This window comes from Athene noctua, chromosome 2, assembly GCF_965140245.1.
Source record: "Athene noctua chromosome 2, bAthNoc1.hap1.1, whole genome shotgun sequence".
Classification (NCBI taxonomy): Eukaryota; Metazoa; Chordata; class Aves; order Strigiformes; family Strigidae; genus Athene; species Athene noctua.
In genome coordinates this window covers 50,222,688-50,356,697 of record NC_134038.1, presented here as the reverse complement: position 1 = coordinate 50,356,697, position 134,010 = coordinate 50,222,688, and the positions used below count along the sequence as shown (strand labels likewise).

The following is a 134,010-nucleotide window of genomic DNA, read 5'->3' as shown; positions in this document are numbered from 1 at the left end:
ACCTGGAGGCTTTTCATCTTTAGAAACAGTTTAATTTAAACATGGCATGGACAGGCCTTTTGCTGGGAATATGGAAAAAAACAACTCCTTTTTCTCCCCTCCTGCCACAAACTGCCACAACTTCGATTGCAAAAAGGTGCCTCAGGGACAGAGGCAGCCAGGATTTGATGAACTGGAGGGGAGAAGCAGGAAAGCATCCCTGGGCACTCATGGAGGGTACAGGAGAGTTGGGGGAAGAATCCCAAGTCAACTGGAAATGGTGGAGAGAAGTAGCTGTCTTGTGGAGGGGGACAGTGACATGCAGCAGGACGCTCTGCATGTGCTGGGAGGGAAAAACAGCCCAGCATGCTGGTGTTCTGTGTGCTGAAGGTTGTGTAGTCTCAGCCAGTGGGAACAAAGAGATTTGTCTAACTTTGTTAGGTGTGACATTGAAATTCAGTTAAATGCTCACAGGTTTTACTAGCCACAGAAAATGTAGTACTCCAGTTTGTATATACCACTGTCATACACCCTTTACCACCCAGCCATGCTTTCCTGACCAATCTCAGTTGCCCTCCCTTACAGTCCTGCTGCTGTTTCTAAGGTCCTTAGCTCCAAATGCTCAGCCTCTTTCCTCACCACTGCTTCAGTTTCCTGCAGAAACAAAGCTCAGTCTTTCATCCAGTCATGGAGTTTAAGACTAGATGGCAACATAACATTTTCTAGTTAACTTTATATATTGCAGACCATTACACTTTACCTCATGACACATTTCATGAGTTCAGTAACTTGTATTTGGTTAAATGCATTTTACAGAAAGCATCCTTGCTTGATTAGAAAACTCATGGGATAGAAAATCCACCTGTTCCCTTGGTAGCTTATTCCCCAAACCAGTAATTTTCATCACCAAAATGGTCTCTGTCTCTAAACTGAGTTTGTATGAATTCTTCTGTCATATAGTGGTTCTTATTATGCTGTTCTCCCCCAGATTAAAGTGACAGATTCTACTGTCTCCCCATGAAGATACTTATATAATGTGATCAAGTCATTGCTTCATCATCCTTTTGATAAACTAAGCAGATTGAGCTCAAGAAGTCTCTCACTCTAAAGAAATTGCTCTAATGTTGTTTTTCAGATCTTGTTTGTGCATTCACCAGTTTTTCAACATGCTTTCAAAAACCATGTTTTTAACATTGGACTCCTAGCAGGCCTATTCTGAAGAAAAACCATTCCAACACCTAGAAATTGAATTAGCTATTCTTACTGCAGCATCACATTGAGGAAGAATTCTTCCTTGCTTCTCCACAATAACCCCTCAGACCTTCTTGGGATATAGCCTTCATTCTGTAGATAAGTTTTGTTTCACTCCAAGACATGAAATATTGCAGACATTCTGACAGGGATCATGCTAGAGAACAATCCAGTCTGCTGTGTTTCTCAGTCTACTAATTTAAGTAATGTTCAAACTATACTGGCAGTGATTCTATATTTACTACCAGATTTACTCACTGAGAAAAACCCTGAAGAACATGAGGCCTAACAGTGGTCCCTTCAGATCCGTCCAACTGCTGCCATGACTAGTCCATTAAGTACTTTCAGAGATCTGTCAGACAGGTTTGAACCCATTTACCACTCCATGGCTAACGTACGGAGGTAATGTGTTAAACAGATGTCACTTGATGTTGTTGTAAAGCCTCTAGAAACACTCAAACACATCGCTTCGTAGAGCTACCTCTGTCAAAGTGTGCCGTTTTAAAAATGAAATCTGTCCTGTCTCTTTTTTTTTTTTTTTTTTGGCAAGGCTGAGCCTCAGTGGCATAGTATATTTGACATGTGGCCCAATGCTAGGAATTTGTTCTTTGTCCATGCCGTCTGCTGTATGTAGCAAAACGATAATATATAAAATACATATATAGCTTCATATAACTAGGATTTATGTACCTAGTCAAAACATATGCCATGAATGGGCTTACGCAGCATGTTCTGAGAAAGACAGTTTTGCTTCAGATCATTGAGGCTATCTTTGTAGATTACAGTAGTAACTGTCTTCTTAATACTGTGTATATTACAGAGTTTTTCTTCCCTCTCAATGTTAATACTTTCTAAAAGCTAAAACCTCAGGCCATAGAAGTGAAGATGTTGATCTTTTTTCTATGCAAAGCTTCATCTTTCATTGAACTAACTGAAAAGCAGGGTCTGACTATGAATATTTACAAGTTCAAGCTCTTTTGTCCGTAAGCTTCTAAAGAAAATCTGACAGCATGTTTTTCTCAAAATCCTTTGTAGAACATTAGTTTCATTTCTGACAGTTTTTCGTGTTTACAGCTTGGAAAAAAAATAGATGAAGCCTAATAACTTGTGATACAGGTGCCACATTTTTACTGGACTAGGAGAAAGGTTTTAAACTTGGAAATGGCAGTTGGGGTTATTCTGTCTCTTATGTCAGGATCTGTACTGCTTTGGAGCTTCTTCTGTTGGCTCAGTTGTCAACAAAGATAATAGAAATTAATACAAAGAAACAAACACCTCTTGCAGCCATCTTCAGCTTTACTGATACCAGCTTATAGCCACTGCATGGATGGATGGACAGTTGGCTGGTGAACATATGAGAACTGATCAGTTAACAATGCTTTGTCTTCAGCTACTGAACTTCAGTGAGTATGTTCTGGGAACATATGCAGCCATACAAAACAGTCTTTTGAGACCCAGGGCTCTAGATCAGTGTTCACACTTATTGGCACCCTACAGGGATGGAGAGTGAGTGGCAGATGCAATCCGCAAAGACGGGATGAAACCAAGCACAGGGCCAGAGGGCTCTCATGCTTTATGCTACTTTCACATCTTGTGTTTCTTTCTAAGAAACATTTTCCAATCTGACCTCCACAACTGCCCTCCATGAGCACTTATAGACTGGTAAACTGCTCTTTTGCAAAACCAGCTGAGGGGAAAAAAGCTGTAAGCTGTGTGAATAATTAAAAACAATATCAAAAGACGTTTATTCCAGAGTACTTTGGAGGTAATAATTTTTTTTTTTTTTAAGTTGTTTGCAGACTTACTAATACAGAGCAACTCATCTGAGACCATTCTTCATGGCTTACCTCTTTAGACTCCTCAGTCTTCACTGCTTCTGCATCCACGCTTTGGATAGATTGTAGATAGCCCTGCTATAAGTTGCTGTTTACAGTGGATTTCATGACTTTTTGTGCTGTTTACAGTGGAGAGAACTATTTTTGTGAAGACAGGTATTGTATTAAATTAGTGTTTAAAAAGGAGGCAGATATGGCTAATCATACCCCCCAAGGACACAAGCCAAAAAATCTGATCCCTGTTAAAAACAGATCTACCTTTATAAGAATGCATGCAGAGAAAGGGGAATTTCTGAGGAGTTTCACATGTCTCCTTTTGTATAAGCTCAACATCTACAATACCCACCTGATTTTCATTTTCACTCTGCTTACTTGACTGTCCTGAGCACATTTTTCCTGACATGAGCACATTTTTCTTACCAGCAGCATGGCAGAACCAACATGTCAGTGAAAAGATTTCTTACATGACACCCTGGCCTCAAAGAGGTGACAGTGTACCTGAGAAATAGTAGATACTTCCAAGTTTCCCAAACCATGAAGAAGTATAGAATGAATATAAAGTCCTAGTACCCTACAGCCAAGAAAGCTCTGCTCTTTTCTCTTTTCCTTTCTTTTTTTCTCTCTTTTCTTTTCTTTTCTTTTCTTTTCTTTTCTTTTCTTTTCTTTTCTTTTCTTTTCTTTTCTTTTCTTTTCTTTTCTTTTCTTTTCTTTTCTTTTCTTTTCTTTTCTTTTTTCTTTTCTTTTTTATTTTCTTTTCTATTTTCCTTTCTTTTCTTTTTTCTTTTCTTTTCTCTTTTATTTTAATTTTTCTCCCTTCCCTTCCCTTCCCTTCCCTTCCCTTCCCTTCCCTTCCCTTCCCTTCCCTTCCCTTCCCTTCCCTTCCCTTCCCTTCCCTTCCCTTCCCTTCCCCCTTTCCCTTTTCCCTTTCCCTTTTTCCCTTTCCCTTTCCCTTTCCTCTATTTTATTATAGCCTATTTTAATTTAATTTTTTTATTTATACTTTTTTTTTTTTTTTTACTTTTATTTTTACCCAAGTGAGGATGCTGACATGGAACAAAGATTGAGTCTTGTAGCGGGAAAATAATTCCCTCAGTTACAGGCAAGTGTAATTTATTGGGGGGGAAAAAAAAAAAAAAGAGAGAGAGAATTTAAGCCACATACAGAAAACAAAGCAAATGTGAAGCAATAGGGAACATAGTGTGCCCCAAATATCAAACAATTAGAAAAAAGTGTCAGAGATTTGTATCATGATCCAGAGAAAGGACTTTTTAGACAGGAGTGTGTCCTGATTAAATAATGAATAAATAAAATACACATCTTTCCCCACTGTTTCTTTGCATATAGAAGATACTGAAAGTCTTAGATCATTTCAGAAGTTTGAGCACACCATTGATTCACTTGGGTTTTGTGATGAGGCCAAAACGAAAAAAAAAAAAAAAAAAAAGAGCCTGGGAAATCCTATAACTGTCCAGTCTCAGTGGTTTTGTTACTGCGCCAAAATAAGAGGTCAGGGCATAATAGCACTAGAAAAGCTCACTTGCTGTAGATTTTACATAATGAGTTCCCAGCTTCTCTCATTCAGCTTGTGCCTGGTTCTGTAACCAAAGCAGCAGAGAGCAGATTTCAGCTATAAAGATATCATTTGGAGAGTTTGTTTTCCTCTGGTAAATTGCAATAAATTAAAAAATGACTTGCTGTTTGGGTTGGGGGGGAAGGCAGAAAGCAAAACTGAAAAAACTAAAAAGAATCTCTCAAAATATCCCAAGATATTCCCTCTCCTTCTTCATGGCTTGCTCAGGAAGGTATGGGTTTGACAACTGGCCTCTGCTGCTTCCAGTTGAAATCTGGCTAGGGATGTCTTTTTATACTAAAAAGCTGTTAGGGATGGTTTCCTAAGAATAAAGTTTCTCAGCCAGATTTAGGACTCCCTTAGGGCGTCTCCCTTAGGGCCAACCCACTTTTCAGAGGTGGCCCTTGCAGCTCCTGTTGACGTCCCTGGCAGCAGTGGTTGCTTAGCCCACCTGAAAAGTTTTGCCTGCTTCCTTCAACTGCCAGTTTACAGATTGAGTAGCCCAATGTATCAGTTTAAGCTGGGAATTTCAGGTTTAGCATCACTTTTAATTAAAGCAAGGCAGAAAAGAAGTTGTGAGCCAGATTCTTCCTGGTAACAGCACTTTCATTCGGAGAGTTTCTGTGTGCAGGGGCAGTATAATGTCCTGGATCCACTGCAGCCTTTCGGCTGGAAACAGCCAAAAAGATTCAGGAAGAAATGGGAGAAGAGAATTTGTTGGCAGCATGGCTGAGACACAGAACAATTTTGTCAAACTTTGGTTTTGTGTTTGTGATTTCCCCGCTATTCAAGAGGACCTGCAGGGATCATGAGGATTTTGAGAAACATCATCCTCCCTTGGAGCTGAGCTTTTACTGTGCGTTCATCAGACATACAATAGCAAAGCAGTAATTTCTTATTGTGCACTGTCACCTCCAGGCACAATTAACATTTCTCTTTCTCATTAAAGGTTTTCCCTCTGTCCCTTTTCTGTTTTGCCTTTTTTTTTTTTTTTCTTATTTTAAAATTTTTTTAAGAGAATAGCAGAAGTCACTGCAAAATTGATGGCTGATGTCTGTGGCTTGGAGTGCATTTCACTTCCTTGAAAGCAGAGATGCTGCACACCCTTGCCCACTTTCCCTCCTACCAAGTTCCCCACCAGGGAACCCATCCCAAAACCTGTAGCTGTATCCATGATCAGAAGCAGGCACAGCTGCCCAAACTGCAGACCGATAGAACTGGCAGCATCCTGTCCCAGGCAAGCTAAAGAAGGAAAAAGAAAACCTATGCAAGAGGCAAACTTGAGGTCCCTGCAAGTAGCTTAGGTTCATTTGGACTAACGTTGTGGCTCTGCAACATGCTAATAAAATGTCTACATGCCTATACAGCATATGATACCTTTGCAACCATATTCATTCTCTGGTATATCCAGAGATGAAAACAGAGTTAATCTTAAATTCTGTCTGTACCTCCTGAGTCATGGGAACTCTGCTTCTTTATAGAGTATATATCTTAATACACATTTAAGATCTTTAAAGTCAAATGCAGGACTTAAGCTAAGTAGCTCCCACTACCATTGTTGAGAAACATTTGGCTAATGTTATGAGACTCACATATATATATGTATAGTGTGTGTACACATGCATTTATAAAACATGTGCTTGCATTTATACATGCACTTGTGCAAGTCTGTAGGGAGAGAACCGCTATGTAGTTGAACTCATCTCTCTGAACACAAACTGTTTCTCAGATGAACCGTAACTCATTATCATTCCTAAAAATTAAAAATCTGTGTGTGTGTCTGCTTTTATCAAGAATGCCTTAATTTAACAGGCAGGTGCTAGTCTGCCTACATCCATTTTTTACACCCAAGTAACTAGCCTGGGAAAATGAAACTTTTAGCATTTAATATCCTACTGGCATCTATTTACAATCCGCTGTGTGCTGAAATGCCCAGATAAACCTGTTCCACTCTTACACCTTATGTCTCAGAATGCTGTTTCTTGGATGCAAATTATATGGGACACTTCAAATTTGCAAATCTTGAGAAATGAGCAGTATTGGGAGGTTCTGTGGAAACAGTGATTTCTGGAAGGAATTTGAGGAAAAAAACCCTCTGAGATAGGAGGAATTTCTACATGACAAGGACAAGACAGATATGTGTGCACAGATGGTGACTGACAGTACCACACTCTCAGGCAGGCTTATTAGTGCAGCCTCAGTGTCATGATAACATAGATGTGCTGGACTGGGGCTGACTTACACTTGACAGCGGAGAGAAAACCGGCAATTGGTCTCACCCATTTGCACTGACATACTTAAAGAGGGCAGGAAATTGTATGTGAGAAGACAGAGGAAAGGAAGCAACAATTACACACACTAAAAAACAAAGTTATGGTTGTGGCCTTGAGATTTTTCCCTTTTGTTTTGTAAGGACTCTTTCCCCTCTCTCAGGGTTGTTAATCACATAACTTTCTGAAGACAAATAGAAGAAAGCAACATAGTCTGTATCAATACAGTCTCCATGATATTAGTCTCCTCCACAAAGCCATAGAAAAAGTGGCTATGTGAGTAGGTTTAGTGAAACCCTGAGAGTCTCTAGCAGCTAGGTAAACTGTGGACTGTCATAAGGGTTGACAGGACCTCAGGAAGGGTTGGGGAACATGGTCCTGGGTCCTGGCTTATGCAGCCCTGGTGTCTGGGAGAAGAAAGGACTTTGCATACATGGATGGGATCCACTGCTTCTGCAGAACTCTTTAGTTGAGCATCACTTTATTTAGGGCTACTGGACCAAAATAAAATAGCTTCTCTTTATTTGGGCTCAGAATAAAATGAGACAGCAAGATTCTCATCCTGTCTCTGCTCTCCTCTGTACAAAAGGAACCGGAGGGGCACTTACTTTCCCCTGGTCAGACAACCTGGCACTGGTTTTATGCTGAAGCGGTGCCTGGGCAGGCCTGACAGATGCACAGTGTCTTGAAACAGAGCTTGCATTCTTAAGGCTGCCAACTACCCTGAACAGGCTGAATGATGCACTTCTCGGCTGGAACAAATCTGGGAAGTCTCCAGCTTCTTCCATGCCGTTGGAAGTGAAACATAAAGAAAGGCCATGAACATCCTATTACTTAAATTCCATACTAATACCCAATTTCTAACCACAGCTATTTATCCACATAGTTTGATGATTTTAGGAGAAAGTGCATAGCTTACCTTCCATTTACAGGACCACTTTACTAGCGAGGAAACAGTGATTCATATTTGTCCAACGAGTCCATGAAGTTACGCAACTTGTAGGAAGATCCAGGTCTCTGATGTCCAAGTCTGTAACTCCAGCCACAAGCAGAGCTACATCTAACATACAAGAAACCTGTGGGATTCACTGCAATTAGCTACAGCTCCAAGAGCTCAACAGTTCTCCCCCGAAGTAGATATTTTTATGAATACCAAATTTAATCTAAGACATTCTCATTAAACTAAATAATATGATCGCTTCCTCTACCCACCCATATATAGACATTTGAGAAGGCAAATCAGTCCCAGGTATCTGGGGTTATGGACAGATTCCCTTTGTTGAGCCAGTTAGTGATGCCCCATGATGTGTTGTGTCCCTGCCCTGCCCTCTGAAATGTAAATGAATTGGTTGATACAGGCGCATCTGTATTTTTTATGAAGTATAATAATTTATGGTCTGATTTCGGACATTAGGTTCCGAGGCCAAATCCATTTAGTTTTGAAAGCATCACAGCCGGTTATAAAGCTGATAAACTGGTATTAACATTACAGTTAAAAAGACTTATCTGATGTATTGTTAGCCTGAAGGCACATACAACAAAGACTTTTATATGTAACCTACATATACAATACAAAGCTCTAGTAAAATATTTTCCTCTCAGACTTTTGCAAAGCATCATATTGTAATTTTCATTTAAATTTAAACTACATTCAAAATTAAAGTGGTGATCTCCAATGACACATCACCAAGACAGAACAGCCCGAGGCAGGAGTAGCTCCAATAAATTTGGCCTTTTGGGGGAGTTATATCAGAGGACATTTCAAGAGTATGTGCCATGTTTGATTGCACTGTGGCTGCACACCTCTGACTTGCAGCAAGCAACAGTTTACCAGCAGTTTTAGAAGAGGTGGATGTAATGGCTGTGTCTGAGCTTTGCAAGCCAAATGCTACCTGGAAAACCAAATCTGCTTTATGTTGACAAATATATCAGAATTTGAGAATGCACACCTATGCAGTTAAATTTATTATTTTATTTATTACAAATACTTTTACTTTATTATTAAATAATTTAAATTTATTTAATATTGGTTCATTTTAGAAGAAAGGCAAATATGTAACATTAGTTTTGAAAAATCAAGTTTTTGTTTCAGGAGGGAAGCATGACCGGTGTTTGGAAGAGAAAAATGAGCCAGCCTGCTCCAGCCCACGGACTCACTGCAATGCCTTTACAGCACATTTGACTTGCCCTGACAACCAAACTGCATTAGAAAAGTGCTTAGAGATCTTCAAATGAAGAAATGTTCATAACTGAAAAGCATTTACTGTAATGAAGCCCCTTAAAAGAGGCTCTGCATGCTGCAGCTGATCTCTAGTATAAGTGTAATTGCACTGAATGTTGTGGAGTGTATTTTTATTCCTCTTCTGCATACATTCAGTATAATTTTCTGAGTAAAACAAACATCTGTGCACAGTTGTGGAGGTGGGATTTTACACTATTTATAGTGGATGACCTTCAGTTTTTGCTTTTGCCTAGCAGTCTTACAAAATACAAGCAAGTTACAACCCAACCTCACACTTTGACCTTTTAAAATTTACTTTTAAAAATAGAGGTTATCTTTTATGCTGCAAATTATGCCTTTATCCGTTATAATCCCATAAGTCAGATATCACAGTCCCACTTCAATTATGCTAAACTCTTATGTTAATTTTAAATCATGTAACTTAATTCCTGGCAAAGCAGGCTGGTGATTTTCAAAATGTGGTTAATGAGGCAAAGTACAATCTAGATTCTCCTATTGAGATCATCTGAATCCCTTAGGTTGCTGAAGATGACTATGGAGAGGCTCTTCTTTACAAAAGTCTGGGTTAAATTTTCAAAAAATGAATTTTTAAGTGCAGTTAGGGGCTATGAAATTGGAAGTTGAGCATACAAAGAAGTTAAATTACTTTCACTAGAACCGTAGAACAACAGCGCAGCTAAAACAATTACACTTCTGTGTGCATGCTTTAAAGGCTTTAAGTACTGCCCTCCCCTTTTAAATCACAAATGCAAACCGTACCAGATTTTCAAGATGACAATCCAGGGACCTGATGTCTATGTCCACAGATGCATGCAAATCAATGTCATTTTCCTTCTCATTTGCAGAAGCCAAACATTTGGTAATAACTTCTTTCACCCCCCCTTGACTCAAACAATAGCTTTGTCTAAGACCAGTTAGTAGATGAAATCTTATGAGACTGTACAGTTTTTTCAATACTATTGCATCCCCCCGACCCCCAAATCTCTGTCATTCCCTGATCAGATAGGCTGAAAGTTTGTCACTAAAGCAAGCTCAAGGTGAAGCTTAAGTTCTTCAGAGACTTTGCCATTTAATGCTATTTATTCCTCTGAATTAAATTATTCATACAAAACTCACCTATAAATTGGCCTCCATTCTGTATTAGCATGTTAAACTTTTCTTCCTCATACGTTTTTTGGAAAACATTGGTACATGAGCCCTTTTGTTGTCTGCAAATTAACAATTAATTAACACACTTCCACTACAGACAAGACATAACAAAGCTTGGTGTACATTCATTTTTATTTAACATCTTCAACAGCCTCCCTACAAGGCAAAGAGAGATTAATTCAGTATTTGAGGTGGGAATTAATACTCATAAGAGCAAAGGATCTAGAGAGCTCCACTGTGTCCATGGAAAAGATGCTTTTCACACCAGGGTCAAATCCAAGTGAAAACTAAGACAGCTTTCACATGAGTTAGGAGGTTGGATGACACAAAATCAAAACTCTGGCAGGAGCTGCTCTTTAATGTCCTAATGCATAGTGTCACTTTGAAAGCAACAGTCACAAACATGCATGGCCAAAAAAAAACCCAACTAAATTGTGCTTGGTGAAGACACATGGGAACTCAGTAACAGCCACTAACTGGCATGGTCCACAACACTGGAGTGGTAGTGTACTGGTGTCCAAGATGATAGCAGCTACAAGAAACCAACTCTCCAGCATGGTACCCTGGGGACCAAGCCCTGGGCTGTGGGGTCTCCCCATGATGACCCGGGCAGAGTGGTGCAGCTCTGGTGCTCCCTGCTCTGGAACAGAGCCCACAGGAAAATCCAGAGAGATTTCTGCCAGGGAAGGTGGGAGTCAGACAACATCTTGAGTCTAAAGGGGGGGATTTAAGGACACATTGTCCACCTGAGGAAAGGCATGCATCAGGGCAGTACAAGGGTTGGATAGCCCGTCCCAAATGCTTCTGGAGTTAACACCTACGGGTCCGTTTAGGCACAGCAATAGATCACACAAGTAACAGTGTGTGCATTTACCTGTCCAAGGCATCCCTGCACCACCTCATCAGTGCTGAACACCTGCACCTTTCTGCACCTCATGGTAATGATTGTTTCTGGGCTTTTTCTTTCTCCTCCTCATTGCTCCACAGCCCCAGGGAACAGGCTGGCTTCCACTATGAGTGCTGCTAGTCGCATACAGCATCACCTCTGGCTTGGGTTGCCCAGTATGCTTTACCTTTCCCCCTCAGACTGGCTCATACTGCTGCAAGGAGATGTGCAGAGCGTGCTCAGCTACACACTGGTACTGCGGAGGCTGGAGGTGGCTTTTTTCCTCTTCTGAGGAGAAAACTGAGGGAAAAACAAGCAGCAAGGGTATGCAAGAAATAGTCTCTCCTTTCAGCAGGGACCCACAATTACTCCCATGGAAGGACTGAAGCCATACATTTGCCTGAGATGAGGGAAAGGACAGCAATAGCGCTAGTTGTGAGCAGTGGTTGGGAATGGAGGAAAAGGACGTTTTACTTGCATCAGTTTCTGGTCAGGCTGTTTCCTTATTCTACAACTTGCTGCATCTAGACACTGAAGTAAGATGCCCCAAACCACTCCAGGAAGCAAAGAATAGGTGTCATCTTTATTCTGGAAGGGCATAGATATTTCTCCCTATCAATTTTGCAGAGACTTCTCTTCCTCTTGGGACATCCTGGCTACCCATCCTACACTACCATGCAGAGCTGTGGATTGCAGGAACAACTGCATGCATTGGTCAGACAGCACTTGAAGGAGGAGAGGGAAGAGGAGGAGAGAAGGTACCTTTTCCTTTTATAACCAGGACTGTGAGACTCTGGACACAACTGCCTCTAGGACGAATCAGCAATACCCATCCCACCATGTAACACTGCAGCTTCCACCCCACCCCTGGGTTTTGCTGGCTGCTGACAAGGCAGGAAGAACAGCAAAACACAAGTGACTTCAGGAAGCTCTGGGGGTTTGGGAGGCAACGGGCATACACACCTTCTGTGCAACAAACTGCTGGGAGCTGGGAGACCAAGAGTGATCACAGCAGTTGCAATGAAGTTGCTTCTCAGAACCGACCTTATAATGTCCCATAGCTGCCACCCTAAGACTCTGCCCTATCACCAATGATGAAGACTATCTTGAATATTGGGACCACATTATGCATCACATGGTTGACTCCACTGTAAATGAAAAATGTTAATTTTAATGTTTATGGCAGTTCTCTGAAAGGAGGGTCATGTTTGTCAACTCTAGTGCAACAGTCAAAATGGGGTAGTGGACTGGGAGTTCAGCTGCTGTTATTGTAATTTTATACATTTGTATTCAAGAGCATCCTTCAATAAAAAACAAGTCTAAAACCAGCTACAGTCTAATGGTAATCAAACAACCAAGCCTTGCAACTGAGATGCTGCAAACGCTTTAGAAAATTAGCCAATGCTTCTTTATTAGTAAGTGACAGAAAGTAAAAAATACATTCAAAAATAGTTTCAAAACCAATTTCTAAGGCAGACACACCAAAAAAGAATCATGCTACTCTGAATGCTTTTTTTTTTTTTTTTAAGCCATTAAAAGAACATTAGGTGAGCTAATGCAACAGCTGGCTGCGCTACCGCTTCCACAGTATAATCCATAATGGTAAAAGCAGCTTTTTCAGGCATTTTAGTGCAATTTATGCTGTTTACAGGTCTTTTTTTGTGCATTCTCCTATAGTTTAATGTCAATTGATGTTACTTTAGCTTATAAAATCCCCACTAAGTCAAGACAACTCCACTTAGCAGTAACTTTGTTTCCTTTCAGGGCTAATATCAAAGTAGTTGTTTTGAATCCCAAAATGATAAATATCTAATAGAAGCCTGAAGCTATTCTGGTGCTATACAATTGGTGATGTATAATTGAACATTAAGTAATCCAAGTAATAGAAGTCATAGGTCAGCTGTCTCTCCTCCTTAGACAATTCTTTTAAGTATTGCCTCACTACTTCTGCACTTGTTCTCTCATCAGAGGAATGTCTGTCTTTGAATTTAGGAAACTTCAGATCAGCTGGAGCACCTACCAGCTGCAAAAAGTAATTGGCATCTTCTTCCAGGGTTTCAAACTTTCCTATAAAATCATAGTTGATGAGGCAGGGATAGCAGAGCTTACTGACTTGCTCCCAATGAATGTCCATTCCTACTGGGCGATGGGAATCTAACAAATACTGGATAAACTCCTTGAACTTAACTCCTGATCCTGTTTTCAATGACTCTTCATTTGCATTATGTCTATACTTCTTAATTATTGCCTTCCCAAATACTGGATGGTAATAGCTGTTTGGATGTTCAAACTTATCCCTGAAGGCAGATACCAGTCTTTCCATAGGATCACGTACAAATACAGTCTTGGTGTAGGTGTTCAAGCGTGTGAATATCCCTTTTAGGTCATAACTGTCCAGTTTCCTTAGATGCTTTCCATAGTGCACATCATCGTGGGAAATGTTGTGTGCTGAAGTGGCGAGTCCATTGAGCACCATGAGGACCCTTTTCCAATTGGAGCAGCCTGCTTTCGGCACTTCACAGTACAGGACCTTGTGCCTGTCCTCCACATAAATTCTTGACACCAGGTGCACGAGGTGGGTCTGCAGCTTCTTTCTGCTGCTGTATTTCTTACAGAAGTCATGCAGGAAGGACCTGCGCTTTTCCTGGGCACTATCCACATCCTTCCACTTGCCACCTTTGACTAATGTCTTGTTTAAAGGGTGCAGTGTGGGAGGTAAATATACCCCTCTGAAGTGGCTGAGAGCTGACTCACTCATCTTCTGCTGGTCAGACAGTTGGCTCACCAAGGAGGCAGCCACCACACCAAAAGGATCAGCCTTGCCCTGCCAGTTCTTGCCACCTGAGGCAGCCATCTCTCGCTTACTGAGGCCAGGAGGAGCACTGCTGTTCCACGCTGCTCTCCTTGTCATCCCTGGAGGTGAGAATATGAAATCCTGCAAACAGGGAAAGGAACAGAGCTTACAATGGAGCACAAGCCCAGCCCAGCCTATTCACATTGCAACAGCAGCAAGGATGGTGGTGCGCACTCACGACCAAACCGCATTTAGTACTACAACGGCTCTTCTGAACCACTCGATCAAGACAGCTAATTTAGCAACAAGCTGGGCTAATTACTGAAATACATGCTTCTGAAGCTTACCTGTTAGCACACTGTATGTCTTCTGAGAAAAACAAATAGCTTAAACCACACCTTTCAAGAAATCAGAAGTTCACACAGGGAAGCTGACAGTCCTCGTAGGAGTAGGCCAGGTGCTTCTCTCTACCAAACACATTTTCCGCTGTGACAGCACTGGTCGAGTTGCACGGCTGTTAATAGCTCTCGGGAGCACACTGTCACAGACACATTAATGGCTGCTCCATCTGCTTCCACCACTGACATGGAGCAGGCCTTGTCCCCCAATGGTAGTAGTGGGTAAACCTAGGGCTCCTGACATCAGTGGGCTTGAGTGGGGTGTAGTGACAGATTAAATCCTCCTTCCAAAAAGGTCCTATTCCTGTCCCCCTACAGATATATCATGGAAGTGTGATGCATTGGACTGCATGCACATAACACGTGTTTGCAACACAGATGCCTGCACCTGAGCTAGCTGCTTTCACAGCTGATAAGGCAAAATAGGTGCCTTTAGAACCTAGTCCATCTCACTTATTTAAACATCAACATTAAAGACATCAACTAACTAAACATCAACTAGTGACCCTGCAAAGAATGTGAAAAGATGAGACTTTCCTCCCAAACATGTCTTTTAACGTCCCCAGCCACCGTGCAGTCCACAAGCTGCAGAAACAGCAAAACCTGGACTGTGTTTTGCCATCAAATTCTTCAGGGTCTTGTGTCATGCAAGTTGACTGAAGTTTCTTGCAGTTTGGGTATTTCTGCTCTCTCATTCCCAAGTGGATTCTCATGTGTCTGCTAAGTCTTGTAGATTTTTTCTCTTGTCAATAGGCAAGCCTGTTTCATTGGGACATCTATACAGCTGCCTATTTTCATTACACTTCTGGAGAGGGGGGTGTGCTGGTTTCTAACCATCCTGTTGCAATACCAGATAGCCAAATGGTTAGCTAGACACTCATGAACAGACTGCCTGACTGCTTTCATAAGTTGAACTTTTTTTGAAACCTACATAAAAAGACACTTCTGTCATAAACTGATTAAACATTTACTAGAAAGTTGATTTGTGGACTGGCAGACTATAAATGTGAATTTGGGGGGATGGGAAAGTTCACAGGCCAACTCAAATAAGGTTGTTAAAAATTCAGAGGAATAATGTAAGAAATGGTAATGCATGGAACACAATTTGAATTCCAGTTTTAAATAACGCCTGTGGAAAAACAAGCAGTTCCAAGAAAAGTTAGCCTATCTTGCAGTGTAATAATTTCCAATGACAAAAACAAAACTGGTGGATCAGGCTCTTCTGTATTGCTGCAAATCACTAACGATAAGCTCTTTGTTTTCACTTAACTGAGTAAAATTATTTTTGTATTGGTGAAAGCAAATAGAAGAACAGTGCCATGCAGGACTTGTACATCTGTGAAAGAGGGCATGTTACATTCTTAGAGATGCCAAAGGGTACTTGAATTCTTTCAGTTTGATGTGGTCAGTTTTTCTAATATAATTTATTTTTTAAATTCCATTGTGTAATGTTTAATTTTGTAAAACAGCTGAAATACATGTGCCTAGAGACTTATTCCTTCTGCCCTAGGACAGAAAGAATTCAGGAGCATAGTTAGTGTGTAATAACAGAAGGTAGTACTCATAGTAAAACAGGGGATGATTATGAGCCTGATGGGAATTTCAGCATCACAGTGAATGGCGACTTACAAGTGCTACTGCAGAACTACAGACTTACAAATAAATTAAATGCCTTTGTCACGTCCCTCTCAGACAAGGAGACAAGTGACTCAGATTCTCAGCCTTGACCCTAAAAATGTGAAAATGAAAAATACGGGATACACAGAAATCAACCACACAGTACCAGGCTCAACAGAAGTAGGACTAAAGTTACACTACAATGCTAAAGTAACCAAAGACTGTAAACTCATCACTGCAGCTCTGGGGAATGTTATAATTTAGAAGACAGTTTCCAGTGATACGTGACTGTAGTGGTGTTCCCCGACACAGATAAAATTCAAGAGAGGGCAGCAGTACCTCATGACTTCCTATGGTATGTAAGCTGAATTTAGGAGTCTATTTCAGGAGATATTTCAGTGCAAAGACACTTAAACCATCTGAATTTCAACCCAATGCCACTAAACTGAGCTCTACACTTCAGAGGAAGTCAGCCTGTCATCCTGAACTAGTGGAAGATGCCTCTGTTCCACCAGGTGAGGAGGGAAAAGGACAGACTGAAAGGTGTGTGGTCTTGATTTTGATCCATTTCAAACAGTCTGCCTGGGATCTAGGACCAACCTCAGGAGATAACCCAAGGAGCTGTGAAATGCAACTGTAGGAACCACTACTGAAAGATTTTTTCACTGGATTAAAGAATTCAGAGAAGGATTATTCAGAGAAATCTCAGGTAACACCCTAAAGGAAGAGCATATGCACAGTGGGAGTCACTTGAAAGGGGTTCCCTCCAAGCAAGATGAAGCAAAAGAAGAAAGAATCTATCAGGGAAAAAAAGCCCCAAACATAAGGGGGGAAAACAACAACAACAAAAAAGACCTAGGGGAAAAACAATGACACGGGAAGTTCTGAGGACAAAAAAATTATCTAAATATGTAAAATACTATTAGTTGCTTCCCCTCTCCACTTCCCCTTCTCATTGAGACACATATCCCATAGTGAAAACAACAGTATTGTGTAATAAATGTTATTATAAGCTCGACGAGGGATAGTGTGCTTGCAGTAAATGCTGGCTGTAACTTTGTCTAAGAATAGGAATGGGTGGTGATAATTTTCAAAGGCTTTATATTGACATAGAAGTTTTCCAACACACCCACAAAAAAAACCCAAACCTTCCTATATACTTGCGTGAGTAACTAGGTTAGTAGCTAGTACTGGTGAGACAAATGAACGGATGAATCAAGCTTCACTTTTGATGAGAAATGTTTAACTAGAAAGTTTTCTTGGGAAACTAACAGAAATTGTTGACTAGATAGTGCCATATTTCTTAAACAGAACTACCTGACAGTCTGGCATATTTAGCTCTATCACTCTTATGTGCATGACAGAGCTGAAAACCACACACTCTGAAAGGATTTTAATGTTTTATGATACTAGGCTTACACAAAGTGAGATGCCTTCTTTGGATTCCTCTTGGTGCCAATGACTTTTCAATGCCCATTTTATGACACTTTAAAGATCTGAACATCTCTATGTTATGCTGATTTTTTTCACAGTGGGAACAGGAAAAGAAGAAAGTGGCAAAAGCAATAAACATTTTTTAAAAATAATTGTCCAATTATATACAGTGCACCTCACAAGCTGCTGAGCACCATTATTTTAGAAAATGCCTGAATATACACCAACAGGCAACAAACGGGTAATCCCACACCAGTCTGGATCCAGATCTTCCCAGGCAAACAGTCCTTACCAGACTATTTGAGACAAATGTCCAAGTGCAGGGATGGCCATTCATGGCTTTCCAAAGAGCTGCTAAGTTTGGGAACCAGCTGCCTGGCATGTGAGATGAACTCCATGGTCACCTTGGAGAGATGCAAAGCTGTCCTTGAGACATGCTGACAACCTATGCAGCAGATTGTGTACATTTCATCCAAGAAATAAAATCCAGTGACGTGTTGCAATTATGTGCAAGTGATGTTGCTAGCAATTACACAGAGTGCCTTACTCTCTGTTTGCATTATCACATTTGAAAGCAAGTTAAGAAATGGCCATATGTACAACTTAGAAGGGTATGCACATCGTCTCTGTCTCCCTTTAGCTAGGCAGGAACTGAAGACAGATTTAAAAATTAGTTTAAATACAAGGAAAAAAAAGGAATTTAAGAGAGTGTTAGTGTGGTTAGCTACTGGCAGGCAACTCAGTGAAGCTGTTGAAACAAAAGGCATTTATGTATCATTAGTGAGTTCATGGATTTTTTTTGACATTTTTATTGCTGGAGACTCCCTGCTCCTCCACATCCACAAAAGGGATTCTCTTCACTGTAAAAATAAGTAGCCAATACCTTCTTATACACACATTCAAGCTGTCCTTTCCTTTAGTACCTTCACAAGCCACTGAGGTAGAAGAGATTGACTGTTGCCAAGAATGGTTAAGACTTATTCAATTATGCTTTGTGGTGGTTTTACAATGCACGGGTGGGATCTCATGTAGACAGTTTGCAATTAGAGCAACCCACCATGCAAAAAGATAATGATGTATTGGAAAGGATATTATTCTGAGGCTGATTTACGAAGATTTAATGGCCTGCAGTGCACACAGTGCTGTGTTTCCCAAATGCTTTAGTGCTGGATCTTCATTTTTACTAACAAGAATAATAAAATTAAGTGAGCCCAACAGTAGGACAAAGAATAGTTGAAGAAAGAAATATTTTGTTTTACTGTGCTTTTCTGTGTGGCCAAGTGACTACATCCTAAGTATCAGTAATGTATGTTTGGTTAACATCTAGATAATGTGTCTTCTGTCCTAAAACATGCTTCCTGAAATAGTCCTCTAAGATGCTTCTTAGGAGCAACTGCATGAAATCACCTGGGAGCCTACTGTGCTCTGCTTTTTACTGTGGCTTGCACTTGATTGTTGAAGGTTTGTGTGACCTGAAGGCCCTCTCAGCACTATTATACAAAATAGCTAATATGGGTGCTCTTCAAACATGTGGATATTCAGAGATGATAAAAACATCATTCCTTAGGACAAGAACAGGATGAAAAATTTTTTTGCAGATCAAACTTATTAAAAGCAATTATTTATAAGGACAGTGCATTTTTGTTTGTTTTCTGATCAACCCAGGAAGGGTTTCTGCAGTACATACTCAGAGAAACTTACCCATGAGAAGCAGCAAAGGCCCCTCCCAATGATGAAATGACAGGAGTTTGAAATATATGCTTGCAGTATATTATATCTTCGCTTACATCCCAGTCCTTTTGTACTACACATTTGGCAGTGACGAAGTTCAGCATGAACTGAGAGCACTAGATAGTTTATTTTGCTGTATAAATGTATTTCTTTACGTTGCTTCTTATGTGAGGATTTTTCATTATGAACATGTAATTTCAAGACCTTACTTGTTTACCTAGGATGTCTCTGTAGAAAACTTACAGAGAAAGGCTCTCCTGAGACAAAGTTCATTTTCTGACTCACTCTCTAACTCTGTATTGATCAGGGAGTGCATGGAGATCAGTCCCTTAATTTAGGTACTGAGATGAAGGCAGCTTGAATTCCGTAGGGCTATAAACCAAACATCCTCTTACTTGGATTGGAGGAATGTGGGAGTCTTTGAAAAGGTAATATATAGTTTCAGCCTAAACCTCATTTGCTTTAAATATTGAGTTTTTCATATAATTGGGCACAGTTAGAAGGATTTCTTCAGCAGAGGTGCATGACTATGGCAGATGGCTCAGTATTGATATGTAGTGGAAATATGAGGAAAAGTTTGCATGGCTCCTATCTTCATCAATCTCGTGAAGCCTGAAGCTACTACTACATCACTTTAGCTGTAAAAACATGTAGAACTATACTTACATGTATGTGCAAGTTTTCTTAAGTCTGTCAGAAGGAGGGATTCTGCCAAGAGGAGGGATTCTGCTTAATTTTTTTGTGCTAGAAGACTATTTGCAAAGCATAATTCAGAATGGCCAGACTCCTCTAGTCCTGTGCTACCTGAGCTAACACGTAAATATACTCACAACTTTCTCATATCATAGCAGCTGTGTCGTATAATGTTGGTGAGCACAACAAATCCCTACAGGAGCTTCCAATGAAGAGACTATCCAGGCTGGCCACAAGTGACAGGAAATATTTGCGGATGAGGTGCTTCACCCTCTGTGCACTGAAGATAAACCTCTTGATTCATCATTTGTGCTTAAAACAGCTACTCCAGAGATAGCCAACACTAACCCCTCATCTCCCATGAATTTTTTGTTTATCTAATTTATTCAGACCAAATCACCACTGCTACATTCCTCACAAGCCAGAGTTGACATATGTATTCCCTGTGAACACTGCAAGTTTAGTGGAGGTTCTTCTGCCAGAGAGACCTTGTGGCTCATACGCAATTCCAATATGGAAAAGGAAGAATGAAACAACTGTGCTTTGAACATTCATAGTTCTTTCTGCCCCTAAAGTTCTCAAAACCCCACGAAATGGCAGCAATCTTATCTTTCCTCTAGATTAAGATTTAGGAATATTTTGTATGTGGAACCATCAGTCCTGAAAGGCAAAACCTTACTATACTGACACCGCATTTTCCTATGAGGTATGTATCCCTAAAACACATGTACTTCTACCAAGCATCTCTAAGATTACTAAATTAGTTGGGGGAAAAAAAGAAAAAAAGAAATGAGTATACAAGGTGCTCATGGCTTCTTGCAGAGACTAAGAGGCAAACCTTTTAGTTTGTAGTTTGTTAGGTTCAAGGGAGGTACTTGCAAACACTAAGCCAGACACAAATGAGAATAACTGATCATAGTAAGAAAAAAAGAAGTACTGCAGGTAAATTTTAATTAACAGATACCAGACATTTTATATACTGCTTTTCAAAACACAGCTTTGTGAATCAGTGACTATTGCCCCTTGAATCTGTTAGAAGAAAGTTTGGCATCTCACTGCAGTGTGACTTGGAGTTATGGCAAGGGCACAGACAAAGCGTAGAAGAAGAAAAGGGCTGAGGGAAAGAGATTTTTTTTTTTTTTTTTTTTTTTTAATGCAATGTGGCCAAGTGTCAGTGAATGAGCTGGTGTGGAAAAATTTGAAAGGAGAGCACCAGTCCAGAAGCTGGTTTTGGAGAACAACCCAGGCCCACAGGCAATGGGAAAAGTGAAGAGGCCCAAAAGGGTAAGATAAACGGTAACAGTATCAGGATTATAGTATTAGTCCCATGTCCATTTAATAAGGAACTCATTCGTCTTTGCCTGAACCCTCACAGATACATGACTCCTGGCTTTGCACTTGAGCTCTCCTCCTCTCCCTGCCCCCTGCCTGCATCTACGAAAAGCACAGTCACCCACGCTAATGAGGCAAGACAGTCTGCATGAGCCACTTCCACAAGCTGATTCATATGGTCAGCAACTTGGATGAAGGAAATTAATCTCTTATTTTACTTGCCAATTCTTATACAAATCTGGAATTAACTCCCTCCTGTTTCTGCCCTCACAGTTAAAACATGCTCAGAATGGGAATAATAAAAAAGATCAAGGCACGGTTAACAGAAAAAGTACCAATAAAGATGCTATTAGTATCAGAAACTAAGCAACATGTAAGTTTGCGTGACAGATTAAAGATTCACCAAGACAACTGCAAGCAAGTACGGGAAAATAAAAACAAGCACCCCACCCCATTATTACCAATAAAGAAGTAATTTTCAAGGTCTATCAGTGGTAGTGATAAATTGGCATCTGGATAGTGCAATGCTGATGCTGCTTCTCTAGGTTTCTGACAACAGTTTCATGGAGCTGGGTCTTTGCAGTATAACTCACAGACTTGTAAATAAGCACAGAGCCATTGCAGCCCAGACAGCTTGTGTTTGGACAGAGCCTGCATACAGTTTGCATGGAGTGCTCATCTCTAGATGTGTAGCTAAGATGCACTTAATAAAAGGCAACTTTCAGATCATGGACCACTTAACACTTGGCCATATTTAGCCCAACCTTCTTTCTGTGCAGTCACTCTCATTTTGGGTACAGGTAAACCAGTAAGTTCAAACAACATTTAATTCTGAGCTCAGTCCTCCTCCTCTGTGCATACTGTTAATAAAAACTTAGTCATCCACTGCAGACAGTGGCCAGAAATCTTTATCAGCACTCACTCTCATATCTGCACACAACGTCATAGCAAAGCAACTTAAACAACCTGAAATTCAAAATGGACCCAAACGAAGCATGTAATACTCATTTTATGAAGAAAGACTCTTGGGTTCCACTGACTAGTAGGTTTACTGTATGCATACAGAGAGTTTAAATCTGAAGATGACACTTTCAGGTAATCTCTGTATATTACACATTTGTCTCTTCTTTGAGTTAATTAAATAATGTTAACATGCCTACTTTTTCATAACGTAAAGCACAGAAGCAAGTCAACCTAAATAGTTCCCTCTGTTGACAAATGCAGTTCTCAAAATCATTACCTCCAAGTGCATGGTAGTTTACATACACCGTTATTTTATGAAGAAGAAAATAAATAATGCCTCTTGTATTTTCACAACTCAAGCCAAGCAGGCATTTTTGAGTGCATTTGCTATTTTAAACAACATCTGCTGATGCCTGAGGCTAGATGCCAACCTCTTTTTATCCAGAGGTATTAGGGACCATGTTCTGGCACTTGCTGTTCCGCCCTGCACAGGGGAGACCCAGTCCCCACTGCTCCATCTGCATGAGTAGACATTTCCTGGGAGGGTGATTGATCTAACTAACTCTGATTGATTGAACTAACTCTGCCTTCTGGGACTGAAACCCTGTCTTCCCTCTTCCAGGGAGTGCTGTAATCACCAGACGTCAGATGAGCCCCCCCCCCCCCTCTTTCTTTCTCTCTCTCTCATTCAACTTTACATACAGGAAGGATATAACATGGGTCTTACGGGAAGCAGAAGTTTTAGGCTTGAATCTGCTTGGGCAGAGGAAGAAAGTAAACCTAGACTTCCATATTTCAGGGAATCACTGACTTAGTTTTCACAGCTATCCCAACACCATCTTAAGAAGACTGCCTGGTGTACCTGTACCTCATGTGGTCCCATCTGGCAGGTTTGAGCTTTCCTGGTGAGATAGCTGTTTCTGGGTTTCCACAACACTGAGAGAAGTGCCTGGATTGGATCAGTCCTGACAACACTGGGGCACATCTGTACCTGCAGAACAAGCTTACGAGGCTCAGCTGCCTCCTCTGGGAGGTGATGAATGAGCAGAAGACATCACAGATCTGGACTTGAGTTAACTTTAGGCACTTCAGCTTCCTTCCAAACCTGCCCCCTCTGAGCTACAATTAAGATAGAGCTACTTAAACAGTTGCTTAGAATGTCTGTTCTGAGTAGCCAAATATGGAGCTTGGAGCAAAGAGGCAAAGAGCATGTGTTATATGGGGAACCAACAGGATTCTAAGACCAAAAGGTTTTGAGTTGGATGTCAAATCCTTTCCTCAATTACTTTAAAGGAATTACTTCAGCTGCAAACGTCATCTACAAACAAGCTGTTCAACAAGATGTTCTTACAAGCAGCAGTGCAAGTGGTAGCCTAGTTTTGGAGGAGTTTCAATCACGTTTCTCCATCCCATCTCTTCCTGTCAGCACTTCCAGTTCCTCCCCGTACCCAACTGGCAGCAGTGGGCAACACGGTGGCTCACCACCTGCATTTGTGCTTGACAGTCAGGCCCCTACCCTCTCCTGGAATGGATACGGAGCTGGGATACTAATGACTGTCTTCTCCTCAGTGAGGACAAAACTTCCCTTCTAACCAGCCACCACCCTTCACAACACTGAGCTCTTATAACTGTGACAAAGTTGGCTAAAATTGTCCCTGACTTCAAACATTATTGCAGGAGGACTGAAAGGACGATGGCCTGGCAGTATGACTGTCAGGTCTCCCTAGGGCACCCAGGGCATTTACAAGTAGCAAAATGTAAAAACGAAGATAATCAACAGCTGTACACTTTCCTCACAAAAGCCAGCAACCCCTTTGAAAAGAGAGGGCTGTAATGTAATGCTCTGCTTCTGCATACATGGCAGTATTTCTCAGATTAGTGGCTGTGGTAAGATCCACAGGGATTTTCTGCTGGTAAACAGAATCCATTTCTGCAGGTAAACACACTTATCTTCCAGCATGAACGAGACATCTTGCTCTTTCAGAAATAGTAAGAAAAGTTTAAAATGAAACTAGGTTCAGCTGAAGAATATTAATGTATATTCAGGCATGAAGAATTCAATTTCCCCCAAATTGCTTTGGAAGAGACAGTAAGATCTCTAGAGGTCTCAAAGCATTTTCCCCTCAATCACAATTAGCATTTAATTCAAATTAGATTACTTTATTGGTAAATAAAAAATAAATAGAAATGTATAATGCACTCTACGTTGGCAAATATCTCAAATCTGTGTTTGACTACATTCATAAAACTTTAAAACTAATTCATGTGTTCATTTTTTTTTTAAAATTAATTGATTGCATTGAGAATTGATTGCATTAATAAATTAATGTGGGACAAAACAGACTGTGAACTTATGAACGGGTTTATCCACTGCACACTCCCTCCTCACACTGACTGAAAGGTAGCATACCGTAGCATACTGTGGGATAACCTGTGTTTATCATAGGGAAAAGAAAATACCCTAACTTATTCTGTAGCAGTTTTTTGTATAGCTATCCACTCCGTATGCATAAATCTGCAAGCAGTGCCACAGATGATCAGTGTGCCATCCAAACACTAAATATTTCAAGCACCATCCCTCCTTGAAGCAGAGGAATAATGAGAAAGAATGGCGCTGTGGTTAAGGGTAGGTGCACCGGCCTCAATCACAGTGTTTGGTTTTGTAACTTTGAGCAACTCCCTTGACCTTCACACTTCATTTTTTCCATGCCTGCAAAACAAGGAAAGATAATAATTGCCTACTCCATGTGAATATTGTGATTCCTAATTTCTGATTAACACTGGTAGAAAACTCTTGCCATTTTACAGAGCGAGAAGGGACTCTCAAGAAATCCGAGGATCAGGATTGCAACCCAACTTTCCAGCCCATTGCTGCCTTTCATTGCTTAAACCTCACACCATCTCTTTCAGTATTTCTGTTGAACATCCAGTCGTCTTAGTCTCTTGTATACTCTAATGCTTTTTTTCTTCACAAGAAGAATCTTTCTCCATAAAATTGAAGATATTTCTACCTTCACACACTGCATGTATGTTCCTGTCTATACAGCCTGAGAAATGGTTTCCTCTGACAGGATACTGAAAAGGTTCTCAAATAAATGTGTCCACTGTTCTTATTTGAATAATATTGCCTCTTGTCTTTTTCTGACATTCACCATCTTGGTACTATATATTATTTAATCAGTAAAGGACTGTTATGTTATCTGAACTTGAAGTAGGCAGAAAATGGTATCAGGAGCAGCCCTGATCAGCCTGGAAGAAAGAAAATGTTATGTGTAGGACAAACCTGAACAATTTTTCCTGCCCGATTTTTCTATCTAATCAGATATCACATAATGAATGGAAAATAAATTTAAAAAAAATGCAACTTCTACCTACTGGTAACAAAATGTGCATAGGGAGCAGGAGGGATCTCAGCCAACCAGACAGGGCTCAGAGGTGCCCACCTCAAGCATATGCATATAAAGAAGTGAATATCTACAGGACAGCATGATGGGGGAAGGCTCTCATACCTTCTCTGGGAAACCAGCATGGCTGGGCGCCTCTCCACGGTTCCTGTACACTATTGCACACCAGACAGGGAGCAAACAGGAAGAATTAGAGGTCTGTGTGCAGTCTCTCTGGGATCAGAGAGATGTGGTGGGACAGCTCACAGGACTGAAAAGCTGCCATGGATGGATACAGGCTCTTCAGGAAGGGCAGGCTGGGACAGCAAAGCAGGGAGTCACCCGTTCAGCCAGAGAGCAGTGGGGACACATGGAGCTCTGTCTCTGGATTGATGAGAGTCAGCGGAGCACTTGTGGGTCATGACTAGAGGGCAGATCAACATGACTAACACTATGACAGGTGTCTGTGACAGAAGCCCTGATCAGGAAGAAGTAGTAGATGAGGCCTTCTGCAGACAACTGGAAGAAGCCTCATATTCACAAACTTTGGTCTTCATGGGGGAATTTAACCACCTGCAGAAGAGCAGGGCACAAGCAATCCAGCTTTGGGGAGTGCATTAATAAAAAATTCCTAGTGGAAGTGGTCAAAGAGCCAACAACGAGAGACTGGCTGCTGGACCTCATGCTTACGAACACGGAATGACTGGTTGGAGATGTGAAGGTCAGGGTGATGGCAGGTGTCATGAGAAGGCAGAGTTGAGGATCCTGAGAAGAGGGAACAAGCCAAAAAGCAGTATCACAGCCCTGGGCTTCAGGAGAGCAGACTTTAGAGTGTTCAGGGAACTGCTTAGAGGAAACTCATGGCATATGGCCCTGGAGAGGAGAGGGGTCCAGGACATCTGGATGAAGTTCAAGGATCACCTCTTCCAAACTCAAGAATGGTTCATTCCCATGAGGAGAAAATCAAGCAAAGGTAGCATGGGTCTATGTGTGTGAAAAAGGAGCTTCTGAAAGAAATTAAACATAAAAAGGAAGCATACCAGAGGTGGAAATTGGGACAGGTGACTTGGGGGAATATAGAGACATTGTCTGATCATGCAGGAATGGTATTAGGAAAGCCAAAAGCCATCTGGGAGGGATATGAAAGATGACAAAGGCTTCCACAGGTCTATCCACAGCAAAAGAACAACTGGGGAAAAAGTGGGCCCACTGCTGAATGGGGGAGGGACCTGGTGATAGATGACATGGAAAAGGCTGAGATACTTACACCTTCATTGCCTTGGTCTTTACTAAAAAGACTGGCCTTCAGCAATCCCATGCCCCTGAGACCTATGGGAAAGTCTAGAGTAAGGAAGACTTCCCCTGGTGGAAGAGGATCGGTTAGAGAGTATTTAAACAAACTGGACATAAGTCCATAGGACCTGATGGGATGCACTCATGAGTGCTGATGGAACTGGAGAATGTCACTGTGAGACTATTCTTGATTATCTTTGAAAGGTCATAGTGATGGGGGAAGATTGCTGAGGACTGGAAGAAAGCAAATGTCGCTCCTATCTTCAAGGAGGGCTAGTAGGAGTGTCAAGGAAATTACAGGCTGGTCAGCTTCACCTCAATTCCTGGGAGTGTGATGGGGCAGGGGATTATTCCTCCCCAAGTGCATTGCACTTTGCTGAAGTTCATGAGGGTCCTGTTTGTCTATTTCTTCACCCTGCTGAGGTCCCTCTGAATGGTGGCATACCCATCTGGTGTCTCAATTATTCCTCCCAGTTTTGTATCCTCTGACAACTTGGTGAAGGTACACTCTGTCCCATCATCCTGGTATGTAATGAAGAAGTTAAACAGTATTTTATTGAGATGTGACCCCTGGGGTACTCCACTGGTGACTGGCCTCCAGCTGGACTTTGTGCTGCATAGATTTATGAAGGGGAAAGCATGCCTGACCAGTCTGATAGCGCTGTACGATGAGATGACTGGCTTAGTGGGTGAGGGGAGAGTACTGGATGTTGTTTATCTCAAATTTAGTAAGGCTTTTGGCACTGTTTCCGATAATGTCCTCATGAAGTACAAGCTAGATAAGTGTTCAGTGAGTTGGACTGAAAACTGGCTGAACTGCTTAGGCTCAAACAGTTGTGCACAAAATCCAGTTGGAGGCCAATCACTAGCACCCCAGGGTCAATGGTGCATCCAAAACTGTTTCATATCTTCATTACTGACTTGAATGATGGGACGGAGTGTACACTCACCAAGTTTGCAGACAATCAAAACTGGGATGAGTGGCTGATACACCAGAGGGTTATGTTGCCATTCAGAGGGACCTCAACAGACTTGAGAAATGGTAAACATGAAATTTGACAAAGGGTAATACAAAGCCCGGCACCTGGGGAAGAACAGCCCAAGGCACCAGTACAGGCTGGGGGCTGGACAGCTGCAAAGTAGCTTCATAGGAAAAGACCTGCGGGTCCTGAAGGACAAACTGACAGAGCCAGCAATGTGCTCTCATGGCAAAAAAGGCCAACAGCCTCCTGGGCTGCACTAGGCAGAGCATTTCCAGCAGATCAGGAGAGGTGATCCTTCAGCTTTGCTCATCCCTGGTGAGATGCACCGGGAATGCTGTGTCCAGTTCTGGGCTTCTCAGTACACAAGACATAGACATACTGGAGTGAGTCCAGTGAAGGGCCACAAAGATATTTAAGCAACAGGCGCATCTGACATACGAGCAGTGGCTGAGAGAGCTGGTACTGTTCAGCCTGGAAAAGAGAAGGCTCAAAGGGGATCTTATCAATGTATTTACATACCTGATGGGGGGAGGTGGGAGAGTAAAGAAGATGGAGCCAGACTCCTCTCAGTGGTGGCCAGTGACAGGACAAGAGGCAGTGGGAAACACAAGGAATTCCATCTAAATATAAGAAAATACTTTTCTACTGGGTGAGTATTGAGCACTGGCATATGCAGTTCCAGAGGCTGTGGAGTCTCCATTCTTGGAGGTATCCAAAATCCATCTGGACATGATCCTGGGCAACCTGTTCTAGTTGACCCTGATTTGAGTAAGGGGGTTAGACTAGAGGATCTCCAGAGGTGCCTTTCAATCTCAACCATTATGTGATTCTATGAAGCACATGAAAGTGAAATAATAGTTCAGTTTGTTTAGTAGGCTAAATGCATTCGCTCTCTTGAAGATTTTCAAATTCCTAATTTTGGGGAACAAAGGAAGCAACACTAAGGAATATGAGCCCAAACTGGGAAAACAGGAGCAAGGGACGTACCTATTATGTAGCCTCAAAGCAGCAGCACGAGGAACCTGGCATACATGGACTGAACTTTACCTAGCTAGGTCATGTGAGAGGATGGAAGGGATAGAGGAGAGTACTGAAATAAACTACAGCAGCGCACAAGGAAAACCAAGGAGTTCGGACTGAATGGTGAAGTTTTTGCTCATAATAATATAGGTTTATTACAGCACATGTGCACCTGAAACATCCTTCCAGTCATAAGTCATGCCCCATGACGACCTGTGCAACAAACTTACATTGTCATTTAATAGAGGTTCGAGTTTGCTTTCACCTCTTTACTTTGTCAGAAGGTGTACATGTACTGACAGTAGATCAGAGCTGCAGTTATCCTTGGTCCAAGGCCAGCTCTAGAAAGTACACTGCTTCATCACAGTCCTTTCTGTGTTAATTCTTCCCCAACCCCATAAGCAGAAAGGGAAATGCTCCCTGACAGAGATCTTAAAAAGATTAAGAGATGGATATGCCACTGCAAGAGAGCCTGCCTTGAGGAAAGAGCTCCTCAGGGGCAAAACAGTAGGACAGATATTGTGGAGTACTCTCACTAGCCTCCTGACCCAACCTGCAGCTTCACTGTAGAAGGGACAGGCTCAAGTCTGAGCTCAAACACAGCTAGGATTTTAACCCAGAAGTCTGACTGTGCAAACAACTTCAGCTTCTAAATGCAAGTACGCATATTCTTGTTAGTTGTTCAGAGCTTCTGAGAGGCACTGGGCAAAACCACATGTAGGAATATGCATTAAAACCACAACACAGACAAAACCTGAGTGGTAAGGATGAAACATAAAGGATTGCCTTCAGACATATTTTGATTGGTGGTCTGTAATATGTTTTTTAGCCATGACTGTTACACAGAAACACAAGGTTTGTTCTTGTTTCCTTGCATTTTCCTTAGCAGTAGTTAACACGCTACAGCTAATTAGGTTGTACATTGGTGCCAGGTTTTACCGTAAAGTTGCAAAGGTAGTTAAAAACAGGTATTGAAAAGCAGGGTGCATACCACTTCTGGATGTCTCTGCTCAGGCAGAGTGGTAGATGACCGCTACTGTTAAATAAACAAGCATACCTATATACATGAATGACAAAAGATGCTCAAGGAAACTAGAAAATGCCTTATGATCAAAGGGAACAAGAGCCAGTGAAGATGATAACTGTAGTCAAAGGTTTCTGGAAGTAGATACTACCTTAGTTTTATCTATGACAACATTTCACCAATCTTTGCTCATGCTTTAGAAGGAGCCAAGAACCACACAGAAACAACAGTGGTCTCCAAGATGGCAGAGGTCCCAGATACCCACAGACAGTGAGGGGTTTACCTAGCAGACTAACAACACTCAGACAGCAGCTTTATCATTTCCCCACCCCCTCTCTGTTTCACTTGCCTCTCAACAAGACATTTCCTGCTATTTGCCCCTTTGCACTCCTGCTTCTGTCAAGTTGTAACATCATTCATCTTCTGCAGAGCCACTTCTCCCTCACTTAAATTTCTGGCAGCCAGTTTAACTCAGTATTGTTGCACTGACTTAAAGGGGACTTACAGGACCTTAAGTCAGATAAGTATCTTATCCTGCATATAACATTTCAAGTTCAGTATTGAAAAAACCCTGAATCTTTCTATGGGAGATATTCCATTAGGATCAACCCCAGTTCAAATCCTTTTATTGAAGTAATGTTACTTCAAATCAAATACGCAGTGCCTCTGCAATTGTGCCCTAAATTACAGATTTGAAAATTAAATTGATTTCTAATTTGAAACTTTCCATTTCTTGGAAGTCCAGAGGAAGTTTGTACAGAATACGGCATCAACAGTGAATGTCTACCATTTGTCACCAAATCAACTTTTTACAGCTTTATTTAGATACACACTTTACATATCAAGACAATGCAATTTTTCTGAAAAATTAGATGTTCTTAAGTTAACTGAAGAGAGACAGAACAGGTGAGCAATTCGAGGAGGGCAAGGCAATGGCATGGAGGAAAAGACCAAGACAGGTACACAAAGTACGACACTTAATCCAACTTTGGCAACTGTGCAGATGTCCTTTTTATCACAATACATTCTTCTTCAGTAAAGGGCAATGTCATCCACATAGCTAGTTTGGTCACACAAAAAATGTGCAGAATTAAGTCTCCCATCAGCCACTCACAGCCCTGTCAATGTAGCCTCAAGTTGTGTTTTAAAAATACAACTGCCCCCCCTTCTGGCCAATAACGACTCACAAAAGTGGTTCTGCACGGCATTTCAGGCGAATTTTAAAATGCAGTTTAGTTTATAAAAGTTAATTAGACTTGGTTTGGGATATAAACTCTCAGTCAAAGCACAGAACTTCCGTTAGGTTTCAAAATATTTCTACACTTACTTAGAAAAAGTGAAAATTTTCCTTTGCTTATGTGACATCATATTCTGGACTAAATATGTTCACCCACCAATTTCTCAAGATAATGGGAAGGTTGCAACAACTCTCGATATTATTTGGTGTCACAGGACCAGGCTTCCCATAAGCTACCAGGTGCGCAAGAGCTTACTTGGTCAGGAATGGTGCCAGCTCAGGCCACTGAAAGTGACACAGTGACATCCATGTCCTGCTCTGCCACAGCAGGGGAAATGTTAGACCCAAGCCTTAGGTGGACAGTCACCTGATGGGTTAGTCCTCCATCTAGATGATCAATTCAAAGATAACAGTGACATAATGATGCCAATGGCTCAATTTATAGCTTGAAAGGAAGACTACTTAAGAGAGGGTAATTGCTGGAATACAAGTATTTTAATGACTGCTTTTAAAGTGGCTTTTCAAAATACATCTCACGAACAATCCAGATACCCTTTTATATGCCATCTGGATAGCAGCATTTAGTAAGAGGACAAGAAGCCAGGAATGAGAAGCAGCACAGTACTTCTGTACAAGTCAGGTCCTTTTGATCCGTAAGAGCATGTAATTTAGGAAAGCAAACTCTGGGATTCATCCTCTCTTTCTGATCAGGGAAAATTTTTTTTCAGTATAGTTCCTATATCCTTCTGATACTGAAATGCTAAATTGCAATATATAAAGGGTTTTTTTCCTAAATAAATACTCATAACTGATACAGTAATAAAGACAAGACAGAAAACACCTCCACAAGCAACATCATCATTTAGTGAAGCCTCAATGAAAATTCATGGCAGAAATGAAAACAACACTGAAAGACACCGCTTACATGTGCTGTGCATGTATTTCAGATCGATAGCTTTCTGGTTTTTACAAGGAATACTAGCAAACAGAAGAAATATTACTTTTTTTTTTTTTTTTTAAAAAAAAAAGCATAATTTTGTACTACAAAATTTGATACCAGTGAACAAATTACCTCTAGGCTTTGTCCTCACCATCAACACACTGAGAAGTAGATGAACTAAATTGATTAAATGGCAAATCTTAGGTTTAAATCAAAATTATGGCTACTCTTGTGGATTTGACACATCTGCAGAACTAGGCAGTTGTCAGATACGTGGTCCCTAGCACACCTATAGTTAATATTAAGACTGTCAAGTTCTCCCCTTTAATTGCTACAATTCTTCTAAGTGAAAAACTAAGTAACAAAAAGTATGAAAGTGTCAAAATACCTGATTAATTAACTGTTGTTGCAAATTTTTTCCAGAGTCTGAAAGAGAAAGAAAATAATTAGTTCGTACATCTTTTAATGAATATTATCTTGTACATACAGAATATAAACCAGTGAATTCAACAAAAGAAAAAATAATCACGCTTTATAATTAAGAAACAGAATTTAACATGTACAAAGGACTTGAAACTTCAAAATGGAAATCCACCCAAAGTAAAAGAAACACAAGCTCTTCTTAATCAAGATGTGAGAAAAAGAAGATTGAACTGGGGAGCCAAGCTCGTTAACCTGGAACCCCACAAGAAATTACAACATTCAAAGTGAAGACAACAAGATTCAAATATGTGCTATGAAGCATCTTAACATTGTGAGGTGTACTACTGCATGTATATGTATGTGTCTGAGAGACTAGTAGCAGCATCCAGCTTGGGATTTGACCACTGGAGGAGAAAAGCAGCTTCTGCCATTACCCTAAAATAAAATTACGTGCCTGTGTCAAGACTGAGGTTAGGCACCAGCTGGCTAAAGGGAGAAATTCTATCCTGATAATATCCTCAAAGTGGCAAGTTGAATTATGGTCTTGCTTCCTTATTCTGTCCGCCTTCTGCGGTGTCCTTCAGTGTGCTCCTGAAGACTTGATCAAAGCCTGGACAGAACATGACTTTTCTACAGCTGTCTGGGACCCTAGCAGCAATGACACCTCCTTCCTTTTAGATCCAAAGCCACAGTAATTTTGCTTCATTTACTGTTCCCATGCACTAGTTGTCAAAAGGGCTGCTGGTATCAATTACCATCCCTTTGCTACTAGAGGTCATCCACATGTATTGGGAAAAGTCAGGAATTTCACACTTACCTATCCAGCTAGGCTACATGTACCCAGAAGGGTTTTTCTAAGTAATAATGATAGGACACTGTTTGCAACCTGTCAGTATCACTACTAACTGTCAGGTGAACCTGCCTAGTATGGGTGGCTGCCACCTCTAGCACTGGAAATGATACTCCATTTCAACAGAACTTTTTCGTACTGGTATGTACAGCACAAGAGAGAATTTTTTAAATTTGTGAAAATATTTTAAGTGTTAAAGTACAATATAAAGACAGTATAAAGGAAATGATCTTCCCTACTCGTTCCTGAGAATATTCCTCAATGAAAGCATTATAGATAATTCAAATAAAGATATGCACTTTAGGCTATATTAAAGGTTGTCTCTTATGATAATTATTTCCTGCATACTTGTGTTTTTATTTGCTAAATATAAAAATTACGGGTTTTTGGCTAAAAAAACCCTGATCCAGCTATCATTTAGGGGAGACTTCTCAAAATGTATTCCCTTGTTCACTGAGTTCATCTTTGGGAGAAACAGAATTTATTCTTGTAACAAGTATTTTAACCAAATAGATTGTTGGTAATAGAAGATTAAAGGAGTATGTGTTTTTAGCATTCTTTAATGATATACAAGTTGCTAGGAAAGCAGTGTTTGAAATCTCTCGTTAGATCAACACTATTTTGCTCAAAGGTTTGTGGACTTTGAATACTGATGCTTTCCTGTTTCCCAGTACATTTGTTTTTAGGCTATTTTGATTCACTTTAAAGGAATTTTAATAACTTTCTGTTGACAGCATGGACAGCTGGTCTTGAGAATTAGTGAAAATTCACTTGCTGACTGAGGAAGGAAGTGACATCAATGAGTTTCTAAAGTCAGTCCTGGGGGAAAAGTGCACTCTACCAGAGTAGCCTTTCATGCCATTGTATTTCCAGTGATGCCTCGAGATGCAAAATTGCATTATCAATCAAACTTGTGGTTTCTACCTCAGACAAATGTAAAAAATGAACAGAAAGACTGGGAAAGACCTTTGTGGCCATTCCTGATGCTGCTAAGGAAAATGTGAAGAAGAATTTATGGTAGTTCTTTCCTTGTTCACTCTTAGTTCTTTCTTTTCGCAACTTAAATACTACAGTATCAAGAAAAAGGCAGCTGCAGAAGTGTCTGTATGAAATATCAGTAATGATGACATAGGTTAAACAGGACAAAGATTGACTAGGCTGTTAGGATAGAATTGAGATCAAATTCAAGGTCACCAGAGGATTGAATACTGTGTTCCCCACTTATTCGCTAGATGATCCTTGTCCTCATCACAGAACAACTACATGAATTTGGTATAGTCAGCAGTTGTGCTCAGAACAGACTAATGACTGTAATAACAGAAATGCTACAAATTAGGGTGGAAATACATTGGCACCATTATATGGGGAAGCCTGCAAATTCCTGGTGTGTACTGTACTTTTGTTTTAGGGGAAAAGCTACAAAAAGTGAAAAACCATTAATACCTACAGCGCTGAAGGGGGAGTTCAGTTTCCAGCGGATGGCTAACAGTAGGGCAGCAGAACGTTTTGTCATTGAAAATAGTCAGAATTTTGTGTGTCCTGCCTTTTTTTTTTTTTTTTTTTTTTAATCCCTAGAATTCTCTTACATTGACTAGTCACTAATCTGTGTTTTATTTACGGAACCCTCAATTCTGAGATGGATGTTTCTGTTTAGTGCCTTGTGATCACTTGTTGAGACCATCAGCATTCACTAGAGGGATTCAAGAAGGTCCACTAGAGAGAGCCCTCCAAATTCAAAGGACATGGGGCAATGAGACACTGATAAAACCAGAACTGTCAGAACATGTCAGCCAGTCCCACAAGCAACACTTGCAACAGTCTCATGAAGTGCAGGTAATTCTTGAGACTTGCCAGAAGTTTCATTACTGGTAGACCTACACATACTAAATTAAAAATTTATGACAGTTTTTCCAGAGTCACTGCAATGAGGTAGCAACTTATGCAAGATGAATGGATGCATGAACATCAAAGTAACTGGTAAGTTTACTGCCATCTGGAAATTTGTATAGAAGCTGCCCAGCAGGTAGCCAGTGTAGTCCAAGAGATGTATCTTCTGCAACTCAGACTACATGTGAATGGCTTGCTCTTCTATATTCTTCCTGAAACCTCTCTTTTCTACCTGTTATCTGGCAAAGTGTTCCTCAATGGGCTCAAACAGTGCCATCTGACCAGCCTTGAAAACACAAGGAAACCAAAAGGCCTTAATCACAGATAACTACACTTCATTGATACTTTGAGTCAAAAGATGTATTTACCAGTACAAACTATGGTTCTTATTTGCTGAGGCTCTGCTCTCCTGTCACTCTCACTGAGACTAAAGTGGTGCAACTGGATTCCAATGATGTTTTTGCATCGGGACTGGAGAAACAGACCTCTCACAATTAATTTTTAGTGATTTTCTTTTGTATCTCCAGTTGCAAAAAGTTTAATGGATAGTTGGATGGTTGAGATAAATGGCCTTCTTGGGTTGACCTCAAGCTACATTACTTTAGTAAAAAAAATTACAGCAAACATTCTTTAAAAGATTTCTCTGTATTTTCACACACTAATTAGTATACTAATTCCTGTTTCCAGGGCAAGTTGGGGGTTGGGGTTGTTGTTTGTTTTTTGGGTTTTTTGCTAGCTTATTCTTATTATAAGGAAGAGTACCTTACTGAGAAGAATGTTTTCTAATGCAACTGACCATTGCAAGACACAAGCCATGCCATAACTGATGCTGTTACAAGGAACCGCAACACTGACTCCTCAGCCTTACGCATGCAGCCTACACAGAGAACAACATGAAATTATGCACACTATGCCCTGCTTACCTTCATACAAAGGAATGTGATATTTGTGCAGGTTTACAGATTAATCTGCTGTAATTCCTTTTAATGTTAAACTACTTCCAGCTCAAATATAATTAAGATCACCAGGTACAAAAGATTCAGATTGGAAATATGAGTACACTCCAACAGAACAAATAACAGCTTGATGTTGTTTCTTATGTTCAAATAGCTGGATACATTAAGGATTTTGACAGCATGTTTGTTCCCTAAGAATGTAGCAGAAGAAAAAAAAGATTTCATTTCAAAAGGTAAAAGACTACTACTGCATTTAATTAGAGTGTAAAAATCCCTTAAATACACAGATCTGCCAATTTATGTGACGTGACTGCTACAAGTCCTAGCAACAAAGGATTTTTTTTTCTTTTTTTTTTTTTCCCCCCCCCCTCCCAAAAATCAAATCCCAATTTATACCTTAAGCAACCATCATCAACATCCATAAAATTAAGGCTTTGGAATAAAAAGTTTGTTTCCTTAAGTCTTCAGATAATCCTAATATTTGTGACATGGCAGAAAGGCAGGGGATGAACAGAAATTCTGTGTCTGTCTCCTTGTTCCCAAGTGTCTGAGGGCTTACCAACAGACTGAAAAAAGTGTGGAGAATCCCAGGGGGCAAAGGGGACCCTCAGCCTTGCTCTGAAACAGCCATAAGCATAGTCTGAAGCAGCCATATTCACTTAACGGCAAGTGGGAACAGCACTACTAAGAAATCAGTTTTTAAGAGGGACTTCGATATTCTAATACCTGTTTAATTTTGGTTTTCCACTTTGTGACAGAAACACTAACAGCTTTGGATTTTACATTATTTTTATAGACCTAAATAAGCACATATGCAACCTACTTGTTTATGATCCATCCCACTTTCATTACTGGTTTCCTAATCTACCAGAGCAGATTCTGAGAAGTGAAAGGAAACCAAAGCACTTGTTCATGACAAACTTGTGCAGCAATTTCTCATGGCACCAGAGCCTGAGGAAGAAACACTCAGATTCGTTTTTCAGACTCATAATGGAAAAGGTGTGAGACTAACAGATTATCTTCTGTGAAAGCCAGTAACTCGGCACATGAAGATTAAAATATTTAGGACAGAACTATACATTTCCTATAAATTATCCACAGAATCTCCAAGACCTGTGAGCAACACAGCTCCTGCAGATGTGCACAGTATTTCCTCCTCATTCTAACAAGGAATTCAGAAAACTGAAACTGCTCATTTACAGCATTGCCTTCAAAACCTAGTTTAGCCTACTTTTGCACCTCTGTGATAATTATGCAAGTGAATATGATTACAGTGGCCTAAAATGTATTAATCACATCTTCACGGTATTGCATAATCCTCCTCAGTTGTCACAACGCCAACTCATAAGTTGCCCTGGCAGTAGGAAACATAAAAAGAAACCCAAGTTGATACTGATTGAAGCAAATGAAGGAAAGTTGGCCATCTCAAAACACTGAAACTCTCACAGCATTCCAAGGTCTCCCTAGTTAATTTTTTGTGATTACTTTTGATATGAAAACAGACCTTTAATTGTCAGTCTCTAATAAGGATGCAGAACTGTTCCCTGGGAGGTTCAAAGGACCCTGGGAAACTAAACATTTAGGAAAGCTCAAGTAGCCAAATGTCTTGTGTTGATTAACATACACCATTCAGTTTTCACCTAACAAAGTCATAACAAGAAGAAACTCCAAAGAAAAAAAAAAAATTGGACTGACAAAGAAACATTAGTCTTAATAGGACTGAGGGCCCTCATTCATTAATTCTGTTGCGTGTAAAAAGGAGGTGGGGGTGTAACTCAAATCCATTCCTGGATCAAATCCTACACTGACAAACATTGTGTAACTGTACTTAGGGCGAGGAGATGTTAGAATAGAAATTAACTGAAAATTTGAAGTTTTACCTGCCCTCTGCCTGATCATCACTGATAAATATTTTCAAATATAACAGAATGCCAGGATGCCTCTAACAGAAACAATAGGAAGGCTTGTCTGTCAGTTTTCTTCTAGAAGGCTGTGCTTTATACATCTGGGAAAGGGGAAAGCAAAAATTTGTTACCTTCTTCCTTTAAGGATGGAAGATTTGAGATAATGGAAACATGCCAGACACTGTATTTAGTTTTAACATCAACACAATATTGATATCATGGTTTGGGTAGTTTCCAGCTGAACATCGTGTATATTTTCAGTGCCTATTTGGCATTCATCCTGTATCTAACAACAAGAATAGTTTGTTTCAATTTTGTTTTACAGCTTACTATGTAACTGCTTTGAAATGCTTTTTCCTTTCATTCAACTCCTTCACAACTTTTTTAGATTCCTGATCTCTTCAGAAACTGAATGGAGCAAATTGTGGATTCCTACTCATAGCAATTAGGCAGCAAAAGATCAGTTCATTACACCTTAGCAGATGCATTTCCTCAAACTCTTATCAGAATGCGATCCAAATCCTAAGGTAGAAACTGCCTCAGTTCCCACATTGCAAGGGCCACTGCTTTTTAATTTGAAATCACATGGACCACCAGCATTCACTTTCATGTTACTAGTTATGTATGGTGCTTTATGGTGCTTTTAATATTATGATCATCTAGAAGACAGATCCCATAATCTCTTAAAATGTCTTTCTGACTATGCTCCAGTGTTGAGCTCAATTCCTTATGCAGTTCTCCTTCACAAAATAAGTTTGTGGATGTTGACCCAGAAGCAGCTGTTTCCACCCGTAGCTGGTCCACTACAGTTTTCTACATCAAGGCTCCTAGTATGTGTTATATGAGAGATTGCTAACCCCGATCTTTTCCCACTGAAGGAAAACTATCTGGTGTTTACTCTAAGAACAGCATGGTAAGAGTTGTCATGATGGAAAAGACCATAGAGAGCAATTAGACCTTGACTCAGCCACACACAGAAATAAAGCCGTGGACATACAGCTGTGTCTTTAATATAGCCTGTTATGGTCTTAGGCAGCTGAAGCTTTGCACTGCACTCACAGTAGGGCTGAAACACTGCTGTAGTTTGGCTTTGGTTTTGGTTCCAGCTTAGTTTCTGTCCATATTAAGAACATATGGTTGCCCCCACCCAGACGAGGAATGTGACTGTATTAAAATTTGCAGTCAGATTAACCATGTTGAGGCAGAGCCAACATGGAGTCATGACTACCCAGTCTGGCATATCCTAAAGAAGGTCAGCTGTTGGTTTTTCACTTGCAGTGAAGATGACTTGATATCCAGCTCTGAAGCACACCATCGCCATATAATCTTAATTAGAATACCCTGGAAATGGCCTATGAAGATGAAGGCGTCAGTACTAATGGGAAGCAGCACACAAGCTCCTACAGGGTTATGCCCACAGAGCATATTTTGACTCACCTGCTAGGACAACTGCACCACAAACAGCTGAGCTACAAAGCTTCTCTGGTGTGAATCAGAAGCAGTGGTGTGTGCAAGACGAGCACGCAGCAAGCCCAAACAGGGGTGGAAAAATCCAGCTTCTTGGCACTAATTACAAAGTAGAGTCCCAAAGCAAAGTCTCCATGGGAAGCCTTAGTCTACAGTTTCTGTATTTCAGAAATAAAAAGGAGATGAATTGTCTACACAACATAAGGCCAGGAAGTGACCAGCAGTGATGAGAGCAAATACTCTTTCAATTTACTACTCATTCTGAGTTATGCCTACATAAATAAACTGTACTTGTTTGAATCTGCCATGTTTCTTTGTTTAAGGTCTAAATGTGTCACTCTAAGGCATGCTCTTAGCACTCTGGCCTCAAATAACTTCTCTGAAATTATTCCATTTGGGAGTAAAATATTCCCCAATGAAAATGTGACACTTACAGAAAGACACTACTCAGGTTTACAAGGAAGGTTACATGCAGGAGAATCTGGAATTAATCCACTCGTAAAGAACAGAGAGGAAAAGGGAAAGGTGAAATAGGACCCCTTTGAAATAGAACCGTAACACCTGGGAAACAAAAAATTCTCTAATTAGGATAAATTAATAGTGAAAGAAAACTAGGAGAAGAAAGGCAAAGAGAAACAAAGCTAAAACATAACCTTTCCTAATGCATGGCTCTGAATTAAGATTGGTCAGATACAAAACAAAAACCTACAGCAATCATTTGCTGCAGGGAGTACAAATTTACGTTTTGTATAACTAGAGTATGACCTTTCGTGACCAACTCTTGTGCTTGAATTCAGCTGTAGTTATTGGAAGTCATTTGTAAAAGGTCATCCATGACTGAGAATATAATATGAATCCAAGATGCACAAGGGTTCAGGTTTGTGCTACTCAAAAGAAATCGGGGAGAGAGAAAGGGGGTGGGAAACTCAACCACTGCTACAGATTGAGTTCTCAAATGGATTTGCATAGTTTGACAAGGTGTATTGAATCTAAATGGTCCATTTCCAACATGTGAATGTGAATTATTACAGAATACACAGATTTTACATTTGTTATTGATGACTACATTACTGAAATGTTACCAAAGGAGGCTATATTACCAAATAAGGCTCACTGTAATTTGACTCAATTTTTGACCTCTATATCACTGTAAAACCTCTCCTTCCCACTGTTTCTCCATTCTAATAAAAGATTATGGATGCTGCTTTTAGTGTTGTAAAGAAATAAGGTACTCAGGTAAAGGTTGTTTGCAACCCTGTTAAATATCTATACCTGACTTTCTGCAGACACAACTGTAGTACTATTTGGTTTGGAGGTTTTTTTGCCTTTTTTTCCCCCCGAACAGTAATAAATGGGAGATATGTTAAGGAGCTCCTTACAAGAAGATCCTACAGTGATGCACAAGCAATCCTCAACAAGAAAAGTGAAATGGACATATAAAAACTTTTTAGTAATTTTCTCTGAAATAATTATTTCAACATCAGATAATTCAAACAGTATCCTCCATAATGACAGGTTAATTGACTAGGCAAAACAAAAGGATACAAAAATTTATGGAATAGAAGTAAAAGCAAATTCATGTAAGAGAGAACTGACAGTAGTCATTTAATCATGATCTTATGAGACCACCTCCACAAAAACCCAAATCCAATTCTGAAGGCCAGACTCTAAAGGATTCACCACCATAATGTGAGAGCACATTTGCTTAATGTCTTTAAAGCCAAACCTGCAGCTCAAGCTTGTAATCTGCCCTACCACTAACTTTGGCTAGCCAAGTAGCAACTGAGTGTATATTGTACATACTGTGGCTAATTGCAACCGTCTCCTTTCCCACAGGTGAAACACCCTGATGCTCCAAGCCTCACAAACAGCACCATACCCTGCTTTGGCTTACTGTAGAAATGCCTGTTGCTATGCCAGCTCGGATATTGGCAGTGCTCAAACATCGAAAGCATCAGGGGTGCTGAAGCAAGTTCAGCTGGAGAAATCATTATGAGAACTGAACTCACATGTGTCACTGAAAAAACGGTTAAAAGTTTTCTTTTAATTAAACCGAGACTGAAAATAACAGCAGTAAAGTGGTACCCAGTACCCAGAAACTGCAAAGTACCCCAATGCCAAAAGCATAAACGATGCACTGTATCAATTTGATCACTTGGGCAGAGTCTAAGTAGATGTTCTCAGGTAGAGAGCACCTTTTTAAGCATGGAGGGTAAATTGTCAAATGGGCTTTAAAACCACACCTGTAGTTTTTGTACACACAAGCATTTTCTGCCCACAAAATATACTGCTGCTGCTTGCAAAGGACCATATGTACATACCAAAAGCTGGTACATAGGTACAATTTGCATCCATAAAATGTGCAGGTGCAGTTTTACGGAAACCTACGAGAAGAACGTGACCATATAGCACACAACTACTATTTACATAACAGCCTTCAGACAAGCTAAGTAATCTTCCCGCAAGATGTGCCATACCAAGCACAGCAAAAGGAGGTAGAATTTACAGCTGAAATTGCAGCCACATTCATGACTGGCAGACTGATTTAAGAGGCAAGTCTACTCAGTCCCAGTTTGTAAACCATAGGTGTGTACTAATACTGGTAGCAATGACAATACCCCAAACTGAGGGTAAGATTAATGTGTCTTCTGCAAAGGTGAAAAGGGAATTCTGAGAGAGTCCTTAGCACCAAGTGATTCAAAATATTTTTTATGACTGAAAAAAACCACCTTGTTTATTCTTCCCCAGTGAACTGTATTCTTTTCCAAAGCATTAAAAAATAATCCTGTGTGCCTGACATGAATCAGCGTGCGAATTACTGACCAAGTTAGCTTCAGCAAATACTAAGTGACATAGTCATAATATGGTGCTTTTATTCACATGTAAATTACTAATTTCTACTGAATTGAGAACTCAGGATGAGACATTTTTTTCTGACATGAGAACATAGTCAATATTGTGTCTGATTATCAACAAAACTTATTATTGGCTTTTTGCTAACTGCAGGGTCAAGGTCTTCACATGTTTCCACAGATTAAGGGGAAAAGTCATATTTCTACTTAGCTTATTATTAGTATTTATTTATAATGGACACAATTCTTTATATGAAATCTAATTAAAGAATGTCAAAAGAAACACAGAGAGAATGTGGAAAAATTCTCTTTGGATTAGGAAATATTTTAGACTAAAGCCACACCAATTACTACTACTTAAATAATTAGTGAAGAGTGAAAAACACAATTTGACTGAGTTTCCTGCCTTCTGAGGGATTTCAAAAAGAAAATGTGATAATTGACCAACCACTCCCCACACAACTTTTGGTCATCACTAACATATCGACCTATTGCTATAAATAAAGTGATCTGTGTACTTTGGATAGTTTACAAGATAAAGGCTAGGTCCAATTATTGGAAAATCTTCAGAAAAATTAATTTTACTTCTTGATGTTGCTGGCAGGGAGTGAAAGGAGTGGCCAGCATTTTTAAATGGATGGTTAATTAGATGTACAGCCAGAGTCTCTGGAACAGCAGAGCTGCAAGCAGCTCAGAGTTTCAGATTTCTTCTGTTCATACAAACATATCAGTAATGTCCTTACTTTCAACAATACTTTTTGTCCCTTGGATTACAGATAACTAGCTCCCAGAATCACAGAAAAAAATGGAAATATCACTGGTTATTACTCTACAGCACCAAACTTAAACATAGTAATAAACCCACTGGGATAATGGAAGCTAGGCTTATTGATCTCAGGAGAAAGTCACACAGACCCAAAGAAAATAAGTCACAAAGAAATCCCTCAACTTTTAATTCTCACTTCTGAGAACAGATCAATTCTATTAATGCAATGAGTACTCCTATTTCTTTGCTGGAAAACAAATGGGATCATGCAACCACCTACACATACTCAACGCCCATATAATATTAGCTAAAAATACCACTTTAGATAAGCTACAGATACACAACTTTTCTTAGGGTTTGTTTTCGTGATTGGTTTAAGCTGCTCAATGCCTGGAAAAAATGGATAGCCCTGATTTTGCTGCAGCTGTAGTGATGTGCTCTTCCTCCTCAGCACTAGAGCAGCTGCATTGCGGGGTCAAGACACATCACAGTCCTGATTCAGCTAAAATTCTCATCTTGCTTAAGAGGCTGATTTTCAACCATATCAGCTCAGATCAGCCAGCCACATTAACTATGCAAAAGGAGACGTATGGTTGGGAACAATGGCGGGGGCAAAGCGAAGTTCCCTTCTGGGGAAGCTCCCATGTGGATCAGCACAAACCTGCTGTAAACCCACATCCTCAGGGCCCTGATCTACCCAGCTGCTACTGAACCATCAGCACCAGAATATCATGATTTGTCACAAATGACTGAATTTGACTGAATATCACTTGTGACACTCAAATTGAAGTTCAGATGACCAACAACAAGTCTCTTTCACTAATAGTTTCTTTCAGGGTTTGCATTGTATGGGATTCCCATTTTTTCTAATTGGCTTTCCAAAAGGTATTTGATAACATCTTTCTCACAAGATTTCTTCAGGAAACTTAACAGGCACAGAATTAGGGGAAACATCTTTCATGGATTTAGAAAAGCAGATGCTTAAAAGATATGAAACAGAGCACAGGAACATAAGACAGAAAAGTGAACTCTCACCACAAAAAAAAAAGTCACCACTGGAGTCCTGCTGCCTCATGTTGAGGACACCCACGCTCTTCAACATGTTCTTAACATCACCCAAGAAAGGGAGCAAATGGGGAGATTACAATGTTTGCTGATGAAATGATGGAAGCTGAAGAACTTTTTACAAGACCAAGTTGGTAATAAAATGACATATAAAGTGCAATTTATGCAAAGTGATGCTAGAAAAATTTTAGGGGAAAACGTTTAATTTAAACTCAGAAGTGGTGGACTCTGAACTGAGTTCTGACCACATTGCTACTCAAGAATGAGATCTAGGGGTGGTAAAGCTGTAAACATCATCTCCATGCTCACAAATTAGAGAAAGCAATTTTAAGACTAGAGGAAAATCAAAAAGAAACCATTGTCTTTCTGTATATACACACTAGCATCTTCAATACTATACACAGTTCTGATCCTTCCACTCACGTACAGAACTGGAGAAGAGCAGAAGAAGGTAAGGTGGTGGATTGAAACTATAGACTGGCTTACAAGGAACAACAGCTATGAAACTTGGCAAAGCAATGATCCAGAGGAGGTATGATAGAGATCTGTAAAATTGTAAGTGACATGGAAGGGGTGAATCAGAACTGACCGTTTGCTGCTTCTTCTCACACAAGGCTGGGGGCATCAGATGAAGCAGGCAGATGGCAGGTTCAAAATAAACACGAGGAATCAGCTTTCCATGCAACTGGGAAAGGAAACTTGGGAATTCTTTGCCAGGGGATGTTAAGGCTGCAAAAACTTTACATGGATTCAGGGGACAACCAAACAAGCTGAGAGATGGGAAATCCTTTGGGGGTTGATAAGTAAACAGAAACCACCTCTGGTGTAGGAAGTCCCTGAAACACAAACTGCTGGAATTTAGGAAAGTCATGTGAGGAGGTTTCACTTTGCTGCTAGGATACTGAGCAAGACAGAGCTCTGGCCTCATCCAGTATTGCTGTTGTTATGTGCAACAACACAAGACACTAAAAAACCAAGGCCCCAGTTTAAAATACTTCAGATACTGGACACCCCCAATACATACACCCACCACAGCATACTGACATGGCCCGCTGGTGGCAGGCAGACATGTGAAGAGTAAAGCTGTGTTTTCTATCTTGCACTGCTCTGAAAAGCAGGGGTACATCAGACAACTGGTGAGATCATTCTCAGTTCTTGACCCCCAGGCACACAAAGTGTTTACTATGCTGTTTTCTGCCACTCAGATTCTTTGCACACATAAAAGCTGCCTTCTGGTCACCCCAAGGACCCCTAAACCCTGGCAGTGCTGAGCAGTGAAGCAGCCTGTTTATACCTAAGCTCCTCCAGGTGTCACAAATTTAATGCTCCCCCTTTGCTTCTTGTGCTTTCAGGGGCCACGCCAGAGGGAGGTCTCAGAGCAGTGCTTGATACTACAGGTTTTGTTTTTAAGAGCACATGTGGGAGACCTTAAACATGGGAGGGCGTATTATTTCCCTCCTTTGCCAAAGGGGCATAGTGATGTCCGCCTGGTCTGAGGAGATGCCCTACATACCAGGGTGTCATACAGGATGCTGCTGACCTTTCCTGTTGAGCTGATACACACGCCTCCTACCACAGGAGACTGATCAGTGCTTAGATAAATTTCCAAGGAAAAGGCAGAACAGACTTACTGAATATTAAAAGCATTATGCTATGTCTGCAATGAAAAATAAATAAATATCATGACCTCAGTGACTTCCAAAGTTACGTAGAAAGTGTACTGAGAGCAAATGATTGACCTGCAGTACCCTAAGCCACATGCTAACGCCAGACCATTTTTCTATGCCACAGGCTAGAAACGCCAAGTGTTTAGGAGGTATTGCAGGAATTTTTTACCACCTGTCAATTTGCTAGTTTTCTGTTTTTGCTCCCTTGGGACTCCACAAAAAATCACAAGTGAAAAAACCCGAGCCTTTTTGAGAACTGAGTTGTGTTGGATTTTGTTCATAAAGCAGATATTAATTTAAAGAATAGAAATAGCCCAACAGCCATTAAAATTAACTCTTAAGCACTATTTCTAATTATACTGCATTGATTAAATACAATCATATTTTAATTAAGCTTTGTTCATATAGTAGTCCTATGGTTTTTCTCCTTCTGGAGGAGGAAATGAATCTCTTCTAGAGATTCGTTTTCATGGCAAATATTGCTTAGCACTTCATTTATTGTGAAGAAGTGAAAAAGAAAATCTGCACAAGACGCTAAGTATCTCAGTTGTGTTAGGCAAAATCAGCTGTCAACTTTAAAATTCACCTGCATGTAGAATCCCCTAAGTCAATGCCTACACTATTTTCATTGCTGATTCTCAAGTCCTGCCAGAAAGTCCATTTTTAGTAGCTTAAGATGTTACAACTCCAACTGCTGAGTTGTGTTAACAGATTGTGTGAGTGCTCCCAGTCTATTTCGATGTAAAATCAGATTACCTACAATCACCGCTGAAGACAGCCAAGTGATTTGCCCAGCACCGGTACAATGGAGAAGATACCCTGAATGTTAGCACCTACTGCCCTCTACCTGCCTCACTTAAAACGCCTAAGCAGCAGAAGCAGAGAAAACTTTCCAATTTTTCTAACTGACCAGCTGGCCAAACCCACACTGATTATAACTGATTTCTGATCTATTTATTTTCGATTACAAGAGTAAGAAGTGTTACTCCTCTCTAGGTTGCAAGCTACACAAGGGAATGCCATTACGAAATGTACAGATATTTATTTCTTGCATAATTTTATCCTGTTTTCATAAAACCTGACTTTAAATTTCCCTTAGCAACATTCAGTGGGACTGTGAAATCAGATGTCCACCTTATCTTTCCAGGAAATGTGTTGGGAGCTGCACTGCAGTGAAGTTCATGATGGCAGGCAGAGAAAAAGGAATTTAAGCTTGTAAATCTTTGTCCTGCAATATGATCCATGCAGTGAAACACTTAGGCCATCTGAGCACCTGGCACGTACTACAGAAGGGTAGACCTTGATGCCTGCACAAATAAGACTGCACCATAAAGGACAAAGTTTGTGATGAATTCCCCAAATTGGTGAATGGGGACCTAGAAAATGTTTGTCTCAATCCAGCCTAAGCAATGCTACTATAATCCACAGTTATCATGTCAGACTTGCATTTTAAATTCTCAGTTCTGCCCAAGAGAATTGTTTGAAATTCCTTATCTACAGAGAATCAACAGAAAATAAATTCTCTTGGTTTTTGTTAGAGGGTATACATATGTACTAATCTCTGCACTTTAATGTTGCTTCCCTCTGACCTGCAGAATAGAAAATATTGCCATGTCCATTTGTGGAGGGACAAAATCCATGCAGGGGGCACTCAGAGAGCCAAACCTGGCCTCAAGTCCATGAATGCAAAGGCAATGCTGTAGCTGTGGGTATGTATGTCCATTAATCATTAAATACTACAGGAAACCATGGCAAGCTGTTAGAATTTTTTTATCGCACCTGTAAGTCTTCCAGAATGCATCACAGCAGCATTCTCTCCATGTGAGGCAGCAGATACGGGGAAATATAAATGCCCACTTAGACGTGTAACTACTTAAACCTGTGTTTTCAAAACACAAAATTTCCAAGTTGCAATATGCTTCAAGCAAAGACTTAATCTGAGGAAATTCAGTTTAAAAAAACCAAACCAAAACAAAACACCACAACAACAAAAAAACCCCAACCAAACTATATACTTCCATCATGTTAGGACCTTGTCACTGCTTTTTCTTCTCCTTCCCAAGCTCTGTCACCAGTGGTCTGGTAGTAACTATCCCTTCCCATTCCCAGACTCATTCAGGTTCACACCTGGAATATTCACCCCTGGCTCCACCCTCTCACGACAGCTGATTAATTTGATAACTAACCTGTCAGACTGCCCAGACAGCTAAAACTCCCCCCAAGTAACCCAACACTGAGGCCTTCTATAGCAAGCTTTGATCAGACACTGAGGACAACACCGACAAACAGACACACTACAACTGCATGCCAGGCTTGCTGAAAGTATGTGTAAACTAATCCTTGCGTTCTGCATGCCTCAGCATTAAGCTGGCCAGGCAATCACAGTCCCCGAGTGCCTTCTTTTCTCTCTGTGATTGGCAGTAACAGCCAGAAAAAGAATACAGCAAACCCCACCCTCGTGGGACACCCCTTGGTTCACTCTCCAGCCCACGGTGATTGTTTATCCATCAGAGGGGTACGGAGAAAAGAGGTTCCAGGGCAAATTCTCACAGCCATGCAGCCAGTAGGTAAAATGAATTTCTCAACACAAAGAAAGTTTTACAGGTGTACTGAGAGCTGCCAACGTGCCTGTGTGAGGCCAGGGTGCCAGTGAACTTTAAGCATCCCATCAGAAGAACACTGAGGTACAGTGGAGTCTGGCAAAACAAACCACTGGTGCATAATGAATCTAGATGGTATGCAGTGAGTGTCAAATATTTTAAATCCTTTTATAAAAGTGCACTCCACCTGGTATCTTAGGTGTTTCATGAGTGATATGTGTAAATCAGGGCTCTGTTTTTGTTTGTTTTCAACAACAGGAGGTTTTGCATTTGTAGCAGAAAGATTTTGATGCTCAAGAAATGTCTCTGTGTTTGTGATTATTCTCCCCCCCGCTGCTAAATATGATAATTTGTTCCACTTCAGGTTTTATTAATTAACACTAGTTGAGCAGCCTTTTGGTATATTTTTGGCCTGAGTGGTTTTTGTGCTATATCTTGTACACTATAGCCTCTACTTGGCCTCCCCCCTTTATTCCCTGTTCCAGAGGAAATGTTTCACTGCAGAACACTAGCCTGAAACTCTTTTGTGTTTGCTATCTATGGCTATACATGCATACTCTTGAATCAATAATAAAAGGAAATATCAAGACTTATTTTTAGAAGATATTTTAAAGAAGCTTTTACAGAAAAACCCCTACTGAAACATGGCTAATTTTGTGTGACTAAGTGCCCTCTAGTGACAAAGTCCAACTCCAAATAACTCACAGCCACTTCCACTGTTTTGTTTCTCAGTATCTCAAATATCCTTTTTTGTTTGTTTAAAGAAAATGAAGCAAAACAGCCAACCTAACTCTATCTAAAAAAAAAATAAAAATCGCCGTGTCAGCTTAAAATCAGCCTTATTTGTTGAAACATGACTCTAAATGCTTCAGTCTTTTCCTGCATAGGTAGCATAAAAGTCAATGTGAATATTCTCTTGACCATAACTCAAGAGAAATGCATAGTCAGCTTCGTGGTGGGTTCTTTAAATTACACACATTCAACTTCTGTTGCTTCTAAGAGCTGTCTGCCACTGAGTGGTGATGCTGCAAAAGTAGAAGAGAGAATTAACTCTGGGACAGCCCTGCAACCCTTGCTTCTTGCTACAAATCCCTCACCCCACACCGAAGCCCACCTCAAATCAGTCATTCCTTCCCCAGAACAGCCCACCCACGTGCTGGAGCAAACATGTCTCAAGGGCTTCATTTATTCAATTATCTTCTCCAAAGATGTAAGTGGAAAACATGCACTTAGAGAAGCTTGGCTTACAAAGGAACTCTAGAAAACAAAAAACTTCCAAAAGCAAAAATCCTATTTATTTTTCTCCCTCAAACACTTTACATTTATGAAATTAGAGAAATCTCAAAAAAGATACCAATGTCTTTACTTTGCACTGCTACTCATTAAAGCAAAAGCTGACAATTCACAAACTGTTCCTAATACAGAAGAAAATTCTCTGTGTGTATATATGTACACGCACACACTACAGACCTGTGATCAGATCTGTGCATGCCACTTCAAAACTATTCATTGCTCTTCTGTAAATAGTTCTTCTCCCTTTTTTTCAAATGTTGTCTTTAGCTTTTTAATGTGGAGAATCTCACACTGACAATTACACTTCAGTTTGTAAAACAGCTCTGGGTCATTTTTTAAAAGACCAACAATGACTAATTTAAGTAATACTGTTGTCTGCTTTGCATTTTTTGTTAAAGAGGATGTCACTTCAGTGAAAACGTATTTTTTTGTCTCCACACTTAATGAGCAAGAATTATATTTTCCAGTTTTTCTAATGAATAACCTTACCACATTAGTTTTCTTTGCTGCACTCACTGTCTTTGCACTATTACAATCAATGATGATAAACTAGAAAAGCAATTTGCCTGTGTGCTCACAAGTTACTGTAAAACTGGGGATTTAGTCAAGAGTGCTCCAATAACCCTCTGGAACATTAAACTGAAGGTTTAAAATACAGCTTTTTAGAAAGCAACTTCTTACAGAAGACGAAAAACACTCATAAAACAAAAAAAGACATGGCAAATGAGACAAATTGTTCAAATGCAGGCAACATAAAAATGCACTGAAGTAAATTCAAATGTCCTAAGGAAATTTTGCTTCCTTAAAAACAACAAACACCAATACTGAGATACTCTAAATTGCAATTTGACCTGTCCAAAAAAGGTATAGTTTTATTGTTACTACCTGTTCTCAAGTTTTAGCAGAATACTTAAATTGCTGTCTCTCTGTTCCTATTCAACATGGGCCAATATCGGTTAGAATCAACATATAATACCAAGGACTGTAAACACAGACTAACCATCTACCCAGGGGAAGGAATAAACCACCCTTTACTATTTTCTCAATCATTACAGAAAAATTCAGTGCCTTCTTAAGGCTAATAAATGTAGACAAGAAACATGCTACTCTTATGCTTTCATGAGACATAAAGCTCTGCAGTTCAGTGTCTGTGGAAATTTCTTCTGAACATATTAAAATGATCTTAGGGCTCTACAGAAACCCTGATCATAAAACAAAAAAGCTAGGATAGTTAAAATTAATACATCATAAATAAAACATGCATTTCAGTATATATTAAGTGACAGATCTCAGAAACTCCACCGCCACGCACACATTCACAAAGCAGCAAGAACACACGCAATTCATTAAACCCACTCAAGTGTGCTAGTTCTTCCTGGCATTATTCATAATTGAAACATTTCAATTTTAGTTAACAGAAAAAAAAAAAAACTAATTTAAAAGTAAAACAAGGAAATTAGTTCTGTGTTTCTGGATTACAATCCCATAGTGCCTTCAACTAGCCACATTTAGCCTCAGGGGATTCAATTAAAAAAAGTTGTGGGTTTTTTTTAAAAAAAGATGCAATGTAGCCCACTCAAACAGAAACCTCTGCAGACACAGATCTCTTAAATAATTTTTCCAGTATGCCACACAAAGCCAGGCAGAAAAACAATTTTTAAAAGTCTCAACTTATGTTTTAACTATATGCCTCGAAAATATTGTTCCATAAATAGGAATGCTCTTAAATTGGCCCAAGGAACAGACTCTCCCACAGATGGGCTTCAGGTCAGGTCCTCACAGAGAAAAATACATTGCTTGTAGCAAAAAGAAGAGTAAAAGCAGTGTATCCTGCAGGATATAATAGTACTAAGGTGACAGATGACAAGGTGGGTGTGACAGTCTCCCCCCTTATTCACCTGCTTTAACCACAAAAGCTCCCTGACAAGCAACTCCACAGCCCCTATGTGGTCAGGACACTTAACTGGACAACTTGTATGAAAGGAGACAAAGCACGCTGAATGAAATGGGTTGGCTTATTACAATGAAAATTAATGGCTGAGATTTAGATTTTTAATCACAGACTCAATATTCATAAGCCAGAGGTGGTCACATCACAAGCTCTGACTTAGGTCCACCATTACTCCACATTGCGTTTGATTTGAATTTATTCACAGAGGTGAGTGCAGACAGAATGAATTTCCCTATTCTTGGTCTGTTTTAGTGGCTCACTGGGGCTCCACACTGCTGTCCTCAGACACAGACCCACCTGCTGAAATGAAAAACATCACACCAAGATATAGAAGACCCCATGTAAGACACAGGCCCACCCTGACTGACTAGACCCAATAATGCCCATAAGCCTCGCCTCACTGTATATGCTATACCACTGCCCAGGGCACCAACACTTTGTAGGCAGAGCTGCCTGCACCTTTCCTAAAGCCCTGATACATTTCAGTGCCATTCCCAGAAACAACACCAACTTTCCTCCATGCTGGACCCTCAAAAGAACAAGGATAAACCCATTTTTTCTTTAAAGTTCTTCTGAAATCTCATTTTAGTACTACCTAAGTGGAACTGGGAGAGCCCTGGGGGAAAGGACCACAAATTTTTTCTTTATTCCTGCATTCTTCCCTTGCAATCTGCTTTTGGTTACCTTCTGGAGACCAGATAACTGTACTGATTTTCTGTCTGGCCCCATACAGCCCATTATCGCTGGGCAAACAAGCAACCGAATTATTTCCTGATTATATAAAATCATGTGAAAGCTATTCCAGCACAACACCAGATGCAGGAGGAGAACATTATTCTGAGCTGCAGCTCATGAATTCCTGAAATGCAGCTCTGTATTGTTTCTGTTATCTTTTGTCAAGGTATAAAAAAAAGGAAGAAAAAACCCAGCAAGCTCCTTGTGAAGATCCCAATTTCCCTAAAACCTTGGTCTGGCTTCTTTATCATCTCTTCTCTATAAATTGATATTTTCATGATTTGTGGAGTGAGGCAAAAGAGTTGTCACACTTTTCTATTTGCATGATGAAGAATTGATTTTACCTGAAAGTAGGGTTGTAGTAGCACTTGATTTCATCAGTCATGTGGGGCCAGAAAAAACCCCCATACAGTTACTATGTTAAACAATTCCAGCTTTTAAGTTTTTGAAAATTAGTTAAAGCAACTCCCACCACAAATAAAATACGCTGACAAGTCTACACCTGTCGAAGGTCCACACCTGCGTAAATCAAAAAGACAGATGAAAGCCATTCTTTCATTTAACAGTTACACAATATAAAAAAGGAGACATAAACCTACACTCTTAAATTTTGCTCTGTCCCTCCATAAAATCATTCTCATGAATTCAAATAGCAGGCAGTTTACCACTGGAAAGCCGACTAAGTACCTAAGTGCCATGACTACAACACACCAGCAAGGGGAGTAGTAACACTTTGAGAACTTGTTTTCAGCGATAGTAAACTACACATAAATGTAATAATGTATAGAATATTGATGCCGGTCTGCACAGACAGTGGAAGGGACATTTATTCTACTGAAAGCCTAAGAAATTAAAAAAACCCACCAGACTCTTGCAATGCTATTTGTTTTTTAAAAGAAGGTGGAAGCACACATAAACAGTATCAGATCAGCCCAATATGCCACCCAACATAAAACCCAGGACAGCAAGACAAAACCCTCTCAAATCTGAGATTGTTGTTTCTAATGTATTTTATCCTTTCAAACAGCAATGGCTACATATTCCTATCAGAAGGAAAGCCACTTTCTAGCTCCCCAAGAGAATAGATGTGTGGCACTGCTGTGGCTGGTAGGTAGGAGGACTGAGGCATTAGGGGGTGCAATTTCTTCAAGAAGGCTTCCACTTCTGGATTTTTTAGTTAGGGACAGATAACTGAACTGGCACATTCATAGGAGAGAATATTTTATAACTGCTGGCAGACTGATCTTTTAAATGCCTGTGGCTGCAGCACTGACAGAGACCTGCCCATGCGGTTGTGTGAAAGGAAGAGCTGGACATCCCCGAGCTCCCACCACAGCAGGAGGAGGAGGGAGAGCACTGACACTGCCTCTTCACTGCATCATGCCCACTCTTCCCTTTCAATCTCTGACTACCATAATCTACAGACACCTCTGAGCAGTGGTACTGCCCAACACAACTACAGCTCAGCCACAGCGGAGCAGATGACCTCAGGTCCCAAGCTGGGAAATGCTGTACTAGAGAAGCAAAGCTGAGAAGAAAAGCTGCTGCCTCCATCTGGTTCGTCACCGCAGCCAAGGTTCCCACACTCATACCTTTTCTAATGCACTGTGAGATTTTTAGAAAGAAACAAGAACCCCTCTTCCTCCAAAATGCTGCAACTTCGTAACAACTGCTATCCAAGTAGGTAACCAAGGCATTTAATCAACTTGTAAATACCCAAGTGTGAAGACATCTTAAGTACTAATCATGAAATTACTATGCATGACAAAACTCAGAATAGTGTTTTGCTGTAATTGTGCATAATTTAACTCAAAAAAGCAAGGGGAGTTATATTTGGATACAGAAGAAAGAGGTCAATTTGATGAGGGGGAAAAAAATGCTGTCTTTTACTAGTCTGATATAGAGAAATTTTTCACCCAGTGTAAGAATTTCAGGATGTTGCTTCTCCAGTGTGATGCCAAGGGGACAAGCCATCGACAAAGGGGCATCTAACAGAAGAACCGGTGTTCCAGAGTCATATTTTTAACAAAAGACATCCACCTCTGTTACCTTAAAGCACACTTACAAACTGCTGTTTCAGCCATTAGAGGCAGACAGAGACCTGTATGTTATTATCCCAGAGTACATTACAAAAGCAATATAAAATTTTCCTTCCTTCTGATAAGAAAGAATGAAAATTCTTTTTTTTTAGAATTATTTTTTTATAAATTAAAAAAAATCCCAAATGGTCTCAGCAATTTCCTAACATTTCTGAACAGTGGTCTCAGAGAATTTCCTAATTTTGAGTTTTGTAAGTGGATGCTGATGGTGTCAACTCCAGACCTGTCTTGGACAGTTTCTTGTTTTTCTCTAAGGGAAAAGATGTGGGACACAGGGTGTCATCTGTCCTTGATGTCCTCTCCTCTGTTGGGAGAGGCTGTGTGACCTATCCAGGGCCTCCCAGCACGGGTTTTGAGCCACCCGCACACAGAGACTCTTCTCGCCAAGGGGCTGTTCAACTAAGCCAGACTGTGTATGAACTGCCAAGACCAGACTAAGAGATGTGTGGGCAGAGGAGTCTGAAGGTCTGCCCACCCCTGTCAAGTCAGCCTGTGTCCTCCTGAACTCTTGTTAACAGGGCATCAGCCCCAAAGAACAGTCATGGGCCTGCTGCCATAGCACTCAAATGCAGACTTTGCCCTCCTTTTGTACCCTTCCCTTTGTTAGCACCAACCCAAAACACAGTTTTACCTAATCCCTTTACCTGGCAGAAAACCAGCAGGGAGAAATGAGCTGGCATCCAACCTCAGGACTTGTGTGACAGAGAAGGGAGGGAAACCTCAGCATGAAGTGCCCTCCACTGAGAAAAGCTTGCCCCATTGCATGGGTCCAAGCAGCCTAACCAATGTTCTCTGACACTATCCTGAAGATATTACTACTTGGGGCATGACTTTTGGGCCAAAATAGAAAGAATACGAGGAAACTGATGTCCTAATATCAGGAATAAATGCCTTTTCCATGCAACCAAGCTCAAAAAGGGTTCAGAGAGCACAGAAGCTACTGTAAGAAACTGTCTTGATGCTAATTCAAATGGTCCTGGTTTCTGCCAAACAGACTCAAGCACTTGACCTTTAATGCACACCTTTCCAAGAAAATATTCTTATTAAACAACAATCAAAATTCTTTTAGAGTTATTTTAAATAAGACAAATAAATTGCATTAGCATAAACACATCTCCATCTTAAGAGGCAGACTCCTTGATTGGTAGCTTCTAATGTACATAGATTGCAAAAATATGAGGATGGCTTTAAAGACCATTTCCAAACTTGCTAGATTGCAGCTGGATTGGTAACTCTTCTAAAAGTAGTAAAATGGGTGTATTTTTCTACTGAAGATCTATACCTTTTCAGCTTTTGAAGACTGAAGATGTAATTGATTGATTCTGAAGATCTCTGGGAAAATAAGCCCTTTTGGTTCATTTGGAAAAATTAGTAACAAGGTATCTTTTCAAGTAACAATTATGTGTAAATGCAAGGTTCTCTAGGCAAGCATGATATATACAACTGTCCTGCCTACGATCTCATCTGCAGTCTACACAGACTTAATCCACAATCTAAAATAGATCCCATAATATTCATGTAACCATATAAGGTTTACTTTTTTCCTGAAATGATGATGGCTTTAGACATTGTGGTAAGTGATTTTACCTGCACATCAACAGCCCCATCATACACAATCCACTTGCTTTTGCAAATAGCATTTGGACCCCTCTGGTCATGGGCCTTGCTGGGTCAACCCAGCACAGAGAAGCCCAGGCAATCCCACACCCTCAGATGGGAAATGGCAGGCATGACTCAAGATCAAAATCTGCTAATCCTTCTTTTTGCCCATTTCTGTTTCCTCAATTTTGGGTCTCTGTATCACAAACAGGCTTATGGCAAGCCAGTTTTCCCTGTGTTGTTATTCTTTTTCCTTATGTAAGTAAGTCTGAAAGCATAATTTAATTTGCAAAAAGAGAACAAACACTGAAACCCATAAAAAAGGATGTTGGACAGAGATGTACTGGGATGAATCTGTAATATGAAAATTAGCACTGCCATGGCTGGCCTTTTGATTTTCCACCATCAGCATAAGAAAGATCCCTCTCTTTCTGAGCCTCCTAGCTCTGAAGTTTACATACCTGTGCCTCATCTTCCTCCTTCCTCTGTAAGGTAACAGAAAATTTTATCTCTAATCTCCTTCTCATATACTAGACAAAATGCCATGTCTTTATTTTAAAAAATGTCTTATTTTCAAGAATATTCCTAATTATCAGTTACCTTGAGAGCTAAGAAACACTTTTCCTATCCTGGGAAAATATTTGGGCTTTTTCAAAAACTTTTCTGATCCAAATCAGGAAGAAGATTTTAACATTACAATGATTTTATAACAAAAAAAAAACCCCAACAACCAACCAACAAACCAACAAACTTCTGACTAGCTGAAACTTCCAAATAATTTCAAAACATTTTGTCCTTTTTCTTAGGCTACAGACTCTGACAAATTCAGAATAACTAAGAAAGGATCCTTTTATTCAGAAGATGTCAAAACAATAATGTCAACACAATTCTCCAAAGAAATGAATTTAAATAGAAAATTCACTTGAAACTTTCTTTCCCACACACTGTTTCACAGTTGCACTGGATCAGCAATTCTTTCTGAGGGAAAATATTCTGCCAGAAAGATCCCTGACTTGCTCTAGGGCTCTGTGCTTACTTGTATTTTAGCAACAGGAGAATCAAGGTCTGAAAAGATGTTTTTCTACAGTAAGTACTGTAACCCTCCTCCTTGGGGTCCAGCTGCCTGTGATCCCAGGCCCAAGGCCAGTATGACCCAGCTGTGCTACCTTGCCTCAGATTTCTGAGAAAACTGCTAAGTTGTGAGGCAGGGATGTGAGAAAGCACACGGGCTAGAGCCATGTGAGGTAAGAATGGCAAAACTGCAGAGAGAAGTATGGTTATTGAGCTGAGGATGGATGCTGCTGCAGGATTCAAGAAGAAAAACACTGACATGAAAAGGTACAAAGTACTTATGAGAGTGGAAGAAAAATACAGCATCTTAACTTCTTCTTTCTGTTTTCTAATTTCCTGAATTAATGAGTATTTAAAAAAAAAATGCACAAAATACACAACTGAACCAACTGCAGTGAAAGCTCAATTATAATCTAAAGTATTAGTTCATATATATGAATATATGTATATTTTTAATTAATTTCCCATTGCTAAAGCATATATTCACTATATATAAATGTATAAAACAGTATTTAGTATTACCCTCAAATAATATTTCAGTATCATACTTAATTTTTTAGCTTCAAGGGTCTAATCTTACCTGATTTACTGCATTATTTATCCTACATCCTCATTTCATAGCTTGGAATGAATTACGGTAAATCTGTACATCTAGGGGCTTCCTGATAAAACACATTTTCCAATATTATTTTTAAGCACTTACAATACAGTGTGGCTAGGGGCACTATGTGACAGATGCTATGGAATCACCGAACATTTGAAGATTACTGCATTAATTTTATAAGAAGTGTTATACGTATCCACATGGGCTTGTTAGTGATTGTATTACTACCTAAGTGGTTAGCAGATGAGTTACCGCAGGAACAAGTCATCAGTAGAGGTTGGGGATACTGAAAATGCAGGTTCTATACCATACCCAGAGTAGTCTGCAACAAGGATATGCATTATTAAGTATTAATTAATTAATTAATTCTCCCACTGTAGAAGACAGGTGGCCTGCTCTTGACTAAGCATACACATAGCTTATTTATAACATGTTTTCTCTTTTTTGCTTTAGGAAAGCCTACTGGTAAGGGAAGATGGGACAAGACAGGCAAATGGGTTGATTACCACCACGTGATCCAGGTCACAAAACATTTAAGATTTAGTTGGGAGAGCAGAGTTTGGGGGGCTGAATGGGAGGTGCTGTTTCTGGCCAGGGCTCTGCAGCATGTTCTTCAAGGAAGGAGATACTTCAAGGATGTCCAAGGAATAAGGCACCTTCCGGATGACCAAAAGCAGATCGGGTGAAAGGTGTACACCAGAGCCATGACATGCGTCAGGGCTATGGCCCTAGGCTGTGCTTGGCTCTGCACTAAGATAAAAAATTCTTCCATTAGCTCTCATGGCTTTATTTCAAGTTATAAGTTTGTTCTGTTGGATGTTCTGACCTCTCACATTTAACAGCCAAGACTTAATAATGATCTGGGAGGACTTTTTCCAAAGCTCTTTCAAGAAAACAGGCAGTCCACACTGACCACTATCTGTTGTATGCCACAACTCCAGCTGATCTCAAATAGCATCTCATCCACAAGCCTCTCTAGCCTTAAAGAGATAAAGAACTAGCCTATGCATTAATGTATACTTCAGTTTCTTCAGGAACTATAAATCCAGGACTTCATTTGCTGAACAGCATCATAGATAACACACTGCAGTACCAAATTTGTAAGTGGTAGTACTTTTCTCCTGAATTTAAAAGGATGCAAGGGTTAGACATACAACAGTACCACATCAGTTACACTCTGCTGTTGGTATGCCAGTGGATGATAATTGGCTTAATATCCATGAAAAATAAAGCAAAATTTTCATGTTAATTTACTGGATTAGATACCAAGTTGTTTGCATTACAAAGTCATTGAACAACTGTTTCTAATGGTGCCAACATAATCTATCACAAAACAAATCATTTGTTTCACAACTGAAATTGTAGAAGTGTACAGTACTACCAGATATACTGCGAATACAAAACAGTTGTCACTGTCTGCCAGTCTTTCAAACTAATTATTTAGTTTTCTTGTGGCATTATAGCAATGCATAATCTATATGCAATTCACATCTTCTACTACTCTAATTGTATTTTCTTCCTGTTTCTGAATTCAAGCTATAAACACAAGTAAAGCTGTATCTTCACATTTGATTAATTTCATAATCATTTGTCTTAAGTCTGCTCCAACTCAACCTATAAGATGCGGAGGAAAACAGTTTTGTTTTTCTTTTTGCTTAGATTCAGATTTAAGAAGACAAGCAGCAGCAGCAGCAGGAGCATGAGACACATATACTAGGGTTTAATTACATCTCATACAGGTTTAATCACAAGAAATGGCAGAAAGAACCTGCAACATTTCATAGCTAGAGAAAAGTTATCAACCACGTTTCCCAAGCTTTCAGTATAGAAGTGCTATTAATTGCTTAATGCCTGCATATAGGATTCATATTTGATATTCAGGCTGATAAACATATCACAACTGCCACAAGAAATGGACAGCAAAATTAGTTTGATGAGTTTTGTAATAATAAACCTAGAATTTTCTCAAGATGATTCAGGAACTGAAAACCTGCATTTACAAGTTCAGATTTCTGCAGCAACTGGTTTGCCCTTTTTTCTTCTTAAATTCAGGATAAAATATTGCTATTATTATGTCCTGATATTCTTGTTTAATTCCCAAAGTATAGACAAGATATTCTATATGCCAACTTAAGTAAAACAATAATTTCAGAACTACTTGACATACACAATTTCATCCACAGCAGAAACTTTAAACAAGCTGGTTTCTGGGCATGGAAGCTGAGGAGAAATAAAAAACCCAAAATATTTCCACAGTATCCCGTATGACAATTTTAAGAAAAGTTTTATTGACAATTTTGATTTTTCATTATTTTCTGGCACATCAATTGCAGTTGTACACATTTATTTAGGTGCAAGTGATAACCCTTCATTAGAACCAAGGCGGGACAGATTTAGATGAAAAAAAGGCAGTACTGTGTTATTATTGTATCACTGACAGATTCATACAGGCATTTATCTACACCACTTGTAACACACCATGATATGTTCACCTTATGTTATGCATTATGCAATATATAAAGGAATCATTAGCTATTGCCTAATAATATTTGAAGCTACAAACAAGTTCCAGGAAAATTGGAATCATTATTTCAACGCTCAGTGGCAATCTGTCAAAACCCCCCTGTTTTTCCAGCAGTGCTGATTTTAACAAGAAAAGCAGTTTCTACTGAAAATAACCCGAGAAAAGAATTCAGAGCAGGACTAATCCATTCCTGACTGCTTTGATGGTATTTCATATGGGATCATTTTGTAGACATTCTGCTATGTTATTGTTGTTAACATCTTTGAGTAACGGCACTCCAAAACTGGTTATTCAGTCTCACCTATTTCCTGGTCATTCTTCATAACACAGCTCAACACTTTCGCTGTGCTGCAGAGAGCGTGTATGAAATGCTAACTACACGCTGACATTTTCAGTTGCATTCCATGTCTTCAAGAAAGAAGGTGTAAACACCAGGGGAAAATCACCAAATATCTGGCTCTGCTACAGGGTGTCACACCCACTGACATCACAGCCGATATGGAGGACAGGACTGTTTTGGGGTGGGAGCAGCACTTGCTATATAGGACACTGTTGGGCAGCCACCTAGGGGTTAGACCTGTGGACAAAGACTATAGAGACAGGAGTTAGTCACACCATCTTCCTTCACTCAGCACATTTTATTTCTTTCTTCCAGTGCAGAATGGGATGTCTAAAGCAACAAAGCTTTAAGTAATGTTCTTTCAGAAGCTGTTCAATAACTTATGACACAACCCTGACAGAAAACTAAATTCTCTTTAATTTAAGGATTCCTGGAACCAAGATGAACACTGCTGCTACTCCTCAGTCACCCAATTGTTTAATCCACTATTCACCACACCTTTCTATGGCTATCAGCATTAGTAGCAAATTCAGTCCCTCCTCTTGAAATAAAATTTAAAAGGCAAATAATGGTGTTCTTCAGCTTCCTTACTTCTAAAGTCCGAACATTTATAATAAATACTTGGTTTTGTCTTCTGCCCAGGGCTAATCCCAGTAGGTGCCAATATTTTACTCATCTGCCTCACTGGCATTTTTGACAAGGGGGGAAATCAACACCATGCTGAAAAGATGCTGTAATGAACATGTTAAAGAATAAAAACTTGCCCTTAAATCCTGACTCCTGCAGAGCCTCATTAGTACAATCCACCCTGTCTCAATTCATCACCATTCATCACTGCTCATTATTTACAGTCCTTCAACTCACCTACAGTCTGTATGGCCATGTTTCTATCCAAGCCAACATGTATTAGTTATTCATGTACACTTTGGTGAGATAGTATCAAAAGGTTTACTAAAATGCGCGTATTATATCACTTGCTTTTCATCTGCTTATTTTGTAATCTTATCAGACAGGTAAAAAAAGCAATCTGGCTAGAATTTATCCTTTCTAAGCCTATTTGTCTTATTGCTTATGGCTCCATTATTAAAGCTGAGGAAAATAATCTTCTTTACTCCACCTCTCAATGCATTTATCATTTGCATGCTTTTTATGGTTCTAATTTCACTAGCTCTTCCAGTTATAGTCACAAAACACTCCAAAAAATGGACTCGGCCATGGGAAAGGAGCATCTGCACAATAGGGATAACGCATATGGAAAGAAGCCCAGAAATAGAAGCCAAGGTACAGTAAATTTTGTTCCTAAATCTGCCTCCTCTGACCTTAATAAACTGCATGTGCTAAAACTCAGTTCTGCAGCAAGGAGCACAAATCACCACCCAGAGCACTTCAGCATTCTCTTAGCTTTAACCACCTGAAAAGTCCCTCTTGACTTAAGGGTCTACTCAAGTGCCACAAGCTAAGCATAACCTTCCCAGAAGGAAAAAAATCAACTACAGTGAATCACAGGCCTCATTTATTAGCATTGAGGACCCACCTCCTGCAGGTGGAGGAAGCAATAATACAAAACATGGATGTTGGTGCTGCTGAGGAGCTCTGCACAAGCCATTCTTTTCAAGCCTTTTTCTGTTATGCTTCCTGACCAGCATTCATCCATATTCCACATTCTCTTTATTTGTTGTATTCTCGATCTTTGTTTTTACCATTCCCTGGGAGGAACTGTTGTGTGACCTCCCTGTTATTATCTGCCCTTGCTACTAAATTCACACCTCCACAATCCCCCTCTGCATCTCCAAATGACAGGAAAGGTTTGAGATGTTACTCTGTAGACCAAGTAGAGGTTCTTCAGTCACCAAAAAAAGGATCAAAAGTAAAGAAACTGGAGGAGGGCTCTGTTTTAAATAGGCATGTCAACTTGATTCATAGAACCTGTACTCAATCAAATGGGGCAGATATAGTTAAGAACTGTATTTTTAATGTCATTTTGCAAGTCCTGCTAGAGTTTAACACTACGTACAGCTACAGCATTTCTCCTCATGTATATTTTCCTTGACCGAAAACAAAAGTCTTCCCAAGAACAACTAAGTCAACTTAAAAAAAAACCACTACCTGCTGAAACTCCCAAACCCTGCACAGTAATCCAGAACAACACCCACTCACCACTAGCACATTATAGTAACATGATGACGCTTCTCAAAGGCCAAGGAAAAAACTAAAGAAAATGAATCGTTACAAACTGGAATGGAAGCATCTGCCAATTCAGTTTCACATGAAAAAATAGCTTGTCCTCTTGGCAGTAGAAGGATGATATTGCTGTAGGCCAGTTAGAGAACCTCTGACCAAGACCTGGATTTTCATCAACAAGTGAATGTTTGGAGGTGTTCCGCAAAAGAAATGTGCTAACACAGTTGGGGAGGGAAAAGAAGAGTGAAGACGGAAGAGATAAAGTCAAAAGAGATGTGACTCTTAATATTAAGACATTAAAAAAGATTATGTTAAAATAATCATGATAAAGACTGATCTAGAAGAAAATACACCCAAATAAAAGGGAGTTTTAAGTTTTAAAAACAAGTGCAGGAAAGTTGAAATCAATACACTAAAGCAAATACTGATGAACACTCAGGGACAGAAGAGAAACAGCAGTGTTCAGTCTGAACTGGATGCAGAAGCAATTTGAACCACTGTATTTACTACTTCTTTCTGGTTTGGGTTTGTTTGTTTGGTTTTATTTTTCTTTTATTAAATAAACCATTTCAGCTTACTCCAAAAAGAAACAAACATTCAACCTTTCAGACATCTGTGGAACTTAAAACTCTGCAAGGCTGTCCAGGTACACTGTGGACATGCTGAACAGGATTCAGTGAACAAAACGGATTTGCTCAGGCTTCTGTGAATGTCATTTGACCTCCACAAGAATGAAAATATTGAGATTAATGATTGCACTGTGTTACACCACCAAACAGATCCAGTGACCCCTCAAACAGATATTGAAGAGATGAGCAGCTCTAATTCTGTCTCCTGCTACTTATGACACATGGAGTACGGGGTCATGCTAATCAGTAACAAGCAATTTAGGAAGTGGATCTCCTGGCTGGTGCAATACCTTCTCAACAGCATAGGGATCTTGAGGGCATTTTGCAACACAGCAGCTGCCAATTGAAGCACAGGGACAGTTGTCTGAGTGATGGAAGTACAGAGCACTTCAGTGCGAGTCAGAGAGATACACGCTAATGCGATTTGGCAGCTAAGGTACAGGGCAGAAGGGGCAAAACACACACATGCATGCACACTGAGAATGCAAAAAAACCCACTCATAATTCCCTCTACATTTCTCAGACAAACAAGTCTCCTCACCCTTTTCAGTTCTGTAAGGACCCACAACTATGAGTCACACAAAAAAGCAGAAAGGATGCAGCTTCACACACTTAGCACTTTGCCTCAAAATTCAGGTAAGATTTACAGGACTTTCAAAAAGAGGTTCCTCTAAGGTATCTCAGTTAACTTACAAAAAGATAGAGACAGTCCAGGTCACGCAGGACTTCTGAAAATTTAGACTAGGTAATGTGTCATAAACATGTAATTAGTCTTTCATTAGTAATTACTTAGGGGGCATAGAGCTTTTAATTACAGTCTACTTCAGTGATGACTATTGTATCTACCTATTCAAATACAATGGGTTGTGGAGCAGAACTGCACAGAAATATTTTCATATCTTGCTTTAGTCAACATAAAGCTATATATCTTTTTTTAAACATTACTCATTTTTAATTTCAGAACTGTTTTGCTTGTTTCGACATACTGTATTTCAGAACTGCATTATACAATAAAATCTTACGCATTTGCAAAATTGTAGTGCACAGCTGTTTTGCAACTTATGCTCCATCTTAAAATTGACTGGTTGGAAACAATCACTTCTGATCTCATTTAAATATACAGAACCCCCTATGAAAGTCTCTCTTCTTTGAGCTGCAAATGTGATTCACTAGCAGAATAAATGCTACCCTGAAACTGCAGTCCAGAAAGAAAGGGGAATTTCAGTTTCATTCTCTTCTCGCTTGGTGGTTTTCAACCAAAAACCTACAAATGTATTTAAGGGCAGAAGACCCAAGCAAACACAGGCTGACTCAAACTAGAAGGTCAGTAAAGCTGGGAAACAGCTGCATGAGTATCTTTCACTGACTAGAAGCTGTAATTCTCAGAAAATAAATAATTACCTGAGATACAAGTCAAACTAGTTCCATGAATAGTCTTTACTGAATGATGTTTTAAAAAAAAGTAAAAGCATCAAAGAATGTTTGCTTTAAAGAGTCTGCTGTAAAAGTTGTTTGATCTAAAGAGATTTCATTCAACAGAACTAGAGAAATAAGGGCACCATCTTCTATCAGGTAAATTAGCAGCACAACTTAGGGTAATTTCAAAGAGGAGTCTCAGACCTCAAGAGTAAGGATGGTATTTGTTTCCTAACCAGGAATTCTCTCTAACACTAGAGACATATTAGAGAAATCCCCCAAAAATGATGGGTTTGGTGTTAAATAAAGAAAGAAAAACTGAAGACATGCCTTTATGCCTGTGTCATCATCATGCAGTCAGCCCACATCATTACATACAATAGGCTGAATACCGGGCAACAAAATGAATGCCTGCCTTCAATAGGTAGCTGTAAAAGGATCAATGGTTTCCAGTTCCATATTCAAGAAGGCACAGGGAGTAATACTAGGCAGTGTTTAATAGTGTTTTGCCCCATCATTTAGTCCTGTGATGTAAATTGACAGTTAACTGCTGCAAGCCTGATGGTGACAAACCAACACAAACAGACCTACTCTTCCACGAGGGTCCTGTCACATCTCCTGGGGTCCTCTCCAGACCTGATGGCTGAGGAGCTGCAGAGTCACTAAGTGACATGTTCACAAGGGGGTAAGTGGGGATGTAGCAGGCAGTACAGGGGAGGGTGCCACTGTTGGTCTCAGCCAAGTGCCAAATGGATTCAGGTGATGACTAAAAGGTGGGAGAGGGAACATCAGTAAGGAGAACAAGATAAGGCTACAGCAAATTGGGGGTAAGGGGGGGGAAATCAGGGGAATCTTACAGAGGAGTTTTTCTGCAGAGAAAATTATCAGCTCTGACAGAAGCCAAATACTGGGGCCTGACATGTTGCAGGAGGGCATTTCAGCTAATGAGTGGCAACTCTCTGAGGTAGGAGGCAGAGATCCCCTGCTACACCCCTAAACCACCATAACACACTTATGCCAACATCTTTGCACAGTAACTCAGGGTGGCAGCTGTTACAGAAAAAAGCAGCAACTTCCCTTTTAAAAGTCAAGACTTAAATAGACCTACCTGCTAACTCTGAAGAACAACCATTCTTTGACAGTAGGCTACCAAATACAAACAATAAAGGAAACTTCCTATTAAATGCAGGAAATCTCTCTCTGTTTCAGCAACAAAACCTGGAATCTCAACTGGCACTAAGGAAGGAATTAAACTGTGTAAAGGAAAATAAGTGAAGACTGAAATGATTACTGGTGGATGTTAACCAATGAAAATGCATCAAGACAGTTACAAGGAGCACAATCAACAGCCAAACTTCCACAGCATTTCCCCTACAACTTCTATAATACACCGAAAGGTTCAATTTTTCATTGAGCAGCAAATAGAAATACATACCCTCCGATGAACTAGAAAAAACACCTCTGCTCACACAGAAGATAGTGCACAACCAGTATAATTAAGTAATTTGAAAATAGAAAAAAAAAAAAGCAGGTTCTGCGGGTTTTGAAGAGCAGGACAGAAATCTGTGCTTCTGCATTGTAATAGCCTATTTCTTCTCGAAAGGTAAATGTTTATTATTTTATGCCAGTCCATGGGATTGTCTCAAGATAACTAGATCTTCTACATTCAGCACACAAATACATTACTCCATTTTATTCCTATACAAACAGCAATTTCCCACTATTACAAAATGAGCATAAAATGAATCCCATATTCACCCTACTCCCACAGTGCCTCTTCTTTATACAGAATGAATACAGAATGGAAAGAATTAAGCTTGTGTGGCCAACTCATATTCTAACACCTTCCGAGTGCTTGAAAAGTAACTTATCTCCAATCTTTTATAAATATATAAAATCCAAATATATATAGATAGAATTCAGATTCCTTTTATATATATAATATATAAATATTATATATATAAAATATTTTTATATATTATATAAATATATAAAATTATATTATATATTTTATATATAAAAAATATATCTATATAATGTATAAACTCTTGTGTTTAAGGAAGAGTTTATAAGGAAAAACTAAATAATGCAGCATCATTTAAGACAGAATGTCCAGAGCAACTTCCCCTTCCTTTCCCTGCCAGAAAACTTTAATTAGAAATTTAATGCTATATCCAATGTTTTGTATATTTTTAAGTACAGCACTCAGTACAAAAGTCCCTTTCAGGCCTAAAACCACTGGTATGGTACTATAAAGCCATTAACTGTATATCAAATTATACTACATTTCATTTATACTACATTTCATTTTAGCTGCGATGGTCCAGTAATTACTACTGATTGTTTCTGATCTCTCACATACGAAAAAGCATGGCTGGTAAATTAGTAATGATAACCAATAATGAGAAGCAAGGGCATTTATACTTTCTCTTGGTACACCATTTAATTGTTATTAAAAAATCCATTTTGCTCTGTATTTTACTCCGTAAGGCAGATCCAACCCATTAAATATATCTTTTATTTTCGCTCCTTTTTTTAACAAAGATCACAAGATACTATCATATTACCTTTTCTCTCTCACTGCACTGCCAGGCTCTGGCCAACCAATTCTGAATTTGCTTTCACTTTCAGACATTTATCTGCATATAGTTAGGTGAAAGGTATTATTAATCATATCCTGTTGCTAGGCTACCTGGAGATGTTCATTTAAGCTTAATGTTTCTCTTTGTTAAAAAGTGCCATGAGGAACACACAGATGAGACAAGAAAGCTGCCTTGCAGAAACTGCTTTAAAAATTTTTTTTAAAAAAATCAAGACTCTCATAACAGAATATGCATTCAGGAGAAAAATAATTTTTAAAAACCCAGCATAGTCTACAGTTCGCATAGTACAGCTTCATTTGAAATGTGGACCTTTTGGATAACTGAGATGCACAATAAGAATTAAAATCATCATTCAGTGTTCAGCCTCATAGCTGCTGGAAGAGCTTAAAGACACTACAGTGTTTTTATTAGAAATAATTCAGCAATAAGAGCATTCCCTAATATTCAGTGAAATGAACAGAAACATACTTACTACATATAATTTGTACAATTTGAAGAAAAATACCATATATGCCTAAGTAAATTAGCACACTATTTATAACTTTACTGGTATAAGTTTATGTGAAGACTTATACCTCTGCATATAAATTTGTATTAAATCTGTACCTTTACCATATCATAACACAAGATACTAATTTCACAAACACATTTAATCAAGTAAAACAACTTGATGAAACCCCACCAGCCATATCCACCAGTTCACATTCACCCACTGAGCGGTACCATGTAAATGTAGCCACTTATGCCTGCAGACATCCTACTTGCGTATCTGCCACATCTAGGAGGAGTTACCAATGACCTGACTTGGGTTTAAGTTTCGTGTTACCAAGTTCTGTGTAAAAAAAGGGGTTAAGGAGCACAAGAATGGGATGTGACTTAAATGGCTCTTTTTACTTAGTGAGTAGCATTCATAGCTGAATTGGAAAACATGAAGAAAAATCCACGGAGAAGGCCATGCATAATTTTACTCCAAGACAGCAGGATAAAGTTCACTGACTTTCTCAAGGTCTTTAGTACAAACTGCTCCTTCATTTAAAAATCTGCAAAAGGCCTTGTCTATATTACAGCTTAAATCACATTAGTGAACTGAAGCAAGACAGTCTACATTGTTTCCCTTCTACTCTGTCCCAGCTTGTATATGCAAAATTAAAGGCAAATTAATTTACACTGTGAAACTGGTGTACGTAGTTGAAATACATCACTATTACTCAGAGGACTGGCTAAATATGGACCTACTTGAATGACTTTCCAAGAATTTTGGACTGCTGATACACATTGTAATTCTAGTGGATGAGAATAAACTCCATCTCTGTAGGATCCCTTTCCATCACTGAAGACAAAGCACCAGCTTTGAGACTATCAATATCTGCTGTATACACACATCTGGAAATTTGGGTTGTAGCCCTTAAAAAAATGCACCACTCAACACAGCGGGCACTCATAACATCCTAATTCATCTGCTCTGCTGAAATGCAAAAGATCTGAATGTCAGCATAGACTGGTAAACCTTCTCTGTTTCTGGGGAAAGTAAGCCTTTTTCTGAAGTTTTGTCCTGAAAGAGAACACAGTGCTTTTACACCATGACAGTATTCAGGGATACAGAGTTTTCCATACAGATTCCTAGCTTGGATACTGGATATCACAGGAAACACACATCAGTGCAACCAGTACCATCAACACCATAAGGAATGTAGTCTTCACCCTTTAAAGAATTAAGAAATTAAAAATGACCTTCAGAGACCAGCAGTGACACTGGACTCTTTTTTTAACTCCTGCTACCTAATATTTTGGTGTTTTCCAAGTAACAACTGCAAACAGTTCTCTTCCTGATTCTTTCTGTGAAAAATGGATGCAAAATAATTCTGGAAGACATTACTGCAGTGCATTCATGTCTTGACAAAAACATCTGTAGTATGGAAGAGTAAGTGATTTTCCAGAGTTTCCTTTTTTAAAACAAATTATTTCCAAATAACTTACATTTCTGCCCTAACATTATAGGCTTAGAGAAGTTTGCATTCAGCATTTTCAGAAGTACTAAGCGCTGGATTTTTAAATGCCAAAGCAGAGATTTTTTTAAAAGTTGGGTTTATGTCTTTTGGGTTTTGAAGTATCTAATGGTTAGTTTAAAAAGAGTTTTCTTCAATCAGTATGCAATACTATTTATTGTTCATGGAAAAGACAAGAAAATGTTATCGTCCGAAATGAACCTAAAAGCCTGCTTGCATGTTTCTGGCACCAATTCTGGTCTAAGATTCCTAATTGCAGTTATGTTTTCCTTTGAGAAGGCTGAGATGAAACCAAACAGGCAATGCTGGAGACTAAGCTAGTGCTGATGATATCATCATAAGAATTCTGATTGTTTGATCAAGGACAAATTATTTAATCATTTTAAAAGCAGCATATATGAGGACAAAAGTCAGCTGAGAACTTGTCATAATAGAAGCTGCCTCCACTCATGTTTGGAGAGGTCCAAAACACAACTGCAGCTGCTCTTGCAGAGTAAGCAGAACCACAGTGAACAAAGCTAGGAAGAGAATGTCCTGGACATGACAGCATAAGCTCTCTAGTCTAAAGGGAAGAGAGCTTTAGAAACCTTGGCCAGTGTACAGATATGCAAATTGAGCATCAGTGACACCAGCATGAGGTCTTGTTTACAGCACCTCATCTGTTGTTTTAGACTATGTTTAGTGCCTAATGTTAGAGAGGTATTCACATCATTCCATGGTCAAATTCTCAGATGCAAATAGCATGAAAAATACAGAAAGAGGTAATGTTTTGGTTTGGATAATGACATGCAAAAACGTTGAGTGAAAACATGCAACGTTTGTGCAAAGCTAGGACTGGCTGCCTGACACAAAAAGTGAGGAACTGCTTCTCTTCCACACTGCAAAAGTGAACAGATGAACAGAAATCACGTCAGTTTAGGGAAGCAGACCAAATGATGTTCTGTTAAGTTTTTTTAGGAAGAGGATTCAATGCAGGCTTGGTAACTTATGATACATTAGTTGTCTTAAAGAGAGGAAGCTGTTCTGGCAGCTCAAAAATCCTTCTGCTTGGTATACACAGCAATGGAGCAGCAATTTTAAGAGATGGAAAGAGTACACTAAAGTTCAATTAGGCTTACCACATAGCGAGGGAAGTAGGGTAAGTCAAGAGCCCTGAATAACTTCACGCTGCAGCAACTCTGCTACTTACACACAAATTACCTAGCTTGAAGATAGCCCAACTCAAATGTCTCCAACTCAGTGAAGTCACTGTTTGTGGGTGCAATTTAGAGCAGAGAGTAGTTGACAGTATCTAGTTTCAAATAACCTTGTTGTTGCTCTTCACTTTCATATATATTTAAAGAAGTTTTGCAGCCAAACTAACACAAATGTATATGTAACTTGCCCCATATAAAAAACATTTTACATACAATTATATAAAGGTATCACTAGATAGATTTAAAAGTTAGAGTTGGTTTTAAAAGCAGAACATGCCAACCTCAAAATGCTTTATTGATCAAGCACTTTTATACACATCATAGAATCACAGAAGGGTTTGGGTTGGAAGAGACTTTAAAGACCATCTAGTTCCAACCTCCCTGCCATGGGCAGGGACACCTTCCACTAGATCAGGTTGCTCAAAGTCCCGTCCAACCTGGCCTTGAACACTCCCAGGAAGGGAGCAGCCACAACTTTTGTGGGCAATTTGTTCCAGTGTCTCATCACCCTCATAGTAAATAATTTCTTCCTTATATCTGAATCTACCCTTTTTCAGTTTAAAACAGTTACCTCTCATCCTATCACTACACTCCCTGATAAAGAGTCCCTCCCCATCTTTCCTGCCGGCCACCTTTATCATTGCTGACATTATACTAAAAGTCATATTGATCAAGACCTGTACCTCTGGCATTGTTTTTTATGGTCAATGTACCAGATAGTTATCTCATCAATGAAGAACTATTCAGATTAAAATCTTGCAAATAAATTGTTCTGATACCACAACATGTTTTTAAAATTCATTCATGGAAGAAGAGGTTCAGTTTCATTTAGGAGATCAAGCATTTCTTCAGAGAGAAAAACTAGAACACCTAAAACAAATGTGGCACTGCTTTTTTACAGGACTATGCTTTCTGGTTTGGTAGTTTTGCTTTAATAATGCTTTGTAGCAGTACTAACTCCACATTGCTACCCAAGTTATTTTTCCCTTGTATTTCAGATTTCAGGTGGGTGGAGGGGAAAAAACCCCAGCAAAACATCCTTTTTTGATATGAGATACAATAAAAGCCTTCATTTTAAACTTACCACAGTCAGTGTTAATACAAGAAAAATATACCAAAACATCCCACTTGTAAGAGTTAAAAAGGATAGTTCTGTATGTATAATCTAGTTTTAGTTTTGAAGCTGGCAACAAATACACTCTGGTAATTACATCTCAAAAGGAAAAAAAAACAATAAAAATTTTTAAATCTTGCTGTGCCTAGTGGTCTGATAACCAGAGCTACCACACTCATCATGTGAAACATACCTCTCCATGTGTCCCGGTGTGTCAATCAAGTGCATAAATAAAGATTATGCTACAGCATGGCAAAAGCAGCATTAAGGTTCCAAGAGAAGAAAGTAATAATGGAGTAACATACGAACATTGTCTGACATCGTGCAGGAAAAATAAAAGACGTTTTCATGAGAGTACCACTAAGAAATATAAGAACTAAGATACTATCCCATATATGATCTGGTAGCATGTAACAGGAACAAGTATTGCATGCTTCTGTACAGCACAGGGAAACCCTTACAGTATAGATAACACCAAGACATCTTTCTGACTTCATTGCTCCTTATACTCATTTAACCAATCAAACAAGATCTGCTTCCTGTAACAATGCATTCAGTGAAGTCCTTGTTGTGTAGGTTTTGTCTAAAAGATTCTCACTTTTCCTATAGTATGCTTCAGGTCTATTCACTTCACTGTTTCCTCAGATATACAAAGGAGCTTCAGTGTCTGCAGTCTTGCTAGCACTGTGTATGCAGCTCAACATCTCAAAAAATTCCAGGTTCCTGCAACAGGAGTAAGATTTCAGCTAATACCACAAACATATTTTCCAGAGTCCACATTACAGCAACATACAGATGTCTTGGCATGCTCCAAGTTTGTAAGTGGTTCTCTTCTACCTTAATTGAAAAGAGGTCTCTCAAATACAGTTTGTCCTTCTCAACCTTTGTTGTCTTCATCCCTCATGAAATATGCCTCCTCATCTGGAAAACTCATTCTGCTAGAATTCCACTCTGGTTCCACCTGACAGCATCCCTCTGTACTTTCTGTCCAAAAACCTCTGTTCCAGTGGCTCCAGAGATCTGGCCTCGAGATACTGCATTTGAGCTCTGATGGCCATATACCATGGTTCATACCAGAATAACTGCAGTCTGAACTGACATAATTTAAGTCATAAATACGTGTTATTTAGAGGCAGAGGATTGTAACAGATCTCTTCTGCATACTAAAATAAATGTAAAAAGATTTTAATTTCCTAAGTACTCTGCAAGCATACAAGTTTTTGAGCATGCTTTGAAATACACTTTCGATTCAGTTATTCTTAATTGCAAAACATGAAGGTCACAGTATGGACTTACATCTTCAAAAAGTTTATTAAAGTAGCACTGATCACTAACTTTATTAGTCATATCTGCAGTGTTATTTTTCTCCTGCTACGTTCCTTCTCTCCATAGCAGATTCACAGCACTTTTTTTTTTTTTTTTTTCCCCAGTATTCCTCTGTAGCAATTCTATAACTCATTAAGAGAAATAACAATGCAGAAAGAGCAAAGGGCATCAATTTTTCTCGGAAGTACTGGGCTATAATAACATCCAACCATCAGTGCCTCTATTAAGTGAAAGACATCAAAATAGGACTCAGTCTGATTAAAAGTACCTTTTTAAGCAAATTTCAAGAATCAACTTCTATGCTGTTAATATTTGCCTTCAAGGTAATGTTTGAAACTCTGCTGAAAATCAAATATGCTATTTTTGGGTAGATGTTATCATCAAACTCCTATTGCGTCCTGCAGATGCTTCTAAGCTGAGAGTTTTTACTGCTGCTATAGAAAAAACCCAAATATCTAGAAGAAAAAACAACTCAGAAATAAAGTACTGCAAAAAGACAACTATAAAAAAATGGTATATATAAATTAGAAGCAAACTTTCCAATATAGGTGGTCACCTATAGACTATCAAACCTGTGCCAATAAGTAAGATGGGGAGCAAGTAACTAAACAAGAAAAACAACTAACTGAACATCAAGAAAGCCACCTTTATATTATGGTTTAGCTGTTCCTCAGAAGGTGCTGTGCCACCATCTTCTAAAGGAAAGAAAGGGGGAGACTTAAAACACCATTTGTATTCTGAGGTTTCAACATCCAGTGAGGAATTTAGCAATCCAACAACTTTATGTTTCCATGTACAGAAAACATGTTGTATTTTGCCTCTCAGGTTTCTTTTAAACACAGGGATAATTATTAAGATTATTTAGATGTCAAATGTCATGGAAAGCTTAAATCATTACTGAGATGTTTTACCCAAATTATATATTTTTAAGATGTCAAAATACTGAATGCATAAACTATTTCTGTTTGGAGACACAAAAAGAGTAAGAATAGCACTTTAATTGCTTTGTTTCTGTATACCAGCACATTCATGCTCCTATGAAGTTGCAGAGAAATTAAGTAACCCATGAAGAATGCAGTATAATATAACAAAGCATCTGTGAAAAACTCCGTCCCCGTTTTTTGCTGTTTGGTTTTATAAGGAGTCACAAAAATACTTTACACTTCATCATATAAGCAAAGTGTACTCTGTTTATGTCAGCCAACCAACCACTAAACTACCAGAAGTTTAGTCTTTTAATATTCAAAGTGTCTTATAGTAATTCCTTCTGCTACATATATAAAACAAGGGTGTGGGAGAACAGATCCTGCAATTACTAGCTAGAAGGAACAAAGCATACTTCTGTCTGCCAACCTATAACTCTTACATTACTTGCAATACTTCCTAAGTTCTGTTTTTTATAAAAAATTAAAAGCATGCTGAAGCTATCTAATTCTTGGTAAGGAATAAAACACTTCCCTTCAGTAAGCATGACAAGATAACAAACTACACCCACTTGTATACAAAATAGTAAAAAATAAATAAATCATTGAACAGCTTTAAGTTATGAATGTATGAGAACAGAGAAAATAAACTACAAACATTCTGTGCTAAACCCATGCTGATCAGGAAAGAAAAGTCAAAAAAAGCTGGAAAAGGAGAAAAAGTTATCCATACCACATCAATTTACAAAAAGATACTCTCTTCCCAGCACCCCAAGATCCTACTCTATATACAGGTTAAAGGGACAAGAAATAGTGTATACTATAAGAACTAGTGTATAAAAGAACAGTGTATATATGTATTAAAAAATCCTGGTACCAAATGCAAGAGAAAAATACAACCAAAAGATTTTTACCTTCTTATGTTTCAATGGAATTCTTCTCTTACCCATAATTAAATGCTCTTGTTGTTTGCCCATTTTCTGAATTAGGACAATTAGTGTTCCTTCTATTTCCTACTGTGGAGTCAATAAGTGCAAGACTTCTGACATATTCTGTTTTGTGTCTCACTACGTTTCTTTCCAAAATGATGTGTGGGGATTACCTGAAGAAAATGTTGAACTATTGAGGTCTCCTCAACAAGCAAAAAAATCAGTTTTGTAGGAATGACATCTCCATATTGTTCATGTGAGATGGAACCATGTGCTACACTCCTAGTGCCCTTCTGTACTGCTGCACATCTGTGAGGACAACAGAGCCCTTCAAAATTACAAACCAGCTGTATATATCTCAGAGACCTCAAGTCAGGCATTAAACAGCTGGTATTAGAAAAAGGTAAAACAGTACTCAAAGCAAAACCTCACTCTACTTCCAATTAACGTCTCTGTATGTTAATCCTTGGTATTGTTTCATGCTGTGTAACTTAACCAGTAAATTTATCTTGGTAATGGTTTCTAGGTATATGTTGGGATTCTAGAGGGCTTTCTGCGAGAGAATGGACATGTGAGCAATCCTGCGTGAGAACAAGACTGATAAGAGCCTCAGCTGAGCAAGAATGCAATAAGGATGTGACCCTGAATGAGGGGGGAGAAACTCGACGAGACAAACAACCGCTGGAAGGGGTTGGGACGGAAGAGGAAGTTACACAAGGCAGGAAGCCTGGCAAGGCTGATGTGGCACTTTTTATCCAATCATAAGAAGGTTTAAAGCACGGGCTAAGTTAACTGTCCAGTCTTGAGGACTTGTACTGCATGTTACTCACGTGTGCAGGAGAACATTATAAAAGGGCTTTCTTAGTTGTAATAAATGGGCATTGCTTGATCACATTGGTCGTGTGCGTGCTCAGCCCTCCCACAGGTATAGATTTCTCTGGAACTTCAGTGCCCATGGATAGTAAACATTAAAATCCATAGTTTCAGCTAGCAAGAAACCAAAGCCTCGAAGGGTTTCCACCTTACATTACCAAGCTAACCAGATAGGAAACTATCATCCAAAGCAATAAATAATAGGAAACCAGTTTCAGAGGTCAAATAATATTTATTTTTAATTTAAGGACAGAATTAGTTGTCCTGGTCAAACAAAACTGCTGTTGCAACAAATAGAGTCTTTATGATGACAGTGCTTCAGACAGCACAAGAAGATTCATACAAATAGACATGCTTTGTATTTTTGACCAGTAGTAAGAACGTAGTTTGCACCCACTCTGATTATTGGTATAACTAGTATAACTTGTATTATAAACATTTTCTTTTAAAGTATTTTTGGTACAAAAGATCATCCTAGCAATAAAATATGACAACATTTATGAAAAGGAGGAGGTAGCTTGAGGCTCTTCAGTGCAAAGAAGAAAAGCAAAGGAAGTTAATGGGCTTAAGCTCACTTCCTCTTCTTTATTTGTTGGTGCCCATTGGTTCTGAATATTTTTCTTCTCCTACTTTCATACACCTTATTATATATAGCTGTTGGAATTAAAATTAAAAGAAAAGTTTCTCATTTTGCCTGAAGGACTGCAAGAGAAATGAGAGAACAAAAAGAAACAGTGAATCTGTCAAGCTCAGATAAAAAGAATACTCAAAGAATTATGGGTGATAGTTTGGATATTGCACAGAAAATTTCATAACTTTGTCTTGAGAAGATATATCCTTGACAATAAGAGGCATCTGTAGCCATGTCCAGTTGTGGTATTAAACACCACAAACTACCATCTCTACCACCATCTTTGCTACGCTCACTGCCCCTTTAGAACAACCCTTCATTCAGTGAACAGTTTACAGATCAAGTATGTAGAAAACATGAACAAATCCATACATTTTTCTATATTAGGTTAAAAAAAATAAATCATTAAAACCCTCATCTACTTTGATTTTGATGAGACGCAACAAAAAGGGAAATAGAACATGGTAAAAAATTACTATATGCAGAAATATTCAGACTCTATTAGGACAATGTACCTGATGCAAAATGTTTAAATATTAACATTAATACCCCCGCAACTCAAAATAAAATACAGATCTCTGATATGTAAACAAAAATCTAATTATTTAAATTTTAAAATTTAAATGTAATTATTTAAATTATTAAATAAAAAATTATAAAGCAACTCTTGGTTAGACCACTGTGATTAACATTAATACCTTTAATACAGCACTGAAACATCTACCACCATTCCTTTGGAGGGAGTGGATGATGAAATACAAAACTGTAACCTTTGTATATGTTTCTAGTTTAAATAATTAGCGAACTGTAAGTCATGGGTTTTCCTCTTCTTTTGGCTCTTAAATATGTGAATACTGAAGTTATACACAATTGCCTTACAGATAATGACATATTTATTTAAAGTCTGACTATGAACTTATTAGACTTAAGCTTTTTAAATTAATGTTTTATTTATTTAAATATTTAATACTATTTAAACTAAGCAGTACATGATATATTTGTTGAGGGTGGGGTTTCTTCTTTCTTTTCTTCCTTATCAGGTCAAACATAAAAGGACATACAAAACCGGAAAATTTGAGACAGTGAACAGAACTGGCTTCTAAATACAGTAAACTAAATATTCATACTGACATACCAGTTACTGACAGTTCTTAAACTAGCATAAATAAGGAAGTATTTATACAGGTCAGATTTTATGTACCACCTGTCCACTTCACAACCACAGCTTCTGAGCCTGTATACAGTGACCATTATAATTTACAAGAAATCATTTTATTTGACTAGATAATACATTTTGATAAGATAAATGAATTGGTTATAAGGACGTTGTAAGCAATGAAAGCAGAGTATAAATCTTGAGGAATGGCAGAATTCTATCTCAGGATTTAATTCATAACAACCCAGACTTACTAAGAAGAAACAGAATAAGCAGAATTTAATCTTTCTGTGAGGAATGTTCTCTTGCCTTTATAAGGGGGAGTCTCAAAGCACACCAAACATGAAAAAAATTTCCACTGAATCTAAGATGTTATGTCCCTGCTAGTACAGGATCTAAATACCAGAGGAAACCTGCAGACTAGGACCTGACATCAACCCTGCTTTGTAGACAGGGAATTGGGGCATAAGAGTTTCTTGAGAAACCTTCAACAATACAGGAAATCTATGGCACACTCAGACAGAACACATTATCTTCCACCTTATCTAGGACCTAAGGAAGGGAGGCAAGAGTTTGATGCCATAAATCTCTGAATTTGCTGTTCACCAGGTAAGTACATCACATGTCAAGTGAAAGCCATCTACCTTCATAAAACAGAAGGAAGCTTCCTGAACGTACAATGGCTGAAAGAGGGTGAAGCACGCTATATAACCCATCTCCTCACAGCATTTTATGTTGCAGATCTATTTTGCATTATTTTTCCCTTCCTATACTCACAGAGAAGTGTCTGCACTTCATTGATTAGCACCTGGCCTTTTAAAAGGATCTTAAAAACCTGGACCTATACAACATACAAAGAGTTAACTAAGCTGAATAACCATGGAAGAACCTGGCAAACCTTTGCAGTTTTATATAACTTAGCAACACGAAACCTCTTTCTATTCTTGACTAGATTTCCTTTGCACACCCTCTTTAAAATGTTTATACAGAGAGAACACAAACTCTAGTACCTCTAAGGGGTATTCATAAGGCTAATTTTAGGCAGAGGAAACCAGCCTCTTCTAGACTGTCTCTTAAGCCTGTGGAAAGATAGCAGCTCCATAAATGTTCAGAAAAGAATAATTAAACTGGACTTGTAGTTACAACCAGCAAAACAACAACAATAAAAGACCCCTGTAATTTTGAAACTTCAAACCAGTAATGATTCTGCATCTGTACCTGTCTGCTCTCAACTCACTTGCAGCTTCACCCAGACAAACGTTCCTGTTCTCCCCCAGTCTGCCCATGCTCCAAGCAACAAATATTGCCAACTCCCTGGCTCAATCTTAGTCCAAATTGGTGTGTGACACCAAACTCACCAACCTACATTGCAGGAGAGGCTGAGACCTGAAGTTACCTTGGGAGGCAAAAGGAAGCATCCCCCTCTCCATAACCACAGCGGTCAGGACCATTAGCCTCCTGACCCTAACGCCTCCTTTTCAAACTGCCCCTTACACATCTTGTCTCCTTCTTTCTCGTATACTTGATGACTCATGTGCCTACACTCACGATGCAAATCATGATTTGAAATATCTTTACATCTTCTTTGGTGAGTCTCCATACACAATTTACAAAGCATTCCATAAGTCCCCCTAGACCAACATAAAACTTCTCCCTTATTCATGTATCACCACCATGGTTTCACAGGGCATGGAAAAAACTGATCTTTTTCAACAAAACTGGGGGTCAAATGGCTCTACAACCATAATCTACAATGTCCCAGGCTAAATTACTAGAGCAAATAACCATTTTTATTTTTTAAATTTAGGACCTGTAAGAGGAACACCATGTACTGGAGCATGGGCAGTAGAGCAGCGCCATCCACTACAGGACTATTTACACCCAAGGGCATCCAGAGACACTCATTTGGGGATTCTGTAATCAAGGACTGAAAGCATTCAGGTGTCTTGGTGGCAACAGCCATGTTCAGTACCATGTGGGAAACTTGTTACAATGCATTATTGCTCAAATCCAAAATACCTCAAACTTTTCAGATTAGAAGTGAGCTATGAAAGTGGTCTTATTTGCTTAAAGCATGAAAAGCATAACACTGAAGTAAGCTGACATTACCCTCATTTCCATAAACCACTGCAACTACCGACTGACATTTTTCAATTTAAGCAAGAGAGGAGTCAAATTTATACTGGCATTTCTACTGTCAGGCAAAAAAGTATGAAGCATGCATAAACCTGCAGTCCCATCTCGCACTTGTCACTGTATCAGTGAAAAGCAAGTGTATATGTCACTTTCTCCTATCTATTTGCATTACACGTATAGAAGGCATGATGCTCTGTATCTTCTCAAATGTTGTCTTATATTCAACAGTGAGCCTTTACTATTTCAGTATAGTCAACTAGGACAGGCTGTTTCATAGAAACTATCAGATTAGAAGTCATCCTCAAAACAGTTGCCATGTGCTTAGGTGGTGGCTAGACTTTTTTTTTTTTTGCATTACCTGAACAAAGTGTTTGAACTTCTTCAGCAGAGATTCAGCAATCTGAAATACACATTCTTTCATCTCTTAACTGGACAGTTACTAAAAAGAAGACTTCTTGAGCACTTCTTCCTCAAGAAAATTTACTCTTGAAGGAGGATGTATTTTGTTAAAAACACAAGGTTTCTCCGAATAACAAATGCAGAAAAGAAATTAATAATAGAGTGAAAGGTCTTATATTACTTTCTGAAAGCTTTAAAATGTTTTATCAGATCTGCTTTGGAGATTATTTAATCCGTGACTGAATGTTGCCTTTTTCTTACTTTCAGGTATTGAATTAAAAAGGAATGCAACCTTTATCTAATAGTACCAACAAAAGACAGTGCAGTTTCTGTGAGAAAATGTAATTTAGTAGAAACAAAACCTCCACAACGTCAGTGAAGGATAGACAAAAATGATTTATCTGTCAGACTTCCCAACTTATGCTTCAGTAAACTGCACAGGCAGACTTTGCTCACAAAATTCTGAGGTCTCTTCATACCAAATCAAAACTTAATTGATTGTTGTTGCAAGGTATCTTTATGAGAAATAATTCTTTAGAGGACAGAATGCAAAATATTTGCTAATAGTCAAAGTACTGTACCTAATTAAACAAAGTACATTTGTCAAATAAATTGATACACTATCATTTGCCTTCTCACTCTTAAATTCAAATACATTAATCTATAATGCATCTCCAATATATCAGTATGAGTTTAAGGGGCCTTTTTTACAGCTAGTGAAAACCTCAATTACTCTTCTGAAGAAAAGCCTGACATTCTAATTTTTTTTCCATTTTTAACAGGACACTGAATTTAAGCTACACAGCATATATTGCTCTGAATCAAACAGTTCCTTAAAAAGCAAATGCAGATATTAAAGAATGTAATTTTTATTTTTATTACATTTTTCTTTGAAATAAAACAAGAGCTTGTATTTTTTATTTAGTTTCTATTTTGATAAAATTGTACTTTCCGTTTTAAAAAAATAAATCACTCTGAAAGATTTTCAGATACCCTTAACCTTAATTTACTTAATCTTTATTAATTCTTCTGGGATGCAAAGAAAAACATGTCATTACAAAATTCCAAGAGAGTCTTTACAATTTCATTTTCCAGATTTCCTTTTTTCAAATGTAAACTCTTGTCAGGAAAATAAGTGAAAATTTTTATGAAGGTTAATGTAGTTACTTGCATCTATTAGTGTTAAGCATAATTTCTTCCAGAGCCTTTCTTTGACCCTCCTAGGCTTGTGGGTTTTTTTTCCTCAAAACATTTGTGTTTATTGGTGGTTAGCTAAATTGCTTCAAATTAGTAAAGTTATGTTTTTCCATTCATTCATCCCTCACATCTGAAAAATTTCATTCTACAGTGGTAATTTGACACTACTTCCTCATTAATTGTCAGCCAAGACAAGAAAATTGAATTTTTGTCTGCTAAAGCTCAGGCAGCAGTTTCATAGCTGGAACACGGCAGTTGCTGTCAGATGCTCAGTTTCTTTAAGCTAAAGAAGTGAATTGGCATACCTATACCTACTAAAGACAGACAGTTCTTCTGAGATGAAATGGCAGCAGGTCAGTTCCTCTAAGCAGTCAAAAGGGCGATGGCAATATCTTCACAAACACTGTTTAATCATTACTCTGTTCCCAAAGCTGTTGCAGCTGATTGATACACTAAATTTCATTCTAAATGGCAATAAAAAACCCAAGCTATTCTATTATTCTGTTTGCTATCATGGTCAGCAAATACTTCGCCCAACTCAGACTGTCAGCTCCATTTCTAATCTCTGTACAAGCAACATTAAGCAAATGTGGCACTCAGAACACTTGATGTCTTACATAAAACCCACAGAAATTCTCACTTATTTCTCTTTCTCTCAATCTTAGGCACTAAGAGATGCATGTTTTGTCAAAAGCATGGAAAAAATACCCATCTAATCAAAAACTAATCATTATTTCAGTCATGTTACTGACCTCATTATCAGAGAGATGCAGTTCTACCTGTTAACAATTTTGAAAAACTACTAATCTTCCTCTTATGGAGAAAACGCTTTATACCCAACCCCCTCTTCCCTCAAATGTCTATCAGATCTCTGACTTGCTCTTATCAAAATTTTTCTCATTTAAAGACAGTTTGTTTACACACATGAGAAGTCAATCCCAGAACAGACATGAGTACAATTAAATAGATTACCTCCATCCCTTTTAAAAAAATAATTGTCCAAGTTACTATTAATTCTTTGGTAGGTACAAAACTGAAGTGATACAATCAAACATTCCTGACTTACAGTTTTTGATAGAGAAAAGCACAGAAAACTACCAAGAATGTAAAAAAGTAGCCAGGACGTTCTGCTGAGCCAATCACCTATTAGTCACTTTTTTCTTTTATGATCGATGAATGACATTCTTACAGGGACAGAAGGTGAAAAATCTATTTTAGTGATCCAGTCATACCATGCTCTGGTGAATATTTCCATAGAATTGAACAGCATCATAGGAAAAATGCTACTAGGAGTCTCCATTACACTCAAGCTGGGCATTCCTCAGCAGCAGAATCCCAGAGGAAAGGCATCAGTCAAAATGACACTGTACAAACTGATGAAGGAATAATCCAGGGCTACTGAATACATCTCCAATCTAGGAAGCTTCTAAATTATAAATCACAAAGGGCAAAGAAAATTCTATGAATTATTATTATAAACTTGCCTTACTTATTTTTACATAGTTTACTCTAGGCACTCTTGCAGAGACAATATGCTAAGCTGGAGAGACCTTTGGACCTGACCTGGTTTAGTTTTTCTTCTCTGCCAAAGAAAATTGGCTTCATACACCTCTGCTTGAGATACTTGAAGCTAGAGGTGACCTGATATGTCTTACATGGCAGAGGGTGATCACCTCACTACCTTACTACTGTCTGGTTAGCTCAAGTAGCATTTCTCTCTGAAACGTATAGCTTCCAGCTTTGTATCAGTCTGAATGCCTCCCCTCACTGGTATTCACTGCAGTCTAAGTTATTATGTCCTATAAACATTTCTCATTTAAAAGACTATCCATGATATATCTTTGATTAATCTGTCCTGTTCAGAAAAAAAAAAAAAACAAACAACCTCATCGGAGTCTGATTTGGGCTTTTTGCTTTTCTTGGACCCATCTAGTTAGTCAGCCCCAGACATTTTTTTCCCTAAGGGCTGAATGTCACACCACCAAACCTATTTTACTTCCCTTTCAGGCTCTGCCTTCCCTCATTTCTACAATTCCTCCTTCCCTATCTCACAGCACCTTTACAAGGCACTGCCTCCACATACAAATGCTTACTGTTACCTTTCATTAGATGTTTAGACATCAGATTAGGCGTCCTCCCCCCCCCCCCCCAACAAATATTTTGTTTCATTAGTAGCTGGAAAACACTCCTAGATAAGTGCAGTTTCTAGTAAACATCTGTGATGATAGATTATCTGGCATTACATGAAATGCAAATATATTTATTTGCTCAGTTTTACTGCTATTTAAGAACAAAATGTGACTGTCTGCAGCAATATAACTACCTGAAACATCACCTCTATGCCACAAACATTTGCTGCACAAGTGCACTATCACATCAGAGGAAAACAACATAAGCCATAGGAAAAGAATATTTAGAAAGGAAGTAGAAACAGACACTGAAGTACTTTTAGTTGGTCAAACTTCTGTGTTCCTTGCACACAAAATTTCTTTGTTAATTCTACTGATCACTTGTATGATCAGTAGAAGTACCATCATTCTCTGAAGTACAGACCTTTTTAGCATGGAGTGATCTTAAGATGAGGAAGATATTTTTACTTCTTATCATAAAAAATAAATTATAGTCCTACACACTTGCCCATTGTAAGCCTTTACAAATGGCAGCTACATTAGCTTCTTCCAGATATTTGGAGGGCAGGAAAAGAAACAGCAGTGGGAACTGGGGTTCTGGAAAAACCTGAAATACCAGAAGTTTTCTCAAGGCAAAAATATAGTTCTGGCCAGGTTAGTCATAATGCACCTGAAATATTATTTCTGCATTTTATATCCTTCAGAATGGCTGTGTGATGACAGCCCAATTTAACTAATGATTGATATGGTAGTCAAAGGACAAAAATACTTTTAGTGATAGGAGCTGCCAAAAAATAGTTGAACCAAAGTAATATGTAATCATGAAAAACATTAACATGTGCAATGAACATGTAATAGGATAAAGTAAGTTTAGCACATTTCTCATAACAGAAGTTAGAATTAAACAACTAGTATCTGGCTTACTCTCCTTTCCTATCAAGGGTCAAGAAACCACTCACTTTTCTGTCATTTTTTGAATTTCTCATTCTTTCTATGGCTAACCTCAGGCAGTAAACAGTAACAAAACACACCTATTAGTGAATATGTCATCTTCAAGATGTTATTGAACAGATGGAACTAGACTTTTTGATCCTTCCTTGGATCTTTGGCCCTTGTAGGGGGAATGAAACCAAAAAGGTGCTGTGCTACCAGCTCTGGAGTTGGATATTGTGGAAGCCCTCTGACCTAAAGGAAATCCTGGTCTTCAGGCACAAATGAATGCTGAAAGTATAGCAAAAATTGGCAAAATAAACAAATTATCTCCCTCAAGTAATTAATGATTGCCTTAAGAGGATCCCATGTGGATTAGCCCATTTAAAATATCAAAATTAACCTCTAACTTTCAAGAAAGTCAATTATTTGTAGCGTGGCATTGGTTATCACAGACTAATCTTTGCTTAAATTGACTCCCGACTGTCATTCAGTTATGTTTTATTTACAACATATTAATGCCAGTTACACTATATGCATATTTTGGTAGTTGGAGAGTCAAGGCTGACTTGACTTGTTTAGAATACCTTGAACCCACCCGTCAGTCACAGCATCTGGTAGTTTTACCTGCGTTATATTTATATGTACATCAGTCCTAAACCTGATGCCAATAGAGTTTCGTTATATTGCATGATCAATCATAACTTAAGAGGTAGCACACCTCAACTATTTGCAGATTAATTCTACCAGAAAGAAATTTCTGCTCAAAGGTTAAATAAATCATGAAGTATTTATACCTCACTGCAACTACTTCGGCCTACATAAGCCCAGTCTCATCTGCCTGTTCATCTTCAAAATAGACACACTGAAGTGAAAAATTGTAACAGAAAAGAAGCAGGGTGAAATTAATTTTGCCATCTGTAAGAGGATAAAGCAAATTTTAAAAAAATCCAATACGCAAAATAATCATGTCCATATTAGTTCTTAGATTTCACATATACTTTGTGTTGCCCCCTCCAATCCAATTAAATTAATTTGAAAATCGGGCAAAACCAGTTTTTTTTGAGAGGCATTTATCATCTCCTTCTCTCTGCTACCAGCCCCAAGACCACAATAGCAAATCACTGACATAAGATCACACAGATGAAGAAGAAAAATCATCAAATAATTATTGTAAAAGTACTTTTGTTTCACATTTTGTTGCTTCATTAGATATCATTTAATCAGGGTCCAGTCAGCCAACTCACTCTAATGATTTTGCTCCTACAAGTAGTTTCTTTAGTGATTAGGAGTCTATTCATATCAAATGGACTTTAGTATTGCATTAATAATTCAGCATCTCTCACAGCAAAAGAGTAAAAACAGAGAAAAATGCATCCAAGTAAATTCCAGTCCCCCTACCAATCTCCCCCCTGCCTTGTTTCTTTCTCTCCCATCACAGAACATGACAGATTTGTTTCTTCCCCAGTGTCAGTATTTTACATATTCGATGATCTCTTAGAGGACTGCTAGTAGGCAGAAAAGGTTATCCATCTTGAGGATCTTCTATGGAAATTTCAGTTTCTAAAGAAAACAAATTTCTGTCACCTTTATTAATAACTGTTCTGTGGAGCTACTCAGTCTGAGTGTTTTTAAATAGCTTATAAATCAAGACGAAGTTCATGAAAAGTCTTGATTCTTTGGCCCTACATCAAGAACAGAGCTTCAGATCTTTCTGGAAAGTGTACCATAATTCTTGACTGCAATTACAGAATCATCTTAAAGCAATGACATCTAATGAATTATGCACATAACACGTTTAAAGTAATAGGCTGCATTTTACACACAATTCAAGTGTCATGACCTATGTCAACAGATTGTAGCCCATTAGTTCTCAGCAGTGGACAAGGCATACTGTGCATTAATGAATCTTTAATGACAGCAAGAAACAGCCAGAAACAAACAAAAATAAAATTGATGCATCTACATGAGTTCCCTTCATTCATCTTGCCATGCTTCACTTGAAAAACGTACTGTAACACTTTAATATAGTGTAATATGTTTTTTTTTAATACCATAACATTATTGCAACACAGATACCACTTGATTATTTGGCTACTAAATGTTTTTCCAGGAATAAAGAAATAATTTTGCATAGATTAGCACAGCAAAAGCTTTTGCTAACTAAAGCCCCTTCATCAATTGCCACTGTTGTAAGGCCAAAGTCAGGAAGAAGAAATATGAGAAGTAACAGGGCTCAAGGATATTTGGTGGAAGAAAACAAATACTTGCATGACTAGTAGCTATCCATTAATGAAAGAGCTACAATTTTTCCTACTCCACTCTTGTCTTCAAAGACCTCTACAAAGGACAAAAAAAAAGGACAAAGCCAGTGGCCTTTTCCCTGCCAATACCGTTCAGTAACATTTTTTGGCATTCTACTATTTGTGTCCTTCATGAGCATGGACTTGACATTGTGCCCCCTCCAGGGGAGTAGCTGATCCTCCCATGAAGTTTGTACGGTGCACATGCTGCTCTATTTTCATTCTCACTGAAATGCTGCCAAGAGTGGCCACAGCATACAGCTTTCTGAGCAAACAAGACTGGTGGGAATCATGTTGCAACTCACAGCTACACAGAAAAAACACTGCACATCTCAGCAAATGGGTGTCTTCACTGGAGATCCATGGCTCCCATCCTAACCCAAGAAAGCAAGACCTTAGCTCACATTAAGGCTCACACAGACGCATGTTTGGGAACCATCAACAGCTGCATGACAGCAGGAACGTACTTTTTAAAATAATTTTAAATAATTAAAATAATTTAAATAATTTTCCTAGCTATACAATTCTCTGAAAACACAGTATGGTTAAGCAAAGTCAAAGTAACTTCTCATGGCACATACCTGTGAACAACAGAAAAACTTTGAGGTTTTGTCAACAATTCAGAAACAACTGTGTTTCTTTGTCTTCCTGGGGTTTGTCTGCTCTTTCTAAAAATTTAAGCAAGAATATCAAAGTATGATCAAAGGTCAGAGAGGAAACTGCCTTTCTACACAATGTTTACTACATTTATTATTTCCTATTAGACATATTTTTTTCCTTAACAGAGCTATTTTGTGGATGAATGGTGGAGCATCAGGCACTGATACTTTCCCTTTTCTATTTAATACAACTGAGTGCTTCCAGCTGCAGCTAACGGAACTCACACACCACATCTCCCTAGTTGATCATAATCAAAAACAGAAGTCCCCAAACCCTCTTTTCGCTTGAAAATAATTGACAAAGAGGCAATATGCACATACCTAGGACACAACTGCATACGTCTAAACAATCCCATTTGAGCTGTTTTGAAGTTCATGCTTGTATTAAGACTAGATTATAATATATCTGTAGCAGAATATATTACAAACCTTTAACAGCTTCTTCTTCCATCTATGGCCTTACACATGTACGTACAGCTGGGCAAGTTCTTCTACTGCTAGATTATAACTGGTACTGAAATGACCTGCTCCATTCCATTCGTATTAAAGAGAAAATCAGTTAACACCTCCTCTTCCTTCACCTGGCATTTGCTCACACTGAAATTTAATATTGATTCTGATAATTCTTAACCTTAGGCTGCTGATCTTCAGTTACTTTTCTGGGTGTTTACTCAGTGTCCATGACATGCAGATGACTTTCCCCAAAGTGCATGTCAAATTTTCTGGCTATTAGGCCATCATTCAGTATGTTCTAGGGCAATAAAATTCTTTGCCAGGAGACAAGTTATCGCCTTGTTATCTCTGCTTCTCAAGAAACTCAGTTTTGCAAAGCCCATGACTTTCTTTGAGTTTTCCCCCCACCCTGTTGTCTGCTTGGTTTACAGCAGGTTTCATGCATGTGAACTGAATCCTTACAACCACTGCCTCAACACTAGTTACCCCATATCTCACTCCTGCCATTCTGGGAGCTTCTAAGCTTCATCATCCCTGAGCCAAAAAAAACCACCAAAACAAAACCAAAAACAGAAGTGAAAAAGTAAATTTAAGTCAACTGTCTCTACATCTCTTTCCCTCTATTATTAGTTTGGAAAGGGCTAGCTTTGACCATGTCCTGCTTTTTTTTTCTTAGAATATTGCAGAACTGTAAACTGGAAAATTATTATTAAATAGGTGATGTGAAGTCTTCAATCTTCTTTGCTTAGCACCCTTAGTCACCTCAAGAAAAAAAAGGAAGATTTCTATCATTCCTCAGATATTTTGATAATTCATGTCATCTTCCCTTGCAGATAGTGCTAAGTGTAGCTCACAGGAAGCTGGAGGATTAAGAGACAAAAACTGTGCCTACTCAGCCTGATTTTGCTAAAGCTATGCACTGTGAATTTCTGCCAGGACTGTGTGATAGAAAGCTGCATGGCCAGTGTAAATAAAATAATTTGAACCAACAAAGGTGTGAGGGACAAACTGTATTTGCTAGCAGGTAGCACACAGGTTTGTTAGAGGTCAACGTTAGTCCTGGATTTTGTTACTGTGGGGAGGCTCTCGAAGTGGTAAGGAAACCATCATTTTCGATGGAAACAAGTTGGACTGGAAGGAGTGGGAGTTCTTAAAGAACTACTATAGGGGATAATATTTTTTAGGTTGCAAAATGCTGTTGCCACTTGCTGCCAACTAAGGCTTTCCAGGCAGTACAGGAAGCTGCTGCACAACTTAGCTAAATCAAGATCAAACCAATCAAAATCCAAACCAAATGGATGTGCGAAGTACTTTACTCCCTGTCACTTCACATCAAGTGAGGCTCATACATGGCTGAGAACAGTTAACAGTTTTATCTATATACAGGGGAAATCTTAAAATACAGCGTATTTTGCAGTTTTTCTTGAGTAATGAATATTTATACTTTTACAAAAAAGAAGCGCCTTTAAGCTGACCTGGTCACTGACACTGACTCTGGATAGAAATTAACAAACTTTGGAGGGTTTTTTATTTTTTTTTTAAAATCTGTTTAAACATAGCATTTGACAGTACCCAACTCTCCTTTGTTTCTGAAGACAGTAACATTCACTCCCACAGGTATAGCCACAAGGCTCAAGGTTGGAGAAGCTAAGAAGGAAAACACTGTATGCTGATGTGACATGAATCTTCCCTGTTTCAAACTGACAGTTATGAAATGCCTTTCACAGAAATACTGTAAATGTGTAGGACATTCATCCCTTGTACACTGAAATGGTTCCCATTACTTGTAACCTGTCAGCCTCCTGATCTTTAAATGTTTATTTCACAGATGTTGCAGGATGATCAAGAATTATCCCTAATTTATATCAATAATCTGTTTACAGTAACACCAAATGAGTAAAGTGGAAACAAAAAGACAGAAACAAAGGCTCTTGAGACTGAACACTAAAACAATTCTCCCATATACACTGATCCCTATGTATACAAATAGCTGACTGTGGTGAGAAGATAGGTTTCTGTCTAAAATGCTTCTCCTACCAGCAGTGCCTACTCCCACATAAAGAAGGGAAATAAAGAGTATACTAAAAGTAAATATACATGTATACATAAATGTGTATACACACACTAAAAACATAGCAGAATTTCTGATTTAATTCTAGTAAGTAACGAAAGGTTTCCCTTGGAATGTTGCAGAGACCACACGACATGCTCTAACAGGACTGTTTGTAATCAAGCGACATATGAAAGCAGTTCAATATCAGACACAGAGGTAAGCAGCCTTAAATGTACTCCAGCAGCAACCACTTGCTATTCTGAACATGTGCAGTGCACTTAAGGAAAATGGAACAAGTCAAGAACAGAGAAACTTTTATCTAAAAGTTTTTCTACTGTTATTTCTAAATGATGACCTGCCAGGTAAAAATTACCTCTTCAGCCTTTTTGCTTTGTAAGGCTATGTGTAGGTCTTAAATGGTACTGCATCATATAATCAGTATACTGAAGAGACAAAACTGCAGAGCTTCATCACCTGACTGATCAGCTTTTAAGGAAAGGGCTCTCTGGAACTGAAAAGGTGCTATGAATGGCAAGTTATTAAAAGCAACAACAATGGTGGACTACAACTGAAAACTGACCACTTCACTCAATGACAGCACATCTGTTAGAAAATTATACAAAAGTTGAATAGCTCTTATTCTGTAAAAACCAGCGTATCTACTTAACAGAAAGAATGATTCCTAAGGGCTCCATGTAAAATCACATTTACAAACATCACCTAGATGTTCTGCTCCAAGAATGTGAATAAGCAGAAAACAGTGCAAAGATTACCTATACGTGTTTCATATCCAATTCAAAAGAGCATTTTGAAGACAGCGTGACTGACATTCACCCTTCCCTGCAAAGAGGACACCCCACTTCGTAAGTGTTTCAATATCAAGCCAAAAAACCTTTCCAGAGGTAGTTACAACAGATATTCTGAAGTGAGTTCAGTTAGGTACCTACAGATATAAGAAAGCTACAGTAGCCTCTTTTGAAGTTCCTGTTTAAAAATAGGCAAGAAAGAATATGTTCAGGTGTCCTCAGTACACTTAAGATAAGAGCTACAGCTTTCTAGAAGTAGACCTCTGTGGTCTAGGTATAAACAATAGATTGTTAAAAGCTTACACATAATAATAAACAAAATGTCATCAGCTTCTGCTCAAACATGTTACTGAATATACAGCTGAGAGGAGCCCCCTCCCAAAATCCCATTTAGTTTCCTTTTATACCACTGGAACATGGAAGCTAAATACCAAAGGATTAAAACACACTACCAACTCAGAAATGCTCTTCCACAGTATCCTCAAAAAAACAGAACAGCCTGGCAGGAATTTCTTTTAAAAAAAGAGGATTTCTAAAATTAGACACAATTTAGCTATGGGAATGATAAAAGTAAAATGAATGAGATGCAAGGTGGAGGGCTGCTAAATAGCCAGACCTAGGAAGAACATCCTCACAAACAGATAAATACAGCCTTGCATGTTATATGCTGCAATATAAAATTTTAATTTATTTTTCTTAAAGCTTCTGGGTTTTGCAGCTGCTGAAGATAGGGCAAGACTCCACAATCACTAGCTCTGAAAAACATAATTTCTTATATCTAGCTTTTACTTGCGTTTTTAGATCATTATGGTTTGCCAGAGTACCTGTTAATAGAATTTTTTGTGCAAAGGCAATTGTTTTCTCCCTACAGCTTGCATCCACTTAAAGGGGGGGAAAAAGAAAACTCATGTTATATGGTGAAATTCACCTAATAAAATCTTGTAGTATTTCTGGGACTTCAACAACTCTATTAACCGCTTACCAAGCAGCATTCACTGATCTCACTGAATTCTTTCTTTTGTGCTTCAATCCATTAATGAGGCAGATTTAAAGAAAACCCAACTAAAAAAAACCACTTTACACAGAGAAGATGGCATATTCTTACCAGAAGCGTAAAACCTAAACACACCCAACCTCATTAGAACAGCCTCGTTAGTAGTTGGGCATTGTAAACCAGGAAGATTTGCTTGCTATTCGAGTGGTTTTCTCCAGCAGTTAGCAAGATTCCCATAAACTACCCAAGACTTTGACAACCAAAATATTTCAAGGTTACTGAAAGAAATAAATTAATCATTATTAATAACCATTATTGAGCAGTGTCCTTTTCTCCTTTATTTACAAAACTGGTTTCTACAAATATATTAGTTTAATGTATTTACTGAAGACTGTGTGGGAAAACTATGACTTGTGTGTGAACAGTTGCCTTTGCAATCCCTTACATATGAACTGTCCTTTAAATCACATCAATATTGCTCCATTTAGGCAAGGTTTAAATAAAAATCAACCCACACAAACAGCAAAGACTAAGTATTACCATGTGTATGCACATACTCATTTGCTACAGAGTGTCAAGACAAGGAAGAAACATGCTCCATGGACTCGAAGTATCTCACCCAAAAAATCCCTTGGATTACCAAAATCGTCAAAATGGGTGTTATAATCCCACCTGTTTATGCCAAACAGTATGGATACAGCATGGATGGCTACAGCAACAGCAGACTAAATTGAGAAAGCTCATGCCAGTTCATGGAATTTCAAACTTTTCTTAAAATGGAATTTTATCTGAACTTTTATTCTGTTCTTCAGAAAAAACAAGAGCTGTGACATGAGGAACGGGGACGAGGTCTGTGTGATGAAGCTACTCAGGATGCACAAAACTGCAGGAAGGCACACAGACTGTAGAAGCATGCCTGGGCACCCACGGGCTACTACAAAACTGGTACCCTACAAAGCGAGGAGAAAGCATGCAGAAAAACCCCAGTGTCCTTAAGATGAGATACAAAGCTTCTGGGAAAGAAGAGGCATCTTTCTCACCTCAGGAACCAGAAATCTATGTGAGGACATAGGCAGTGCAGCCTTCTTCACATTAATTGGAGGTTATACTGCAGCCCATGAAACACCAAAGCAGTCCTTTGTAATTGTGCATTTACTAGGCATACTTCACAAAAAAAGAATTACATCAACTTTAAAAGGAGAAAAAAACAAAACCAAAACATAACAAAACCGCACACAAGCCCAGCACACAGACCTATTCACAAAGATATTCTCAGATTATTTTGTAGTAATCAGTCACACTAAATTGTATCAACCCCCCACCCCCCACCCCAAAAAAAGAAGAGTTTTAAAGTACAAAATTAGAATCCCTAATTTAAAACTCCAATTCACATCTATAACATATTGATAGCAGGATTAAACTGCAAGTGTCCTTTGCACTTCACATCCCCTAATTCAGGTGATTCATGGTATAAAACTCAGTATGAACTCTTGAAGACCCAGTAGTTTTCTTCCCCTGTATAAGATTAACAGTTCTGGAAATTCCTAAGCATGTAATAAACAGTAATTGCTTTTTAATCAGTGCCACAATATTCGATGCTTTCACTGAAGAATGCAAGAACTGTCAAGTAAAGCTGTAGGATTTAGTTGAATTCACATCAAGCCTCATTTATGTTTATTAATTTATATATGTGAATATATGTATGGAGATCTTGAAGTTCTCCATATATATTACATTATCAAAGTTGATGTCAATGAGGTTTCAGTCAGATAAAATCTGCATGTGTCAACATTCATGTCTGACTGTTCTCGACAAGTCTGTTCCCCACTACTCCACTGAGGTGAACTGAAGACACCCAACTGGGGGGCTCTGTTACGTCTAAGTAAGGATATATCATCCTGTCTTTATACACTCCATGCATAGAGCCAAAGCAAGAAACTTCCCTGTTCTCTCACTCTGCTAATGTCTCTGAAAAGCCATCAGAGAGGACCACCATGTAGTTAGCAGCTGTTTCTTAGACATCTCTAAATGAAAGTTTTTTTCTTTTTTAAGGTAAAGGGATGACAAATGTGATGAGAAATAATCTGATGAGTCCAAGCACAGTGGGAGGAAGCAGAAGACATGGCTGTGCTGAGAGACACATCCAGCTGCTGAGCCTGCGGGTGCATCTGAAGTAGACTGACAGGATGAAAGATTAGTGAAGGTGTTCCTGTTTTGGATAAATTTGAGGGATGAGGTAATTTTGCAAAAGTAAATCAGAAAAAAAACATGCTTAGAGAAGATGAGGTCTTGAGGAAAGTAAGACAAATGGGAGAATCAAATGACAGTTGAGATCTCAGAGGTGTGAAAAGCAAGTAGAAAGAAAAGTCAAACTATGAAAGAAAAGTGGCATTAGGTCTAGTGTGAAAAGTTGTGAACAGTGAGAAAGAGAAAAGGTGGCAACAAGAATGGGCAGTATGAAAGTAATTAGTCTGACTTTAATATACTAGCATAGACAAATACTAATAAGGAACAGGGTATTACCTTAAATTTTCCAATTCCCCACAAAATCTACATCTGATTGGGAATCATTTGCACCACAGCTAGGAGAGCATAAGAAATAAGCATGAACATTAAACCAACCATCTAGTAAAACATAGTATTTCTTCCAGTGGTTGTGATTTATAAAAGCTGCAATTCAAATATTCAGAGGGATGGGGAGGTAAGCAGCAGCACATCACTGGTGCAAAACATACTTTCCTAAAGTCAAACACAGCCAACTTAACCATCCTTCAGCAATCAAATGCGAACATGAATGTTGTAGGTCTTGAGCAGGGCACTGTGGAAGATAAAAACAGTTCTGCCTACAACAAACACGTGTCTCTACAGGCTCACAGCATGGCAGTTGCGAAGCACAAGGCACACTTCCATTTCTTAATAGAACATCAAATCACATGCTCAGCCACTGGCAGATTAAAACTAGCTGTCTTACAGCTGTGAAACTAGTGATACGATTAAAGGAGCTCATAAAATCCTAGTAAAGATACTTGTCAGTGTGGGATTATTCAGACACAGCTGATCACCAAAAAACCCACAGCGCACAACACATGGTGATGTGAAAAAAACAGCAGAAGAGTGCAAAATGCCCATAACTAAAGTATATTGTGAATGTGCAAATGTTTTATTTCATATTGACTCTTAAGCAGCATACAGGGGGAGAATGTTACAGAACTGAGCTGCAGAAGGTTTAGAGGAAATACAGGTGTTTGAAATAAAAAAGAATGGCTTTCTACATGTTGAATTGGAAGAAGAGGCAAGAGCAGAGACCAAAAAATTATTTTCCCCATGCTCTTTCAGATGTGCATGACCTAGCGACTGAAGAGAATGCCAAAATTCACGTTTTCAAATCTTGCTTAAGTTCTGTCACAACAGCAGTCCAGTGAGATAAAAGGGCACTCAAAACTGCAGTCGCACTTTAAAATCACTAACCATTCTGTTATTCTCCAATAGTTTCCATTTTATTACATTTTCACAGGGAAACAATTTTGGTGTACAAGGAGAGAAGCCTCTCTCCTGAAAAAGATTATGACAATACATCAAGGAAAACACCAAAGCAAGCATCTGGTTGCCCAAAAGAACACAGTATGTTCTAATTCGCCCTGCATTACTTTTTTTTTTTCTGTTTCATTTTAATGGTAGATAGATACAGACAAAAGAAAGAAGTGGAGGAAAGCGTGAGAAATGGCAACAAGGAGCACTGCAAGGAAAGAAAGGTTCATTACAGCACAAGAAAAGATGCAAGGAATGTGAAGAATGTCAGCAAGTAAATAAATCAATAATCTACAGTCATCATCTACATTCCTGAACTACCTTGAAAGCAAGGATATCTGCCCTTAACATTCCTGACAACAGTAGAGATTTTCAAGGAAGACTTCCCCCTGCAGCACGCTCTGTCTCTACCAGACCCTTGTGTCAACAGCTGATTACAAGGGAGCCTGTACTACCTCTTCTTAACAGTTTTGTTAATACAAGCTTGTAAGTACCTTGGACCAGCCTAGAAACATTAACAAGCTGAAATTAATGTTGAGATCATTGCACTTATTTAAAAAAAAAAAAACAAAAACCAAACTCAAGATCACTGTCAAACAATTGTAGGAATACTGCACTAGATTCCCCCCTCACTACTTCTCTCTAAAACATACCAGAGCCTAGCAGCTCATACAGAATAAAAGCAGAGATCAATAAAGCCAGAAGACTAATGCGGTTTTTCAAAATGGTGTCAGCATACTATAAAGTAAGAATTTTACAGAGGAAATGGAAGCTTAACAATAGAGACAAGGGGACATAAAAGTCAGGACTTCTCAAGAAGTTGGGAACATTCCATATCGTTAAGGTGGAAAAAAACCCCTAAAAACCAGCCAACCAACCAACACCAAACCCCTAAACCACCAAAACAAGTATACAGCTAAAATCAAGGATATGCCATCAAGTAACATGGTACAACAGAAGTGGATGTGCAGAGCAATGTAGTGGGTGTTAAGGACCTTGCTGATATCCACCCTACACACATTTCAGGGGGATTACTTCAGACTAACTCTACACTGGTCCTGTGAACTGGGCATCCACTAGAGGATGAGATAAACAGCCTGGTTTAGTTTCATCCGTAAAGGAATCTAGATCGACCTGTGGCACAAACCAAAACATGGCAAATGGTGACCAGAAATTCAACTCAAGTGTAACCCTGAGCCAAAACAGATTTACCCAAAGATGCAATATGACTCTGACGCTATATATATAAAAAGTCTTGTAAATCCAGTACCTGTCTCAAACAAGCAATAAAAAAAATTAGACAGGATGATTCCACATGAGCACTGTTGCTTAGAAGACCACTTTTGCTTACAGGACACAGCAGTAATTCCCAAAAAAACTGCTTTTCCACAAAAAATATAATGTACAAAACCCACTAAAAATCATCATACGGAATTATTTCTGAACTTGTTTGGCTTCACGCATACACAATATGCTTTTGCAACACTTGCTTTTGCAAATGAAGCTGATACAATACGATTAGGTAGCTGGGGGCATCTTTCTATGTGACTCAAGTAATTTCTTAATGCTTACATGAAGTATAGCAATTAAAACAAGTCCAATTTCAATGCCATTCTGAATAGTACCAAATGGAGGGACTCTCTCCAGCTGTCCACATGTATACAACAAACTTTACAGTCACCTTTTAAATAATGAATGAAAAAAAAAAACAAACAAGAAGAGAGAAAACCTTCTGTACCTGTATGTTGTTCTTCAATCCAAGCTTGCAGATACATGAAGAGGAGTAGACCAGCTACCCCAAATATCAGTACAGACACAAAAACTTGTCTTAGGTTCATGACCCTACCAGGGGGCTACTTTTCAGCTTTCAGAAGGACTCATGGCTCACTTTCCTGAAGTTTTCAGCATGCCTCCATCTTCTCCTGAAAGTTTGACCTGGAATAACAAGAGATAGATCTAGTTCTCGTGTTACATTTTTATTCTTCACCAGAGACTGTATAAACAGCATACTATATACAAGCTGGAGCTCTTACAAGCTATTACTTCCAATGCTTAGATTTCTGTTCATGATCTCAACAATCTTTCCGGCCCAGGATGATTTCCAAGGAGAAGTGTTTCTCAAAGTGGCTGCAAAGACCATTCCACCGCCACACCGCCGGACATCTCCCGCTGCCGTAATGGAGGGAGGTGATGCCCTAGGCAAGACACCCAGGTGCCACACCAGTATACCACTGCCCACTGCCCATCACAGCTGAGAAGCTACAAGCAGCAGTTGGAGGCCTCTCTAGCTGGCTGGGTTGCACCCTGGTGCTACCAGTCCTCTGTGATGGGCAGCTCAGCACCTCTGCTTCTGGGCTGTGTGACCTGGTGTGCCCGAGGAAGTCACCCCCACAACACAACTCTGCTCAGAGTGCCTTGGCATTGGTTCAGCCTACAATTTGGGAAGTCAAGCTCCGATGTTTACCCTGAGACATGAATCCAAGTTGAGTTTTGCAGGGTTAGGGAAGGTCAGCATAACATGATATCGGTAATGCAGCAGAAGGAATTAACAGATCATCTTTTTACTTGGCTACTTTGCAACATGGGAAGGACTTGTCAAGAACCCAATTCTTGCCACTAAGTTCAGTGGAAATGAGATCAAATGTAAAAGCTTACAAAAAAAATTACTCTCTTGCACAGCAGAGGGCCCAGAAAAAGAAACTAATTTACGTGATACCCTGCATCTGCCACAAAGGCACCATAAAATTAAGTTTATAACAACAGAACATAGACGACACTGTGGATCATAAAAAAGCCAATCCTTAACCTGAATCAGAACATGTTCACTTTTGAAAGCACATTACTAGAAGCTGAAGAGCAGCTGTTGAAACTGGCCTGCATAGCAAAAGTGTTAAAATTCAACACAGTGGACACCCTTGTAAGTGCATATCTGATAGAAATGCCCGGTAAACTGCCGCAAAGAATGCAAAGAAAAACTCAAGCTTTTGAAAGAAGACAACCTACTGAAAAATATCTGAAAGACAAATCTGTTAAAAGAACAGAGCTAAAGTACATGTACATTCAAATAAACAGAAAAAGAAAATTCAGGCATTTAACAGTTATTCTGAAATGTACAAGTACTGCATGTTCCACAAGTTTGTATTTTTAAATAACTCCTCACAGTTACATCTATAATCACCAAGTTTCTAAAAGTAAACACACACATAAGGCTTAGCAGGAACTCCCATTAAAAATAGATGTTGAATGAACACACTAACCATGTTAGAGACAAAAGATTTCAAGAACAACAAAACTGTGTTCAGAATTTTACTGAATTTTTCTTCCAATTCTGTGCCGTTAAAACTATACAATTCTCTGAAGCATAAACTTGCCTGCAGAAAAAATAAACCAGGGTTTAAATATTAATCATTTTATATGTAATTGTTTTGTAGCAGACAGATAGCTAGACATTAACAGAATGTAAATGTTCTGTCTGAAGTTTCGTTTGCATGGGTCATGAAGTATCTGGTTTGAACCTGGAAGACCCAAGAAAGGCGAGTTGGTGCTTTATTCCACCTAGTTCTTTCTGCCTTCATTCAGTGGAGGTGGAACTTCCTACATGTTATATACATGTACCTGTTTGCAGCTATTGTGATGATACAGAGGATTGGAAGGAAGCGGTGAATATTGGGCAAACCCAAAGATAACGGTTGGGGAATTCTCTGTGAAATGCCTTGTGCGAGGGTGTGGGTAGTGGAGCCTCCAGCCAGCCAGCTCTTCACTAGCTGTTGTCACTTGCACCTTCTCCTACAGTGCCCTCAGCCTTCTGACACTTGAAATCTTCCTCACCTACACTAAAAAGTTTACTTGGGTCTTTGCACCTAACTTCAATCCTGCAGCAAATGCACTGTTTGCATATCTTCAGAAATCACTCTGCTGACAAGCCAGAAGCTTCCCAGCATAACCAATGCTTCAAGAACCACTAGTCAAAGGACCAACGAATACAAACCTCTTCTGTTTTCCCCCAGACAAAAGCTGTGTTATTCATGTAACAGGACACTGACAGCATCTGGATTAGAAAACCCCCCCAATAAATAAATAAGACATGAAGGTCTGAACGAGTATCTTTGAAAGAGATTAATTAAATTATAGGTACTACAAAGCAGAAATCAGTTTATTTTTGAAAAGTTGTTTGGGATTCAGAACTTTCTCTTATAATAAAAAAGTGAGCAATCCAGAAACACACAGTGAATAGTGGCATGCTTCCAAATAACCCTGCTTTTGTGGTACTGTCACTTGTTTCCATCTCTGACTACACAACACACTCGCATTTTCAGCTCTCCTTTCTGAAAACCAATGTCCTTGAGTGGGCAAGAAAAGCTTTCTCAGGCCACGTGGATGATGCTGAAAGCAAAGCACTCCACACCACATCTCGATGAACATTTCTGACACATGTAGGCTGGCAGTGCTGCTCTCTCCAGCTACTTGCTCTCATCATCCCTGACCGCCCAGCTCTTGCCACCACCATGAGGGCTCACACACCTGCGTAGTAACATCCAGAAAGCTCATCCAGCTAAAAAATGTTCCAGAAAGAAGAAATGGGAACCTTACTGTCAAAGGAGGAGTCAGGAAACACTGATTTAATCAAACTACAGCCCACAAAGGATTTGCCCAAGGAATAATGCCAATGTTTTTTTCTTTAGCAATACCAGCCATCGCATGCATCCATGACGGCATAGGATATACAGCTGACCATGCCCAAACACCATCATGGAGACATACAGCTGACCTTGCCCAAACACCATCATAGTTGCATGCAGCACCATCTACAAGCCCTGTGTAATCTTTAGGATTCACAGTAAAATCAGGAGCTTCCAAGCAATTTAATCTGTGAATAAGAAAACAGATGTTTTTCTACTCAGGTAGTTTCAGTTTTGAGTGGATAGAAGTTCCTAAAAGGAAACAGCAGTTTAAAATACTTTGGGGTTTTTTTTTAAACTACCAAACACGCCCTAAAGCCAATTTACTCCACCATCAGTTACTTCAATTATCTTTGTATCAAGAGCTTTCATGCTGCTTGCTATTAGTTTAATGTATTTAAATTTAATTTATATGAAACTGTACTCTGTTTTTGTGTTGGCTAAGTTTTAAGATTAGTTTTAAACAACAGTAACATTAGTTTTAATTAAGGCTACCATTTTAGCAGAGGTTAAGACTCTAAACACATCAAACACATCAAAAATCTGAAGCGATTCTGCTACCTTATAAGATTTTTAAAGACTTTTCAGCTTGAATAGTTTAATTTATTTAACATAGTGATTTGTAACCCACATATGAAAAAATGATAGCGACATTAAAAAAAGTCTGTGTCTACGAGTCTTCTAGCAGAATTTGAAAAATGGCCGCACAACACTGACAAATTTTCTCCTTTAATATTAAAAAGAAATGGTCATGGATAATGCTCTCTAGCATCCTAGCAAAGAGGAAATACCTGCAAATATTCTTTAATCAAGATGAATGCTCTCTTGAGGCTGTGAAGGCAGAGCAACAAGCAATTACTTTCAACCTAAGTCTTTCCAAAAGAGATCAGCTGTATAAAGACAGAGGTTCAGCATCCCTAGTTAAGCTGTAAATCTTTCTTTGCTCCGAGTCCTGGGCAACATGGCTCCACCGGGTGATAGCTTGACCATCCTGCTGGATAGGATGCTTGCTACAGTGAAAATAATGTAGCCTAAGAAACCGCTGTGCCCTTCTCACCTATGCTGAACTTAATCTTTTTCTTTAGCCCAACCTCCCCCCATCTCGTTGGGAAGCATGTACCCCAATGTCCCATCCGTTACAACTCAAGGCTTCACAGAAAATGTCATAGTGATGAATGCACTCCAAAATTTCAAGGTCTTTTGAGTAATGGAGAGAGATTATTATGTATTGTTCTTATCCATCATGGAGAAACAGTTAATCTGGCAGACAAAACCACAATGTGCCTTAGATGACAACATAGACCTCTTTGCAGCAAAAATTCAGAAACTTGAGAAGTTTATAATCATTCACTTCTAAGGCCAAATTGTTTAAGACCATTGTCAAACTTGAGAGTTTCAGGAATCCTCATTCCACTAATATAAAACCCTTGCATTTTTCCCACTGTATTTTGGGTCCAGTTCAAAAAGGCACATTTCTGTACAGGGCTAACACAAACAATTGAAACAGCACAACCACCCAAAAATGGTGAAGAGTGCATCTCCTGCTTTTGGCATGATTCCTCATTTTAGTATGTTGTCCACTTTTCTCCTCCCGGCAAGCAAATACACTTGCTGTGCTGAGGCACCTCCAGCTCTCGGGTACAATTCCTGGCTTCTTCCTATTCCAGACCACCCAAAACCAATGGCATCTGGTCACAGTATGTTTGGCTAACTTAAGATTTCCTTGCCATGACTACCCTCACCATCACCAGTTCCAAAATCAAAAACATACAAAAGCAAAACATTAGAATGCCTCAAACTATTTAGAAACCCTTATTTTCTATTCCCCTTCACCTTTTTTCCTTCACCTGAAAGAAAAAGATGATCAATATGAGTGGTTAGCCAGTAGAATACTGATTAAAAAAAACAGATTCTCTTTATAATGGTCAAAGCATTCCTATTACTGTGGGTTACCACAAATTCCCACCTACTCAGCATCTCCTCAGACACAACTGAATTAATGGAAGTAAAATGAGGAAAAGACACAGAAAGCTACTGCAACCCCACACAATGTTTTTCTTACCCCCTTCCTTCCTTACCCCAAGCAGCAGTACCTTTTCTGCTGCCTCCACTGGAGTTATCACAGCAAGAAAATTTTGCACTGAGCAATGTTCTGCTTCACACTGGCCCAGGCTACATTCAGCTCTGTCAGTGGAAGGAGGCAAGGATATCTTCTCACTTCAACGCTCCCCCCTCCTCCCTCACTTCTCATCTGTTAGCTTGTGTCCTACTTCACGTGTAGGTGATCCTCCAGGATCACCTTTCCACCGTCCACATCTCAACTTTCTGGCTTCACAACAGCTAGCACAAGGCACAGCTCCAGCTCTTAACAATGCTTGCACAGTTCCTCATATCAGGCAGTGCTACTCTTCATTCTGGTTTATTCCAGTGGTTGCTAGAAAAAAAACCATACAGTATTTGCTGTTTTCTCTTTCCAGCAAGTTATTCTAAGTATTAGGGTTGGGTGAAGTCAAAGTCCTTACAGTAATTTGAATTAAGTGCATAACAGATCAAGATAACCAAACTCAATGCCGCTGAGAAAGTTTGCAGAAATAAAACATTTAAAAAAAGCCAACCCAACCCAAACTTCCCATAACGTAGCCCTTCCTGTCAATCGGCATCTACTGGGGGGCAGTGGGGGGTAGGGGATGCTTAACAATCTGGCAGGCCTCACTACAAGGGCTGAGTACAGGCAGGGCAGGGCAGTGATGAGTTTTTCTCTCACCTCATGACAGACAGTATTTCAATACCTGGTGCAAAAGAGAGAGATACCCAGCATCCAGGCTCACTGGTATATCAGTCCTGCTGACACCTCAGTAACTTCTTCACCTGAAGAGCTACATGTAAGAAGGTTGTGTCGAAGTGTAACTGAAGGCAGTTGGCCTGCACAACTTTCATCACTGGCAATAATGGAAGATTACTACCTACCAACCTTGCACATTGAGTTAAGAGAATTTTGTTAGAGTTCCATAAGTCAAAAATAATGAAATATTTGTATGAAATATGTAGGTATTTCTTTTCAAAGGAGAGAGCTGTTTAAACAAGTGAGCATCCTTTACTCACCCACTGCAAATCCTGAAACAATAAAGCCCCTTTAAAAAGACTAGAGCTTAAAAATTTCAAATTTCAAGAGTAGTCAGGAAATTCCGAACATCAACATCACCAAAGTAACTTCCCACCCAGCCAAGTTGCACATATTTAACATTTTTCTGCTTCCCTCTCCCTTGTTACATAGCAGATCACAATGTTGTTATAGCAATTATGTTTTGTTATTAGTGCACTTTATAGCATAAAACATGTTATACAAAATTAATAATGTGGCAAAAAAAAAAAAAAAGGTTTGCATTTGATTGGGCCATTTTAATCTATTAAAGTCACTAGTTCCTCATTATCCCTTCAATATATTTCCAAAGACAAAACTTCTTTTAATGAAGCAATGGTTGTAAACAAGACTCATTTTAGTGAAGAAGCGTATATTCATTGCTGACGCCATTAAATCTTTCCACAGGAACTGTACTAGGGGACTGAAAGCGGTCCATAGCACCTGCACTGCTTCTGAGAACAAATTCTGTACAAACACAACCTCTTACCTGGTCCTGCTCCTCAAACATAGATCCTATTGAATTTCATTCAGACCATATTAATTTAATCCACACAGCAACCCTCAGCCACTTGTAGATTAATTTAAAGCTGCAGTTCTAGTAATTATTCTTTATGAAGAAACAAACAAAAGCTCTGCTCGTGTTAACCACAGATAAACGCAGAGTAAACCTACATAGTCGTGGGTAGGACAACACAGCATCACGAAAAGTTTCACTTACTTAAATGAGAACAGAGAAGACACTCCAGCACTGAAAAGGATGGGTTTGGAACTTCCCAAGAGTTTCATTCTACAGCTGCAGGGCATCTCACTTCAAAAAGGAAAAAGCATTACTATGCATCATTACAGCTCCCAGTCAGGACTGGGGGACCCTACTGCACCTCAGCAAAGACAGGTTCGACACGCTTAGCTCTTACCTGCCTGAAGCGCTGCTTGAAGTCAGCGAGCAGTCCCAGGGAAGTCACCTGGATTTGCGGAAGTTAAACACAAACAGGGCTCACAAGACAGCAACTTGATGCCTCTCAATCTTCTCGCAGGACTGGAGGGGGACTTTCTTCACCCTCTTAGGATAGGGGAGATTAAAAAAAAGACTGTGTCAAAGCAAGATCTTCCCTTTTTTAAACTGGTGAAATTACAGGATCTTGTTTATTGACTGCAGTGAACCGAAGTGTTATCAGCATGCCAAGTAGACTTGCCGTCTGCCCCAATCATTCACTCTACTGCTTGAAAACGCACAGGCAATATTAACCTTTTTTTTTTTTTTTTTTTTTTTTGGAGACGTGCCCTGAATTCCCGATTCCCGTCGTGTGACGGTGGGGGGGGCTCTGAGGAGTCAGCAGAAAAGTTGGTCGGTCTGGGGGAGCGCTGCCTGGCACGGTGCCGCAGCGGGGGGCTCAGCACTCCCCTCAACTTCTGGGGACGAGCCGCAGCTCCCCCACTCCGAAGGGAGGCGGCGCTCGGCGCCCGGTCCCGGGAATGGGGCGGTGTGGGGGGGGAAGCCCCTTTCCACGGCCGGAGCCGTCAAAGCAGGGGCTCGCCCCGGGGCACCCCCGTCTCCTCCGGGCGGTCCGCGGTAAACGTACCGAGGCGGCCGCGCTGCCTCCGCTCCCTCCTCCCGCTCCCGCCGGTGAAACTCCCGGCGTCCCGGGGCTGGGCGGTGCCGGCGGGGAGCCGCGGCTTGCGGGGCCGGGGAGGAAACCCCGCAGCACCCCCCACCCCCCCCCAAACCCGCCGCGGGTGAGGGCCCCCGCGGCAGCCCCTCACCTGCCCGCCGCTCCCGGGAGGCGCCGACGCACAAACTTTCACCGCAAAACTTTGGGGCCGGGCGGGCTGCGGTGGGGCCCCCGCCTGAACGGGGGATCTCCCCCCCCCGGTGCCGGGCGGGTGGGTCCCCGCGGGGGCAGGTAAACGCAGCGTCTGCCGTCCGGTCCGTCCCCGCGCGGAGACCTGCGCTCCCGCCCCTCCTGCCGCTGCGCGCCCCGGAGACAGAGCGCTCCGCTCGCAGGGTTTGTTTGCGGTGACACTCCCGGAGGTAGGTGCTGGCAAACAAATGTGAGCTGCCAGGGAGAGGCCAGGCATAGCTGTAGCTGGCTACTAAAACAGGTAACGTAAAACGTTTATTGCCGTCTATGGGAAACGGGATGACAAAGAAAAATATTTAATTAGTGCTTCTACTTCATAGGTGCCTTGCAAACCTTTTCCATTTGTTGTGACAGTAGACCAGCCATGTAGATAAATGATGTTACCTTTCTTTAACCGGCATGTTGCTTCATCTGCATTTCTTGAAGGAAGTTCTTGAAGAAATAGCTCCAGCTCTTGCTAAGATGGGTTAAGTACAGAGTTCTGACTTTCCAGAGCTGTGCTCAAACCACTTCTATCTGTCTCTCTTCCCTGTGGGCATTTTGCTGCAGCTCTACGTCCCTAGAATTGCCCCAGCACACACTTCTGAAATGCTCCCTCAGCCCCTGCCCATCACTCACTTATGGCATAAGGCCTTTCTTGGAATAACAGGAACGTAATGCTTCACGTTTTTACATCTTTTACCCTAACAGGTCTCAAATCATCTCACACACAGTTACAGCCAGCACACAGGGATCACTTCTCCAACCAGTGAAGCACAACCACCTTTGGTGTGAAGCTGAACCTCACCAACCAGCTCCAGACAGTGTTTCAGAGCAGATGGTAGAGAGCTGTGTACTGCTCTGATTTCCACGGGGGTTAACTAAGCAGAGTGTAATTACCCCAACCAGAGCGTAGACGTTGGGGATAACACATGTTCATTGCAAAGTGCTCCAGGATCTGTAGCAGCCATAGGCAGCCAAGACCTGTGCGCAGGGGTGTTCCCTATGGATTTGCAATCCAAGCGCTAAGCCATCCCACTCCTGCTTAGTTTGGGTTGTGTGATTACATATAGCCTCACTGTGGTGCTATAAATTTTCTGTCTTTTATCTCATTTAAGGATCTCCCTAGTCACAGTTTGTTACAGAGCAGCTCAGAGCAAAGATTTTGCCTTCTTTTTGTTTAAAGCCAGCCATGGATCCACTTTTAAAGTTCTGGTGAGTAAAGACTATTCCTCACACCTGTAGCTTGTCTGGCTCCTTAGTACAACTAAAAGGGGGAGGAAGGAGGGAGGGACATAGGTTTAACAGCAGAATATGCCAGTTGTTTGCTATTTCACAATGTTCGAGCATGTTTCCCCTTTTAGATAACCTGGCAGCCATGTGATACAATGATAACCATATGCCCTAACAAAAAAATGCAACCTCATATTTGAATTACACATCTATTAGTCCCTGATGGCCAGTGAGATATTAGAGAAAGGTAGCATGCCTACTGAATTTTAGTTTCCTGTGGTAATGCACTCAGAAGATTGTAATGAAGGTCACTGAAGCTCTAATAACGATATACAAATTAACCTTCTGAGTGTTGTAGATTTAATTTCACTCAATGAGTACATGCTGCAAACATATTTCTTCAGATTGATCTATTCAAGCTGTACTCATCAACTGATGGAAGTTATATATAACACTGAAAAGATCAGATGTCTTGATATATTTTTTTTTAGTTAAAGGAAAAAATTAATTGCTTTGGGATTAAAGCCAAGTTTTGTTTTACAACTTAAAAAAAAAACAAACTACATGCATTTAGCTTATATAATACATGTTCCACTACAGGTTCTTCCAGTGCAGAGGGCATATTCCAGCTATGGATTTAAGAATCTTTACAAGATTAAAAATTCAACATGCAGGTGAAATTGGATACTGGATTAGGAAGCTCATCAACTACGTAAATGTAATCAGCACCTTCCGAAGCCTGACATGTAACAAAAAAGAAATGAATTACGAAAGGGTGGCGGCAGTCTGTCTGTGTCAGCCGGGTTGGTACGGAGCCAGTGCCTGCGTCAGAAACCCTATTCTTGGCAGGTTTCTGCATGTTTCCTATGACTTCTGGTAGACGAGCACCTCAATGGTTAAAGTAGCAGAGTCATCTTCTGGAAGCGGTGAGACAGTGGCCGAGTGGTGTTGCCTTCTCGCAACAGGAGTAGTCAGTGCAGTTAGAGAAGAAAGATAACAGGTCATGAATTGAAACTGAAACCTGCCAAAAATTACAGGTCAGTTCGCTGAAATAAAACTACCTTTTACTCTACAGTAAGACCAGTCTAGGCCCGTTAACCATGTTTTCTGTGTAGATTTTCAGCTCAGTTTAGCAGCGACAGCTACTAAAAATGTTTGGAGGAAAATTTGGTGTGGAGGGTAGGTCACAGTTACTCACACTCATGACTGCTTCTCTGAGGACTGCTAGCATACACTGTGTAAGCCCCCCAAGTGCCCTCTGGGCACGTGGACCGTTCTGCCACAAGAGGTGGGACAGAAACCCCATGCACCATTGTCGTGAGCTGTTAGGAAACCCCTTTGCTCTTGCTGAACTTTTCACACAGCCCACGTTTCCATTTGTCATTTTTCAAAGTTTATGGCAAAGCTAGCTCAGCCACCTACACAGATACAGACATTTCAGGGAGTCAGAACTCAGGATTCTTATGTTTAAAGAAAAATTTAATATGAAAACCATGACTCAAACAGCAGCTGTGACAAAACTGTGCCTGTTTGGCCTGATCCTTTCCCAAATGGGAAGGATTAGACCTTCAGAGGGTGTTTTAGATTAGGCAAATCAATTCCAAGTGCCATTATCATTTACTGCAGTGAATTCTGGGACGGGCCACACTGGCACAGTTTCAGTGCTGTGTGTTGTATATCAGTAGAGAGCCGATTAGACAAACCTTTGGTGATTAAAAGCATTTTATCATTATGAAGGTGTTTTGCTCCAGGGCATAAACCATTCAGCAAGTAGTTTAATTTTATTTCCTTGAGCTTTTTAAATTTTCAGCTAATTAGCTAGAAATACACCACCTACAACATGCTCCTTTTCTCAGTTAGAAGGCTAAAATTTGCCTCTGCTAAGCATTGCTATGGGGCATTTGCATGTTTCTTAAAAAAAAACCAAAAACAACCTGCTAGCAACTTGGTATAAACTTCATTTGCTCAGTAACTGGCATGCTGGGGTAATTATCAAAGCCTTTCTAAGCAACTTGTGTGCTCATTCAAAAATAGTAGGCAATTCAAAGTGTCTGTTCTTCAGCTATTACAAAGTTTTGCTTTTAAGAAGTCTTTAAAAACAAACCTAACTTGACTTAAACACTTCAAGGAGTTAACTGTGGAGCTATTTTATTCTAATGGGCTCCTGTCTCAAAAGACTAGAAAACAGTAGCTGCTATTTATTTTTTTTTCAAAGGTTAGTACATTATCTTACTCCAGTTCTAAAGTGGGAGACAGTTTCTTTGGCGTTTCAGTTATTGGTACCACGGTGTTCACACAAAATTAGTTGTCAATTTCTTAAATGATTTAAATACTTTAAAGGCCTTCGTTAAGTTCTTGAAGGATATGTTCTTCATGCTTGTCTTTCAATTTTGACTGAAGGAACACTAGCAGATGATCTCCATCCGTACTGCAGAGTCTGTATTTCTCAGCTACGACTGACTCCTCTTAGGCATTGCATAGACTGAAGAAAACCTCACCAAAACGCCTCTTAGAGCAGTGTTACTATCTTTTACATGACTACTAAATGTCAGAGAAGTAAAACATGAATATTGTGCTTTGGTCTCTACACATCCTCTGAATTTGAGACAAACAAAATTCTCTTACTCCCAACAGCACACCCAGTAGTAGAAAGTTCTGCACTGATTCAACATCTGTTGACAAGCTGTCTATATAAATTGACAGAGAAATGAACTGATACATGAAACTGAGTGTGCCTCCAAAGTGATTCACAATCTGTTGAAACAAAACACCATACTATTAAATATGTAATTCCAGTGTTCTGGTTCCTCTTCTGTCCTAAAATACCTGGAATAAAAAGCAGAAATACGGTGACATGACAGTCTGGCAGCTGCCCTGAAGCACAGATAAAGGAGGATTGAATGAACTGAAACAGTGTAAGAGTTCTCTTAGCCAGTGTCAGCATTGTACTATATGTTGAATGTTTGCATTGCTTATTAGGACCAATGGACTTGTTTTGAACCTATTCTGACAGCCTGGTTTCAAACATTGAGCCAATTATGACATTATGGTATTCATATGTGCCAGAAAAAAAATTACTGAGAAATTCTAGGGCAAATGAGGTTGGAAAGTAGAATAAAGACTAAGCAGACTGACAGCCAGACACTATATAGTAAGAAGGAGACAGAAAGAGAACTACAGATATTAGAAATAAAATTCTAGTGTGGGAATTAGTCCCAAGTGTTTGGTCATCATGTAATGAGTACTGCCCTGTGACCTTGCACCTCCACAAGGTATTATTACAGGGGCAGTCTGAGAAAAATGAGGTCAAATATTCTATACTAGATGTAAAATGCGTGCTGGCTAGCCTAAGATTTGGAAGCAATTTCACTGCTCATCACACGCTTCCCTTTAGCTAGAAGTTGAGATACATATAAAACAAAAGATAGCTTTTGAGGGGGCATAACCAAGAGGGACCTATTATTGCCTGTTTTCTGCCAAAAATATTCTCACATCTGGGTTTTTAGATGAAGATATTGCACTGAGACAATGGTGATTGCTCTGGTGGGCCATCTTCTTTTAGCTATAAACTTGTAATCTAATTACTATGCTAATGTATCCAGATCTGTTGGCAATATTTGATGGAGTTGACCATCATGTGGTGCTCTTTTCAGTGAGATCTAGCAGGGTGGATAAAGTTTCACATCTCATTCTCTTATCCCTCCTTCTAGCAGGATCATTGTTTGGTGTGCTCCTGGTTCTGGGAATATCCTCACATATTAAAAGCTCTTTGTTGAGGTTGGGAGACAAGATGGATTTGTGAGTCAGCAGCGTGCATGGGCAATTAAATTCTGTATCTTCATAACAGCATAATCAGGTTTTCCAAATGCTGAAGTGCGTAGCTTTACACACTGAAAGGAAGAATAGAGTAGCCTGGGGAAACCAAATGTGCCTCTTACGTTGGACTGTTCAAAGAGGAGGACATCTGGAAGAATTGTTTCAGCTCAGGCTGGGAACTAGTCTTGGAGCTGTTCTAGAAACGGGGGTGATGGCAGAAAGCTCTCTAGCTGAGGGGTTTTCCCTCCTGTCGCATACCCACAGCCATTTTTCCTGCCTTCAGGCTCCACTGCTGCAAAATGTTGTAGAAGAAAGTGCAAGTGAACACCATGATGGAGCTCAAGGATCATAAAATCCTAACACATCGCACAGGTTTCCTGCTAATTTCCCTTGGCTCAGCTCAGCTCAACTGTATATAAACCATGCTCTCCAGGATTTGGCTTACTTTCTTGCTGGTAATTAGGTTTCCCAGGAAGGTTTTTCTTTAGGAAACTTTTCCTCATAAACAATCTAGTTTCCCCTCATTGATTTCATGCCCTCTTCTTCTTGTTCTTTTTCTCAAAGGACAAAGAATAGCTCACTAACTTCTTTGTTGTAACCTGTTACATGTTAAATCATTTCTTCCTACTAAGGAAACCACGACAGAGCAGACTATTTCCTCAATAAGAAGCGATCATCCTTTACCCTATGTTTGAATTCTACAATGAATTTATCTCACTCATGAATTCAGTTTCTATCTCTGTCTCATTGTAACCTCATGAACAAAGGTGGTTTCCTCAAGGATTTTTTAAATGATCCATTCTTCTGGCCAGGACTTTCTTTAGATTTGTGCCTACTTGAACTCACCATTTCCAGATGGTATCATAATTTTCCATCTCTCTGTTTTTTGAATGAAATTTGAGAATACTTGATAAGTAACTTGGGACAGATTATGAACTTCCTCAAATGCACTTGTGTGGTGCTTTCATTGCTAGAGACTGTTACTCCACATCTGGAGAGAGGAATATGATCTATCACCCCATCCATGAGAGAAGCTGAAATAATTTTAGTGTTCATCTTTACATAGGAAAAACATCTATGTGCACAATTAAGCACTTGTCAAAAACCAATGGAACTGTAGCATATTCTGAAGTGCCTTTCCTAGTACACACCTGATTTGGGCTTCACAAATGGAATGATTGTTTATACTTATTTTTAAGTGTTTTTTAAAAAATGTGTGCTTGGGAATTTAATCAAATTTTGGAAATGGAAAAGCTTAAATCTTTTTGTTATTTTGTAATTTTTGGGATTATCTTAATTGCTGTGGGAAAACAGCGAAAGAATAAACAAAGCAGCCTGTTATTCTTTTGTTTGCTTTATAAATAAATGCTCTAGTTTGTAATTACCCCATTAAAGCTAAATGCTTAGGTAAAAAATATATTTTTTTAGGAAAGATTTATAGTCAGCATGGCAAATATTTGACAGTACTTGTAGAACTAAAGCACAGATAAAACTGTTTATTGTGTTGTTTAAAAACTGCAAAGTTCTTGGTCAGTAGAGATTGAATTTATTTTTTTATTTGAATGTTAGACAGGAGAAGAAACTGCAAGAAATGTGGGCCCTGTACACACTTAACATCCTTAACCTAACATTTGTGGGTTGTCATTGACCACATTTTCCAGCTACAGCTGCCAAACTATTTTTTGATCATATACATTAAGGTCAACAGATGTTTAAGTCTACATGCATATATGATTTGTAAATACATCCTTTGTTTCAAATTTGCAAGTCATCTAAAAAGAGCTGAGCTTACAAAACCAATTGAAACTTTCAGAAGTGAATTAAAGTAGCAGGAATTTTGTTTATTTTCCTTAATCTCTTTCACAGACATCAAATTGGTGTTAGGTACACAGTTGCTGCTTGTGTCAGTGTAATAACACTGACTGCCAAGATATGTTTTCAAAAGCAAATAAATCGAAATAGTCAGGATTTTCAGGATCATCTGCTGTAAAAATATCCCATATGTTAGGTAGCTTACAGGGAAACCATTATTAGCATATCCCATTGACATCCTGCTGTCAGAGGTCAATACACCACACAGAACCAAATGCATCCTCTCACTGTAGTTTGGATTTATTAACCTGGAAGTCCAGAGCTCCACAACATGAAACTCGACTCCTGTTGTGTCTGCAGCCTGGGCCACTCCAGAGTTTTCACCTGTGATTGCTCTTCTCACACTCCAGGACCTGCAGAAAATTACTGCCACATCCTTTCTTCCAGGTGGAGTAACTAGCCAGCTGCTGGCTGCCAGCTGTGAAACAACAGATTTATGGAGGACTGCCCCAAAACCATCAACAGGGACTAACAAGGTGGAAAAACTCAGGCTCCCACTGAATCACCAGCCTTACTATCACCAACTGCCAATTTACATGGAGGGTGGAGGGAGGGGGAGAGGAGAGATGTTTTAGTAAAGGAGTTAAATGATATTTAGAAAATGTTTGTCTTCAGATCATTTTTTCTTTCCAAGTGTCTGCAAACAGTCTTTTAGAGGTTTTTTTTTGGTTTTTTTTTTTTTTTTTTGTTTTTTTTTAATATAAGGGTAAAGTATCCTCTACAGAAGGTCAGAGTGAATGAGTGAGCGGTGTTTCCTCAGGTCTTCTTGTCACCACAAGTGCATGCATAGTGCTCAAATATTATTCTGGGGCTGCAGGCTATATATATGACTTCCATTCTGCCACCCTGCCAGCAAAATGGGGCCTCTCATTTAGCTATATCAGATCACGGTTTGCAATTGATGGATCAACTTCAAATAAAATGTATGAAATTCACCTTATGACATAAATGTATCTTGTATTCAGCACCTGCCTTCATTATACTGCATTCTCTAGCAGCTGCCTGTAAAGATTACATTATATAGAAAAAGAGACTTCTAAGCCATCAAAGAGGACTGAGTGCAATCCTTTAAGAAGATGATGGTAGCATGAAACCTGGTCATTTTCAATAAATGAGTTACAACACCTTTCAGGTATTTTACTTGCCCCTGAACATCCTTTTTCATTTCTGCATTGTTACGATCACACTTTCTGCTTCAGTAAGGTCTTTTTTTCCCCCTATCCTAGTGTTAGAAAGCCAGAATCACCACCATTACCTCTATCACCACCACCACCAAAAGATGGGATAATTTGATAGGAAAAGCTGCGATACTAACTACATGCAATTTAGTATCTTGAAGTGTACAGATAAAATGAATTCCACATCCTTTTAATGTATAATAGCTTTGGGTGTATTGGTAGGTTGAATATTCAGACAGAATGGCTTTCTTCTCAGGCTCACAAAGGCTGATGCTTCATAATACAGAATTTTCCTCTAAATGAAATAATGAAATATCCTGTATTCCAGGAATGCACACTTTTTCCTTTGAGATTACGTTAATCACTGATCGGAGCAGGTCAACAGATTTCACATTTCTGATTGCCACTTCATACAGTGGTCTTGTAAATCAGTGTAAATATTTGCAAGTGTTTACACATAGCTATTGCAAAACCTGTGGGGAACACATGTCATGGCAGAAGTAGTAGTTTATGGTGCTGGGAGACTGAGATTCTGTTGCCAACAGCTTCTAATGGGCACAGGTAATGCATTTTGTTCTGGCATGTCCGTGCTCTCCTGCACGAGCATGAGTAGCTGTCAAGTTAACGCTGCCAAAAACTTTGGGTTGAGAATCCTGAAGATAATGGTGGCTGTGGCTCACTCTCATCGCCCAAGCCAGCACCCTCCTCCATATTCACAGAGGCTGAGTCATTATTTCCACAGAGTCTGATGGCTACTGCAGTTCCTTGCTTTTTCCCCTTTGAGCACATCTAGATCTTTATCTGTTTCTTCCAGGACTGTTTGTCGGAGGGAGTGTAAGTCCTGGTGATGCTATGATTATTTAGAAATTCCCTTTAGCTGTTGTCAGTCCCTTGCTCAAGCAGTGAAAGAGCAGCTCCTCAGGCGCTCTCTGATGAGACAGTGGCCAGCCAGGATGCTGGTGCAAAAAGTCTAGAGCTTCCCACTACACGTAGCAATCAATTGCTACGTGTTTGGAAGAGCCACAAGGGAAAAGGTATTTTATCTGTAAATCACTAACCCCACATTTAGCCACACCTCTGTAAATCTGCAGGGACTTTTCTGAGGCTGATGGGGCAGCTCTAGAGTTACCTCGTTTAGCAGAGCCCCACATAAGAAACAGGGGCATGCTCAGGAGGACAGTGGCTCTATCCAAAAGGTTAAGGTACACAAGGACATTTCAGGATCTTGAGGAAGAAAATTAGTGTGTGAACATGAGAACCTGAGGAAGGAATGAAGAAATTAATTATTAGACCAAGGGACAAACAAAGAAGCATGCAGAAAAACAATTAGTAGTTGAAAATGCTCTTGAGTCCAATAACCTTGGAGAATGCACTGAGCCTGGTGATGGTGGTTGCTGTCACTTAAGGCAATTATTGGATATCATATAAACCTTTTTTCAAACCAAGACAGAATTGTTTATGTTTTAGGAAGCAGCCATCAATAGTGAAATTAAATATCTGAATGAATGCAGGAACATGTTCTAATAAAATGTGAAGGAAGTAATCAGGGAAGATTATCAGTCTTGTCAGCCTGATATTTAGCAGTGATAAAAAAAGAAAGCCTGGTGCCAGTGCACTTTCCTTTTTGCAAGCTGAGCCTATCTAGCATAATCTTAAATGGCAGAGACTCATAAAGAGTTTGAGAGCTTCCCTTCAGGATGGAGCTGAAGACATGCACAAACCTAAGATTTACACTCGATTATTAAAATAGTTTACTTCTAATGCCAAACCAGGGCATCCTGGGATCAGCAGTAACTTCCCATGATTGCACTGACCAGCCTCTAGTCACGCAGTTGACCTGAATAGGAGACTGATGGCTTGCAAAGAAGTGAGCCTTTGTACTCTACCCTAAAGGAAAGCAAGACTTGATCAGCCCAGGACAGAAATGCAGGACCCACTTGCAACCCACTGATCTTTTTTGCCCTGTCCCTAGGGAACAAATAAATGATGGCAGTCCCCAGCTACAAAATGTTATCTCCATCTGGAGGTCCCCAGTACAAGTCCCCATGCAGGCAGCCGAAAAGGAGGTCGCTGCGTTCAATTACATCCTTACACTGTACCCTGGATACAAATAACACCCAGTGATAGAATATGGTCTCTGCCTGCTACTATAGCTCAACAGATGGAGTAGAAACTAAGCTTAGCTTGCAGGATAGAGAAATGGATTTTTTGTTTTAGAAGCAAGACTGTGTGCAGATGAACTGAGGATCACCTACAGATCACATAAATAAAACCTATTACTTAGCGTTTTTTTAAGTCGACATACTGCATGCCATTTTCTTCTCTCATCTTTTTTCTGCTTATTTTATTCCAGAAAGTTGTTTGCTTGCTTTTCTCTCATGTTCCGGAGCTGAACTTCAGCAACTGAAATTGGTGGGCCTTGCTCAGAAAGCTTCCTAAAATTATTAATGCTTATCTTCAATAAGATGACTTAAGACAGCTAGCACAATATATTTGCACATGATTTCACTTCTTTTCCTGTGCTTTTATTATAATTGTTTATGCTCACCTTTGATAACATGGCTCAAGCCAGCTAGTAAAATATATTTGCATATAATTTTAAATTGCTTTTATGTGCTTTTATTGTAAGTGATATTTGTATTAAAAACCAAAAATAAACCACAGAAGCTTATGTAAAAGTGTAAAGATCTACTTCTCAACACATTCTCCCTGAAATCTCAGAAGGACATTTTAACAGTTTTGGAATTTGCATTCTTTGTATTTAAGGTCTAATGTCTTTCTTAAAACACCCAAGTTTCTACTGGGAGGTGGTAACCATTTTAGTTACCATCTCGACAACTCAGGGCCTATTATAGAATCTTAGGCAGCTTTCTTACAGACTGGGCTCCAAATCCCTGAAATACCAACAGAACAATTTTTGTGAGATGGCATCTTCAGACTAAATCTTTGTATTTACTTTAATGATTAGCATAAGTATTAAAGTGATCTGCCTGAGTGAAGTTTTTGTTTACAATGAGAAATCTGTCTCTACCCACTTCTTTGTTTTAAATTGACATTTTTCCTAAGTTGATCAGAACATTAAAATTGCTTATCATGAGTCAAATTTCATTAATAAGGAAAAAAATGTAAGTATGGCTAGAGAGAGATCCATGTGCACTGGGTGTAGACCAACAGAAGGAATGCAAGAGAAAGACTTTACTAATTGGTAATCTTAAAAGTATAAAACAGGTTGCCTTCTGAATGTAGCCATTACAATTTATGATTTCTGCCAAGCTACGTATTGATTTCTCTGTCTTAAGAATCAGCAGCTTTCCCTGCTGATTGAATTCTAATTACTCACTCCATAGTTACATTGATTTTAACAGACTTCTGGACAATTTTGTACCAGGCTGGTTTCAAATTACACTTAATGAATTTGTCATGACTATCGATATAAAAACTTCCATTCTACAGCAACTTGAGAAAGAAAGAAACTGCTTTTCCTCCCTTCTGCACAGTCCAACTTGCCCTCAGCTTATACTGTGCTTACCGAGAGCAGTCAGAGGGCCTTAGGCAGCACTTCATGACGTCTCTGGGGAGAAAAGGCAGAAAAAACCAGTTGGTTCTGTTTGTCTGGACACGATGATGGGTATGCCTATAGCAAACTGTGATTAGATTCATTGTACATGTTTGTATTTTCAAACAAAAATTCAAGCACTTTCCAGATATTTCATCAAAGTCAAGAAAATTTTCTATCTCCAAAATACAAGTAATACATATTAAAGATAGATAAATCATATTGGTGCTGGTTATTTACTTGTGTAAGAGAACACTCCATTTATGAGGAAAAGTCTCCCACCAACAAGCAGGCAATGTGTAAAGCGTAGTAAAAGACTAATGGCAAAAATTTAATTATACCTTTTTGATCTGTGCACTTAGGAAATATTTGGCTACAGCCCATGTGTGTGTTAGGGAGAGACACAGATTAGGCACCCAGGTGCTGCTTGGGCACTGTGGGTCCACCTTTACTCCCTGAAGCCATGGGGCATGGGTGGCAGGCAGTGAGGTGCCTGTTTCAGCCACCTGGGGCAGCTGCCAAACATCTCTGCCTGCTCCCAGGGTCACTCCCCCAGTGACCAGTCCTCCTGCCTGCCTGATGCGCATACAGACACAGGCATTTGCATTAGTCAATACCACAGCCCCACTGTTCTACAGTTAACTTCAGGGAATCCTTTTCAGCCTCATGGTTTTATTTGCATTTACCTTGGGCAATGGCTCCCTACTTTTTTGAGTTATTGCTATATAAAGGAGCATTCAATATTCAGTCAAGCTGAAAGCTGCTGATTACATTCATCAGCTTTAATAAGATATGTTATTAGATCTTATTTTCTTGAATTATCTATAGATCAAAGATACGATCAATGGCAGTCTTTAAATATTTCCAAGTCAGTATTTCCAGAGATGTCTTCATTTAAAAGGACCTAGAAGTGTTTTATAACTGAAGGCCCAGATTCTACTTGTAGGCTTTCTTTAGGCTTTGTTTTCTTCCTTCTGAAGTTCATTATTTTGGATGCAGCAGTTCTGGTGCCAAATATGGTTGAAACAGTAGGATATCTACAGGTCCAGACCATACCTGATTTTTTTATTATTACGACTATATCTAAACTAGACACAGTAGTACCCTGGTGTCCTGTTCATGGATGTACCTCCCCTGTGATTTCAAGGGAAATGTCCCCATCCGCTCCCACTGCCATCATTTCCATGGGAGGGGAGCAGGATGTGCAGAGCCCAGCTGTGGTGTTCCCCCACCTCTCTGCCCTTGCCCCGTGCCCTGAAAGGTCCTGGCTGCTGCCCTATATCTGATGCCCTTCTGAGATGGACTTTTACCTGCTCTCTGCAGCAAGGAATTTGACTTCAGAGTATAATTTTAAGTGTAAATGGCAGAATTGTGAGTGTGTTAGAGCAAAAATAAATTAATGGAGAAAACCAATTAATTTGAAATCAAACAATTTTATAGCATGTGCCTATTGTCCATTCAAAATCACCTAGTTACTACACGTACCTATTCTGGAAGTGGCACACAGAAGTTTTACTGAGATGATGGGTTGTTTTCTTTTCTAATGACTAAATGAACAATGAGTTATCCTCTTTTAACTCTGCACATAGAGAATAATTCCAGTAAGCAGGAGACTTCGATGATTTTAGATGTTATTTTCTAAATTATAAAGCTTCCCTTGGAGATGAACTTTTTTACAGTCTCTGGTAAACTACCTGGTGATTACTCTGCTAAGAGTAGTAAATGATCTAAAAATATGTACATCATCTTGTGAAGAAGAAAGCAAATTAAGAGCTCTTTAAACCTGAGAGCCAAGTGGTTTGTTTTCTGTTAGGATAAACACATCAAGTTAGGGTTTACTCTGAGCATCCTAGCAGAAAACAATCTGCATAAATAGATGAAATTTTATCAGACAATGAATAAAAGATTCAAACAGAAAATTGGTTTTCTTTAGTTTCTATGAGGACTAAAAAGAACAAAATTACCGGGCTATTCCTTTCCCCTTAAAATCTTTTTATAGATAATGGTGAACAGATGATTCCGTCAAACTTCACTTGCAATGAATTCAAGACAAGATAATATCATCATCTATCTTCTTGATGAACCTCATCATTTTATCTTCAGCCTAAATCCAGGAGAAAAACTGAACAAGCCATGCATCTACACATCTCTTCATTTAAAAATTACAGCTGAAGGTTAGAAAATGTTTAAGGTCAAACTTCTGAGCTACCATCTGGAGCTCATTTAACGATTGCCAAGAACATCTGCCACTACTGCATGTGCCTAAGACAAAACTTAGCCAACATCACCTTTTCTTTTAAGGACAAAATCCTGAAATCACATGAGCGTCGGCTGAGATGCTTTGGTCCAGCAGTCAGAATTTAGTGCAAATTTACTGCAGTTTGGCAACCAGTGGAGCCATTAATATGGACAGTTTTGTAGTTCTTAACATAGTGTTCACCATCTAAAAACCCCATCTCACAAACAGTAGTGTCATTTATAACTTTGCAAGATGCATCAAAAACGTTGTGGGGTGAGGGTGTATCTCCTGCCTGGTAAGGATTGAAATACAGTTGTGGGATAAGCAAAGTAAAATCCCATTGCAGCTGTTGGAGCTGCCCCTCTGCTGTGGCTGCAAGGTGGCTTCAGCTCTCAGATTGCTGAAGGCAGTATTTTTCAGAAGTGTTGTAAGTGAAATATGAATGCAGACACTTAAGAGCTAAACAAAATGTCCTCAGAGATGGGTATAATACTGTCTGAACTTTTATGACAAAACTGAAAGATATGAAAATCAGAGAGACACATGGCTTACAAGGTCTAATTCCTCAGATAGAACTCGGTCTTTATTCACGTTTTAAGATATAGCAAATCCCACTGGCTATTAATTCCTTACATTGGGGAAGACTTGTAGGATTTTAAAAATAATGTAAGGTTGCTGTTCTTTACTTAACATGCATGAATTCATAGTAGCAAGAAGTGGATGATGTGAGATGAAGACCTGTATTACTAAATACAGGAGAAATGCGGCAGTTTTTTTCATGGCCTGTATGAAAATTATCCCCTCTAAATGATGGACATGACATATAAAATGTCTATTAGGATATTACGAAAGTTTTAACTAGAAGGAGATGTTTTACATGATTGCATCGTTAATTTACTGATTTGATCGGACAGGACAGACGCTTTCAGACGCGCTTAGTGTGTCAAATTTCTCTAGTTTGGTAAATGTCATGCATTGGATTATTTTCCATAGATGAAAAAGTGATATATTAAGTATTTAGTGATTCATCTGTACTATGTAATAACCAATATATGCAATTCAAGATAATGCATATGTATATTAATAGGTATAATAAATAATTTGATGCTATTTACAGAATATTGAATCTGTATTTTAATAGTGTCCAGAAAGCAGAGAAAATTGAAATGATTGCTTTCATTCAACTGAAAAGCCATGAATGTAACTAAAATCCCCACACTGATTAGAGATCAATTTACCTTTGAAACTGAAAATCAATCAGGAATTACGTTCCATGTCTTGTTCTTTATAAGGTTTTAAACTACATTACATTTTGTATTTTAACAGATGGCAGAATATAATCCTTATCAGAGGGAGAGGAATTATGTAGAACCTGGTAGTGGTCTCAGTGTGGAGAAGATTAACAAAAAATATTGTCTTTTGGCTTGCTTTATTATAGCTAAACATATATCTGCTAAAAGATTATCATCAAAGTGGGTTATTTACAGAATCTTTGTGTCTGTATGAAAATGAAGAGAAAGGTTCTTGCAGCCAAACTTGCAATCAAGCAAATATTTGTCTTCCAAAATTCAGAGCATCGTTATCAAATCCATGACACAAAAGACATTGAATGTAATCTCCACCTGGGCTTATCTTTCCAGTTCTGTTCAATAACTTTAACTGGCAGAGGAACCTGTTTCTTTGAATGTGTTTTTATATCTTTTTTGATATCTAGAAATTGTTTATCTTCAGGAGGATCTAAATATTTTCTTCGCTTTTGATATGTCTCTAGTCTGAAAAATCTGCTCACAGCTGAAACAGAATTTGTAAGCAGGCTGGCTATCACGGTGTGACTCTGAAAACACCTCCTCACCTGATCCTGATTAATTTAGACTGTCACTGAATCCTCACTCTGCTGAATCTTCCTGGTGTAACTTTTCTACATTATAAAAATTTAAAAAGATCTTCTGCTTTTGCGAATTAATTGACAAGTGAAAAAGTGATAGTTCTTCACAGAATACCCTTAGATTTAAAGCAAAATGTCTCCAAAACTTTAATTACAGTAAAGGGACAGAGAATGCTGAGATTAATGGTAAACTAGATTTATGAGATCAAACATTTAAAAGTTAGAAAATCCTAGAAGTTAAGGTTGAAAGGCAAAGTTTACAGGATTTTGTTGTACATTTTGCATACTTTAAAATAACAAAGAAAAATCATGTTTTATGTTTAGCATGGAGCAGGAGAAAGACAAGTCTGAGCAGTAATGTGCATGAGAGTTGTATGTAAGAATTCAGTAACTCAAATAGAATTGGAGCTTTTTACTGGGTTATTTTAATTACTATTTTTTATTTTGTAAATAATGCCATAATTCTAATAACAGAAATGGCTAAAGCTATGCTTTATTTGTTTGTAGTTGGTAAGCATGTGTATTTGCTGCCCGTGTTTGCTAAGCTATATTTTTTGTGTTGTTGAAGATATGTAAAAATTAGTCACAATTTATTGTGTTAATGCATGTCTAATAGCAGTCAGCGTCACCAGCTACTGCACAACACTTTCTTTGCCCCTCTGCAAAATAGGGACGATAATACTGTTTACATTTACTTTATATTAATGCAGTATTGTGCTCCTTAATCATGTCCTACCAAGCAAGCACACTTAAGCATTGGAAGTCCTTGAAAAAGAGGGAGAAAAAGGAAAAGAAAAAGCAGGACTATCTGAAATCAAATTACACTGGAGGGTGGGGGAACTTTAAACCTGGGGCAAACTAGCTTTTGAAAGAAAAACATTGTGTGGCCAATATTTTCCTTTTGCTTTTATTGAAGATATTTATAGGTTTTAATAACTGCAAAGACTCACACTCAGCATCTAATGTTGCGTGTTCAGTTGTTATAAAGCTGATAATGCCATAAATACAGCATTATGATACCTTAGTTGAAACAGATTTTTGTATGCTGTGCGTCACTCAGGTGATGACCCCCTCCCACAGACCTGGCTCTGGCCCTCTGTCACCCCCCCTCTCCCTGTGGGTCTTCCTGGGCTGCCTGGCAGCAGTTTGGGGCTGCTCGACAAGTGACGAAATAATCTTTTTTTCATTCTGCCTCTTGCTAGCATGGCTATATCTCTTGGTTCCATCAAAGGCAGACACACACTTGAAGAATGATGCAAGTCAGAGAGAGGATGAAAAGCCATGTCAGATATACCCTCCTGAATCCCAGCTGAAAGCTGATGTTTCAGGGTATTCTTCTCCATCATTAAGCAGAGGCTTATTGTGGAGATAACAGGGTTTGTGGTGAGATTCAGCTGGGCTGGGGAAAGAGGGAGTGGGGAAAAAAACTTGGAAAAGGGACCAGGGAATAATCGTTGAGGAGGGAGAGGTTGCAATAAAATTGGAAATTGCAAGAAATAGGGGAAAATAGAAAATTGAGACAAAAAAGTAGGTTAAATTGTATGAGAAAAGGAGCTAGGCGAGAGGGAAGAGAAAGGAGAGGAAGTAGTGAAGGTTAGTTTGAAAAGTTTGCTGATGCCGTCAAAAAATGTGTAGTATCAGGAATTCCCCAGAACTCCCCAACTCTGGAAACAGGAGGAGACAGGCAATGGCTGAAAGAGCTGGTCTTGTTTTAATTAAATGTTTATTTAAGTCTAACATATTTGAAAATTATAATTGGTTTCCCCCAGCAATGCCCTTAACCAAGGCCCTTTCACAGAGATCTTTGAAAAGCAGTCAACTCATGAAAAATCCCAGTTGGCAACCCTTTTTCCCTGAAAAAGAAGTTTACCCAAATCTTCAAAGGACAGAATCTGGCATAATTTTCTCTTGAGTAAAGTTAACTTTGCAAGTTGAAGTCCTGCCAGGAAGCATGACACGCTCCAGCTAGCTGCAAGCGTGGTCGCTGCGTGCACCAACCCACAAGCAGGAGTGATCGACCTTCCTGCCCATCTGACTGCCTGGCCATCGATACCTCAGCTCATGCGACCTGCTGGTGTTAATGGAGCCTGTTTTCATGAAGGACCCAGGTGGCAAACTCCAGTCACGGCCAGGGTAGACGGCTGAGGGTAGTACCGATGAAGCTGTTTGGTGTAACCCATCCCTGGTCATGGGCTGTTAGGTGTCCAGCTGCGGCACTACAGAATGTGGTCTATAATAGGGCCATAATCCCATAGTAAGAACAAAATAAATGAGTTTAATTTTGCATGGAGTTTCATTCTGCAAAAGCTAATCTGCTCCCAGCACCCTTTAGTGTCAGCAGAGATCCCCTGCACTAGTGGATGAAAGACAAGATGCAATAACTGTACACCAGAGCAGACTGTTGTCATCAGAGACTGCAGAGCTAAGGCCTGGCTTAAATGATCATTTCTTGGACAAGGCTTCTGCTGACTGTGATCAATTTTAATGTGTAAAACCAAATCTTTCAGAAGAAAGAATATCACGTTCCTACTACTGTGCAATTAAAATCCACAGGGATATCTGTAGAAAATTAAAATTCATGTTCTTGCTACAACACATGTAAAAATGTGTGGGGTGACTAGGTGCTTAAAAGCTCAAACAGACAGCAAAACTTCTAAATATGGCTCCTGTTGGGAAAACATGGACCTGACATTCTGAAAATCAGTCTTTTTTCATGTGTTCGAGGTAGGATACTTTTTCACATCACATGGTCTTTGTAAATCAAATATTAGAACAGACACAGAATAAAGGTCAACAGAAAGAAAAACCCAATAATAATGAAGCAAAAATGCGTATGTATTCAGGTCTTTAGCAGATACACAATGGAGCTGGCTGGGCATGTTTAGAAGAAGCCATTTTTCAGACAGAAAAATCAGTTTGTGAAAGAAAGCTTTCATCAATACTTTATATACAGTTTCAGTGTGGAAAGAATTTCTGGTCAGAGTACATGTACAACCAATTATCCACTGGCTACAGTCCCTGCTGGGGAGGAGGAATAGAAAGGCTTAAGTACTTTTTATAGCTCATTCCGTCAAGGGACCTGAAACTCCAACTCAGAGGGGAGTGCCTGGACTCATGGACTGCAGTGGGAAGTGCTTTGAGGGGGACATTCAGAGTGGGACAGTCCCTTCCTCCAGCTCCTCTGTCTCACACTCCCTTACTCGCTCCCAGCCCAGCCCAACCAACGCCTGGTGATTGTGGCACTTTTCTGAAATGTGTGTGGGAATCTAAAAAGGGATGTCTCCCATGATACTGGCAGCTGTTGAAGAACTGGAAGAGCACCCCCGCCTCCCTAGAAAGACTTTGTTAGAAGCATCTTCTCTCTCTCTCACTCTTGGTGGTTAACAGTCGAGGAGTTCATAAGAGGAAATTGAGTTTTCCTTTTCTGAAGAAAAATCAAATGACTTGCTTTTGAGTCTGAGACCTAGGCAGACACAAATATACCAAGTATAATTTTGTGATATCAATTTAATTGCATATTTCTTTCAAACTATATGACCACCTGGCTGCAGTCACAACAATAACAACAGCAAATCAATGTTTGTGAGGAAATGCAGTTAAGTATTAAGATCTAATAATATGCTCTCTTGAAGCAGCTGTAAAATTCTTTGTTTCCCTTTGCAAACAGAGTGTTAAGACTGCCAAGAACCAACAAGTGTCTAATATTATTCTTCCCCAGATGAAATGAAAAGATATTGATTTCAACGAAATAGATTCCCTAATATGTAAACACATTATTCTAAGGCTTAGAAGAATCATATACTTTTATTTCTCCTCTCTTCTGAAAACACTTGAGTGTTTTCAAAACAAAAGAATTAAATAAAATGTTGTGTATCTTTCCTGAAAAAAAGCCACCAAATATATCACACACCTTTTCACATAGTGGACATATACATTCCTAACTTCACCTTCTATTTACTTGAATAAAAGAACACTATCCCTGAACACTAAAAGACAAGAATCTGCAAGGTTACTTCAGTGTGATTACATCACATCCAGTCATAAGGCTGGATTTCAGAAGAGGTTCTTCTTCTTCTTACCTCTTGCAAAGACCACTCATGGGCTACGTATTTGAAATGGCGGTTCTGCTGCTTTACAAAAGAGATAAGGAATAGGGATGAATCTGGCACAAAGTACCTCCTTTTACTGGAGTGGTTTTGCAGCTGACACTTAGGGGTCTCTCATTAGGTTAATCATTCCTTTTATTTTCTTGAAACAGGAAAACTACACAGATTTCAGAATTGTATTAGCAGTCTGTTAGTCATCTATGAAGTCATTCATACCAGTTAATGGGACAAGAAGCAGAAATGCCCTAAATACTACAGAAGAAGGATGATACTGGCATTTTCCCAGTCTTGTTGGGTAGAGAAGCTGTCAAAATCCTAGATAGCATTCTGAAATATTTTTCCAATGCAATCAGCCATTTGAGCCCTTGCACTCCTTTTAAGAGTAATTTTTCTGTTATGATAAGCATATCAGGAAATCTATGACTGTACCTAGCTATTTCTATATACAGAGACGAAGATAAACTTTTCATATTTAAGAATATTTTATTTTAGAAATATTCTTTTCCCCTCTGTTTTTATTTCTATCTTTTCCCCAGAATGGACTACAATCGTTCAGATTTAATTGAGGCACAGGCTGTTCTAACTCATCAGCTGAAGTACTCTTCTTCCAGAGGCTTGGCCATGGAGACTACTGTTTCATAAATATCTTCCTTTTCCCAGCAGCTTTACCTTGTCATGAACACATGCATAATGGAAAAGGAAAGGCCCAGAAGTTACCAACTGCTCAGTAAAAGACAAAGAACATTCTTGTGTCTGTCATGGGACAATGCAAAAAAGCAAAGAGAAGCATGTGTTATGTCCATGGTTACCCAGGACAGCAAAAGGGGGAGGCAGCCTCGAGATTAACAAAAAAAATGATCTGATTTGTGATAGTCACAATAACTAGATGGAAAAAACCCCATATATTACAATTCAAGTTAAATAAAAGCCTGTTTCTGCCTAATACTTTTGAGAATTTGTCCATGAGCATTTCATTATTTAAACAGCGTTCCTGTGGTACAGCCAAGTTTACAAAGGATTTATTTAACATGCCATTACAGCAATTAGCCCCAGGGAAAGTTCAGCTTGCATACCCGCTTCTAAATATGTCTTGAGTTTGTATTTATCAAGTGAGTTTCTTTCTCCCCCCTACTGAGTATAAACTTTTCGTTTTTCATCACCTCACAGCTCCTGTGAAGCTTTCAACCTGAGCTCTTTTCTGAGTGCCTGGAGTGTCAGAGTTCCATTCCAGAGGCCCCTTCCAACTTTCCTCCTGAGGACACTGGCACAATGTCCATCCTCAGCAAGGTACATCTCTCAGGCCCCATGTGTCAGTTTGGACCATGACTGAAGGAGTAAGTAGATAAAGATAGGATGTTTAAGAGTCAGAAAGGAGATTCAGGACATTGAAGTTCAATTTCTAGCTCTGATGTGACTTGAGGCAAGTCATTTAGTTGTTACCTGTATCTCAGCTCTCCAAGTCTGCATGGGGATAGTAATAATTTATCTCCACCTTGCTTATTCAGTCCATAGTGGATGAACTATAACTTGCAGCATTTATTTACAGCATGTAGCACGTCTAGGGTACAATCTCACTTTAGGCCTTCAGACACAACGGTTCTGCAAAAAAGCTCTTTGAGCCCTATGACTTTGATCAGACCTTCATGACAAAGTAAGAGTGACACTCAGCATGGTGGAAGAAATGAGCTCTGGTGCCTGAAAAATTCTGGGTTTGAGTTTTCCAGGATATTATGTTTAAAAAAAGAAAGTACAGTTTTAAACATTTTATTTTTATTCTTCAGGTTTTGTCTGCATGTCAGAAGAACAAAGAAACACATATAAATGTTCTAGGTTTACACTAGTGCTGGTGCAGCAGGTGCCACTGTGCACTGGTTATCAGGAAACTTAGAGATGTTGTACCTTGAGTACATTCTCCTGAATCCAAGACATGGCTTCTGTTGCCTGTACCCCTCTCTGGGTGACAAGGAGGAGGAACAGCACTGGTCTCCCTGACCACAAATAACTCTGGGCCACTTGACTTCATTTTTGCTTTTCCTTTTCCATCATACATAGCAGTGACTCTCCAGATTCTGTAGGGAACAGGAAAGGAAGAGATTTCCTACCATTCAGTTTCAGCTGAATGCAGCATTTGCCACCAACATCCTTATGCCATAATCCCTCTTCCATCTGCCATTGACTGGTATGTATCTCACAGTGCATGTGGCACGAGCTTGTACTCTGCTGTGAGTGCCCTCTCCAACATAGTGTGGGACCAGTTTCTGCTACATTTTCAGTAGGATTTCCCCAACATTCAATGCACAGAACAGAATGCAACTCTAAATCTACTGGGTTTTAACTCTACAACAGAAACTAGGTTCTTTTAACCATTTTTGCTGAGTATGCATTTTATAGCCATAATGAATTGTGAATGACAAAAGAAAGATGGTATTTCACAGCCTCTGCTTGCTGTACATATTAGCAGTGCAAAGCTTAGGAAATGTCACTGCCTGGGTTAAAAGAGTAATGTTGCTTTGGTTTTGCAATATACATGAAAAATCAACCTTTTTAACCACTCATACTCTTTCTGCATACCATGTATTGTACCATTCATTCTACACCAGCTCTGAACAAAGCACAGTGAAGTCATTGTACAGTGAAACCAATGGAACTTTATTCTCAAGCATCAACAGGATTGGTCCAACTCTGATTAGTTGGAGGCAGAAAAACACATCTAGTTTTATTTTCTACTAGTTATGCTGTCTGTATCATAAAAATGAACCAAAGTACAATAATACTTCTAGCAAATTACTCAATCTACAAACTCATAATTCCCTGACAGTTTCAACCACCAGACTTCTTTTTGACCCTTTTTATGCAACAGTCTCAATAAATGAAAATCTGAATATTTCCCAATCTATTTCCCAGCATTATTTCCTTTGCGTTGCATCTGAACTGTTCAGGATGAATGCCTATGGCAAGAAAAAGTAAGAAGAATTTTAAGAGCTCCATGAACACTAGTTAATGTACCGCTGTAGTTTAAGATTAACTGACATCAGCTTGACCCACTACCTGCCTAAAGGAAAATGGTCAGATAGCATTTGGTAAAGTTTATGAGATGCCAGTTCCCACTGTGGTGTATGCAGGTCTTTAATTTGCTGTAATTTATGTCTGGAAGGCTCCCTAGGCTTTGTCATGAAAATGACAGAGAATCAAACTTCAAGCCAGTGATCTTTTTTTCTCTTTTCCCCAGTATCTTTTGGAATGAAAGGAATGTGATAGAGAGAACATTGCAAGTGTGTTCATGGTGCAATCAGGAATAAAATAGAAATGAGTTACACAAGCATTTAGAGAGAAAATATATACAACTGCTCTCAACTACTTGCTTAGTTGCACAGAGATTAGTAGGATACAATTTAATTTTAAAATTCTTCTTAATTCTATTTAAAAAAACTCATTTTATGAATTCTAGTTTGAAAGAAACAAAATTTCTGCTCCCTGTTCATAAACCTATGCCGCATTCGAAGCACTCCTTTTAACAAATGTAATGAAGAAATATAGAGACAAAGTTATCCCGTAACAATAAATGAACACAAGCTTTTGAACCCCAACTAGCTTTGATAAAGAGCAAACCTCTACATAATGTTAGGAAACAATTCATATATATTTTAGTGGTAAAAGCTGTCTGGTTATAAAGGAAAACAATCGCATCTGTTTTTTCCTCACTGAATTCCTGAAATTATAGGGAATGACATAGTGGCTGTGAGCATTTCAGTTTCTGGGGTGAAAGGAGTATTTCTCACTGATTTCTACTGACCCCTTGTGGTAAACTGAACTGAATAGCATTAGTGAGGAAGACTTTGGTTTCCTCATTGAAGGGACAGTGTCCAGCATGAGCAGGAAAAGTCTTGAGAACTGATTCTGACCATCTCAATGACCTTTTAAGAGCATAATGCCTTAGGCTGTCAAGAGCCCAGAAGATGGTCAAAATTCAAAAGTTGCTCTTAGTCCATGAGGAGAAGATACTGGACTGTGAGCAACAGTACACCCTTCTTGATATTACAACAAGGCTCTAATACTGTGAGACGTGTAGTGACATCCTAAACCATAAGGCTGAAATTCAAGTATTTTACTCCAGTCACTGAAACCACAGGATGAAATTAGAGTAACTTTTAGTTTGCACTAGTGGGGAATACAATTGTCTATATAAATGTCTTTTCAAACAAAGTTCATTGCTAAGGTGGATAATTATTCAGAGAAGGGCATTGCCAGTGTGTTGGGTAATTTACTTTAGATTTCAGCCAGAAGGAAGACCATACAAGCTATAAGAGGAATGGTTTCAGGTATTCCAACCTTTAGCTTTTCTAAAATATGAAATAAATCTGGCTGTAAGACAAGAACTTTAAAAAAGCTCTACTGGGAAAAAAAAAAAAAAAAGTTTATTCTAATGCTCACTCTCAAGTACTTATAAACGCTTTATAAATTGCCTACTCACTACACAAACAGTCCTTCAACTGGGAATAAGCCAAGGTTCTTACTATTTCCATTTGTCCTAGCAATAGAGCCACCTGCAGAAAAAAAAAGAGTTAATGGGTATGTTGAAGAGGGTGTAGCAAAGAGTACAATTTGTTTTTCACATAGAGGAGGTTCATCTGAATCTCACACAATCTATATACCATATAGGAATTGTACTTTACAGATTTCATCAGCTGTCAAAACACATAATGAATACCTGAAAGATATTGTTTATTGATGAGAGAAAAAAACCATAAGCAGGTCCAAACCTCACGTCATGTTTCTTTAGTCTGCAAAAATTAGAGGGGTGCTACCTTATCTGACATGCCTTCACTAGAGTTAGTGGTAAGTTATATTGGTTGGGAATCTGTTCCAGACTATTTAACACACATGGAACCAATTCAATGGACTCAGTCAGTATTGCTGTCTTTCTTCCCCTTCTAAAGAAAAAAAATAAATAGTTGGAACTAGGAAGAAATGTTATGTATTTTGGCTAAGCATACAAGGTACTATATACATAAACTCCTTTCTCCATGTGTTTTCACTTGTTCTGTGTGCTTCCTGTAAATTTGCTTCAGATTGTCCTTGAAAAGTAAGAGGGAAGAATTTCTGTGAGTATTTTGGGTCTCTTAAAACCTAAAAAAAAAGACAACAAAAATTATCTTAGATGAAAAAAGTTAGTTATAAAATTTGAGAGCAGGAAAATGGAGCTGTTAAGCTTCAAACAAAGTAACTGGGCATCAAAAACACCTGGGAAAACAAATTTCCTTTAGACCTAAATGAATCTGGCCCAAACTAAATCTCCCTGTCTTTCCATATCTGGTCTTGAGAAGCATCTTTCAGCTTAACTTTTGGACATGGGAATAATACATGATAGTCATGGCTGACGGGCCACACACAGCACACAGCATGAATCCTTGACACTAAAAGAAACATGGAAATTAGGCAAGCCTAATTCTTCCCCCTCAGTTGTAGCAGAAATAAGATTAAAAGCCTGAGAAGATCATCCTGAGCAAAATTTAATCAATCTTGGGACATTGCCCTGAGAAATTGCAGTTTTGATTTTTGCAGTTGAAAAAAAAAGTTTCATTGGAAATTTGTGAATGGTTCCATGGATTCAGCAAAACAAACAAGCCATTCAAAAGCCATATCCAAGCAATAAGTTTGGGATCTAATGTTTTCCCATTTGAGCCAAGCCTCAAAAACAGTCACTAAACATATTTATTGAAATCATAAAACCTACAGTCACATTCTCTACATTTTCATAAGTTTATCTTTAAAATATTGTTCTAATGTCTACAATGAAATTTGTCATCCATTTTTCCTTTTTATGTGTTTCATATACCAGTGCCACTTTAATAGGCTTCAGGGTGTTTTTTGGAAGGGATGAATTTTCTTTGCAGAACCGTTTAAATATCTGAACAGATGTAAAATTAGCCAACACTGCACAGTGTAACCAGTTGTATACTGCAGACACACTTGTCAGAAAATTCTAATATGATATTTATCAGCTTTTAAATGAGAACACAACTATCAGCTTTGACTCAATCTAGGATAATGTAATGTTTACAGCTGAAGAATGACTGAATGCTTGTACTTACAGAGGTGTTTGCTTTTAATGGCCACATTTTCCAGTCCTGTGATACAACAGTATAAAAAAATCTTTCTTTCCCTCCTATATGCTAGGTTATAACAACAATTATTATTATTTTTATATCTATACAATTCTGCCTGCAAAATATTTAATACCTAAGCAGCTGGTGCACTGTGGCTGATGCTCACTAAATGAATAAATGTTTTGTCTTGTGTTTCCCCTGTGTACTTGCATCCATCTGTTGTCTTGTGTCATTTTTGATTGAGGCCTGGAGGCACTACCACAAAACAAATAATGTCAATTTTATTTTCATTATTGTGGGGCCAAGAACCCCACTTCCAGCCTGAGAACACTTTGGCGCTTGGTTCTGCTTAAACACAAATGCAAAGAGATGTTTTCCATGCAGTAGGACGTGCTTACAGTACAAAAGTTTGCATGAGAAGTTCAAATTGGTATTCTTTATAGGACAAATACATTTATCAAGCATGCAGTCTGAGTGAAAGCAGATTTACCAAGCTGGCAGAGGAAACTAGTTTACCCTAATAAGCACTGTAAAGAAAAGCCTGTTCTCTGGGTCAAATGACAGGCAAGTATCTGTTTCACTTCACAGCTTCACTGTCCTTGCTGTGCCTGCAGCCTGCCCGTTTCCAAGACCAGAGCTCACCAGGACCAACCCAGAGACCAGAGGGGTAACGACGTGCTTGTGCTTAGTCCTCAGTTGCGTTGAACTGGTGGCTCCTCCTTGCTGTTAGGGGTAATCACTCTGTGTTACTCCAACACAAGCCCATACAACTGATGTCCGTAATTCCTTTCTAATATGGAGAAGGCAACATAAGGCTAGTTCTCCTGCACAGGGCTATTGCAAACAGTGCTCTTAAGGGTTGGGATGGCTTCTCAAGGGGGTGGCTTCTCATTTCGCTGTCTACAGAGGGAGGCTGCCTGGCTAACTCAGTCAGTCAATATGCCCAGGTGGCCAAGAAGGCCAGTGGCATCCTGGCTTGTGTCAGCAGTAGCGTGGCCAGCAGGGACAGGGAAGGGATCTCACCCCTGTACTCGGCACTGGTGAGGCCACACCTCGATTCCTGTGTTCAGTTTTGGGCCCCTCACTACAAAAAGGACATTGAATGACTCGAGTGTGTCCAGAGAAGGGCAACGAAGCTGGTGAAGGGTCTGGAACACAGGTTGTACGAGGAGCGGCTGAGGGTTTAGTCTGGAGAAGAGGAGGCTGAGGGGAGACCTCATCGCCCTCTACAGCTACCTGAAAGGAAGCTGCAGAGAGCTGGGGATGAGTCTCTTTAACAAACCAACAAGTGATAAGACAAGAGGGAGTGGCCTGGAGTTGTGCCAGGGAAGGTTTAGACTAGATATTAGGAAGCATTTGTTTACAGAATGGGTTGTTGGGTGTTGGAATGTGCTGCCCAGGGAGGTGGTGGAGCCCCCATCCCTGGAGGTGTTTCAGAGTCGGGTTGACATAGCGCTGAGGGATCTGGTGTAGTTGGGAACCGTCAGTGTTAGGTTAATGATTGGACTGGATGGCCTTCAAGGTCTTTTCTAACCTTGATGATTCTACGATTCTGTGAATTCAGATGCTTGAAGCACCCTGAAACTCTTATAAATATTTCAAGACAACTATTGGGTTAGAATCAAACCATAAATTTTGAGGGCTTGTGTGCTCAGCCCTGACGTTTACATGAATATCTGCATTTGGGTGGTGGATTTATACACCTATACAATCATATGCACCTATAGGTATCTATGCAGTCTTTCCATTCTTCTATAGCTTATGAAAATATATCAGTGAGGATTACACGATAGAGTGTTTACTGACAGGAAGAGAGAATTTCTCCAGACTCTGTAATATGCAGAACAATTCAGCAGTCTGGACCTCTGAAATCCGACCTGTCTGAAATCAAACACTCCTTTGAGACAGTGGCACAGAGGAAAGAGACAAAGTTGCAATAAGAGCAAGAAGGAAAATGACAGAGAAGCAGGACTGGTGATTGCAAGTTTGCAGAAGCCTCTGGTCCCATGTGTTTGGATAGTGAACTTGGTCTGTGAGAGTGATGCAGCATGGACCCTTCATTTGGGCGATAGCTTCTAGGTCTAAGCCTTGCTCACTTTACCTATTTAAGCCCAAAGTACGATTTTCGCAAAGACAAGTGGGTTTTCATCCCAAATGTGAGTACTTTAGGAGAGGACTGTTGCCTATCTCATAGTCTGTGAGCTCAATTTTCTCAAGAAACATCTTGGAGTTGTCTGTCTCCACTGAGCAAATGGCTTCAGGGACAAAGAGCTGAATCCTGAATTGAGTGAAGTAGATTGTCCCTGGCATCTCTGCCAGGACAAGTTTTTCTCAAGAGAAGGACACGATCTCTTTCTCTTGGAACCGCATAAGAAATCATTCAGTATGGCCATGTTTGACAACTAGAAATACAGCTGTATTTGAGAACTTCAGTTAAGTAACTCAGTATTGTGGAAATTTTTAGGCAAGCAGTTAAAGCTGATGACCCATTTTCCATTTCCACTAAATCCCAAATAAGGCACATTAAATATTCATTTTTTATCTGTTTGAGAGTGTATCTCTGAACTTTGAAGACCCTTCCTCTTGGGGAGGAGAAAAATGAGAAAGGGAAATTCCCTCATATATTCAGAAGAAGATTTATTCTGTTTTGTATGATTGCTGGCATGGGAGAAATCCTTCCCTTTAGAAATGGCTGCGTGTCATATGTAGCCAAGTGGTCTAAAATACTAAATTCAATTGAGCGGGAGGAATACAGACCAGATATGGAAATTTTGTGGGAGAAACTGATGAAACATCTGCTTGTTCACCTCTGTCCCCTTCTTTCTTACATAGCATGAAGCCATGAAATGGACCTCACGTTAGATGAACTGGCTGTTTGAGATGGAGTAATCTCTGAAGAGATTTTGGTTTTCCTTTGTTCTGTTTTTACTGAAGTGGTGGTGGAAACATTGACTCCTGATCATTACTTTGCTACTAATTTAATATATGGCAAAGACTCTGAGTCATAGATGGTTTCTTACCTTTTCTTTATACTTTTTAACTTTTTTTTTTCTCTTTATTTTTTTTTAACAGTCTAGGTAAATAAATAAATAAATGCTTGATTAGCCCATGT

At 39.3% G+C, this 134,010-nt stretch overlaps 1 protein-coding gene across 3 annotated transcripts; it reads right to left on the bottom strand.

Annotated features, from left to right (window-relative positions):
- Positions 1-12,734: 12,734 nt before the first annotated feature.
- On the bottom strand, positions 12,735-105,001 carry CHST9 (carbohydrate sulfotransferase 9). 3 transcript variants are annotated; one of them, XM_074897744.1, is made up of 5 exons: positions 104,830-105,001; positions 103,983-104,128; positions 96,986-97,182; positions 32,413-32,450; positions 12,735-14,117 (listed from the first exon to the last, which is right to left on the bottom strand). In XM_074897744.1, the coding sequence occupies exons 3-5, from the start codon at positions 97,083-97,085 to the stop codon at positions 13,020-13,022; spliced, it is 1,236 nt and encodes a 411-aa protein (XP_074753845.1). In that variant the 5' UTR covers positions 97,086-97,182; positions 103,983-104,128; positions 104,830-105,001; the 3' UTR covers positions 12,735-13,019. The 3 variants fall into 3 exon arrangements, with proteins under 3 accessions (XP_074753845.1, XP_074753844.1, XP_074753846.1); XM_074897743.1 differs by lacking the exon at positions 104,830-105,001 and adding an exon at positions 104,649-104,687; XM_074897745.1 differs by lacking the exons at positions 32,413-32,450; positions 103,983-104,128; positions 104,830-105,001 and having other exon boundaries at positions 96,986-97,073.
- Between the last annotated feature and the right edge of the window lie 29,009 nt (positions 105,002-134,010).

Bases quoted from the DNA above. Each gene is read 5' to 3' on its own strand.
- CHST9 (XM_074897744.1), bottom strand. From the start codon at position 97,085: ATGAACCTAAGACAAGTTTTTGTGTCTGTACTGATATTTGGGGTAGCT. The intron at 32,451-96,985 runs GTACAGAAGGTT...TTTCTCTTTCAG, and splicing joins GATTGAAGAACAACATACAG to ACTCTGGAAAAAATTTGCAA. The intron at 14,118-32,412 runs GTATTTTGACAC...CCCTGTTTGCAG, and splicing joins AACAACAGTTAATTAATCAG to GATTTCATATTCTCACCTCC.